The sequence below is a fragment of the Chrysemys picta genome, chromosome 6 (genome assembly GCF_011386835.1).
Source record: "Chrysemys picta bellii isolate R12L10 chromosome 6, ASM1138683v2, whole genome shotgun sequence".
Taxonomy (NCBI): Eukaryota; Metazoa; Chordata; order Testudines; family Emydidae; genus Chrysemys; species Chrysemys picta.
The window spans coordinates 22,899,457-23,012,698 of record NC_088796.1 but is presented as its reverse complement, the minus strand read 5'-3'; the positions used below and the strand labels follow the sequence as shown (position 1 = coordinate 23,012,698).

General features: G+C 42.3%; 2 protein-coding genes and 1 non-coding gene across 10 annotated transcripts; 2 read left to right on the top strand and 1 right to left on the bottom strand.

The window, feature by feature from the left end:
* Positions 1-618: 618 nt before the first annotated feature.
* SUB1 (SUB1 regulator of transcription) lies at positions 619-13,167 on the bottom strand. 5 transcript variants are annotated; one of them, XR_006176844.2, is made up of 6 exons: positions 13,024-13,167; positions 9,875-9,947; positions 8,485-8,604; positions 6,074-6,182; positions 4,983-5,252; positions 619-869 (listed from the first exon to the last, which is right to left on the bottom strand). XR_006176844.2 is itself a non-coding variant. In XM_005303836.4 (5 exons), the coding sequence occupies exons 1-5, from the start codon at positions 13,122-13,124 to the stop codon at positions 790-792; spliced, it is 483 nt and encodes a 160-aa protein (XP_005303893.2). In that variant the 5' UTR covers positions 13,125-13,165; the 3' UTR covers positions 619-789. The 5 variants fall into 5 exon arrangements, 3 of the variants coding, with proteins under 3 accessions (XP_005303893.2, XP_005303894.1, XP_005303895.1); XR_010602132.1 differs by lacking the exon at positions 619-869 and adding an exon at positions 2,207-4,095; XM_005303836.4 differs by lacking the exon at positions 4,983-5,252 and having other exon boundaries at positions 13,024-13,165.
* A 12,834-nt stretch (positions 13,168-26,001) lies between these two features.
* Positions 26,002-78,293, top strand: ZFR (zinc finger RNA binding protein). Of its 4 annotated transcripts, none has more exons than XM_005303840.5 (20): positions 26,002-26,314; positions 26,493-26,577; positions 45,280-45,562; positions 47,304-47,448; positions 51,627-51,845; positions 53,204-53,451; positions 54,476-54,667; positions 55,833-56,121; positions 57,057-57,253; positions 57,811-57,930; positions 58,552-58,697; positions 59,805-59,967; positions 61,225-61,430; positions 61,685-61,835; positions 63,615-63,756; positions 68,789-68,886; positions 69,708-69,803; positions 74,744-74,855; positions 74,993-75,090; positions 75,787-78,293. In XM_005303840.5, exons 1-20 carry the CDS (start codon positions 26,278-26,280, stop codon positions 75,964-75,966), a joined length of 3,207 nt encoding a protein of 1,068 aa, XP_005303897.1. In that variant the 5' UTR covers positions 26,002-26,277; the 3' UTR covers positions 75,967-78,293. The 4 variants fall into 4 exon arrangements, 2 of the variants coding, with proteins under 2 accessions (XP_005303897.1, XP_005303896.1); XM_005303839.5 differs by having other exon boundaries at positions 26,022-26,314; positions 55,833-56,133; XR_010602131.1 differs by lacking the exon at positions 68,789-68,886 and having other exon boundaries at positions 26,106-26,314.
* Positions 41,166-41,302, top strand: LOC112058940 (small nucleolar RNA SNORA66). The gene has a single exon (XR_002888113.1). It is a non-coding gene; the product is annotated as a small nucleolar RNA SNORA66 (small nucleolar RNA).
* Positions 78,294-113,242: the final 34,949 nt, after the last annotated feature.

Sequence of the window (113,242 nt, the reverse complement as noted above, 5' to 3'; positions counted from 1 at the left end):
GATAAGTTAGGTTATTACTTCATCTGTTTAAGCTGGGACCTTTGAAATACAATCTTAATAAATCATATTCTGAGGTAAAAAATCTTACCATATGTATGTATACCATACTAAAAATCTAGTGTCTAAGAATAAAGGCTAATTATCTTTTCTAAGTCAAATGACCTGCAGAAGAATGAAAAGGAAGAATGTGGCTTGTGTCCAAGTGTTATTGTGGGATAATCACATAAGCTTGTTTAGTGTAATACTTCATGCAAGCAATGCCAAATACCTATGTACTTATCTACATAAGAATAATGTGGTGAATTTTCAAAAACAGTATTTAAGATTATCTACAAAAACTATTTTAATTATTATTTGGACTGAGTTGAAATCTCAAATATAAAAGTTACGAATATTTGCAATAAGGGCAAGGTTTGTTTTTTTTAATGTCGCCTGATTAACAGTTAATATGAACATATTTTAACTGAACTGAAACCAAAATTAAAGAAAAGGAGACTAAAAACTGTTAGCTGGAAGGCCACAAACAGCTATGCGTTATATAGTATTACTGGATTGGTTTTTATTTTACACTGTGTTGAAAGCAAATCATTCCTTTTTAATAAAGTATACACAAATAGCCTCACTTAGAATACACTTTTAATGCACATAAAAAAAAAGTATTCATCTTACAAATTGTTTTGCAATCCAAATATACAATAGCTTGGAAAACAAGTATTTTAGAAAACAAAAGCCAATGTGTAAAAAGACTGCTTAAAACAACTAAAACAGTAAGTTTCTGTATGGCTGTCTTTACAGTTTTCTTACTGCATCATCAATATCGGAAATCTGTTCCTTCAGCTGGCTCCACTGTTCTGGATTTAAAGAAATACCTGAAATGCATTAAAAACAAATCCTTAGTGCAGTATGAAAACTAAGATCAAGATTTTGTACAACTTTAACGATCTTTGAACCCAAAACAATCTTACTATGATGTCATCAATATTTTCATAACTAACAAACAATGTTAGCTGTAGTGCGTGTTAAATGAATAATTACATTAACTAAAATATCTGATTATTCACTGGAATATTTACATTTAACTTCAGGCTAAACAAGAGATTAGTCTGTTTATGTATTCTGTTTGGATGTGAAGATACAAACTGTAGTGCAGCATCTTTGCAGAAACCCATCCACAGGTGTTATGTGAATCACAAGAAGCTACAAATGTAGCTGTGGCCCTGATGGCAGGCTGCACTAAAACTCTGGATGAGCTGGAGAGGCCCAGGCTTCTTTCTTTAGTGTGATAAAAGCCATGTGTTTATGGATTGAGTTTGCACACACGTTCGTAGATTCAATGGCCAGACAAGACTATCATGATCAGCTGGCCTGACCTGTACAACAGGACCCAGTGAACTTTTGCAAAATTCCTAGAGCATAGATGTTTTCTAAAAAGCTAATCTTGATTTCAAAATGGTCAGTGATGGAGAATCCACTATGACCATTGATAAACTGTTCCAATGGTTAGTTACCTCCACTGTTAAAAATTTAAGACTTATCTCCAGTCTGAATTTGGCTAGCTTCAACTTCTAGACATTGGATTGTGTTACACCTTTCTCGGCTAGACTGAGGAGCCAATTATTAAATACTTGTTCCCCATTCCTTAAAGTTACCCCTTAATCTTCTTTGTAAAAAACTAAATTCTGTATGTTAAGCATGTAAACATTTTTGGAGCAGCACTGTGCTGCCCCGTTCTTCTCTCCCACCACACAGAATAGTATGACATTTATCTATATCTTCTCATGCACCAATCTTACTCTTGCCTCTACGCACGTTTCTTATACTTTAAACCCATTGTTTATTTAAGGATTTATTCAATTTTGTCTCCATTCATTCAAGGACCAATCTAAATGCACTTTGGGGAAACCTGTGACAGGACCCAAGGGAAACAGGATCAGGACTTTTTTGGTACCAAATATTTTTATTATTTGAGAATATTAAACATAAGTACTGCTGTTGTCAGCCACCTGTGAACATTAATCTAAAAGGGAAAAAAACTTTTCCTACATTCTTTCATGTTTTGGACACCAGCTACTCTGAACATGCTGTCACACATAGCTTCATAAATCAGTTTGTATATTTTCTGACTGAAAGGGCTTAATGCTGTTTGATATTTTCCAGTGCAAAAATCAAATATTCAGTTTCAGTAAAGTGTTCAAGATTCATTAAAAAAAAAAAAAAACACACCTGTCTTTTCTCAAAATTTGATAAAACTATCTCAAAATTCTTACCATAGTCACCAACTTCATTTCTAGATGAACAGATCAACAAAATATCAAGTATTCTAATCTAGCATACATTTTCAAAGTGTGCTGATTTCAGTCAAGGCAATTTAAATCAATAGCAGAAAGACAATACTGATTTTAAGATTAGATTTTAGTTTCGTTTCCGAAAGGAAGCATCACATAATTGATAACAGAGAAAACAGTCTATTGATGTAATATTAGTGTTGGCTACATAGCCTAAATATCACTTAATTTTTTTTTTAAGGTATGTCTACACTACATCCTATATCGGTAAAACTTATGCCACTCAGGGGTGTGAATATTCCACCTCCAAGCAACGTAAGTTACACCAACATAAGCATTCATGTGGACAGCGCTATGTCGGCAGAAGAGCTTCTCCCGCTGACACAGCTTATGCCACTCTTGGAGGTAGGTTTTTTATGGCGACAGGAAAGCTCTCTCCCTTTGGCACAGAGCATCTTCATCAGATGAGCTGCAGCTGTACTGGTACAGCTGCGTTGCTGCAGCACATATAGACATGGTCTTAGTAACATACATGGCTTGTTCCAGCAGCAACTTACTTTACCAAACTTCTTCAGAGAGTTTGTGGTAGTCAAATTTAGTGACTTAACATTTCTGATTTAGTCAACATTTGTTTAGTCATGCTGGATTTACAAAGGGGCTTATGGAGTTAGGCACTTTATTCCCACAGAATTTAAATGGGGTTTGCATGTTTAAGTAATTAGTAGGCTCCACTGAAAATCCTAGCCTGAAACTACAGTACAAGTAAATTTTGTTGGGATTACACCAAAACCAACATGTTAGAATATTACTGCTTGGCCTCTGCTTTCCCAATTGCTGAAGTAACAAAACCTCAATTGAAACCAAGCTCTAGTGTGATATGTACTAAACCAACAGTAGGTAATGACAAAACAAGTTTCTTTTTTCAGTTTTAGTAAACTGTGACTAAATAAATGAGAGAAACTGCACTGAGAAATTTTCTAGAAGTGTCTTCATCTGCCACCTGGATTAATTGTTCAAGATAGATTACCTACTTCCTTTACACATTATCAGTTTCTGAAATTAGAACAAACTAGTCAAGATTTAGATAATGTCGTTTGTACACCTGCAGTAGCTTCAACCCCAGGAGAAAAAAAAAGTTATTTTCTGAGCTCTACATCTGAGAGACTGGCCAGACATTTCCACCAGTCCACGGGTTTAACTTCGGAGTTCAGCAGCAAAACACACATTTTTGGGTGGTTCTCTTCCAGCTCTGAAAAATTATTATAATGTACATGTCATAGCAGCATTCATTTCATTTTTACTTTTAACATCTGTACTGGTACTTTAGATTGAAAATGCAGGAAAGAAAGTTGAATCAAGGAAGTGCTTTACATATCTACAATTTAATTTTGGGTACCGCTGACATTTTTTCTGATCCTTGTCAAAGCTTGAACCATCTCAAACTCTTCGGAAAAAGTTGTAAGAAAAATTAGCTCCTTATATGAACCAAGCAATCTTCAACTATGAACTGTTCATTGAGAATACCAATACTGACTACAAAGTACTCCATGGTTGTTTTGGATGATGAAAATGGATATTTCTTTGACTGTGCACCAAACAAGCGTTCTAACAAGTTCAGTTGTACTGCTGCTGCCAGATGCATCAGATGGTGGTAATGATGAAGCTAACAACAATGCAGAAAGTGGTCATTCATCTCACCTGTATAATTCTAAAATTAACTGCCTGAAAACTTCGTTGACACACAGATAAAGTTGCCCAGTGCTGCCTCGTGCCCTTCCAGAATGTGGAGAGAGTGGCTAAACTTAAACCTCTGAAAACCAGGAAATACAAAGTTAAGGTTGTGTTGCAGGGATGGTGTGTACCTTAACTCTGTCCCTCTCCAGCTGGCAACAGACACTAGGAACGGCTCAGTAAAAATGGTGCCATAAGACACAAGGAAAGATTATGAGAAAGTGCCATTGTTTGTGTTGTGTTCCAGATCTGAATTGCACCACCACTATAAAATATAAATTGGAATAGTCATTGCATTCCAAACTCCTATTTTCACCTCAACTAACATTTTGGAATTAAACTTCTCATGCCTAGTCCCAACCTAAGAGGGTTAAACAGACGTTGATAGTTTATCTGTACTCAGATAATTCAAAGCAGTTAGTTTTTAAAACTTCAAACTTTCAATGGATTTAGTCTGAACTGAGGATTAATAGTAGAACGTTTCAAGAAATTTAGTTAAAAAAAACTGAAAAATTATGTATGGTGTTTTGCTCAAATGATGTTTATACCAGCAGTATAGTAGTTTGTGCTTGTGGTTGGTGTTTTACTCCATTGCCTAAGCTAGTTCATACAGAATGTCTGTGTCAAGTTCAAAACTCAGCAGTACAAGGCTGTCAAATCAATATGGATACCTGGACATCTCCATTATATTATGGATGCTCCACTGCACTGCCACCTTTGATATTCTCTCATGGTCCAGTCCCATACCCACTGTAGTCAATGGGAGCCTTTCCCTAAACACGGACAGGCACTGAATGGAGCCTTTAATGACAAACTTCTAACCTTCAAACACTTAAAATTCTCATTCAGATGACACGAAATTTCTCTGCTTCTTGTTATAACCCCCACAGGAAAATAACCCAGCAATATTTAACTTTGTTTTTAAATATTTTTCTAAAATGTAATAAAAACACTAACATTACTCACCAAAAGATCCAGAATATTCAGACTGACAGAGAAACAGTATCTTCAATGTCATCCTTGGCATGGGTAGCACACTTTTCAAAATGTTCTTTCATTCCTGCTACCAAGCCCTGCATTGTCTTTGTTACGCTTATACAGCATGTGATCCTTTCTTAATACTTCCAAATGATACAGGAATCTCTTCAAAAATATTCCCATATGGGACTTTTGCATCTTGGAGACACGGTAGGTTCCCCCAAAAAATGTTTAGTACTATAACTTACTGGTATAACACTGTAAAAATTAAACAAAATTTTTCTGCAAAATTTGTATCACAGCAGTTGTGTTTCCACTTTAGTGTTCTCAACTGAACCCTGTTCAGCTCCAAAACTGATAATAGGTTATCATGCAGTTTATTATCTCATGCAATGGTAACTTAAAACTACCTGAGGGAAATAAGAAGTGCTAAGATATTAGAGAAAACGCAACAATTATTCAGTAGTCCAGGTTACAGAATTTTTTTTAATACTTTTCCCATCTATAGTTTCTAAAGAGATAAAATGCAGGCTTGTTTTGATTAATGCTATTTAGACATGGTGCCTAACTTCAATCCACTGCAACACAAACTTTTTTCATTTTAAATTATAAAAATTTAAAGCATAACTTTCAGGCAGATAGTTGTAAATTCAGGTTTAAATTTGCTTTAATTTGTTTAAAAATGGTCTTTTTATTTTTAAGTTACGGGGTTTTATACCCTGTTCTAAAACTGTGGACCATATCCTCATTGCCAAGGAACCAAAATAGACTTTTAGGAGTGGGAGAAGAAAAGGAAAAGGACCAGAACTGCAGCATGTGCCTAGATTCCCCCTCCCCCCCCGCCAATATTAACGCTTTCCCATTAAGACATCTTCTAAGTAACTCTAAAATATGTTATCAGGTAAGAAGAAAGTAGAATCAAGGCACATTAAAATTTTGTATTAGAATCAAGAATGGCCTCATTATTTAGCTGTGAACCATATGAATCTTCAAGTTAAACAATTATCCACTTTCCTCAATAAAGCTAAGCTAAATATATTTTAATGCTATGCAATCAATGACACAAAATAGAAGTTCACCTTTTCTGCCAGGTTTCATTTCACCTTCTTGATCCATCCAGTATTCTCTAATATCAATTAGGACTTTCCCTTTAAAGTCACGAACACTGACATACCTCATTTTACCAATCTGCCAATAAAACAAATCAGAAGAATAATACATTTTACACAGAACAGGATTATTCATTTTTCTAATCAGCATTAAATACTTTGACATGAGGCACTGCATATTGCTGCAGCTTATTTTAGATTTAAGTAGAAATGATTGGATTAAGTATTTTCCCGAAGTAGCATATCAGGACTAATAAGTGATGACAGCATTAATGGATGAAGGACTTAACACATTAAGAGAATTCAACATTATTTCCTGGAAAAATGGGTGTCCTCAAAAGAAAATTCATGTGTACGTAAAAGCTGAATGCCTAATAAATATTGCCAACTTAAATTACTGATTCTTTCAGAAAAAAATCCTGCTTCCTTGTGCAAAATTTTTTAATGAAACTAGAAAATGCTAGAGAAGACAATACATTCAAATTTGTTTTCAAGCTATGAGACTAATGAAGATGATAGAAGAGCGATCACCTCCTCCCGCTCTAAATCGGAGTTCATTTCAATGCTTCCAGAAACAAAGATCTGCATGGGTTAAACAAACAAAAATCCTTGAAGTTCTGAATGTACTGGAAAAATTAATGTGGTGGAGGCCACAAGCTCCAAACACACACAGATTGTCTAATGCTTAGCTCAAGGCTAAATCCTCACAGAATTAGAGAATTGGATATCACAACCAAATTAAATCCTAGGTGGCACAAGAAAGCAGATTTCACATCTATATATGGCAAGCAACTGTCTGGTTTTCTCAGATTAACTGCACCTGACAGCACCATTAGAATTTCCAGAAGTCACCCTCTCACTGTGAAAAACCCCTATGAAGCACTGTATTGGTTCCACTGTTTTCAGACACCAAATTACATTAAAAGAAGCTTAAAAGCACAAACACTTCAATATTGCTTTTCCAGGTAAGCAATTGCTTTACTTGCCATAGGAATTTAAGTAATAAAGAATGGGAGGGAACAGTACTTTACCCTACATTTAAGAACTCCCTGCCTATAGGTGCCAAATTCTGAAGTATGTTACAAGTTTGAAAGCAATGTAAAATAAGTGAAAAGCATTCCAAGATGGGAGACTTTCATTCAACACAAAAAGTAAAAACATATTTTACTGGTTTTCCTATTAATCTTCATATTTAATTTCAGCACCGGTATGCCACTGACATTGCTAACAGACAAAAGTAAGTCCGAACCAGAATCCCAATCTTTGGAAGTGTTCTGATTCAAGTCAGATTCTGGATACATCACAGTGTGCTCTATTTTTAAATATAAGGCAGACTGAAGAGCTAATGCGGAGTACTAAAGTTCAAGCCCAACTCTCACTTGCTTTGTCCCCCACCCCAAGCTACTCCCTTTGCCAGCACTCATGCCCTATGTTTAGACTTCTTTTCAGGCCCTTTCACCAAATTCTTCAAAAGCTCCTCCCTCACTCCTTGAGTGGAAAAACCCAGTCCCTTTCTTACTGTCTTAATGCAGGCATTCTCCTCTCCCCAATCTTTCTTGCAATGAGGAAGAGAAAACTGAATCGTTATATTCCTGCTCCTTTCTCAGCACACTGACTGATGTAAGGCTTACAACTCCCAGATATCCTCAGGAATCCCCCTGAATGCCTCATTGCAGAAATAGGATAGTATTGAACCCTGGGCCTGTCTTAAAGAGGCCAGCACACTCTGTTGCAAATACCACTAGCAGTTGTCCATGAAGATCTGTTTCAATCTTCTCTGATATTCTGTTAGTAAAAACTGAACCACAGAATAAAGAAGCACATATAAACTGAAGGACAAACTTATCCTGAGACCCTGTCTGGTACAGTGAGAGCTCTGACAGCTGCTCTTGGTCTAGTTGGGTAGACAAGAGGAGAAGCCATACTGATTTCTGGGAACCTCTTGTCAAAGTGCCCTGATTAAAAGCATTCCCATATAGCTCTGGTTTTGAACTAACATTTACAGCCTAATCATAGGCCTATTAATAATAGAGTCTACAATAGAAATGCCAAACTCTCAAAAAATGACACTATAAACCAAGACAAAATACTGGGAACAAGTGATACAATCAATGAACCAAAGTTAGAATTGAATGGCATAGCATGGATTATTTTACTCTACCAAATCTCATCATTGTTTTTTCTGGGTATCTCACTTTCACTCTAACATTGTAACCATATTTAGCCAAAAGATGACAAGAGATTGAATGCTATACTATACCTGGATAAAAAACCAAAGCATTCAAAGTTCTCTTCATAAAGATTACAGAATACAAACTATAACATGCTTCCTCAGGAACCCTTCAATCAACAGCCTCTAGAAGTAGCATTATCAATATTACCTGGAACATATTCTCATCTCTGTTGCTGCTTTGTTTAGAGGAAGCTGCACCTTTAGAACTTTCACCGGTCTTTTGTTTCTTTACAGGCTTTTCTGGAGCTGCTTGCTTTTTCCTCTTTGCCTTTAAACCAAAAATACAAAGGCACATCCCATTTTATTAGTTATTAAAAGAAGAAATTAGAGGCTGCAAAGAACTATTCTATTATGTAGTTCATCTCACTACCAATACAAGACTTTAATGTATTTGGGGTGGGATTTTCAGAAGTGCTTTAAGATGTCCTAATTCTGCTCCTACTGAAGTCAATGGTAAAACTCTCATTGGACTCCAAGAGGAACATATTTAGGAGAATAAGCACTTTTGTAAACTCTATCTTTTGGAACCCAAAGAAGATCCAAATAAAATTGAGGTGGACAGTACATCTTCTTTTTATACACACTCACCTTGCATTTTTTACATCTCCCCAATTCAAGGGAAAAGGGAAGGAGAGAAAGAATGTTCCTATCTCTCTTTTATTCTGACTTTACCATTTTGTTACTAATTTACATACAGCACTCCAAGATCTTCATGCTTCCACACTTTTAGGCCTTGGCTACACTCGCGGATTCACAGTGCTGCTGCGGCAGCGCTGTGAAGCGCAAGTGTAGTCGTGCTGCCAGCGCTGCGAGAGCTCTCTCGCAGTGCTGCAAGTACTCCACCTCTCCGAGGAGAATAGCGTGCAGCGCTGCAGGCGCTGATTACACTGGCGCTTTACAGCGCTACACTCGGGGGGGGGGGTGTTTTTTCACACCCCTGAGCGCAGCAAGTGCAGCGCTGTGAATTGCCAGTGTAGCCAAGGCCATAGTATCTGCAGTGAACTACAGAATATACATAACAAAAATAATACTGTTTTGGCCTATCTACAGAAAACTCAGCCAGCACTTCAAATGCAGAATGCTCACTACAATCATTGTAGCCCAGCGTGTATATCAACTCTTGATGGGCTTGAGAAGCTAAACAATCATGTTTAGCAACATCAGCTTTCACAGCTGTTTAGGAGGAAAAGAAATGTTAACAGAGCAAAGGAACTAAAATGGTTTAGTATTCTTGCTCTCACCACAGATCTACAGAACTACAAGAACCTTGTGGTTAGTTAGATGCCACAAGTGAAATAACAAATGATACAAAGCCAATCAATCTTAAAACAAAAAATAGATTCATTCCATATTAAGAAGCATCTCACCTTCCCACCACTGATCCCAGTTTTAACAAAAGAGCTAGGCAACACAAATAGCATGGCGTACATATTCCATCAGAATTGAATTGCCTCCTAATCAAATCCAGAAGTTTGTTTGGTGTTTTGTTTTTTAATTACTAGACTAAAATGCAGTAAACAATTGTGTCCAATATTCACCTTTTTGTCAACTTCACTATCTGAATCACTGGCAGATGAGCTTGAAGACACAAGTTCCTTTGATTTAGGCATTCTGGAGAGAAGAAAGATATTGTGAAAATACCATACTGGAACCACTGCCCTTTATGACTGGAATGCACACCCCAAACCCCTTTGCTAAGCCTCTTCTCTCATCTTATTCAAATATCTCCTATTTGAAGTCAACAGGAAGTGGCAGGAAACTTCAATGTAGGTCTATCTGAGCAACGTGGAATCTCATTATCACCCTAGTCCTTCATCTCCCTTTCCTTTGATCCATTCCCTTCATTTGTGTACTGTCTTACTTATTTTGAAACTTCTTCGGGACAAGGACTCAGGGCAGGTCTACACTTAAACCGCTGCATCAGCAGCAGCTGCACCACTGCAGCGCTTCATTGAAAACACTACTACACTGAAGGGAGAGCTTCTCCTGTCAGTGTAGTTAATCCACTTCTGCAAGAGGCAGTAGCTATGTCAATGGAAGAAGCCCTCCCGTTGACACAGCGCTGTCTACACCAGGGATTAGTTCGGTATAACTACATTGCTGTGGGGTGTGGATTGTTCAGACCCTTGAGGGACGTAGTTATACTGATGTACGTTTATAGCGTAGACCTGGCCTCCGTTTTTACTTGATTTGTGATACACTTAACACATTTTGGAGTGCACAAAATAGTAATAAACTGCTCAGTCTAAGGGGGGTGTCGATTTAAGATACGCAAATTCAGCTACGCTGTATTCGGCGTATCCTATTCAACTTTCCCTACTGTGAGGACGGCGGCAAATCGACCGCCGCGGCTCCGCCGTCGACAGCACTTACTCCTCCTGACGAGGTGGGAGTAAGCGCGTCGATTTGGGGATCGATTTATCCGTCTAGATGAGACTTGATAAATCGACGCCCCAAGAGATCAATTTCTACCCGCCGATCTGGGCGGCTAGTGTAGACTAGCCCTGAGTTACTAGGTATTTAATTTATTAACAAAACAAACTGAAGTTTTCAATTAATGTCACAAAACATATGGGTACAGCATTATCTAGCAAATGACTCCCTTCACTCTTATGTATTGTTATTTTGTCTACTTTGATTTCCAGGTCACAGAATGACAAGTACTGGTAAACAGATACAGAACCATCATTATAAACTTTTCTACCTATGTTTCAAGAAATTAAAAGAAAATATGGTGTTGCGGTTAAACCACATTTAGGTGAGAATATCTAAAATTGTATTCTCAGTTCTGCCACATATTGCCTAGGTGATCTCAGGCAAACCACTTACGGCCCAAATTTCATCAGTTAGGCATGCATGGAAATCCGTATCTTTTTGAAGGCATACTGCCAGATGCGTATACTCTGCAAACCTATCGATATAGTATGTGAACATCCAGTATTCCATGTAAAGAAGAGGCACAGGAAGGATTCTAATTAATTGCTTTTAATACCTTCCCAGCTTTTGAAAGAACAAAGCAGAAAAGTATGTTATAAAGGGGAATAGTTTGTAAGGAAGGAACTATAGTGGGAGATTGGGGAGTATGTGGACTACTGGTTTATGTCAAGTAAGGGGAGGATGACTATCAGGGCAATAACATAGTACAAGGTAGTGTTTTAGGATGAAGGCACAATAATATACGGCATGGATAGCCAAACTGGCTCATGAGCAGCATGGGGCTCTTTTACAGTTAAAAAGTGTGGCTCATGGAGCCCCCCACTCGCCACCTACCAGACTTGGTGGGGGGCGAGGAGGCTCAGGACCTCTGCCTTACAGCAGGGTGGTGGGGTAGGGGCTTCTATCCAATGGGGAGGGGACCTCAGGGCTTCAACCCCATGCGGCAGGCCTGTCCTGGCTTTCGAACTTCTAAAGGTTGTCTTCTGTGGCTCAGGGGGTCAATAAGTTTGGCCACCCCGACATATGGAATGAATACATGTGGGGAAAGAACAGTGTCAGGTGAAAAAGCAGCCAACATGAGGGGAAATGGAACACAGGTGAGGAGGAGAAGGGAGAATAGGAAATTGGAATGTGCTGGGGGTTACAAAAGGGATGAGAGAGGAAAAAAAAAAAACGGTCTGCCATGTTATAGGGTTGGAAATGTGTTGAAGAGGGGCAGGATCCACTATGTGGGTGGGGAACAGGATGAAAGAAGGTAGGCCACTGAGTCTGATACAGTGTGCAGGCAACAGTACAGAATTTTTTTAAGTGTGTGGGGGGGGGGGGAATAGCAAAAGGTGCATGAAGGGAAGGAGGAATGGGCACCAAGAATGAGAATGGGGTGAGGGGGATAGAGAACCAATTGGGAATAATATAGGGGATGGGTTCAGATTAGGGAGAGACCATATGGAGTAACAGGGCAATGGGGATCGAATGGGTCACTCAGAGGCAAGGTTATCTAGTATATAGGGATAGAATGCAGGTCACGAGGTGGGAGTGGATGTGGGGCACCCAGAGGAAAATGGCGTGGAGGGGAGTCACTGAAAGGGGAATGGAGGGAGATGAGACTGGACAGGTCACTGAGTAGAGAATGGGGGACAGCCTACAAACACAGCAGAGAAAGGGGGGAGACGGTAATCAGCCGCCATTTTCTCCCTCGTTCAGACGCTCCCCTCCCCCCAATGACTAGAGAATGGGGCAAAGACGGGAGGGGTTAAGCAAGGGAGACGCGACACCGAATCACTGAGGGCGGACGGGGTGAGGGACGGGGGCGGCTCGCGGCGTGGGGGGCGGCCGTCATGTCATGGAGTGGAGAACGGGAGTGGGTCGCGCAGTGGGGGATGGGGGTAGGCGGTTCCCCGCCGCCATTTTCTCCCTCGTTCGGATGAGCTTTCTTTGCCCCCCAAACATGGCAGCGTCTCCTGACGCAGCGCTCCTCCCGCCCCCCCGGTGACCGGGGGAAGGTCTTCCTACCCCACGGCACTGGGCAGAGCAGGAGCTCGGCGGGAATCCCGCGGGCCGAGCCTTCCCCAGCGTTCGAGACGCGGCGGCTCATCCTCCCGCCTGGTCCGAGCGCGGAGCTGCCAGACCACCCCTCCCCCGGCACGACAGGCCCTGAGCTGGGAGGAGGGGGATAGAAGATGGCGGCGGGTGCAGGCGCGCGCCCCCCCGGGGGGGGGGGGAGGGGGCGCGAGAGCGATGCGATACTCACGTCCCGCTCACTCTCGTGCTGCTCTCTTCTCCGAAGCACACCACCACTAAGAGAAGCGGAAATGTCGCAACCGGCAAGCCCCACCCGCCTGCCTGCGTCATTGCGTCACGTAGGGTACTCGGGAGGCGGGGGTGTTTAAAGAGGAAGGAAGCGTCTCTTTATTCCAAGCCACGAGGCGCCATGGGCGGCCCTGTGCTGCCCTCCCCGGCCCAGAAGGGACCAAGCCCAGAGAACGGGCAGGAAGCTGAAACCTATTCACCCCCTTCAGCTGGGGGGGGGAGCGTAAAAGCCCCTTTGTGCAGGGCCTGTCTTGGTTTCCCCTGCACCCTAAATTGAAGGGAGACTGGACACATCAAGAGCAGGGACTCTGGGCCCAGACTCCCCTTGCACAGCAGGTGTATCTCAGCCCCCTTAGTAGCTGGGGGACTACTAACACTATGCCACCCTGCTGATAATCTCAGCACATTGGGGGAGTAAACTAGTTTCACAGCCTTCAGCAGTGGCCTTTCCAACCTGTGTCATGGCTATCACAGAGCAGTAGCTTGCAGCTGCATAGGGCCCTATCACTTACCCTTGAGATTTTGTCCTTGTCTAAGAAGTCTCTAGGTTGTAGAGTTGCAAATAGACCCTTCCAAATGTGAACAGATGCAGTGCTATCCTACAAGTCAACAACTAAACATGCAGTATCTCTAGAATATTCCCTCATTCATCCTAATGGGTGTTAATTCTGAATGCTAGTGACAATTTAAGTGCTAGTTTAGTGATGAAGTAGAGCTGTGCTGAGTTTCAGGGGAACATGTATCATCAGTTGCAGAGTTGTACCAACTGCCCTACTGATAGAAGACAATGTTCCAAGGCTGTCACCTTCCACAAGCACTACATTCACATTATTACTATTTCACACTATTACTTTATGAAGCTTCGGCAACAGTCTTGGGTAGGGTGATCAGATAGCAAGTGTGAAAAAATTGGGAGGGGGTGGGGGATAATAGGTGCTTATATAAAGTAAAAGCCCAAAAAATCAGGACTGTCCCTATAAAATCAGGACATCTGGTCACCCTAGTCCTGAATGGCAGGGCTCAGGGCCCAGGCTTCAACCCCATGTGGCAGGGCTTTGGCTTTCTGCCCTGGGCCACAGCAAGTCTTATTGCTGGCCCTGCTGGGCAGCCCTCCTGAAACCTGCTCACACACACCTAGAGGCCCTCAGACCCCTGGTTGACAACCACTAACTTAGAACCTCCTCTGTACAAGAATATAGCATGCACACCATTATGGGTATGTCTACATTGCAGCTGGGAGCAAGGTGTTCCAGCCTAAGCAGACAGACTCATGTGAGCGCCACTCAAGCTAGTACACTAAAAATAGCAGCATGGTGTGGTTATTGCAGTTCAGGCTCTCAAGGGTCTGAGTCTCCTCAGCAGTGGTAACGTCCACACTACTATTTTTAGCGTGCTAGCTCATGCCAAGCTCGTGTGAGCAGGCTTACCCAGCTGGGCCTGGGATGTTCGCTGCCAGCTGTAGTGTAGACGTACTCCCTGCTAATAGATGGTAACCATGCAAATGAGATGATGTAACGCTAGTACAGTAGTGACATTGTTATGTATTTGTTAAATGTCAGAGAATGCTCAGTATGAAGAAGGCATTTTCCAGAAACCTGAAGAATCTCATTCTGAATTCTTCCATTGACCTACCTCCCAAGTGTTTAGTACATGTTGCACATAAGGGTCTTTGACACTGCTGGACAATCCACTTCATTTGGTGTCCCATGCCTGCCATACAAGATACTGTACCTGAAAGAGCTAGTTCTCTTCTCTTAACTCTAGTGAAGGAGTTTAATTCCTTGCTGCAAGACTCTGTGGGGAATACATGCACCTTATCATTTGGTCATTTGTATTAGCTAGAAGATTCCATATCTTCATTGATAGCTGGGGCCAGATTAAGGTGTAGGCACTAGAGGCCCATGCCTAGAGCCCTAGGAGTCATGTTATTACATAAGAATCTGTTTTTAATCAAAAAAAAATTTTAAGAAAAGTTTCTAACCCTTCTAGTTGGAAAGAATAGGTTGAAAAGATGACCTGAGTGTATCCAGTGCACTGACGTCTGAATAGGTCTACAGAGTCTAGAGCCTAAGACAACAGCTCTAAGATGGATGTACTACCCCATTTATCTCAATGAGGTATTAACAACAAGAATCACTGCTTTGGAGTGCCATGCCAACACCAGTCCAGCAGAGAACTCTGGGTAGCAGGAGAACAAGAATGCAGCACCCATCCAAGCAGATGCACTCCAGCTGCTGAGATAAACAAAGCTCCTGGCAGCTCTTCCAGGGAGACAAAGGGCCCCAGTGTCCCTGCCTTTCTGTGAGGGGAGAAGGGGGCTACCATTTTCAAGTGGTGCTTTAAAAGGGCCAATTTCACAAAGCTGAAAACAATTGAGCTAAATCAGTTCAGAGGAAGAATTTTATCAGAAAAATATGTATGATAATTGGGAATTGTTTAAGAACATTATACTAGATGCCCAAAAAGACACAACCAAGGGAAAAGGCTGCATTGGTTTTTTTTTAGAAAGTTGGTTTAGAGAGGAAGTGAAGGCAGATATAGAAAATAAATAAATAAATGTATAAATAAATAAATTAAATAAATAGGAAGAAGTGGGAAGTTGATAGTCATTAATTTAAATCAGAAGCTAGAAATTCTAGAAAATTGATAAGGGAAACAAAGAGACATAACGAAATCTATGGCCAGCAGAGTTAAACACAATAGGAAGGAGTTTAAGCATATTAGGAACTAAAATAATTCTAACTGTTATTGGTCCATTAATAGAGGGAAATAATAGAATTATCAGTAATAATGCAGAAGAGCTTGTTACATATTTCTGTTATTTATTTGGGGGAAGAAACATCAGATGATGAGTACATCACCTACACTCTTTCCATTCCACCCTCTCAGGCTGGGTCTACACTACCCGCCTGAATCGGCGGGTAGAAATCGACCCCTCGGGGATCGATTTATCGCGTCCCATCGGGACGTGACAATCGATCCCCAAATTGACGCTCTTACTCCACCAGCAGAGGTGGGAGTAAGCGCCGTCGATGGGAAGCCGCGGAGGTCGATTTTGCCACCGTCCTCACAGCGGGGTAAGTCGGCTGCGATACGTCGAATTCAGCTACGCTATTCACGTAGCTGAATTTGCACATCTTAAATCGACTCCCCCCTGTAGTGTAGATGTAGCCCTAGAAGGATGTTAAACAGCAGCTACTAAAAGTAGTCACTCTTAAGTCAGGAGATCCAGATAGCCAGCCCTTTTAAAGTCTTGGATTAAAGTTAAAGGGCTAACTGGACCATTAATGTTTATTTTCAATAAGTCTTGGAACACCAGGAAAATTCCAGAAGATTGGAAGAAAGCTAATGTTGCACCAGTATTTAAAAAGAGTAAATGGGATGACCCAGATAATTATAAGCCTGTCAGTCTGACATGGATTGCAGGCAAGAAAATGGAACAGCTGATTCAGGACTCAGTTATTAAATAATTAAAGGGGAAGGAATACAATTCTATAAACCCATGTTGATGGGCATTAAAGTAGAGCCTGTCAAACTAAATTGATATATTTTTAGGAGATTCTAAGTTTAATTGATTAAGGTAGTAGTGTTGATGTAATACCTGAACTTCTGTAAGGCTTTTGACTTGGTACATGACATTTTGATTAAAAAAATTAGAAAGACATAAAATTAACATGGAATGCATCAAATTAATTAAAAGCTGTAAACAGGGAATGGGTACCTGGAGTCCTGCAGGGTTGGCCCTATGCGATTTAACGTTTTTTATTAATGACCTGGAAGTAAATATAAAGTCATCTCTGATCAAGTTTGCTGATGACACAAAAAGTGGACCACTTGGAAACCTGGGCTCAAGCAAACAGTATGCATTTTGATATGACTAAACATATATATCTAGGCACCAAGAATGTAGGCCATATTTATTGCTTCCCAGGATAGTCCTGCATTGTGAGAGTCTGAAAAAGACTGAGGGTTTTGGTGGATAATCATCTGAACATGAGCTCCCACTGCAGTGCTGTGGCCAAAAGGGCAAGTGCAATCCTTGGTGCATAAACAAAAGTATCTTGAGTAGGGGGAGAGGGAGAGAGACTGTTTTACCTCTGTATTTGGTAGTAGGGCAACCATTGCTGAAATACTGTGTCCAGTTCTGGCGTCCTCACTTCAAGAAGGTTGTTGGTACATTGGAGAGGGTTCAGAGAAGAGCCATGAGATTAAAGGATTAGAAAATATGTCTTATAGTGACAGATTTAAGGAGCTCAATTTAGTTTAACAAAAAGAAGGTTAAGGAGTGAGTTGATTACAGTCTATAAATACCTATGAAGGGAACAAATATTGAACAATGGTCTTGTAACGGGTTCCCCCCAGGATGCCACTTGGAACTGGGGTACCACTGAGCCCTCTGACCCAACAGCCTAGGCTCCCTCTCTCACTGAGCTGCTGTGACAAGTTGCAGACCCACTCCCTGTCCTAAACGTCCACCAGCATTCATACAGCTAGGGACACACCTAGCTGCAGTTACCTGCAGGCTCTCTGACCAGCCCCTGCATGACCCAATAATAGAGAGGCTACAGCCAATGTAACCACCAGCTTCCCACCCAATGGCCCAGAGCTGTACCGTCCTGCCCTGGTCCAAACCACAACTACTATGAATTTATTATCCAGGTCGCCTCCCCCTCAATGTGGAAAGGAATATGCAACAGTCTTCGTCCCTTGACCTATGATTTTCCACGCACTTCATTCCAACTCGTTGGTCTAGATTAAAACAAAAAACAAGTTTATCAATTACAAAAAGATAGCTCTTAAGTGATAGCAAACAGATCAAAGCAGATTACCTAGTAAATAAACAAAAATGCAAACGAAGTCTAAGATACTAGACAGATAGGATATTAATTAACAAATTCTCACCCTGGCTGATGATACAAGCAGGCTGCAGATTCTTAAGGGACAAGCTGCACTTGCTTTACAGCTTGGAAGACCCGGTCTTTCATACACAGGCTAGAAATCCTTTTAGCCTGGATCCAGCACTTCCCCCAGTTCAGTCTTTCCTGGAAACACCTGAAGAACAATCTTCTTGTGTGGGGAGTGAAGAACCACTGATGATGTCACTCCCTGCCTTATATAGCTTTAGCATATGGCGGAAACCCTTTGTCCCAAACTCAGTTTGTGGAAAAACACGGACATCCCAAGATGGAGTCCAGAGTCACGTGGCCTGGTCACAGGCCCTTGCATACCTTGTCATAGAAGTCATAGAAGCCATTACTTACAGGCTGTCTGGAGCATTCTCAGGAAGACAAGTCTGGTGAGCCTTAAGGCCTATTGTTTTCCCTAATGGATCTTTAATCTGAATAAGCCCTTCCCCACCCACTGAAATTCTCTGAAAGCATCTTGCCTAATGGGCATCGCCCAGGTGTAACTACATTTGAAGTACAGATACAGTCAATATTCATAACTTCAGATACAAAAGTGATAAATGCATACAAATAGGATAATCATATTCAGCAAATCATAACTTTTCCAATGACCTGTTACATGACCCATCTTACATAAAATGCATTATGATTATAGCATAATTATAATATCCCTATGAAGAATATGGGGTGCAGTGTCACAGAGCTCTTCAATCTAGCAGAGGTATAATGCAAAGTTGAAGCTAGCCAAATTCAGACTGGATATAACTTTTTTATCAGTGAGAGTAATTAACCATTGAACAATTTACCAAGCGTGGATTCCCCATCACTGAGAATTTTAAAATGAAGATTGGATGTTTTTCTAAAAAATATGTTCTATGAATTATTCTGGGAAGTTCCATAGCCTGTCTTACGGCGGGGGGGGGGGGGGGGGGGGAAATAGATTTCAGATATGCAAATTCAGCTACTGGAATAGCGTAGCTGAATTCGATGTATCTGATCCAACTTATCCCACTGTGAGGACAGTGGCAAATCGACCGCCGTGGCTCCCCCGTCGATGGCGCTTATTCCTACCTGGGCTGGTGGAGTACGCGCGTCGATTTGGGGATCGATTATCGCGTCCCGACGAGACGCCATATATCGATCCCCGAGAGATCAATTTCTACCCACCGATCCGGGCAAGTAGTGAAGACCAGCCCTCAGAAGTTAAGATACCCAGGGTCACTCTACACTAGTTCTCCCACCATGGTTATTACTAGCAGAGCTGCACTAGTGCTACACCAACAAGAGTGGATTTTCCATAAAACACTCAGCATAGACAAGGTATAGGAGAGGGGAGTGGGAATAGTCTCAATATTACCATCCAAATAAAGTTGTTTGTTGAGGAGCGATACAACTGATGAGCTGTTGGGTCATCAGCCTCATCAGTTTACTCTAAAGGACAAACACATGCAATAATGCATTAGAAAACAGGGTTACAAATGTCTCCACTCCCCAAAATTTCACAAACTTATCAGCTAGCTAGGCCAGCAGGATGTATAATCAACTACATGTCAAAGCAAGGATAACCTCAAAAGAGTCAGAGTAAATATCAACAAACCCCTAATAGCATTCTTGGGAAAAAAGACTTATTTATAGGGATAAAAAGGAAACTTTTTCTGTAGGAAGACAAGCATTTTCTGTAGATAAACCCATTCTGTATTAAAAGCCAGCAATACATCAAAAGTCTTCTCCATTTTGTTTAATATGAATGCAGTCAGTCATCAGATTTCTTTGTTCATCCCTGATCCACCACATATAAAGAACAAATTCCATACAAATGAAAGTCACAAAATATGAGGTAATCTCGCTCTTCTACTCCTGCCCCCTCCCACACCCTTTTTAAAACCTCTTTAATGTTCATAGAATAACTACAGTAGAAGAAGCAAACAGAAAGACTGCCACCCAGAAAAAAGTTTTTACAGATAACCCATTCCATACTTACTCAACAGTTATTACACTGACATGCATCATGCAGGGAAAAGAAACCCTTGTTATTTGAAAGAATAAAAAGTTTTAGTTCAATTATCACTAGCACTCGGTAAATAGCCTATACTCAAATTTAAGCTCAAAACTTTCCCCATCAATTGTGTGTGTGTGTGTAGAGAAAACAAAGTAAATTCATCCCAAGGCTCAGATACTAGAAGAAAAAAAGAAAATAACCCAGCATTATTTTAAAACAAACATACACACAATTTTTGAGCCAGTCTCATGACTTTTGAGGGCTTAACTCATAATTTTTGAATGCTCAAAGTTGGTAATGTTATGCCAGTATACACTTGAAATTCGAGTCACACACAGCTAGTCACGTTCTAAATTAGAATGGTGAAGGGGAAGAAAAAAAATAGGAGCTCTAAATTAGAAGAAAAAGAAGGCAATGTTTATCACAACCACAAATACATTCAGCAGGTTTTTTTTTGACTACTATAAACTACAGTAAGGAAGACTGTACATAAAGAACAGACCTGGGTTTCAAGAGATGAGATTTTCTTTAGGAATATTCAAAACATTCCTAAATACTTAAATACAGAAGGTGTTCTTTTTCCTTACCTCACGAACAAACCCTTATACTAGACTAAAAATGCCTGCACAGTCCTTTATAATTTGCAAGTATTCCAATGCACTTTGCTCTCTTAAAGGGCTAACAGCTTTTATTCCTTAGTCCTAATACAAGAAACTTTTATGGACATTAAACACAAATCAAAATAGAGAATGACAGACACATTCTAAATTATGTTTATATTTTAAATCAAGGACTTGGGCCCTAAAAGAAATCAAAATAAATAAAGGAGACAAGGATTTTCCCTCATGGTTCTTAATTAGTTAATCCATCCCACCTGGGCTATTTTCCTAAGCAGGCACCAAATCTGTTCTAATATCCATAGCTCCAAGCAGCAGAGCAAGCTCAGGAAGGGAATGTTCGGTTAAAGTGAGGGATCTAATGTGAAACTTCCCTATGATGAGGGGTTCCTTTGGGTAGTGTTTTGCTACTTAAGCCTGTTTCAAAAGAAAAAAAACAGATTCTAGCCATTTTAGGAAAAAGGTGAAGAAGACTTACTCTCCCAAGGTAAACCCTTCTTCTACTTGCTGACACATGCTGACCCAGGTGGTTCAATTCTACTTTCAGAACCCTTAAAATACCTTCCATAGTGGGTGTATTCTCTGTCCAAACTCTCTTCTTCATTAATTTCCTTAAAAGGATGTAAATCCTTCTCCTAATTCAATAATTGCATGAAAACTTCATTTAATTTCACATACAAGTTTGGCTGGAAATAATATTGTAGTGCTCTTTGCTCTTCATTCAGAGGGAAAAATTTTAGCCAGCATGCTTAGGTAATTGGATGAGAATGAGGAAAAATATGATACTGCCACTTTTCCAATAAAATCTGCTTTAGCCATATAGCAGTAATTAACTGCATGGTTCTTGACTCCTAAAGTTATAAATGGCACAATTAACATTTGACAAGGTATATTTTTATTATTATGTCTATAGTACTTGTCTTTTTCAGTAATGTTGAGCTTCAATACATTTTAATGGATGTGAAAAAAAACTTGTCAGTTACAAATGAAGGCTCTAATTTTACTCTTCTACCCCACCACACCCCAAAATAGGTTCTAGACCTATGCAATGTGTGATGACAACACACTGGGCTGAGGAGAGAAAGTCTGAAGGATACAATTAGGCTATGCAGTTACTTGTGTGTCATGATTGGTTCTCTGTGTGTCACATGTATTATGAATTCTAACTAACTAGCTTTATAATTTTATAAAACTCAAGATAATTGCATGGTTTTTTTTCTTTTTTCATGACTCTTTTTGCACTGAAACAACAGGGTGGCACCTTAAACACTAATAGATTTATTTGGGCATAAACTATCTGAAAAAGTGGGGATTTTACCCACAAAAGCATATGCTCAAATAAATCTGTTAGTCTCTAAGGTGTCACCGGACTCCCTGTTGTTTTTGTAGATACAGACTAATGTGGCTACCCCGATACTTGTTGCACTGAGGCTTTGTAAATGCTGGTAACCTATTATCTTTGGTTTAATTAATGGTTTAATTAATTTTATTTACTTGCATGTTAGCCAGGAACATCCACCACCTAGGCCTATTGCCAAGAGGTAACACATTTTCTTTAATCACCAGTCTCTGTGATAAGAGTGTTAGCACTGCTCATCTTAGGCTTTTTCTTCACTGCTTAAAAAGGGGTGTGTGGAGGCCGGGGGTTATTTTACAGAAAGATAACTAAACTCTCTGTAAAAAGATACATTTTGGGGAAGTGAAGACCGGCTTAGTCTGGATCGTGTGTGTGAAAAATTTTAAATTCATCTTCTTTTGTAGAAAATTCTGCCCTGCCCTCTGGTGGCCAAACAAGGGCCATTTTAAATTTAAGGTTTTTAATAGCCTGCAGGAATATCTTTTAAAGAAACCTTTTCCATTCCTGGTACAAAAACTTCCAAGTCTACTCAAGGCTGGCTCAGTCTATGATTTTGAGAGCTTCGAAAGAGGCTAGTTTTGTGGGGAGAGAAGGGATGGAGGGAAACCCACATCATGCAATGCTATGATACAATAGCAGATATTTGCATCCTGTCTAGGCATCATTATACTCAAATTAAACAGTCAAAATGGATGGCAAAATGCTAAACTGCTTCTTTTTCTATTTCACCATGAAGTGGAGATCTGCTCCTGTTCCTCCTACTCCCAAAGTTGAGGAAGATTCACTTTCCATTTGTGTTCCTATCTGTTTTTAGGTGCATCTAAGTTCTAAGTGAAGGAGGGACCCCACCCTTTGGGCTAAAATGTATCATGCTTATTATTTCCCCCCCAACAACATTTTTCCATCACTTGTTAAAATAGTTTTACTATTTTTGTGGTATCTCAATGGGTGAAGAGATGGGAGAGGACTCTTCCCTTATTTAAGAAATATTTTCAGATATATGTTAACCTGTTTGAATAATTTTTTTCTTTGCCTACTCCCTTTCCCACCTACTTCTTCACTTTCCCCTCCCCCCCCCTTTCCTTTTCTCGCATTTAAGGATGCAGAAACAGCTGCATCTCAAACTGCCATGGGGAGAGTTTATCCAAAAGTAATGGTGTATCCAATTTGCTTCAGATTACAACTCCCATCATTAAGATGTGGGATGTTTTTCTTCTAGGTGTTATTGTGCTTAATGCTGCAGTTCATCCTGTGCACTTGATCCTGCAAGCTATTACTCACGTGAGTAATGAAGTACAGTTCACATAATGATTTCTGGTGACTATATGAACTGTGAGCACTCTAATCAGTTAGAAATTGCTGAGGAACAATGTTTAGTCAAATAGTGCTGATATTTTGAGGAAAACTCTAGAGAATTTTCTAAAAGTAGTTCCTTGCCCCACCACCACAGGGATATTTTAAAAATACTCTTACATCAAGTTGTTATAGTTCCATATCTAAATGAAGTGATTATACTACTGTCTCTTTAAAACAAGAGAAGTATGAAGAATCAATCAAAATTAAACTATGTGGAAAAGCAACTTCTGTGTAGCTACATCAGGCAACAAAGTGGGAAACCCAAGTCTGCATCTGGAGTGAGTGCAGCTCAATAGTGCTGAACTCTTAAATATTCTGCACTCAGTTTGTATAACAAACTCCTTGTGATCTACATAGAAGCTGCTTGTGCAGAATGAGTATGAAATAGAAATCTGTACTGTAGATAAGACAAGAGAATGTTCCTCCCAGATTTTAGCTCCAAAAGTCTGTGAAGAGACAAATGTTGCAAATATATTTGTTGAATCTTGGAGATAAAGTGGAATCACAAGGTCTGCACATCTCCTGCAGATGACTTGTTTAGCAATGTCATTTAAAAACAAAACTAAACACTCAGAGGTCATTTGTCAGAGGAGGAAAAATTTCAAGGATGAAGTGAAAAAGAGAATCCCAAACACTGTAAACCTGAAGTCCAGTTATGGAAAATTAAGTGAGTCAACAGTTTTTTAGGAGCAAAATGTCTCTTTTTTTTTTTTAAGTGTCCTGACTCCAATTGAGGCTCTAATGACTTAATTCCCAGTTTTGTGCATTTTTCTGTGTAGGTGTCAGCTTGTGTAGAACATCTTGCAGGATAAGATCTTTAGCTGACATGACAGCAAAAGCAATTAAATGGCCCTAATTACTAGCTGCTTTCTTCACAGAGAGAGGATCCAAGAGAGCACTTTCACTCATGGCACACTATCTGTTACAGGAGGTTGGTAATTTTGGTAGTCTGAGATGTAAACTAAAACACCTATGTTCACCTTGTTCATTCTCTTACCAGTGCAGGTTTCTTTCCTTACTCTGCCTGAGTGGGAACAAAGATAACAAGAGGAGTACAACATATCTTTATTTCCTCTTATGAAGCTACTCCATTGGCTTACGAAGCTAGGTGGAGTGATTTGGTACTACTGGTATGCTAATAATTGTGTGGAAAGTTATGTGATTAAACTATTGCAGATGCATAGAGAATTAAAACCGCAGATGCCTCCCTTTTGTTATGCAGATGACATCAGATGCCTCCCTTTTGTTATGCCTATTTTATAAATATGTCCATAGTGAAATAAAAGGTAAAAATTATCACTAAGAAGTCTGCTAAAACATTTTGGGAGTCACTGTTTTTTAATGATAATAGATATGCTCAAGCTGTGATAATTACTTAAACAGCTTTTTTAAAAAATCACTTTGAAACAGAGCAAAATCCTTCCTCAAGGAGTGAAATTCTTTTAAATGACTAATTTAAAATTAAATTAAAAAAGAGTGCAACATGACAGGCCTTTGTTAGTTTATTGAAGCTGCTGCAGATATTGGGTCTTAAGGTCAATGTTACCCACTGAAGGGGGGAAAAGTTAACTTGTGTATAGTCATTCCATTTCAAGGGATTTGCAACTATCGGTTCCCTAATGAAGATTGCTTAAAGATGGAACAGAATGGAACTCAATAGGTCAGAAGTAAATGCATCTAGCCTACCGAGTATAACTTTGACTATAGTTACACAAATGGTGAACTTGGTCCCATATATTTGGAGATTCTTTTAGGGTTTTTTGAGGAATCTTAGGATGATATATTTCCTAACAAAGGTGATCATATTCACTGTCTCTAAACTGTTCATACTGGGTCAATACTAAGGACTGTATTTTCAAAGGAACCCTCTACTCATCCATTTGTGTGAGTGGAATGGGTAGTTTGTGGACTTTGTGCCTCAGCTTTGCAAAGGGATCCACCTATGTGGACTCTTATTTTCATGCCATGTTGTGTTGGTAGACGCAGTAGGCCCCCCACATGGATATTAGAAGGGATCTACCCATTTCCGATTTTGCAGGATCAGGGCCTCATGGGCAGACCCCTGCATGTGCCCAACAGGACCCCATTGATTTAAAAGGTGCTCTATGCAGCCATAAGAAGCTCACTGCAGGATCAGGGTGTGACTATTCATTTGCTCTAATCTCCCACATGTGGAAATACAATCTGTTCAGAGGGAGGGACCTGCAAAAGCTGAGGATGTGTATAGAAAGAAGATGGGTGAAAATCTAGTGACTACCACTGACTGACTGACTACCTGTACCATACTTCTGACGAAGTGGGTATTCACCCATGAACGCTTATGCTCCAATACATCTGTTAGTCTATAAGGTGTCACAGGACTCTGTCACGTTTTACCTGTGTCACATGCTACTAGTCTCACTATATTTTAATACTGTATATAATGTGTAACTGTATAGGTGTGCACTTGTACAAAGATGGTTGTAATGGAACTACTGATACATGCAATGACGTATAAAATAATGTCGGTGCAAAACAAATGAACATGTTTTCCCCAGAAGAAAGGGCTGAAAGTGCATATGCATGATTATAGGCAATACGTCAATGGCTTCTTTATAGGCTTCTTTACGTCTTCTGACTCTGGGATAGTGGCGGAAGGGGAGAAACTACATTTCCCATCAGCCGCTGCCCATCCCGCGCATGCATTCTCACTGCGGCAGCCTTCCCCAACGCTAGCGAGTCAGCTACGACATCACGCGCGATGGCAGGATGAACGGGGACTACATCTCCCATCAGCCCCTAGTGCCCATCCGGCGCATGCGCATCACCCGGGCCTGCTCGCACATCACTTCGTCGTTGTTGAGGCCGTAGGTGGGTGGGGGGAAGGGAGCGAGAGAGAGAGAGAGAGCGCGGCGGTGAGGAGGGAGGGGGTGAGAGTTGAGAGTTCAGCGGCCGCCGCCACTGCTGCCAGCCCGGACTCATGATTCCCATATGCCCGGTAGTTTCCTTCACCTATGGTGAGTAACACCACTCGGGTGGGGCGGGGGAGGGGGACAGCGGCTGCGGGCCGCGCGCGGGGGCTGCCTGAGGCGCCGTGTCTGATCTCGCTCGCTCTCTCTCTTTCTCTCCCCCTCCCCCCTCGCCGCCGGGCCTCCCGCCATGGCCCCGACCGTCGCCGCTGCCTCGCCGCCGCAGTGCCCAGCCGGCTGGGGGAAGATGCCAAAATGGCCACCGGCAACTACTTTGGATTCACCCATAGCGGGGCTGCTGCCCAGTATAGGTAACCGAGCGCCCCGCCCTTCGCCTCCCTCTGCCCGCTCGTGTGGGTCCGCGCCTGGCCCCCGGCCCCCGCGTGCGTGCGCCCAGCCGGAGCCCCTCGCCCACGCTCGCACCCCATGGGGGGCCTCTCCCCATGGGCCTGGCATTCCTCCGCCGTGTGCGGCAGGGCCGGGGCCTCCCCGATCCGGTGGTGGGCGGGGCGGAGCGGAGCTGGGCTCCGTGCGGAGGAGGAGCAGCAGATCTCTAGGCCCTTAAATTAAAATGGCCACTCAGTCTGCGACGCTAGGGAAACAGAGCTGCCTCCTCCTTTCACACCCTCCTCGATAGAGGGGATTTTATCCCCCCCGTCCCCGACGCACACATGATGGGAGAGTCTTTGTTACGCGGCAGAATCCCCTCTTCCCCCTCGGGGTGAGCGGGTGAATGAAGGAGAGTTTAAAGCACCAGGAACATGGGGTGGAGGGGTGTGTATTTTCCACAGAAATGCGCTCCGGAAAAAAATCCTCCTTTGCAGAAGGGGTAGAGAGGCAAGGCCGTTAAAATCCATTCCTACTGAAGGTCTCTGCTCAAATATGTGAGACTTGAAGTTCCTGTAGTGGAGTTTAGAGTATAACTGTACATACTGCTTACAGATAAGGTGAAGAAAGTACTTCAATAAAGCATTAACATGTCCATAGTTATAATTATGTCGCATGATCTTTTAGCTAAGACTTCTTTGTCAGCACTGTCTGCTTATACCAAATTCTGCCACTATGTGATCTGATGGGTTGGGGTTGTTTGTATTACAGCAGCACCTACTGGACCTAATCAGGGGACAAAACCAATTTTTATTAAGAGCTGTGCAGGCCCTCCCTTTAGGAGTCTGTTTTATTCACCTATGTCTTGTTGTTAATTAATAGCTGAGAGGGGTTGAGATAATCTGATGCTAATACAATCGTGTTCATATAGATTAGCTATTTGCTAATAATATAACTATTTGCCTAACCAATGATTTGGGGACGGTTTGTTTTTAAAAGGAACCTTGAGATCATTCAAAATCTATGGTGCTTGTTTACCAAAATTTATCACATGGAGAGACACTGAAAAGTACTCTTAAAATAACTCAAAATAGAATAATGGATATTGGAAATTTAGAGATGATTGCTTCCATTCTCTCCTGGAAGTACAGAATTAAACATAAAATGTGAGATAACTGGCTCTTAATGCAAAGAACCTCCCTCCCTAAATGAGTGAGACTTGATAGGTGTATGCATAGTAAGCATACATAGCATGTATGCATAGTAAGCATACATAGCATTTAACAATGACTATCATGTTTGTAAATGACTTCCTGAGAGAACAGCAAAAATCCTTCACCACCTGGAAGAAAAAGTGTAAACACTTCTCTTAACTCTGAATAACAAACACTATTCTAACACAAAACAAAATTTGTTTTTTAAAATGAATCCCAAATTACTGAATTCTGCATTTCTACAGTTTTGAATTGTAGACTGACACAAAATAATTAATATTCTCTTTATATTGGGTCGGGGGGAACTTACAGAGTTGACAAGATGAGAACTTGAAAGAGTGAGGTTTGGAATTTCCCATTGAAGCACACAGTAAAAGTCCTTCATTGAAAGAGGATGAGACTTTAAAAATTGATTCTGTAATTAATTCTAAATAGAATCGTAGGAATTAGTGATAGAACCATCCTAGTTGATTATTGTGTTTCCCTCGCAAATGCAAGATATTGTTTCATAGATACATTAGTGCAGGAATCTCCTTCTGCTAAATGAGTTAGATTTTACAAATGTAGATGTGAAATGAGATAAAGTAAGCAGTATTCAACATACTCTTTGTATACAAGACAGATTAAGACAAAAAGACTGTAAGTGTTTTGTTGGAAAAACACAGCCAAAACCAAAAATCCATTACAAGAGGAAGAGATTCCAAAAAAACCTTGCCTAAAAATGAATCTCTTACAAGGGACTTTACTTCCCAAGTGTGTAAGACTCAATAGGTCCATAGTAATTTATTTCTAGAACTGTATGTGTCACTGTGCAATATTTGAAAAAGACAAGGTGGTGAAGGGCAATTCAGCAAAAGTACTAACATGCCCTTTATACTAAAATAAAAAATAACCCTACATGGCTGAGTACCCTCATTCAAAATGTTCCAATTTATCTTAAGTATATCTCTGAAACACACAAAGAATAAAAATAAAGCTTGCGTCAGTGGAGGATAATACTTCAAAAACTAGGGTTACAGAAATTACAGAGAGAATAAATCTACTTACTATTTGTAAATAGTCTGTTGCTGTGAAGGTACAGGATTTAATACCTGGGCAGAGGACATATCAGCAGGTCTTAAATAAAGATGGACAAAATCATGAATTGTTGAAGACTAACTCGCAGATTTGAAATGTAAGACCTCAGCTGATTACACCTGTAGCAGTTATGACTAAATGCTTTGTTACCTGATTTGCATCAATACTCTATTTGGACATATAAAAAGTGGCCCATCCCATATTAAAGGTGCACTAATGTAGCTAATTTTTGTAGTAAGTACCAAAATGTCTATCCCACTAATATACGTCAAACACATGATTACATAATCTTTCATGCAGACATAAGTCAGACCCTTCCAACTCTTTACAAATAAACACTCAAAACTCTGACCAGTTGGGACAACATTAAGGCTAGATCCTGGAAAAAGATCCACATGGGCTATACTTTATGATAATGTGAAGTCCCATTGACTTCACTGGACATGGGTGAAATTAGAAGGATCTCTTTGCATGAATTTCTTTCCTGGATCTGAGCCTTAATTAATTTATATTTTTGAATATCTCAAAATACGAATTAAAACTTAAAATCTCTCACTAAAAACATCCAAAGCAAAATAATTTTTCATCCTGAGAGAGACTAAATAGTTCTAAATTTGTCAGGTGCTGAGGGGTATCTTTTCCTTTAATTCAGAACAGATTTTTAAAATGAGACCAAGTACCAACTCTGTTAGCACCCCAAGTACACTGATTAAATATACAGTTATGCAACAGAATAATGATAGATATATTACATAAGAACTATTGTCAAAGTATAAATAAACTAGGTAATTCCTCAGTTTATTAAAATTGACAAAAAGTTAGAGGAAGATGAAAATGTAACTGGAATAGAAATCGTTTGTGTGCTATCAGTATTGCTGTGAACCTAGTTTGTTGCCTAATCTAGCTTCATTTCATAACTAAATATTCACATTCTTTGTATGACGGGTGAATCAAAAGTATTGTAAAAAAATCTAAAATTAATACATATTTATTTAAAAAAAAATACAAATGTAGAAGGTGAAGTAAGTCTTTTTAGGAGTGAGGGCCTGAGTTCAGGTAATTCAAGATTACTGTGTTGTGATGTTATGAACAGCTGCACTTACACATAAAACTATGGAAGCGCAGTGCCCTGAACTGATTAGGTGGTTAAAAAAGCATGGAAGTCCCTTACGTTGATAAGTAGGAGATGAAGTAAGATTTTGAACATGTAATACGTAAACCAGCTGCATTTGTACAAATTTGTAAACTGAAGGCAGATAAGGAAACGGGCAAAGTGCCCACATTTCACACACACAAATAATGGAGTAGAAGTGTTCTTTCCTTCACTCTTACACCACTATGTATAATTTCCTACTGCCCATCAGTCATTTCTATATAGCCTTCATTCAAAACCATTTACGCAAACTATATAGTTGTAACAGTACAGTCTACAAGGGAAAAACATTACATTATTGAAATGACCGATTAAGGTAACTGCTATAAATATTCCATTACCTTTATAGTTTGTACATTCTGTTAATGGTATTGACACACACAAATTCACTTTACAGACTTTGATTTTGCAACATAACTCTTTCAACATTTAAAGAAATATTACTATGTAAATAAAATAAACTATGATGGGATATGTTGGGAGTTCATAAGTACATATGGTACCTTGTGAAGTAATCCTTCCCTTTTGTGGCCCTGAGCTCCCTGATCCACTATTTGCCTAGGTTCTTATATTGGCACCTATCACCATTGTATCTGAGTGTGTTGAGTATAAATGACAATAGCATAATCACTTCCCTGCTGACAAGAGGCAATGTTAGATTCTTGTTTTAATTACTACTGACTGTAGAAGTGAGAGTGTGTTGGTATGTGAGAGGGTACTATTGAGGGAAAGCTTAGGCAAAGAGGTGAGGTTTTCATTTGGCTCCAAATATGATGAAGTTAGTGGTCTTCCTTATTTCATCTGGCAATAAGTTCCAAAGTCTTTGTCTGGCTTCTGTGAACATCTTGCATCTCCCACTGTTGGTTGACAGTTTCACTGTTTCAGTAAAAGAGGTCATAGCTACAGAGAGAGGCAATTTTTCAAACTAGAACTAGTTCAGTGACCTTGAACAGGACTATATTCTCTCAGTGCAGCGAGTAGTGAACTGGTAATCTGATCTTTCTCAGAGTTTCTCATTTTTAGATAAAAAACAATTGCAGTGATCTGTGCTGGGCTTAACAACTGTAGCCAGAATTGGGTGAGATCTTCTGGTGAGCCACAGATGGAAGAGAGCTCTTTTGCCACTGTGACTATTTCAGTGTCCAAGTGCAGAGCAGAATCTACAAGACCCTAAGGCTATAGAATAATTTAACAATCTGACATCAAGTGCCTTGGATGGACTGGGTTGTTGTATTGGAGAAGTCTCCTCCATATTTCCCTCTTCTCGCTAGCATTACCTCTGTCTTGTCTGGGTTCAGCTTCCGCCACAAAACATTGAGGAAGCTGTGAAGTGCTGCACTTAGGGCTCTAACCTACAGCCCTAAATGGGCCAGCTAGCTCAGGTTGAAAGTAACAGTAAATGTCAGTCAGAGGTTTTTGTGGGTGGACAAAAGTGGCAGGCAGGAGGGGATTGTTAGGGGCACCACCTGAGTAAGAACTCAGGTTAGCTCTGTAGTGAAGAAATGCCCTTAGGCTTTGACTTCACTGCTTTAAAGAAAAATAATGTTTTTATGGTGGAATAACTAATGCACATTGGCTATCCTTCCGTAAAATCTTTATAGAGACAAGGCACCTGTAGTTATTTACTGCAAGGTAAACTAGGAGAAGGCTTGACATGGGCAGAGGAAGTATAGTGTTGATCTTTCCTAGCTACCTTGTGTTTAAAAATTACAGGTACCTCGTCTCTACTGGGATTTTGCTTGAGGTTAGCTATCTTGCATGAGTTACCTTGGGTTAATTAAAAATGAATAAATAACAATTTCTCAACTCTTTGTCAATGAAGACATAAAGGAGATGAAGTGTTTTGAGAAGGGAGGGGGGCTCCTTGTCATCCACCCTCCAGTCTACGTCACTCTGGCGTACAGATCCACACACACTGTTATACCTCATTGGAGTCTTCTTGTGCACTTTAACTGTTAAAGTTTTGCAGGGGTGCATGTATCAATGCACAGATATCTTTTAGAGATTTGAGAACTTTGTCAGATTTCTATTGGGGTCTGGACAATGAGCTAAAGGGAGGGAGTCTCATGACAGAAGGTGCCTGCCTAGCAAAGTTTAGACTTTAGCTGAGCAAGCAACTTCAGTGCAAGAGTTTTTCTCTCTTATTCTGTACTTTTCTGGGGCAAGAACATCTATGTCTAATAGTAATGGCAGTAAGGTAGTTTAGTGCATCAAGTTTTCAGTGCATAAATCCATGTGTAGTCCTTTATAGTGTCTTGACTGATGATGTTCCAGTTAATAATGATAATTACGAATAACTTTTATTTAAATCTAGCTTTGTTCTAAACCATACTGCTTGCAAGCATCTATGTGTATGTGAGTTTGTGGGTTTATAGTCTGTCTTGAGAAATTACACATTGGTATCTTGTTTGCATTTTATCAAATTGGGATTGAAAAATCATGACTCACTACTTACAGGTTTGAAAAATAGGGTTATTTTTGAGGGTTGGGCGCACAAACTTTTTTTCTTTAGAATAATTTTTTTCCCACAGAAACAGCTTACTAAAGTTAGAGTTTAATTCTAGGGTGAAATAACTTAATGGTGCCCAGAAAAAAACTACACCATACTTTGGGACAGGAAATATAGAATGTCTGACCAAATTGATTGGAATTTTTCATATTGATGGAGGTTTTCAGTATCATTGCCAAACAGGAAGTATCTTTGGAGTTGTTTTTATTATGTTCATATAAATTCTTAATTAAAAAAAAATTGTAAAATAAAATGTGATGCATCTACTAGGCAGAGTACCACAGAGTAGCCATTATTTTTCCTTTGTCCTGGACAGTCATGGTATGGTATCAGATACCACTACTGGCAAAAGATTCTTTCATAAAATCAGTGACTGTCTAGGAAGGAGATCTCATCATTGAGTTCTCCACTGTCTGCAGCTGCAGTCAAAAAGGAAATCTATTAGGATGCATAAAGAATGGGATGGAGAAAATATTGTGCTAAAATCAGTGGTTTGCCTTCATCTGGCGTACAACGTGCATTAGTGGTCATTCCATCTTAAAAAGAATTACAGAATTAAATGTGATTTACAGAAGGGCAACAAGAATAATTAGGAGCATAGAAAAGCTCATAAAATTGGGATTCATACATTTGAAAGGTGATCACTAAGAGGGGACATGATAAAATTATGCACAATAATGAATGGTAAAGAGGAGACAGTGGGAGCTTCTATTTTTCCCCTCTCATACTACAAGAACGAGGTATTCAATTAAAAGGTGGGAAAACTGATGAAAGGAAACACCTTTTCATTCAATGCCTAATTAGACTGTGGAACTCATTGCTACAGAATGTCATTGAGACCAAGAATATAGCAAAATTCAAAGGAGGATTGGGCATTTATATGAACTATAAGAAGATCTGGAGGAGTTATAATAAATAACATTTTGGAAGAGAGAAACACTTCATATGTCAGGGTTTAAACCAGTCTCTTAACTGTTGGGGGTTAGGATGAGATTTTCATGGGGGAACAGATTATTCCACATCTATGTAGGTAGTTGTTGGACATTCCTCCAAGGCATCTGGTGTTAGTGTGGCAGACAGGATACTGGACTAGTTGGATGGTGGGTTTGATCCAGTATGACATTTCCTATATTTCTTTAGGCCTACCCTTGGAAATACAGCTGAACTTGGTCATCCTCAGAGTAGAACAAAGGGTCTCTCATTTTTTTTCCAAAATGTAGTACCTTTTCAAATGTTGGGGGTGTTTTTATAGCATAGAAAACAGTCACTTCTGCTATAATGCATCAACATTATTAATCAACAACTATCAAACGTTAACTCATATATAGTACATTTAGTGACTGTTTCCAAGAGGAATTTCCTCTTCCTCCTTGCAGGAGAGCACCTATATGAGACTTATTTTGGAAGTCCTGTTGTCTGAGGGAGTTTGGGTAGAGTCAAAATTTACTTAGTCCCAACCTTAATTATAAAGCGAAATAATATTTCCATAAGATTAAAATTGCAAGAAATAATTCAATCTTTTGATTGCCTTTAGTTTGATAAGAGCTCTTTCAGTGCTCAGAATTGTAGACAAATGTTGCTGTTACTCCACTAAAGTTTATTGTATGCAAGCACACATTAGATACAATGTGGTAAAAGTTAATCCTCTCACAGAAATAGTATATAGACCATATTCTTTCTGAAAAGTGAGCTGCTTTTCCAGTAATTGCTGCAGATTTAAATAAGTTTACTAATGTGTATTCTACCCAGTTAGTTCATAGATGCCTTAAATGTAGCCATCAAAGACTCTTCAGAGCTTGCTTCCCAAAAATTTGTTTTCTGACCAATCAGGTCAGAGACTTTGCAAGACATGAAACGTTGCATTAACATTGTCATTAACAATAGTTAATAAACCACAGTACTTTCTAACCCTAAAAGACCTGCTTTTGTGCTGCAGGAAGTCCACAGTTTGCTTTCAGGTAAGGCCAATATCAGGGAAGAAAACGGGGCAAGGTTATAGTAGGCCATTATCTGATAAGCCACTGACAATTCTTCCTATAGTCGTTTCAATATAGAAATATAAAAATAACCCTTGCTCTAGCCCCATTTTGTTGACTGATTTATTGATTATATGTTGTTAATCAGAAACCCCAATTTACCATTCTGTGGTTTGGCAGGGTTCCGCCCCAAGATCAGAGCCAGAAGTATTGGGAGTCACTATGAGGATTCCAATGTCAACAGCAGAGACACTCTCAGTTAGGAAAGGCCTCTTGACTTTCTAATATTTTTATTAGGGCTCTTATTAACAATTAAAAAATTTAATTGTGCTATTAATAATAAATACCATTTATTTAAATATTTTTGGATGTTTTCTACATTTTCAAATATATTGATTTCAATTACAGTGCAGAATACAAAGTGTACAGTGCTCACTTTATATTTATTTTTATTACAAATATTTGCACTGTAAAAAACAAAAGAAATAGTATTTTTCAATTCACCTAAAACAAGTAATGTAGTGCAATCTCTTTATCATGAAAGTTGAACTTACGAATGTAGAATTATGTTAAAAAAAACAACCTCTGTATTCAAAAACAAAACAATGTGAAACTTTAGAGCCTACAACTCCACTTATCGCTCAGACAAACAAGTTTGTTTACATTTGCAGGAGATAATGCTGCCTGCTTCTTGTTTACAATGTCACTTGAAAGTGAGAACAGGGGTTTTCATGGCATTGTTGTAGCCGGCATCACAAGATATTTACTTGCCAAATGCGCTAAAGATTCATATATCCCTTCATGCTTCAACCACCATTCCAGAGGACGTGCGTCCATGCTGATGATGGGTTCTGCTTGATAACAATCCAAAGCAGTGCAGACCAACGCATGTTCATTTTCATCATCTGAGTCAGATGTCACCAGCAGAAGGTAGATTTTCTTTTTTGGTGGTTCAGGTTCTGTAGTTTCCGCATCGGAGTGCTGATCTTTTAAAACCACAGCTCATCCCTCTGACTTTGGAAGGTACTTCAGATTCTTAAATCTTGGATTGAATGCTGTAGCTATCTTTAGAAATTTCATATTGGTATCTTCTTTGCATTTTGTCAAATCTGCAGTAAAAGTGTTCTTAAAATGAACAACATGTGCTGGTTCGTCATCTGAGACTGCTATAACATATCTATGGCAGGATGCGGGCAAAATAGCAGGAGACATACAATTCTTCCCCAAGGAGTTCAGTCACAAATTTAATTAACGCATTCTTTTTTTTACAAGCATCATCAGCGTGGAAGCATGTCCTCTGAAATGATGGCCAAAGCATGAAGAGGTATATGAATCTTTAGCACATGTGGCACGTAAATATCTTGCGACGCCAGCTAAAACGGTGTCATACGAACGCCTGTTCTTACATTCTGGTGACGTAAATAAGAAGTGGGTAGCATTATCTCCCGTAAATGTAAACAAACTTGTTTGTTTTAGTGGTTGGCTGAACAAGAAATAAAGAACATATCAGATATTAAACTGATAACTACTGGATTTGTAGGCTTTAAACTTTTACATTGTTTTGTTTTTGAGTGCAGTTACGTAACAAAAAAACCTACATTTGTAAGTTGCACTTTCATGATGAAGAGATTGCACTACAGCACTGCAGATATAAAGTGAGCACTGTATACTTTGTATTCTGTGTTGTAATTGAAATAGATATATTTGAAAATAAACATCCAAAATATTTAATAAATTTCAATTGATATTCTATTGTTTAACAGTGTGGTTAACGATGATTCATTTTTTGTTGATCATGTGAGTTAACTGCCATTAATTGACCGCCCTAATTTTTATTAACAGTTAGCAAAATCACAGACGCTCCAACCCAGCAAAGTAGTCAGAGATCATAGAAATATAGGACTAGAAGTGACTTCAGTAGGTCATTTAATCCAGTCCCCTTCACTGAGGCAGGATTAAGTATTATCTATTCCATCCCTGACAGATGTTTGTCTAACCTGTTCTTAAAATCCTCCAGTGACAAAGATTCCACCGCCTTTGTAGGCCATTAGTTCCAGTGCTTAACTACTTTACAGTTAGGAAGCTTTTCCTACTGTCTAACCTAAATCTCCCTTGCCTCAATTTAAGCCCATTACTTCTTTTCCTGTCCACAGTGGATAAGGAGAACAATTTATCACCCTCCTCTTTATAACAACCTCTTACATACTTGACAGCTGTTATGCCCCACTTGGTCTTCTCTTCTCCAGACTAAACATAACCAGTTTTTTTAATCTTTCCTCATGGGTCATGTTTTTGAGACCTCTAATCATTTTTGTTGCTTTTCTTTAGACTTTGTCCACATCTTTCCCAAAGTGTGGTGGCCAGAGTTGGACACAGTACTACAGTAGAGGCCTAATCAGTGCTGAGTAGAGCAGAAGAATTACTTCTTGTGTCTTGCTTACAACACTCCTGCTAATACATCTCAGAGAATGATGTTTGCTTTTTTTCAATATTATTACACGGTTGACTCTCATTAGGTTTGTGATCTACTATAACCCCCAGATTCTTTTCTGCAGTACTCCTTCCTAGGCAGTCATTTCCCATTTGTGCAATTGATTGTTCCTTTCCAAGTGAAGTACACCTCTACCTCGATATAACGCTGTACTCGGGAGCCAAAAAATCATACCGCGTTATAGGTGAAACTGTGTTATATCGAACTTGCTTTGATCCATTGGAGTGCGCAGCCCCGCCCCCCGGAGCACTGCTTTGCCGCGTTATATCCGAATTCGTGTTATATCAGGTCACATTATATCAGGGTAGAGGTGTACTTTGTATTTGTCCTTGTTGACTTTCATCCTGTTTATTTCAGACCCATTTCTCCAGTTTGTCAAGATCATTTTGAATTCTAATCCTGTCCTCCAAAGTGCTTGTAAACCCTCCCAGCTTGGTATTGTCTGCAAAATTTATAAGCTTACTCTCTATGCTGTTATCCAAATCATTTATGAAGATATTGAATAGAACTGGATCCAGGACCGATCTCTGTGGTTTATTTATGAGACAATCATGTGAGACCGTATCAAAAGCTTTACTAAAATTGAGATATATCACATCATCTGCTTCCCCCCTATCCACAAGGCTTGTTACCCTGTCAGTGAAGGATATTGGGTTGGATTGACATGATTTGTTCTTGACAAATCTATGTTGACTGCTGCTCGTCACCTTATTATTTTCTAGGTGCTTACAGATTGATCATGTGCTCCTTTATCTTTCTGGGTACTTTGGTCTACAATTCCCTGGGTTTTCCTTATTATCCTTTTTATAGATAGGTACTATATTTGCCCTATTCATCCTCTGGGATCTCTCCTGTCCTCCATGAATTCTAAGGAGATAATTGCTAATGGCTCAGATATCTTCAGCCAGTTCTTTATGTATTTTAGAATATAGTCCATCTGGCCCTGCTGACTTGAAGACACACATAACTTGTCTAAATTCTTAACTTGGGCTATGTCTACACTATGGACCTTGCAGCTGCACTGCTGTAAGGTCCCCTGTTTAGCTGCTGTATGCTTCTGCTGGCATAATTAAACCACCCCCAAGGAGTGGTGGTAGCTGTGTTGGCAGGAGACTGTCACTCGCCAACATAGTGCTGTCCATACTGACACTAATTGTAGAGGTTTTTAGAGGTTGGTAGTGTGTTATTCCTCAAAGATTCCATCTGCATTGTGTATGCTCCATCCCCACCCAGATTCTTTGTGCTGACTGTGGAGCCCCGCTGATCAACTCCTCCCCCTCCCAGCGCCTCCTGCGCACCAGGGAACAGCAGGGACGGGGCGGAAAGAGGCGGGGAAGGGTGGGTTGGGAACAGATGCGCTGGGGCCTTGGAGGAAGGGATGGAATGGGGGCAGGGCCTGGGGCTGTGCAGGGGGGAATGGGGGTGAGGGGGTTGGCAAAAAAAATTAAATCAAAATGGGGGTCCTCGGATTGCTAAAGTTTGAGAACTCCTGCTATATATGACTTTTTCTATTAATGTTCCTCCTGGGAGTCACTGCAGCACCAGAACTGAGAGCAAGGAGATTGTATCTCTCCTGTGCTTGCAATGCTCCAGGTGTGATTATGCAGGCAGTGTGGAGGAGATTGGGGAAGCCGAGGATAACAGAGGTGAACAGGCACGGGCTGACAGCATAGGCTGAAGGGTTAGGAATTGGCTGGGTTGGACTAAAGCAAGCTAAGGGGTGCAGGCTGAGTAGGGCAGTGGAAGTAGCGAGAGACAGGGACAGGCTTTGTGTGGGAGACTTGGAGAGAAGCAGAGAGGCTAGATATAGTCATACTAGGGGGAGCTGGAGAAGATGGGTCAGAAAGGTCTGTAATGGCTGGAATACATTCCCCTCAAACTTGAAATAGAACCCAGAATTACAGTGTGCATGTCATTCTCTTTCTAGTGGCTGGTCCAACACAGAGTATAACAGCCTACTTACTACTGTTACCAAATACCTTGTTAACTCAAGTAGTAGAGGTCTATGCTGTGGGTCTAAAGATTCCAACCCTGCTGATTACCTAGACGGGGGCCAATTTGGTTCCACATGGCGCTATGTTTTTTAATTAGTATTTGTTTTTAAATGGGAAATAAGTCTTTTTTGTATGTAAAAAGAGCTCACTGAAAATAAGGATTTTTTCATCCTTGTTTGACCTTCTGTCTACATTTCTCCTGAGTACTTTGTTCCTGGAAAAAAAAAGTCTCCCTTTTGAGAGTCCCTGATATCCTGCCCTTAAGAAAATTTGTCTAAAACATATACGTGACTTTCTGGAGGAACATTATAATCTATCAAATGCAAACATTGCTTGCAGAGCCATTGGAGGCAAGTTTTGCAACAGCTCATGTACATAAGGGGAGAGGGATAGCTCAGTGGTTTGAGCATTGGCCTGCTAAACCCAGGGTTGTGAGTTCAATCCTTGAGGGGGCCACTTAGGGATCTGGGGCAAAATCAGTACTTGGTCCTGCTAGTGAAAGCAGGGGGCTGGACTTGATGACCTTTCAAGGTCCCTTCCAGTTCTAGGAGATGGCATATCTCCATTAATTATAATTATTATTATAAGGAAGGAAATGTCCCCAGGCTTGGTCTCTGCCTATATGACCACTGGGGATAGGAACAAGGCACAGGAATGGATAGAGAGCATCTAAAGCAGCGTTTTTCAAAGTTTGGGATGCAACCCAGTACTGGGTCACGGCATGGAAGGCACTGGGTCTCTCTCGTCAGCATTGCAGGCTAGTCTAAAAATTCCCATTGGCGGTACTGGCCAGCTAAGGCAGGCTAGTGCCTACCTGTTCCGACAACGCACTGCACTCCAGAATTGGCCAGGAGTGGGTCCGGCTTCTAAGCAGGGGGGCCATGGGGCTCTGCGTGCTGCCCCCACCTTGAGCACGGGCTCCAAAATCCCATTGACCACTTTGCTGCCAGTGGGAGCTGGGGGTAGGGGAGCGGTGCCTGCGGGCGAGAGCCGAGTGCCTAGAAGCCGGACCTGCTTCTGGCCGCTTGAGGCAGTCCGCGGTGCCAGGAGAGGTGGGAAGCCTGCCTTTGCACCGAGGCTGGGCCGCTAACTGGGAGCCGCCAGAGGTAAGTCTGCACCCCAATCCCCTGCCCCAGCCCTGAGCCCCCCCAAACCTGGAACCCCTTCTTGCACCCCAAGACCCCCAGCCCAGAGCCCTGACCCCCTGCCCCAGGCCTGAGTGCCCCCCAAAAAATCCAGAGCCCCTCCTGCACCCCAAACCCCTCATCCCCAGCTCCCTTGAGTTGTGAGCATCAACAATTTTCTTAAATTGGGTCCCCAGAAAAAAAGTTTGAAAACCACTGATCTAAAGTACCCTCAGATAGTGAGTTCCTTTAAAATTAAATGAGACAAAATTTATCCATTTATCTAGTATCCTCTGCAAAGACAAATTGCTGTGGATCGGGACTCTAGGGTTTAAGCAAACCAAGAGAGCAGAAGGTAGATAATCCAGAAGTAATCAAATTTTTTGTGGGGTGGAACTTAAAAATTAAAAGATAGGAATGAGTGGGTTGAAAAGAAGTTGGACCCAAAATTGCAGTGTAACTGAAGTTCTCCTTTGATAATTGCTTCTGTAGATTCCCCTGATTGGATGAGAATCAAAGCCATTTGAGGTTCTGCAGAACTACCCAGTGCCTTTTTTTTTTTTTTTTTTTTTTTAACTTTCTTGGAACTTTAAGATTTCCATTTGTATTTCACATGCAGGAAAGTGTGGGTAATCATATCAATGATAAATGAGCCATGCCAGGGTGTGTGGCATTAGGTTATTGGTGGTTTTGTGGGGTGGTTGATTACAATATACCCACAGTGTGCACCATATCTTGTTAATGCACATCTTGTGGGTTATATCCATATGAACAAAAAAATAACCTATGACAGGGAGGGAGTTCTGAAAGGTAGAATCAGTAAAGTGTGACACTCATTAGATAGGGACCAGTTGTGATAGAGTAAAAGAAACTGAAAAAAAGAACCATAGAGGGATTTTTGAGAGTACTGAGCCAGATTTGAAGATTCCAGGGAAGTGTGGTGAGTTCTTCAGAATGCTAAGACTGTAATGATTGACAGTAAGCATCTAAAACTTGCCTAAGAAACTGTCACTTCAGAATACTTTCCTATAATCTTGCAAACTCGATCACTAGCTCTGCATGATGTTGCAGAAGCAAGGGGAACAGGTTTGCTAAAGTAAGCATGGTAATAGAACCTTATTAGCCTTAGAAATCACATGACTAGGGCTGTTAATTCTGTACCATTACAAGACAACTGTTTTTGCCAAACACTAAATATTTTTCAAATTATGATCCACCTTGCTAAACTCTCACTAATGACTGGGAAATTGGTTCCTAGTTACAAATGAGATTTAAAAAAAATCAAGAATAAAATGAAAAAAAGCCTTATTTGGATAGGTATGACGCTAACCAGTATGTGAGCAGTGGTATTGTAGTATAACTTAAACAATAATGAAGCTTTACTACAAGAGTTGCCCGCTCTCAACATTTTTGAGCATTTCATGGTTTAGCTTATTTTTAGTAGCTGCTTGTGATCTCATGAACAACTTCTCTCAAATTCAGGAAATCTCTGTTATTTCCACATGCACAATTCAGTATTGATAAACAGGCAACTGTTTGTAGCCCGTTCTAATGTCTCTGGGTAGCAGTTCTCACCTTTTACCACCAGAAGCCACCCCTCCCAGACTGGTCTGCTCCTGCTCCGCAAGAGGCATAGAGCTTAAGTCGATGTAGTTAGGTCAACGCCATGTCAGGGTAGATGCTGTGTTGCTTAGGGTACATCTACACTACAGGGGGGAGTCGATTTAAGATACGCAAATTCAGCTACGTGAATAGCGTAGCTGAATTCGACGTATCGCAGCCGACTTACCCTGTTGTGAGGACAGCGGCAAAATCGACTTCTGCGGCTTTCTGTCGGCGGCGCTTACTACCACCTCCGCTGGTGGAGTAAGAGCGCCGATTTGGGGATCGATTGTCGCGTCCCAACGGGACGCGATAAATCGATCCCCGAGAGGTCGATTTCTACCCGCCGATTCAGGCGGGTAGTATAGACCTAGCCTTACATCAGACTGTTCCAGCTGACAGCCTAGACTCCAGCCACACCAGGGCTGAAAGCCCAAAGCCACGATAGGGCTCGGGCTGTCAGCTCCAGGCGTCGGGGCTGCCAGTGACCCACATTGATAGTTAAATCAGTGCAAGCACTCCTGGTGAGGATGCACCCCGCCAACAGAAGGAGTTAGCATGAACATGCAAAACAGATTTAATTACTGTGAAAAGCAACAGAGGGTCCTGTGGCACCTTTGAGACTAACACAAGTATTGGGAGCATAAGCTTTCGTGGGTTAGAACCTCACTTCTTCTCTTGCATCTGAAGAAGTGAGGTTCTTACCCACGAAAGCTTATGCTCCCAATACTTGTGTTAGTCTCAAAGGTGCCACAGGACCCTCTGTTGCTTTTTACAGACTCAGACTAACACGGCTACCCCTCTGATACTTAATTACTGTGATGGCTGTACATCAACGTAACTTAAATCGAGTTCATTTTGTAGCATAGACTTGTCTGAGAAGCAGCAGGAACCATTCTCAAGTAGTGGTAGCAACGGCTCCGACCTGTTTCTTGCCCCCATGATTCTTAACATTGCAATGAGGGAGAATTGAAAGAAAATGTGGGCCTGATCATTAAGTCAGTGGCACATCCCCGCATTGATTTAAATGGAACAGGATTGGGCTCTTAGTGATTAAATAAAATTTTTGAGGAGTGGGGAGTGCCAACCAACCTAGACTGTCTTTCAGAAATATAAACTTGCTGGAGCTACTGAAAGGACTGTAGCATCTGATTTTTAGTGAAGATTATAGTTTTTTGAGCGTCAAGTTTAAACTTCTACAACACAAATAAGATCTTCATCCAATTATTTAATTCTTCCTTTGTGTCCTGTGCAATGACTGGCATCAAAATACTATCTCAAAGTGTTTTTAGTTTCAGGACTGTATTACATTTGGCAAAATAAGAAATATATTAAATATGATAACTTGGAGCATTCTTCTGTAATTTCTTGATTTCTTCTTATAAATCTAGTGCTGTATTCAGCAAGAACAAAGCCAGGTGGTTTCAAAGGATTTTTCTGTGATATTCCACCCTTTATTATATTATCATATCACTTTTTCTCCTATAAATTTTGTGTGCGTGGGTATTGTTCACTGTGCTAAAAGATTCATTCTGTTCTTTCCAAATGCTCACTTTTCTTGTGCCTAAATACTGTAGGAGGTTATCCTGGTAGAGACCCATCCCACATAGTTAACTCTGCGCTTCCCTGTTCAGAATCCCCTTCACTTGAAAGATAGCATTTTTTATTTTTTACCTTAGTTTAATTTGATTTGTGATTTTTGAACTAATTGATAATACAGTTGGATGTTCATTGCAAACTAATTTAAAGATGTGTACTATTGTCTTTAAAAAAGGATAACTAAAGGGCATTTTATTAAAATTAGAGTTTTTAGTATATCTTTACGTTTCTGAATAATCATAACAAACAATGTTTTAAACATTCTGTTTGACTTTTTTAAATATAACTGCTGTATTTACTTGGACTTGCCAAAATTGGCAGTATATTTTACTACGTTTCCACTGGTATTGGAATGCCATTTTGATATGTAGACTTACTGCAGTTTTGACATTAAAATGACAGAATCATACAGCATTTTTCTCCTGATAAATTTTGACCAAGCATGAACACTGACAAGTTATAGAAGCAGTAAGCATACCCATAGACAAGAGGTAATACGGTTTTTGGCAGCTAGTGCCAGACTGACTATTGGAAACTTTAGCTAGGTATTATCTCTCTGGTATCTAAGCAAACCCAAAATTACAAATCGTCATCTCGGCCACTGACTCAGTATGCTGTTTTAGCCAAAGCATTTAATATCTCTGTTTTGATTTCCCAGTTTATAAAATAGAGATAATAGTATCCTCATGTAGGTGGTGTGAGTAATTAATAGTGTTATTGGATGAAAGTGCAGGAAACAAATCATGCTGGTGCATGGGCGGTTTGTCAAATAAAAGTTCCTAGCTTTTGTTTTGTAACCCCCATTTCTTTTCAGGGTTGTAATAAGTACTGATTTCTTGGCAATAATTATTTTACTAATTTATTTATATTTTTAAATTAGCCTACCTAAAGTCTTAGGCGTCTTGTATAATGCACTGTATATATATTACAAATCAAAATAGAGCAATAGCAGTTATTAGATTCTACCCTTCAAATAATCACTGCACCTTCTGAGACTGTCCTTCTCTCACTGGACTTTTAATATCTGCCTCTTGTTAGTTAATACTTACCTGTACACTGCTTCATGCATGCACCTTCTGCAAAGGTTGGGGAAACAGATGAGTCTTACAGCATTCTCTGAAGATTGGAAGAATCTTGATAGACTCTTCACACTCATTTCTATAGTACACTTGATTTGGCTACCAGACCTTTTGTTAGTACATCTTTTCTTAGTTTTTTTCTAGATACAATGGCCTACCTATCTAATCTCAATATTTGGAGGGGGGACTCCCTCATCAGAAATTAGTTTCAAAAGTCTCTCCCTATTGAGTTTAGGGATTTTTGCATTGACTTTTAATTAAAACATTTTAAAAGTCACTCTCCTTCATTCAACTGTTCAGTCAACAGGCCTACATGGGGTGGTATATTTTTGGCGAAGTAATTAGTCTTACAACTCCAGTAGCATAAAAGGAATCCTGTATTTTGCCCTGAAAATGCCATGCAAGATGGAATAGTTCAATAATAGCTTTCACGGAAGTAGTAGTTCTTTTTGCAGTGCGTGAGTTGTCAAATATGCTACCCAAAGTATTATTATAGTACTTCCATACCATGCAAAATCTGATTATTTGAGATCTCTTTACTGTTTTGAAATGAAGAGATTGTCTGCCAGTGCCAAAAGGTTTACCTTTATCAGATGGGCCCCCATTTTGTTGAATGTTTCAGCCATAAGCACTTCAGTGTGTAGTGATACTTAAATAATGAGTGCCATAAAAAAGTCTATATATAAAATAAATTAGTGCTTCATGTAAACCTGTAGACCTCTCCCGGATTATTCAAAGCTTAGTTTTAAGACTTTTCTGGTATTTTGAAATTGAATGAAATATTTAGGTATCCGTCTAACATGTTTAGCTGTTGAACTAATGGACTTATTACTCCATGGGTAATACTTACTGTTCTTTTCCAATATAGCCAGCAGCCAGCTTCGGGTGTAGCCTATTCCCATCCAACTACAGTTGCTAGCTACACTGTCCATCAGGCTCCAGTAGCTGCACACACGGTTACTGCTGCATATGCCCCAGCAGCAGCTACAGTTGCAGTAGCCAGGCCTGCACCAGTAGCTGTTGCAGCTGCTGCCACAGCTGCTGCCTATGGAGGTTATCCTACGGCACACACGGCGACAGATTACGGTTATACCCAAAGACAACAGGAAGCCCCACCACCACCTCCTCCGGTCACTACACAAAACTACCAGGTAAGTGCCACTTTGAATCCATCTCAGGTTGGTAGTGATCAAAATTTATCTGATGGATGTTTGGTGATCTGTGTGAAATTAGTTTGATAATCTGTCTAGTTCCCACTGGGCAAATGTCCAAATCGTAAAAACTACCATTAAGTTTAGCAAGCTTGTGATATCTTCTACAAAGGCCAAAAATGGTGGGGGTGGCATGCCCTCTTCTCCAAGTCAAGGTTGAGGCATATAACCAAGGGACTGTGAGGAAAGTTACACCAAGAATGGCAGTACGACATCTGCTTTGTAGAGAGAGCAGATTTCAGTCTCCAGAACTGTTAATCTGGCACTTTTCTCAAGCCCATATTCACTCAATTTAAAAATAAATAAACTAAAAGCCGCCATCATCCCTATCTGCTAATTTAGGCTCAAATACTGCAAACATTCACACATGTGAATAGTCCATTGAAGTCAGTGGGACATGAAATGAAGTCATTGGGGCTCTGTGTGGGCACGTCTGCCCATGTGGCTCTTTTTACAGGGTATGGGTCCAGTTTAATAAATTATTTATTTTGCTATCTCAGCTCCCATTAAAGTTAGTCGGTGCCTCGGAGTCTTCCTGGTTACTGAGGCTAGTATCTATATTTACAGGATTTATGTGAGGTAAATATGCAGGCACTAGTCATATTTAATGTGTAATGTAAAGTATTAAAATTATTTTCAGGTATTAGATTGAAGGTATGGACACTACTATTTTCCTTTATGGGTAAAGCAGAATAAATTGAAAAAGACTGCCCTATTTAAAGGGCCATGTTATAAAATTATCTATTAGGGGTGCCTTCTAGTTTTAAAATACTTATTTTCATTTGATGAAAAGCACTTTAGAAGACCTAGGTGGTATTAATGATTATTTAATTGTTCCCTCTAATTAAAAAAAAAAAAATCCTATAAATAGCCACTTCTGGTTAGAGTCCTGAAAAACAAGCAAGCTCTTTCCCATGGTCTGAAGCAGCAATTAGCTAACATATCCTAATAATTACAGGAGCAGTGCATATGTCTGCTACTAGATGTTGATGCACAGACAGAGAAAAAAGGAGCCTTAAACAAAGAGGGAAAAAAATACAAGGTTGCCAAAATTGCTAGGGAATGAAATGTTACTTTTTAAGCTTCTTAACAAGTGCTGTAAATCCAAGTAGAAAATTCTCTGAACTGCAGAATGGTTGATGAGATATAAAACAGAATGCTTACAAAAGGTTCAGTTAATATATATGTAAATAGGAAAAATGCTACATCAACTTTGTAATACCTAGAAAGTGTTGGTGGGCTTTTTCTTCTTTGTGAAAATACACATTTTGAGCAGGCTTGTGAGTTTTCTTAAAAGTATATAGAATTTCTGCTCTGATATAAATGTAATAGTGGAACAGTCTGACAGTAGCATCTTTCTGTTCCTTAATGGAAATAACTAAGGGGAAAAATGAGAAAATACTTGTAAATGCAAGAGTTGAATTCCTGCTATTTATTGTGTCTGTTAATGTTCATCAAAACTGTTCAGCACTTGTTCTTCTTAGTCTCTGTAAATTAAGATGAAAGATTTTTAAAATATATAAGGCTTCTTTAACTCTAGAATCATATACATATTTAAATGAATTGTTTGACTTAATTCAGTAGACTGTCTCTCCCTATGGATGCCTTTGATTATCCCAGGCCCCAGACATATTTAAGCAGAAACTCAGGTCCTTTCTTTCTGTTTTGCATGCTTTTTAAGGACTCCTACTCATATGTTAGATCCACTGCCCCAGCTGTGGCTTATGACAGTAAGCAGTACTATCAACAACCAACAGCAGCAGCGGCTGCAGTAGCTGCTGCTGCCCAGCCTCAGCCTTCTGTAGCCGAATCGTACTACCAGACAGGTGGGTGGCGTGCATGAAATTCCTTGTTGGTCAGTGCCAAACAGTGTGCCGCTTTGTTTTTTAAAAACGTTTCTTTGGATACCTCAGACAAATTGATTTTTATTCTTAGCTTTATAATGTAACCCTTATAAATATAAATGTATGGACAAAAATCCTGCTGTTACCCAACACTTAATAAGAAGACATTGCCTCAAATAGCTTTCTTGCCTAAAAATAAACACACTTTTTTCTATGTAAATTGAATTTAACAATTTTTTCTGTTTTAAAATATGTTGTGCCTACGAAGTTCAAATACACTTTGGCTGGCCAGGAAGAGACCTGGACAAGAAAAGGATTTTTGAACACGGTTTTGTTATATTAAATAGTACCAGTCAGTATTAACCCATTTTGGCCATCGCAAAGTTTAAATCCTGTTTTTAAACAGGTTTTAAAGCTTTATAATGTTGGTGTGGATGGGAAATTAAAGGCAAGCTTTAGCTATAGGGTGGGAGAAGGTTTGCTTAAAGAAAGCAATAGGGTGAGCAAGTTGCTTAAGAACATGACAGAAGTCTGTGGGGAGAGAGACCAGTTACTGTGTATGTGGTTTTAAAAAAATGCCATTTGTACAGTATATGGCTGCAGTTTAAAAAAAATGGTATTAGGAGGGGCTTTAAATCCAATAACAAAGAGAAGGCACAGTTTGAGACCTACATTCAGAGTTCATACTTAATGCCTCTCACTCTCCAGCAAGGGGAGGCACTCTTCTCTGCTCAACAGAGGAATACAGTGTGAACTTAAGTGTCATTAACTCTAGGGCCCTACCAATTTCACAGCCATAAAAAACATGTCACGGACAGTGAAATAAGACCTTCCCTGTAAACCTGATCTCCCTGAAATCTACTAGTTCAGCAGGCCTGGGGAGGGACAGGACTTGTCCTTCCCCAGTATAATGTTATGGGAGGAGATCAGACCTACCTCGCAGGCAGTGCAGAAGTGAGGGTAAAATACCCTCACTTCTGCGCTGCAGCAGCCCCAGGGTTTCTGCCCTGTGGCTCCTGCTGGCGTTCGGGGTGCCCAGATGGGGGGCTGCCGCCCCCTTCGGCTCCTGCAAGGGTTTGGGGTTCCCAGGCTGCAGGTTTTTGCCCTCCCACCCCCCGCAGCTCCTACAGGGGATGGGGGTGCCTGGGCTCCAGCCTGGGCTTGGGGGTGCCGCCCCTTGCGGCTCCTGCCCGGGCTCAGGGCTTTCTCCCCTGGCTCCAGCTGGGGCTCGGGGTGCTTGGGTTTGGGCCTTTTTTCCCCTCCTTCCCTCTTCTTCCCCCTCTCTTCCCCTCCCCCTCCCCCCATTGTTACTGCCAGAGCTCAGGCACTAATTTTTCAACTTGGCATGGACCCAGTGGCCCCATGCATTAATCTGCCACTGACCGTGACTAGTAGCTGGGAGCCCCTAGTAGATCGGACCTACCATCACCTCCAGCTTCAGGAAACTCCACAACTGCTGCCTTCAGAGCCCAGCTCTGAAGGCAGCACAGAAGTGAGTATGGCAATCCTGTGACCACCTTGTAACAGCTCTGGGATCCCCCCTGCCCCACAGTCCCCTTTTGGGTCAGGATCTCCATGGTTACAACACTGTGAAACTGACTAATTTTAAAACCCTCTAGCCCTGAAATTGACCAAAATGAAGTGTGAATTTGGTAGATCCCTAACTATCTCTCTCTAGTTTACTGGAATTCTGAAAGGAGTCAGTTCAGTCTTCATGTCCAGAAAATAGTTGTAACCTGAGATGTACATACAGAAGAAAAACTTTCTGAATGTTTGTTGCCATGCCATGCCAAGGCTTTCAAGATTGTGCGAGGTTCCCATGACCTGGGAGGCCTATATGGAGTCAATGGGAAGTAGTACAACTGGGAAATTCCAGATCGCTGCTGTATGGGTTATAGAAACCTAATACAGCAATAAGAGGCCAAAGAGAGAATTGGACACAAGTAGAAATTATTCTTCTGTGATTGTTGTTGGACCATCTGTAGATTACTTTGCTAAATTGTGAGTACCATATTAGAGAAGGGATTTTGAGGAGGTTGAGAAGGATCAAAAGAAGCAAGGGGGATTATTTTCCGTGCCATTCTGGAAAAATTGGTATTCTCTGGTTTCAGAATTCTAAAGGAAATAGTAAAGGTAGATGCAGATATGCAGTCTAAACAAGAAACAAAGTCTAGGACTCAACACTAAATACTCCTGAAGCTATGGGAACAGCAGGCTAGAAGTGTGTGACTCACAAAAATCATAAAAATGTAGGCCTGGAAGGGACCTCAAGAGGCCATCTAGTCTATCCCCCTGTGCTGAGGCAGGTTTAAGTATATCTAGACTATCCCTGACAGATGTTTGTCTAACCTGTTTTTAAATCCTCCAGTGATTAGGATTCCACAGCCTCTCTAGGGAACCTGTTCCAGTGAGTTAGAAAGTTTTTTTCCTAATTAGTTTGAAGGTAACCTTTTTGCCCTGAAGTGAGTGAAACCTGTGGTATTTCCTACCAAGTACAGCAGTAGAGGAACAACTAGAACAACTATGTTACTAAAGGACAAGAGAGAGATTTTACAGGAAATAATATTCTGGGATATTTATGCATAGCTAGTTTGGACTTGAAGGGTTTTTGTGGCCTGAGCCTGTAGTAGTGTTCTTTGTGTGAAAACACCATGTTCCTGGCATAGTATCCTTTTTTTTTTTTTTTTAAGGAAGTATTAACAGGTTTACAAATCCTTGCCATACAAATATCAGAAACAAAACAGTAATCATTAATCTTTTGTTTAGAGACATGCATGAATATAGTCATCAGCTCTCTCTTGCATCTGAAGAAGTGAGGTTCTTACCCACGAAAGCTTATGCTCCCAATACTTCTGTTAGTCTTAAAGGTGCCACAGGACCCTCTGTTGCTTTTTACAGATTCAGACTAACACGGCTACCCCTCTGATAGCTCTCTCTTTGTTCATCAGGGAGTTAGCCACATTAAAGAGTGAGCATTGTTAACAACACCTATGATGTTATTTCTAGTGATTTTATTAAATTGAGTGAAATCTCTGATTATACATAATTAATGGACCAGGCATGTCTATCAAATGTTAATAGTTTGGAAAAAAGGACACTTGCTGGGTGGGTTTTCTGGTGAATGTACGCTGAGTGTTTACTACTACTCATAACACAAGAACTAGGGGTCACCAAATGAAATTAATAGGCCGCAGGTTTAAAACAAAAGGAAGTATTTCTTCACACAACGCACAGTCAACCTGTGGAACTCCTTGCCAGAGGATGTTGTGAAGGCCAAGACCGTAACAGGGTTCAAAAAAAGAACTAGATAAATTCATGGAGGATAGGTCCATCAATGGCTATTAGCCGGGATGGGCAGGAATGGTGTCCCTAGCTTCTGTTTGCCAGAAGCTGGGAATGGGAGACAGGGACTGGATCACTTGATGATTATCTGTTCTGTTCAATCACTCTGGGGCACCTGGCACTGGCTACTGTCAGAAGACAGGATACTGGACTGGATGGACCTTTGGTCTGACCCAGTAGGGCTGCTCTTATGAGTACTGAATAAAAGGTAACCCAACCCAATATCTAAGTATCTATTTGTCCTCTGTCTATTTTCTGGGTATGTAATTGGTATGTTAATTTTTCCATAATAGCGTCCTTCTATGCTTTTTTAAACCATTCTTCTATGGTAGAACTTTTTTCTTTTTTTTTCTTTTTCCCCCTCCAGTGAGAGGTTATAAATTACTGAGCAGCTACTAGCAGATGAGAGATTAGGCATTATCTTTTATATATATATTATTATACTTGTGTTGCTTGGTTTTTCATTTTCAGCGTAGCCAAAAAGTATTTTGAATACTACAAATAATACCAGCATCTGTGTAATATGCGTCTGAATTTTTGTCAGTTAATGAGCTTCAAACTAAACCCTTAAGAAAAATGCCTGGTTGTATTTAGAGAAGAAAAGTGAAATGGGTTATGCAGATGCGCTTTGGGATTGTATTCATTTTATTACATGGTCATTCTCTCTGGCATATGTGTTTTGTAACACAAAAATCCTCATTTGTTATATGCTTAGTTACTTGTATATAATTGAATGTAATTATTTTAATGTAGTTTGAAATTCTCCTAGTCTCAAATGTTTAAATCTTTGTACAACTTTACTCTTCTATCTTAATTAGCTCCAAAAGCAGGATATAGCCAAGGAGCAACTCAGTATACTCAAGCCCAGCAAACTCGACAAGTGACAGCCATAAAACCAGCCACCCCAAGTCCAGCTACAACTACTTTTTCCATATATCCAGTATCCTCCACTGTGCAGCCAGTAGCAGCTGCAGCAACTGTCGTTCCATCCTATACTCAGAGTGCTACTTACAGTACAACAGCAGTTACTTACTCTGGTAAGAATTTTGCATGTTATATTACTATGCGGTTTGTGAGTCATGTTATGGAAAAGGATTTTGTAGGCTCAAAAAATTGGTAATTAAGTTTGTGTTTAGTTGTGTCATAAAGCACCAAGAAATATTCAGCCAGTTAGATCACTATATTGGCAGAGTATTCGGACATATTTTTGGACGAGAACAATAGTTGTATGTGGTCCTGTTTTGTTGTACATAATCAAAGCGATTGCAGCACTGCTTGGATAGTTTTTGGTGGTGGTCAAGTATGGGAAGGGAGCAGAGACCATGGAATGGAAAAAAACAGACAATTGTCCAAAGAAAATGTTTGGGAGGCAATGTACCACCATCAGACAACAGTTTTGAAGAGTAGACTGGGCAATCCAGAGTAAAACTTAGACTTTGAATTACTTTCATCTCACGTGGGAGGAGGGGGTGGTACAAGAGCTTTGCTCCAAACATAAGAGATTCAAGGCTTGATTAAAAGTGGAAGGAATCCTGTTTTGCTTTATAACCAGATGGTAATCAACTGGAAGGTTGCAGCTGCTTGGATCTTTTGGTATCCTGTTTAAATGGGACATTTAAAATGTTCCTTGAAACAGGAAAAGCCTAATCAGTGGATTCAAGTAGTTGAACACTAGATGTGGAGAGTTTATGGGAAAACTGGCTCAAAGGTATGAAAACACAGTTTTCTTGATTTATTCAACTGTGGTACTAGAAATTAAGATGTGAATAGATAAGGCAAGTTACAGAGAACCAAGCAGGCCAACACTTTGTTTGCACCAAAGTGCATCTGAGGGTGCTGGATGGTTAAATACCGAAGAGAAGAGGCTCCTAAGCACTGTTGTGGTTTTTGTTTCACACCCATTTGTGTCCTTTTCTTTGCATTTTGAATCTTGCACCATAAATTGTTGCTTATTAATAAACCTGGGTTTGAAGAAATATTCATTTCTAGTGGCTTTTATCTCCTCTTTGCTGTGCACACCCAGCCCTCCCAGATGTACCAGGAACATTGACACATTCTTGAATGGCAGCTTTGATACTGCTGCCAGCATAGTGGACCGCAGTATATTTAAAATTGTATAGCTACAAAGATCTGTCTGAGAGAATACATACCCCTGACATAAGTGGGAAATGGTATTTAAATTTGTACATCATAAAAAGTCAAGTAAAATTCTGATTAAGTGATAAGATCATTTGACCACACATTGCATCTCAGGACCGTGTCAAAATGTTTAGATCACAAAATGTACCTTTATGGAAAAAAATTAAATGTCATGCAGCATCCCTGGAACTAGCTTGTGTGTAACTGTGATATACAATGTGTTGTAATGTAACATTATCATATTTTGATCTTTGAGGTACCTCTTATTCCGGCTATGAAGCCGCAGTATATTCAGCAGCATCGTCCTATTACCAGCAGCAGCAGCAGCAACAGAAACAGGCGGCGGCAGCGGCGGCTGCTGCTGCTGCAACAGCTGCCTGGACAGGGACCACCTTTACTAAAAAGGCACCATTCCAAAATAAGCAGCTGAAACCAAAACAACCTCCCAAACCACCACAGATCCACTATTGTGATGTTTGTAAAATCAGTTGTGCTGGACCACAGGTACCTGTATTACATGACATTCCACTGTACCTCTTAGTCATCGTTTCATATAGCTAAAAACAGGCATTATTTAAGAACAGTTGTGGATTGAGGAAATTATTTAAATAACTTTGCTCTAGAAGCAGTTTGAAAATGTGTACCACTGTGAAAAGGAAATACTGATGTTTGTGCTCTATGTGAACAGCTGAATTCTACTTCCCACCCTAAAAGTTTACATTTTCCATTTGAAGCACTGTTCTGCTCAGAAGCAAACTTCCTGGGGAAAACTCTCTTCTCAGACCCATAGACCCTTAAGAATTTAAGCTTTTATAAAATTTGTCCTTGAAAAATAATCTACTTTGTAGTATTCTGTTTCTACTTCTAGCACCCCAGTCTAGTTTTGAAATAGCTAAATGTAGTACTGTCTTGCCAGGGCATTCAGATTAAGACAGCAAAGAACATGAGTTTTTTACACATTTGGTTAGAATATTTGTTGTTCTGCATGTCATGTTAAAAAACTGTCATTGTTTTCTACTTCTCCTCCCACTTGGACTGCCCCTTCCCACGCAAGGACACTTTCAATTTTAAAAGTTTTACTTTGCACCTGGATGTATTTATTCAGTGTCTCCTTCTGAATTAAGTTCTTTGGGGTGCTCTAAATCACTCGGGACTTGGGTACAGCCTACTGGATAAGATCACTTGATTGTTAATATTGTCAATGCCAAGTGACAGATATTTGATGATTTGGGAAGTAGGAAGGTGAAAAAAGTCCTTACTGCTTTTTACCAACTATGGAGTTCTGTATATCATGAAAGGAAAATTATTTCCTGGTCCTTGCCAGCAGTTGGCTTATGCCTCAAAGCATGTGCACAATAAAATGGCAGTGCTATGTATAGGAAATATGTTTCCTAGCAAAACTAAGTGTTGATGATTATTTCTAGCTTATAACCTATTGTATATTTTATAGCATCATATGATTGACATAATTAATGGAGTAAAAATAATTTATTGAGGATGTATGCTTTTTCACTGCATTTTTAAATAGACTTATAAAGAACATTTGGAAGGCCAGAAACACAAAAAGAAAGAAGCGGCATTAAAAGCATCTCAGAACACTAGCAACAGCAGTACTTCTGCTCGTGGAACTCAGAATCAGTTGCGCTGTGAGCTCTGTGATGTGTCTTGTACAGGAGCAGATGCATATGCTGCCCATATTCGTGGAGCTAAACATCAGAAGGTAGGAATGGAGGTTGTTCGTAACTCTAAACAAACCATTATGGTTGTTCTTTCAAAAGTTTACAACTGAACATTGATTTAACACAGCTTTGAAACTTTACAATGCAGAAGAAAAATGCTGCTTTTAACCATCTTAATTTAAATGAAACAAGCACAGAAATAGTTTTCTTACCTAGTCAATTTTTAAAAAACTTTTCATCTATTTTTTAGCTTACGTTTTCTAGTTTACGTTTAACACAATATTTTACTACATTTGTGTTTTATTTTTTTGGCTTTGCTGCTCACTGATTGCATACTTCCAGTTCCAAATGACGTGTGTGGTTGACTAGTCTGTTCATAACTCTGGTGTTTGTAACTCTGAGTTCTACTATAGTTGTCAAACTTTTAAGATTAATCTACCGTTTTTATCCCCTTCTCCAACCTCACTTCCCCTATTGTACCTTTTATTGAGCACTAAATGATTCTTTTTTTGGAGTCTGTCAATATTTCTTTTAAATCTGATCTGTCAGAAAACTGAAATTTAATTGTATTAAGGTGTCCTGCAAAGGACTTGATATGATATATAAAGGAAACCTGAATACTTGTTTTCCTGCTTGTTTTTTACTGTATATAATATCAGGAATGTCATTTGCTGAAAGACCTGTTATTGCTCATGTCAGTCTGTGTTGTGTAATCTCGTACTTTAAATGATGGGGCAGAGTTATTGAATCTTTAATAAAGACTTCTGTTCTCCAAAGTGTTCATCAGTCATAGTAGTTAAAATAGTTTAGTAAGCTCCCCACCAAGGTGCATGGAAGGCGGAAGAGAGCACATGAAATCTTAAACAATTTGACTAGAAATCCCTCCACCATCTCGGTTTCTTGGCTTTTTTGACTCTTGACTCTGATGTCACGTTTTCACTAGTTGTCCAGTCATCGTGGAGTTTTTCTGGGATAGATAAGGCCAGTATTTCTAATGTAAAAAGCAAGCAGAGAAAAGTTTAGAGGACTGAAACTTCTATTCATAAATCATTAAAGAAACAAAAAATTGACACAAGTTCATTTTTTTTCCCCATGTACAGATCAACTTTTTAAGGATATTAGCCATATTATTTTTTTTAAATGTAAACCAAGTGGTTCATGTTTTTTAATGAGGAGCCTATTAATTTTTTTTTTTTATGGTTTTAGGTGGTTAAGTTGCACACAAAACTTGGAAAGCCCATTCCTTCAACTGAACCAAACGTTGTTACCCAGTCTACTTCCTCAACAGCTGCATCTGCTTCCAAACAGACTGCCTCTGCTTCAAATATTGCAACTAGCAGCAGCACTGTGAACTCCTCCGTTACATCTTCTGCAGTGAAAATTCTTACTCCCACAGCAAGCACACCAATTAACTCCGCATCCAACAGCAAAGTGTCCGTAGTTGCTGCTAATATACCTGTAAAGAAAATATCTACACCGAAAATAAACTTTGTTGGCAAGTACAGAAGTCAGTCTTCATTTTGAAATCTAACCTATTATAAGGATTTAAAATGTATATGTATCTAGTCTCTATGGTTTCAGTGCTGCAAACACTTCTGCATATGCATAACTTTATGCATGTGAGTTACCCATGTTAACTTTGTCCACATAGAGTAATCCCCTTGAAGTCAAGTGCATAAGTGTTGGCAGCATTGAGGGCTATGTGTTTTATGTGATATAAACATGCAGTTCTGGTATGCTTTCCGTTTTTTTATCCTGTTAGCAAAAAATGTATCTTATGAAAGCAGTTGTACAGTGGGTTACTTCTGAAAGCAAAAAGATTGCTCATCTGAATACCTTTAATATGGAGATATACTTATCTCGTAGAACTGGAAGGGACCTTGAAAGATCATTGAGTCCAGTCCCCTGCTTTCACAACAGGACCAAGTACCACCCCCCGATCCCTAAATGGCCCCCTCAAGGATTGAGTTCACAACCCCGGTATCAGAGGGATAGCCGTGTTAGTCTGTATCCACAAAAACAATGGACTCTCCTCGTTTCTTTGGTTGGTCCCTTTCAATCTTGCCTCCTGCTTGCAGAACATTGAGCTGGATTTAATACAAGTCTAAATTGCATAAGCCTACTAAATCTTTACTGCAAAAATGGAGACCTTTGGTCAACAGTTTTAAAAGTTTGGGTACCATTAAAGTATTTAAGAAAAATAAACAACCCACCCTAAACGTTGATTATAGCTGAACTTTTACAATGTTCTCTGTTTAATTGTATGTTTATGGTGTTTAAATTTATTCTTAAAATAATTTGAAAAAATGGAGGTACTCTGGCCAAAATCTTGCCATTTGCAAATGAAATCTCTTTAATCTGTACATATTCTGTAAGCATATAATCATTCTACCAAAATTAAAATGAATTGTTAAACTTATTTGATTTTAGGTGGTAATAAGCTACAGACAACAGGAAGTAAACAGGAAGATATGAAAGCAGTTGAAAATGTTAAGAATACTCCTTTGGTTGCTGTTGTACAGACGCAGGAAGTAAAACCAGATACGGCATCAGAACCAGTGACTCCAACAACTCTTGCTGCTTTGCAGAGTGATGTCCAGCCGGTGGGCCATGACTATGTGGAGGAGGTATTAATCTGAAAATCCTTTTAGTATACTTGTTTGATTAAATAAAATGTGTCAATTAGAATTATAACGCAAGACCCTGATCCTGCAAAGACTTGTGCATGTGCTTAAATTCAAACTTTGTGAGCAGAACCTTTGAAGTCAGTGGAGCTGTTCACCATGCATTCTGGTAAGCATGTGTATATAAGTTTTGTAGGATCCAGGGTTTAAGTTGAATATACTAAAAAAGGTTTTCCACTATTTTTTTTAAGTATTTGTTTGAATCTAAGGAGTAAATAAAACAACTATATTTTTAATCCTGTAAGCTCTTCTGGGTATGAATCATGTGTTCCTCTTCGTACAATACCTAACACAGTGGGGATCTGATCATGATTGACAATTCTTATCTTGACAATACCTCTTTTAAAGTGCATACTAAAATATATGTGTGTAAATATGTTAACATATTTTGAGTAGGATACAATTAAGATTCTTGTAAAATTAGGTTAATTTGTAGAAAAGGTAAATTGTGGGATTTTTAATATCCAAAAAAACTAATACAACATTATTTTATTTCCAAGGTACGGAATGATGAAGGGAAGGTGATCCGCTTTCACTGCAAACTTTGTGAGTGCAGCTTTAACGATCCTAATGCCAAGGAGATGCATCTAAAAGGAAGGCGGCACAGGCTTCAATATAAAGTTAGTTGATATACTGCTGACCGTATTTAAACTTTACAAGACCTTAATTGTAGTAACTTGTTACTTAGATTCAAGATGAGTGGTTACCATGCCCAAATGGTATGTAAAAGGGTAGAAAAATATTGTATTTATCTTTCTTGGTGTGTATTTTAAGATGATATATGGTGGCTTAAAGAAGTGATATGTGCTGTGATATATTTTTTTTTTAATGAAAATGTTAAGCAGCACTGTATTTGAGTGTTTGGAAACACTAAAATGTAGTAATTAAAGTTACGGTAAGTCCTTGCATGTTTTTTACTATGAATTAGCAATAGTACAGGATTAGCATTGGGCTACATTTTACAGAACACTTTTCTTTAAATTGACTTACTTAGGGTGATAGGAAGAGTAAAACTTTCTATTTTTGGCAGTATTTTCTTAATTTTATATTAATTCTGGGCATTGCTCAGTTATTCCAGTCTTTAAAACATGATTTATTAAAACTGCATGTTTTAACCAAAACCTTGTGTTCTAAAGTACTAATGTTTGACATGGTAGAAAAATACTATAAGAGTAAATTTCCTAAAGCCAGGGTGAAATGAAAAGTAAAACCAACATTTCATTCTATCTCTGAAACATTAGAAAAAAGTAAATCCAGATTTGCAAGTAGAAGTAAAGCCCAGTATCCGAGCAAGAAAAATTCAAGAAGAGAAGATGAGAAAGCAGATGCAGAAAGAAGAATATTGGAGAAGACGAGAAGAGGAGGAACGTTGGAGGATGGAAATGAGGTAACATGTCTAATATTATAAGTATTGGATGAGTTGAACAAAAGCTGCAGTGAGGTCACCTGAAGAGGGTTCCCATCCTAGGTTCCCTGTAAGCTGTATGGCCACGCAGCAGACTACTTAGGGCTGCGCAGGTCCCCTGGCCTGGCCCAGCCCCTCAGGAGCTGCCGGGGAGAGGAGCCCCGGCCTAGCCCAGGCCCTCACCCCAACCCTCTGCCCCCCCTCCACCTTCCCAGAGCTCGCACCCCCAGCCAAAGCCTTCATCCCCCTGCAACCCAACCCTCTGCCCAGCCCTGAGTCCCCTTCCGCACTCTGAACTCCTCAGCCCCACCCCACCCCATGAATTTTATTATGTGCGCTCACTGGAGCTGCCGCAGCTGGGGACAGGAGCCCCTCCCCTGACTCGGCTGGAGCTGCTGCAGCTGGGGACAGGAGCCCCTCCCCTGGCCCGGCCCAACCCCGCTGGAGCTGCCACAGTGGGGAGAGGCGCCGCTCCCTCCCAGTCCAGGTGCTGCTTGGGGGGGAGAGAGCTTAGCGGAGTCCTCTCTCCCCGCCGTAGCCCCGGGGCAGCCTACACCTCAAACCCGTCATCCCCAGCCCCACCCCAGAACCCGTGCCCCAACCCTCTGCCCCAGCCCTGAGTCCCTTCCCTCACTCCGAAACTCTCTGCCCCACCCCGTCACGTGAATTTTGTTATGTGCACCAATATAGAGGTAATGTGTCACACATCACTTCCATATTGGTGCACATTGCAAAATTCATTCTGCACATTGGTGTGAAAAATTAGAGGGAACTCTGGTTCCATCCTATTTAATTACCTCCTGATGAATGCTCATGTTGAGGACTCTAAACCTTTTTGTCTTCAGGCCATCGTACAACTCTGAGCATTTTTTATTTGATCCATCTGAGGAATAGGGGTCTGTTTAAAATTGTTTGTATTTAAGAGTAGGGGTTGCTTCTAGTGCAACTATCCCTTTTTACTTATCCTTTGGAGCTCCCAAGGTCATGACTACTAAAGATGAGCTAGTGAATACTATCAAATAATTTTTTAGAAGAATTGAAAACTGCTCTTTGCTATATAAAGAACATACTTTGGTTCATACAATTCAGACGCTACGAGGAGGACATGTACTGGAGGAGGATGGAGGAGGAGCAGCATCACTGGGATGACCGTCGCCGAATACCTGATGGAGGATATCCTCATGGCCCTCCAGGACCTCTAGGCTTGCTAGGCGTCAGACCAGGAATGCCTCCTCAGCCCCAGGGACCAGCTGTAAGTTTCTTAAATTGGAAAATTTAAAAGTTGAAGTCTCTTAAATCAGGCATAGTTCTTGGGTATATTTGATCTTGGCCATCTGTATTACTACATTAATCTGTTTCAATATTATTGTCTAATAAAGTGCTTGGAAATGTGAAAAAAACAGGACTCTGTACAGGTACAAGAATCTGTCGGAGAGTCCTGCTGAATTAAGTGTCAATATAAGAGCATATTAAAGGTACATGTTGACCAGCCTCACGTGCAAGTCTACCTGCATAAATTTACCATTAGTTAATATTCATATGCAATATTATTTTCAAGAAACAGAAATAAATACTTTACAAAAAATTTCATTGATTAATAAATATCTAACTATTTCCCAATTAACAGTAAAACAACAAACATTACATTATTTAGAAGAAAGAGGATAAAAGTTAAGGTTAGATTTGATAAACAATGCATTTCCTTACATGTAGAGTTGACAGAATTTGATTTTTTTAGTTTTGAAGGATAATATCCATGTTTATTTTTAAGCATTTTTTAATTATCAATTTAAATTTTAATTGTTGCAGGAAATTACGGGGTAAGAGTAAGACAATAATAATTTAATAAGAGTAGGCATTGGAATTCAAAAAGTTAAAGCTTTTTAGCGGTTAAACCACAAATTGTCACGTGTCCAGATATATAAAGTCAGTATCCTTAAAACTCTACTAAGTTCTCAAGCAGACTTTTCTTTCTTTGCCTAGGTGCAAATTTAGAATAGATGGAGCTATTTTTTCATCGTGTGTGTGTTCAGCATTTATCTACATTTACCGATAAAAATCTAATCCTTCCAACCTTTCTGTTTTTATAACCTTTTATATTTGGTTATACAGACGCTCCCCAGGTTACGCAAACCCGCACTTACAGAAAAAGTTCCGTAAGCGGTGTGTGTTTGTGGGTTGGTTTTTTTGGTGGGTTTTTTTTGCGTAATTGTCAGGTTTACATCCCTGACTTATGCAAAATTTGACTTATGGAAGGTGTTCTGGAACGGAACACTCTTTACTCACTCTAAGATTGCACACATATACGTGCATGTTTACTTGAGTAGTCTTAAAATTACTGTGTCCTTAGCTTTTAGTTTTTGTTACTTTTAAATTGCCAGGTTTTATATGCGATTATGATGCTGTCACTCAGCACTCTTACTGGTTTTTGTTTTTAATTAAGTTTTCTTGCTAGAACTTGTATTTTAAAAATTCAAGTAAAGTTACCATAACATTTTTCTCAATGTAGCCTCTGCGTCGTCCAGATTCATCTGATGACCGTTATGTGATGACCAAACATGCAGCCATTTATCCAACTGAGGAGGAACTTCAGGCAGTCCAAAAAATAGTTTCCATCACTGAGCGTGCTCTGAAACTTGTGTCTGACAACATGACTGACAATGAAAAAACTAAGGGCAAAGAGGGAGATGATAAGAAAGATGGCAGTAAAGACAGGTATGTCTGTCTTCAGTTTAAAAAATTTTGTGCTGAGGTGGAAAAAGTCATCCCATGTTTCTCCCCCTATATCCTCTTTAGTGCCGCCTCAGATTCTGTTCTCTCTAGGTTCTGACTGCATGCATCACGATGGTATCTGAGTATGTGGAGCGCTGTGTTTTACTTTATCTGTTTTTTTTAATCTTCAAAGTTGTTTATGAATGATTGATATGATTTGAAGCACGTCTTGTAACTATAACTTCACTTCCCCACAGAGCTTTGAAAGGAGTTTTACGGGTAGGAGTTTTGGCTAAAGGCTTACTTCTCCGTGGAGATCGAAATGTCAACCTTGTTTTGCTGTGTGCTGAGAAGCCTTCAAAGGCATTACTCAGTCGTATTGCAGAAAGTCTTCCCAAACAACTTGCAGTAAGTTGGATTTGGATTTTTGAGAAGATGCCATAAAAAACGTTTTCTGGAGTCAAATTATTTGTAGGGCTGACTGTTCCCTAGCAGGGACATTAAAAGTTGTGTAGCATTTTCCCAGTATTTGTATCTGAATTCAGTGCCCATGAAAAGTCTTTTCAACCCATTGTATGGGTAAGCAAGAAGCGGGATCCATTTCACAAGAGCATGGAAATGTTTGTTCTGCTCCTCACAGGTAGTGCCAGTTCATAGATGTAGTAATCTCTCTGTCCTTTTATATGTGAAGACAGAGGTTGGTGTAAGAATCCTCTTTTGCCTAAACTACCATCAGTGCCAAAGACAGAAGTAATATACATACATGGTAACAGTCGTAGGTGGTTTACTTGAATGGAGATTATAAATAGCAGTACAGTTATCAGTTACTATGCCCCCCCCCCCAAGATGACTAGGTAAAAATAGCAAAAACTGTATGACCCTTTCATAAGCCGACCCTATATTTCAGGGGTTGGCAAACTTTGGCTCCTGGCCCGTTAAGGTAAGCTGCTAGCATTAGCCTGGACATTTTGTTTACCTGGGGCGTTCACAGGCACGGAGCCCCTCCACTCCCAGTGCCCACGATTTGACGTTCCCAGCCAATGGGAGCTGCGGGAAATGGCATGCCTGTGAACGCTCCAGGTAAACAAAACGACAATGTATTAGATATTCAATTCAATGATTATATAGAGTTTTCAAAATCATCAAATTTTGGTGTAGACCCGTTTATAAGCTGACCCCTGCTCTTTGATGCGTCACATTTTTACCAAAAATATTCGGCTTATGAACGACACCTACCTCATTACTCACTCTAAGATTGCACACACATACATAGCACTGAATGTGAAGTAAAACATCTGCCATAAATCCCCGAATAATGAAAAATTCATACTTAGAACTATGATCTTATCTCTCATCTACTCCAAAAGCCTACGTATGTTATGGAATCATAGAAGGTTTGCAATGTTGTCCTTTGTTCTGATGTCACTTGACAGAGGATAATATTGCAAGATAATATGCTGGCACAATGGATGAATTGAGAAATAACTAGCTTTCACTGAATTTTTTGTTGCTGTAAGCAAAATATGCAAACCTTGGGCCAGGTCCTCGAGACCAGCCATTTGCCTGTGCAGCTTGTGGAGGAGGGGACGACGGTGTTGACAGGTTTTCCTTGGGTCATTAGGAGCCAGTAATTCTGATCATAAGGAATAACTTAGACTAACCTCATGGCTACTCTTTAAGTTATTGCGTGGTCTGTTAGCTGCCCCCGGGGGCCACTCCAGCAACCATTAATAAAGTAAATATAGCAGTTTACCTGCACTCGAAGGGGCTGTGGCATAGGAATCACTACTTCAGCTCTGTGCCATCTAAAGATTTCTCCAAACCAGGGGAATCCTCCATTGATTAGTTAAACCGGGTTTAAGACTGTTTGTTTTTTTTAACTTAAAAATTGCTGAGAATCTGACCCCTTATTTTAATATATTTTGTGCATGAATTTCCTCAGTGTGGTATCTTTTAAAAATGCTTTTGGGGCAACTGCTACATGTTTTTAGTTACAGTTCCTGATAAAACTGCATGGCATTTTTTTTTTTAAACCGCATGATTAAAACCATATAATTATGTATTGAGCAGACACCATTGTTATATTGTAGTTCTGTGACCCTCTGAGAATGAATGTGTCCCCCCTCCATCCCCTCTTTTTTGTAAGTGCTAAACGTGCAATTGCTTCCAATTTTTTTCATTATTCAGGTAATAAGTCCTGAGAAGTATGAAATAAAGTGTGCAGTACCAGAAGCAGCGATAATTTTGAATTCATGTGTGGAACCCAAAATGCAAGTTACTATCACATTGACATCACCGATCATTCGGGAGGAGAACATGAGGGATGGAGGTTGGAAAGTTGTTAAAGATGTTACCTCTATATTACTGGTTTTTGTATATTTATCTAGTCTGTTTAAGATGACATTAAGTCCTGGAAGGCAACATGCTGGCATAATATACGTATTTGATTGAAACCCTACTTATTCAACAACCAGTCTTGCTAGAGATCATTAAAATTCAAGGCTTATATGATGCATTTATTTAGATCAAAAAATTATCTTCTTCCCCCTAACTTAATGTCCAGCCTCAGCTTTCTGGAAAAGTTACTAAATTGTGTCTCTTTTCTCCTCCCTCCCCTTACAAAATTCAGTTATTTGGAAAACTAAATGTTTTACAGCAAGTTGGTTACAAGCCTGTCCTCAGAGATTTTGCAGCATATTAGAAAACTAAATCTTTATATCTTTACATTCTGGTTTTGAAACCGGATCTGTCTTGCCACCACTTACATCCTTAAAATGGCATTGCTGCATATAATATACACGTTATTTTGATGTTCATAGTGCTTGTAGCTTTGTCTGAAAGAAGATGTGAATTTTTCCAGCTGTCTGAGGTTGGTCTTTGGACTGGAGTGCTTTTTTAAATATACAGGCTCCTGGTATTAAGATCTGAGTATTTTACCCAAATAGCATACACAGAGTAGTACAGTAATAAGAAATGGGTTGGTCACTGAGTTAAAGGAGAAGTTGGTTGGCGCTCTTAAAACCGATTTATATTTGTGAATGTGCAATCCCATTGGTGCCAGCAGTGTTGCTTTAGGGTCTGTTCTGTAACACTTTCAAAGCTCCAAAAGCTTTCTAGCCAACAAGCATGATTAATGTCTGCAATAGGTTGGTTCTATTGTTCTGTGGGTCAGATAAAATTAACTTTGTTTCCTTTCATCCTGTGTTTTCGTAGTCAAAGAGATCATAACAAACCAGGGTCTGTTGTTGAATATGAACCTACAAGCAGGCAATTTGTCTGTATTAACACTTTTTCATGATGCAGGTTGGAAAAAAAGTGTGTGTGTATGTATATGTGTGCGTGTGTATATGCATATATAGTTATTTAATTAAAATCATAGAATTAATTCTTTTATTTTGTCTCAGCAGTTTTATCTATCCTTTAAAATATTTGATGCTTTTCCTTATGTTAGATATTTTTGAAATTAGAGAATTATAATCAAGCTTTGTTGTCAGAGCTGCTTCCTACACCAGAAAACAAAGCTGGAATATGTGTTCTCTGGATTGGATGACTTTTATTTTTGATCTTTAGTAATGTGCTGTACACAATTAATGAACTGTGTGTATATCTCCAACTATACATGCTTTGTACCAATATTATTACATCAAACCCAGCCATTTTCGTCTCCATTTTTGGCAATTGAAATTATGCCAGAAATGTGATACTTGGTTCACCTGGACTGAATCATGCAAAGCATTTCACCTTGTTAACAATTGGTTTAAAAAAAAAAAAAAAAGCAGTCGCCGTTATAGGTTTGATTATAGATGCTATGAAATTAGATTAATTTTAACCATTATCTTTATTCCTTAATGTACTGTGGAAAACTACAATTAGTCCACACTGCAGTTCTAAACTACAGTAAAATTGGTTTGTGGCCATTAGAATTTTATCCTATAATAAATGTAAAAAGATAAATCACAGGTGTTTTTCAGTTCATTGATACTTTATGCCCCAAAGGAAACAAAACTATATTTTTGTCTGACCCAGACTTGAGCTAGAATTGTCATTCTGAGTTTGAGTCACCTGCTGAGTTGATGGTATTGCCTTTAGGGAAGCAAAATCAAACGAGTTAAATCGATTTCACTTCAAGACACTGAGCAGTGTAAAATGGATGTGCGGAAAAGTTCACTTGTGAAACTAGAAGAAAATGCAGAATATTGAACTGCAGATTATTGCAATGAACCAGGTCTTATTATGAAGATTGCTGCTTATTTGCTGCAGAATAACAGTGTGTGTTTTTTCTTTTACTGCAGCTCCTAATGCTCTGTGTCTTAAAATGGTTTAAAGTCTTTTGCTGGCTTTGTGGGAGCTAGTTTAGGTGATAACGAAGGCTTTGCCGGAAGAAACAGTTTGATTAAAGATGAGACTGTGACTTGCATGTGAAGTAAAATCATATTTAGTGTGTGATAATAATCCCATTAAATGACAAAAGGATAAAAAAGAAAATGAATTATTTTAAAGATAAAACTGTTAACCGCACGGCAATTGTGCCATACATTATTGTGCATTTGACAGTTATCCAGCATTTCCCTGAATTGACTTTGAATCTGATAAGTTCTAAATGCTCTAACCCTTGCTGTAGAATCTTTCTCTCAGCAAACAAAGTATATTATGTGTGTGTGTGTGTGTGTGGGTTTTTGGTTTTTTTGTTTTTTTTTGTTGGTTTTTTTTTTTTTAATCCTTAGTTTATCAGTCCCGGTCCAAAGCCTTCTAGCAGAGGGAGTTGAATCCTGTCAGGGGTTGCTGCCAAGACATCGGAAGGATTTTTGACCAAGGTTTTCTAAAGCTCAGTGTCACACCTGCCATACTGCATAAAGGATAGGCTTTGGTTGCATAGTCCTAGCATTTACTGTTACTTTGTGTTTTTTCTTTTTGTCTTTTGTCTCTCTTCTCGAATTAAGCAGTGTTCACACTAGTTTTGAAATAGTTGACTGGGTAACATGTATTTCACATAGTGGAATTTACTGAAATTGATATACCTGTTAACTTTTAATGAGGAAATAGTGTGGACACAGCATGTCTTCTAACCAAAGATTAACCCCTTATGTTTAGGTTATTTATAAAATACAGTTACATAGGGTAAGAATTTGTACTTGTTTTTGTAAATTAACATAGCTTTTGTTTTAGGTTAACAGGGTGGCAGGTTAGGAGTCTAATTACTATAGTCTTTAAGGGGTTAATCCACTTGAAACGTAAAACAGGTGCAAAAATCCACAATGACATTTTACAAGAGTTTCTCAAATATATTTTCAGCCAAAATTTATTCTCGGTTGCAATAGGTGCCTTGGCATCTTCTGACTTTCACAATAGCTTTAAGTTTCAAGGTTATTCATGCAGTCTCCATTATTAATGGCACATGGCATATTTCAGATCCATGTTTCCAGCATAAAGTAAGATTGTCTACTGTGCATTAAAATGTAAATATTTCATAATAGAATTATTTTCCAAAGTGTTTCAGTGCTAGAAACTGAGTAATTGCAGTTTCAAGTTATATAGTATATTATTATGCTGAAAGATTGCACAGTGTCACCTATTTGCACATTCGTGTTATAAGAATGTAGATAATTGACTGACACACACAGGCCACTTGACCCCCCCCCCCAAGTTTGGGTTAATTTCTCAACCTCCCCTTGGTTTTCTACAATGGGTTTTTCTCTAAATGTATTCATTGTCTCTAATACTCGCATTATGCTCCTTTCTTAGATTGCCTTACTTGACAGCTTTTTTCTGTAGGTTTACTATTCTTGACTGAAATAATTTTACTTTTAATGTCTTCACTTACTCTTTGACCCCTTCATCAGTGTAAATGGCTCCTCATTTCACCTTATCAAATACAATCTCACAAATATACTCAACATTAGTATCTACTTTTTCCCCAACAAAAATTCTTAATGTGGAATCATTGTGGCTTCTTATATTTCACCTGGTGCAGAGCAAAATAAATTTTCCAATGAAAAGGAGACCAAATCCAAACAGTATTCTAGATTTAATTTTTAGTAATTTATATTGGAGAGTTATAGTATCCTTTTTAATTTATATGCTTTTTAACAGTGGGTGCATCCTAATAGCCTATTGACTTTTTTTCCTTCATTGGCATTCCTATGTTGGCAGCTTCCCTTAAATCTTTTTCAAGTCAGTATGCTTCATGAGTGTTATAGTGAATGTCATCACTTTTTTTGTTTGGTACTCTAACTTGCTCATGTCACATTTTCCAACACCAGACTGCTTTTAATATATTGCCACTCTTCTGAATGAGCCAAATGGAGTGTTGTTTAATTAGTCATCCTCTGCCATATCAACATATTTTGTTACTCATCATGAAGGCCATTTTCATATATAATAAGCTAAGGGCGTTATATAACTAATAATTGAGTTACACCATTGGTACACCATTAGCCAGCTAGAAACTACCTTTTGGAATCACTCAGTGTTGCCTGTTTTGTTGGGACAACCAATTTGAAAAAGCTTATTGTACCTTTTGGTCACTTATTAGGTAGTCATAACTTGATCAAAACCCCGTTTCTTGAACACTTAAATGTACAAGATCTATTGTTTCTTTTATCTTCCAAACATTCTGATACTGCTTCTACTACTCTTCTTTCTTCTTTCTCCTGCTTAGACTTAACCAAGATATGCCTTTTTCAGCTGTTCGTTAATATTTCTTAGATGAAATTGGACGGTGTGCACACGCACACCGTGGAGATGCAAAAGCTATAGAAATTATAGTAGAAAGTAATTAAACTGATTGGAATTCTAGAGAGTATTTCACATACTTTGTCATATTAAAGCAAAATAATTTGCACTATAATTTAAATTTTAATGATGATATCACCAGATTCTGTGTGCTTCCAGAGCTTATTTGTTATACTTGTCCCTTTTTTATTAGAAGTAGGTCCAGAGTAACATGAGACCATTTAAGTTCAGCAAACTCAGTTTGTTGTAAATTCTACTCCATTAAAGTGGATTTTTGTGTTCCTTCTGTCTGTGTTCTCTGTGCTGGTGCACTGTGTCCAACCATCCTTCCTTCAATATTTAATTTTAGGGGAAATCTATTTTTACAGAGTTAGTTTGTATGAATAACTGCAGACTACTGCATAATCTGCAGTCCATTAAAAATTAGATTGAGGGCTAAATTGTATTATGCTCTTGATCTTTATACTGGGTTATATTCTAATCCCAATTAAAGGGATTTTATTGATATGCTGGATTGGGGTTAAACTCTAAATGGCACGTGTGACATTGAAGCTACTTTAAGGAAGTGTCTTGCTCACCTGGTCAAACACCCATTCCTCACTGCATTTTGCCAATTCAATCCATTTTAGATGTAACCTCGGGTATGGTGAAAGACCCACCGGACGTCTTGGACAGGCAAAAATGCCTTGACGCTCTGGCTGCTCTACGCCACGCTAAGTGGTTCCAGGTTCGGAACATCATTTTACTTTCTTCTTGTAGCCTTATGAGAGATTAGTTCAGTTGCAATATAAATGTTTAACTGTGAAAAAACTCAAGGTTGCCCATGGTAATAATACTTTAAATTAAATGAACAGAAAAATGTTATCATAGAAAGCTCAGTATGGAAGAACTGCTTTATGCAGTTATTGCTGATCTGACATAAACTCTTTTTCTGATCATTGAGAAGGCGATGTTGAAAGCTTGACTCGCTTTGGGTGATCATATGCTGTGTGTATTTGTAATATATTCCATAAGGCTGCAGAGTAACTTTGCTTTAAATAATGGAATATGTGTTTAAAGCTTTGTGTTTAGATTTAAGACTTTTTTCCCTATTTCTTGAAGTGCATTAAGTGTAGGGAATGAAAGGTGAGAAATAACTGTTTGGTTTAGTGACTTTGCACTCTGGCAAAGGCACAACAAAGAAACCAAACAGATTCCCTTGACCTTTCAGTCTCTATACATACTTTTTAGATCTTTATTCTTTTTATTTCTAATATAGAAAGATATTATATTATATGTATTGTTACAGATGAATATAGGTCAAAGTGTACAGGGGATCAAGAAATATTACTCTTGTATAACCTGTGCACTTTGACTTCTACCACCTTAAGTTTACTAACCCTGGCACAAAATACTGCTGTAAATGGCAGCTCATGAACAAAGTTTTAGTGACTTGTTTCTATTCTATATCTGAGCTTCCATTGAACAGTGGTGTTTTAGCTTTTCAACCTGTGGCCTGTTTTCTGTAGGTGCTGGGATTAATTAACTTGATTTTGTATTGCTCTCAAGGCTAGAGCTAATGGTCTGCAGTCCTGTGTGATTATCATACGTATTCTTCGTGACCTCTGTCAGAGAGTTCCAACTTGGTCTGACTTCCCAAGCTGGGTGAGTAATCCTCTTTTGCATGCACTTTAAGGCAGCAGCATGTTGCTACAAGTTCAGTGTCAGAAAATGCTGGTGCAGCTTTTTTTTAAATAAAGCCATATGTCAAGAATCAGTTTTTTGGTTGTTGTTTTTTTTCCCCCCTCAGCAGACAATTTCTTTTAAATCTTTAAAAAGAACCCAGACTTCTGGTATCCTGTGATTTCTGAGGCTAGAACTTTACCAAAGAATTTATTTTCTCCTACAGAACAAAAATACCACCAAAGAATTCAGTACTTCTTTTTTCTCTTCTTCTAAGAGTTTGTATAGAAGTTAAGAGTGATTATTTTTCATCTCAGTTTACTCTGAATTGCTTGGCCTTTCCTGAGACTTGTTTGAAATAATTTGTCAAATGTATCTGGATAACCATTGCAGAACAAACTTTGTGTAAAAGTTACTTGCTAAGGACCCCTTCTGTTACCATTCTCCTTAGGCCTGGTCTACACTAACCCTCCCAATTTGAACTAAGGTACGCAACTTCAGCTACGTGAATAATGTAGCTGAAGTCGACGTACCTTAGTTCGAACTTACCGCGGTCCAGACGCGGCAGGCAGGCTCCCCCGTCGACTCCACGTACTCCTTGCGCCGAGCAGGATTACCGGAGTTGACGGGGAGCACTTCTGGGTTCGATTTATCGCGTCCAGACAAGACGCGATAAATCGAACCCAGAAGTTCGATTGCCTGCCACCGAACCAGCGCGTAAGTATAGACAAGCCCTTTAATATCTGTTGCTGCTGCCAGATATCGTACCAGAGTACTGATATATGATGATCCATCTTTGACAGGGAGAGTGTTGGAAATAGTCCAAGCCACTTTATTGTTAGTTTGTGTTTGGACCAGAAGTGAGTTCTAAGATAGAAGGAGGGCTATAAAAGAATTTACCAATTCACTTCTGCTTAACTGAAAATAGTGTATAAGAGTTAAATTTTTTCATTAAGGCTTATTTGGCTTTAAAATAATACTTGAGCAATCTAAACACAGCACCAGATTCTGTGCTGCATCTCTTGAAAGAGCCAGCACACACAGCATAGCTCAAGGGGAGAGAGGGCAAAGGTGCCCTCCGTAAACCACCAGCATTCCAGACTGCTGAGAGGCTGGTACAGTCCCCAGTAGAAGTTGGAGGCTGCTCTGACTTAAGACTGTTTCCCTCGGGCTGCCCTTTGGGCTGCAGTGTCACCATAGTGATAGGTACTATGACTGTGCCCCCGAAACACACCCCTTAAACTGGAACTTGCGTGTGCCACTTGTGTTGGCCCTATGTGCCTGCTGCATCTGTGTGCGATACAGGAGCCCGAGCAGGCATAGAATCAGCTTCATAGTTTCTTTAGTCCTCAATGTAAAGTTACAAATTTCTGCAGAAAGAAAAGGTATTGAGTTTCATTGTTTATGGTTCAAACTCCCTCTTCTAGGAAAATAAAAGTGAGGCTTTAACTATTTAAAATGGGGTGATGAGCCAGAGGGAGGAGGAAGTTTACTACTACGCTCTTCATTAATACACACTTCCTAGAGGCCCCGAGGAATTTAGATACAAGTTCTCTTTTTCTACAGAAGAGGTTATATAATGCATTGCATACAGGAGAAAAATACTACAGCAAAACATTTTAGTTTGCAAAACATCAAACACTCAAAAATTAGGTTTCACAGTGGTAGCCGTGTTAGTCTCTATCAGTAAAAAGAACAAGGAGTACTTGTGGCACCTTAGAGACTAACAAATTTATTTGGGCATAAGCTTTCGTGGGCTAAAACCCACTTCCTCGGATGCATGCAGTGGAAAATACAGTAGGAAGATGTGTATATATACACAGAGAACATGGATAAAATGGGTGTTTTTGTTGTGGTGTGTGTGGTTGCTGGTGAGTATTTGCTTCAGGTTGTGGGGCTGTCTGTAAGCAAGGACTGGCCTGTCTCCCAAGATCTGTGAGAGTGAGGGATCGCTTACAGACAGCCCCCCAACCTGAAGCAAATACTCACCAGCAACCACACACTAATCCAGGAACCTATCCTTGCAACAAAGCCCGTTGCCAACTCTCTCCACATATCTATTCAAGGGACACCATCATAGGACCTAATCACATCAGCCCACCCTCAGAGGCTCGTTCACCTGCGCATCTACCAATGTGATATATGCCATCATGTGCCAGCGGTGCCCCTCTGCCATGTACATTGGCCACACCAGACAGTCTCTACGCAAAAGAATAAATGGACACAAATCAGACGACAAGAATTATAACATTGAAAAACCAGTCGGAGAACACTTCAACCTCCCTGGTCACTCAATTACAGACCTAAAAGTCGCAATTCTTCAACAAAAAAACTTAAACAGACTCCAACAAGAAACTGCCAAAGTGGAATTAATTTGCAAACTGGACACCATTAAATTAGGCTTGAATAAAGACTGGAAGTGGATGGGTCATTACACAAAGTAAAAACTATTTCCCCATGCTAATTTTTCCCCTACCGTTACTCACACCTTCTTGTCAATGGTTTGAAATGGGCCATCCTGATTATCATTACAAAAGTTTTTTTTTCTCCTGCTGATAATAGTCCACCTTAATTGATTAGTCTCAATAGAGTTGGTATGGCAACACCAATTTTTGTGTGTGTGTTCCTACTCTTATTTTCCACTGCATGCATCCGATGAAGTGGGTTTTAGCCCACGAAAACTTATGCTCAATTAAGTTTTAGTCTCTAAGGTGCCACAAGTACTCCTCGTTCTTTTTTCAAAAATTAGGAAATGCCAGAATTTAGGTTACTTATGCATTGCAAATTCTACCCCATTGCATTATGATGCATTATTTATTGAATGATCATACACTGTGTTTTTTTCCTCGTTATTCCTACCTGATTTGGTTCATAGGATGGACAGTGCTCAGAGACTGAGGCAGCTGTTTGATATTTTTGTACTCCCCGTTCAGTTAGTGGCCCTCTCTCCCTTGTTTACCAGATGCCATCCAAAGCCTCCAGTGAATTCAGAATTATTTCCTCACAGTCTTTTCTAGGGCACTCATCACCTTAGTAGGTGAGTGCCTCACAAACATTAATGAATTTTTCTATACTGCAAGACGGGAGGCATCCATTTTACAGGTAGGGAAACTGAGACACAAAGATTTGCCTGAGGCCACATAGTGAATCAGTGGCAAACCTAGGATTTGAACACACACTCCTGATTCCCAACCCTGTCCTCATTCTTTCAGACCATACTGTCTTATTGCTAGAGCTGCTGAATATTCACAGCTCCCATTGACTTCTGTTGTAGCTGTGAGTGCTCTGCATATCAGGCCCCAGGTATCTCAAGTTGAGCAGAGCAGGAATGAGGAATACATAATTAGTAGCAAGATGTTGGTTTAAGTAATTTGTTCAGCATTATATTGAAAGACCGTGGCAGAAGCAGGGATAGAATTGGATTCTCCTGTATGTCATTCACCTGCCTTAACCACGAGATCATCCTTTCTCTTCTTGCAGTCCCCTGTCTTGGTTTCTACACACTATCCAACTGCTAGAACAAATGAAGCAGGGTTCTTACAGACTAATTCATTACTTGACTGTGCTTCATTCCCTGCTTGCTGTGCATCTTGTGCACTCAATGAAGCCGGGATTCTCTGGAAAACAGTCTTTAATTACCGGATCACATACTATCAGAATGAATGTAAACAAAGCTGCAGAATTACGGCCGCACAGGCAACCCAAATGCCTTATTTTCTAATGCTCAACTTAGTAAAATAACAGGGGTAGCCGTGTTAGTCTGGAGCTGTAAAAAGCGACTGAGTCCTGTGGCACCTTATAGACTAACAGACGTATTGGAGCATAAGCTTTCGTGGATGAATACCCACTTCGTCAGACGCATGGTCTGGAAATTTTCACTACATGCATCTGACAAAGTGGGTATTCACCCAAGAAATCTTATGCTCCAATACGTCTGTTAGTCTATAAGGTGCCACAGGACTCTTTGTCGCTTCTTAGTAAAATAAATAATCCTCTTTTAATGGGTGGAGATTTTTTTGGCCGGGGGATGGGGGGAGGCAGGGGGAGGGAGGTTATGGGATTTCCTAGTCTTTTAAAAGAAAAAAAGGTAAATTATTTCATGTGCAGCTGTATCATCCCCACTATCATGCATCACCTGGTGTAGGGTTTGAATGCTAAACCTTCAGTTTGACCCACAGGACTAACAATTTGAGCATAGGAAATTATCCCTCAGGATGGAAGGGGTTGATCAAGGGAAGTCTGGCCCAGTGCGCACACGCTTATTCTCCCTTTCTCTTCTCTCACCCTCCCATCTCAGTACAGGAAGGGGAGGAGGAACCAGGCTCAGATTGTGCTCTCTCCACCCCCAACCCATTCCCTACCCAATCTCCCTGAAGAGTGTGCCTACTCCTGGGATTCCCAGTGCAGTCTGTATTACTGGTGCTGCTTTGGCAGTGATGTGGGCCAGACTTGGATTAGAATGTTTGTGTTCAGGGGACTGTTTTTTGGCATGCTGCTAACAGATGTGACAGAAGGGAAATTGAGATTTTTTTCATTTATATCTCCGCTAAGCCTAAACAGAATTTCATGGGTCAAAGAAAAGGTACTTTTCTAACCCTAGGATGTTCTCCCTGCTGAATTTCAAAAGTCAACTGCAAACAATGGAGGTGTTAGAGCATCTCAAAAAAGGTCATAAGAATCTTATAATGGGAAGTGTTAGACAACCTAAATATAGGGGTTATTGCTCTTAGGCTAATTTTGTATCACTATTCAGCTGTCTAAAAATCTGTTAGTCTAACTTTTCCTTACTTTTCAACTGGACACAATATTCTTTGTGTAACTTCTTATTAAGCTGTGTATACCAGAAGATCTGAGTTGAATTGTGATGGTTTCTTTTTTTAAAGCAGCCTAATAAAATAGTCTTTTTCTATTCTTGATTTTAGGCTATGGAGTTACTAGTAGAGAAAGCGATCAGCAGTGCTTCTGGACCACAAAGCCCTGGGGATGCATTGAGGAGAGTTTTTGAGTGTATATCTTCAGGAATAATCCTTAAAGGCAGGTTGCATTTGTTTGATACAAATTTTAGATTTTGTCAAGGGTATTTATAAGCTCAGCTAAAATGTATATTATAGTTGCTATATATAATCAGTATATGTGGACTCTAGTAATGGTAACTAGCCGTATTGTTATAGGTGGTCCTGGCCTTTTGGATCCTTGTGAAAAAGATCCTTATGATACACTTGCTTTAATGACAGACCAGCAACGAGAGGATATTACTTCGAGTGCACAGGTAATCAACATTATAATAAAATAGCCAAGTGTGGTGGTGGTATGCTGAAATATTGAAGATCGTTCTCCTTCAATAAAACTGGGGTGGAGGGGGGAGAATTGACTAATGTAACAAAAGTTTGAATAAATGCACAGATATATGCTCAGTTTAAGGGCTGAGTACTCAGGTGTTCTCACATAATGCTCAGTCTACCTATTAGAAACAGGCAATAAATCCTGAGGGCACTTACACTGGGAATCAAACTAGCTCCTAAATAAGGATAGCCTTTATGATGGCTTTATGCCCGACAAGGGTTCCCTTGTAGGGGAAGTATTCCAACTGTACGTTTGGTGCAGTTTTAGATCAGCTTTATGGCACAAAGGGTACTTTGTCATAAACTAAGATGTGGACCTAAGATTAGCTGTTGCTACTGCCAAGATTAGGAAAAGGATTACTGCAGTTCCATCCTTTTGTACTTGCAAAGATGTTCACGCTTGTCTGTATTTTATCAATCTAAATGACTGTACCTGTTTAAACTTAAAACTATATTGGATTGAAAAGGATTGCTGTAGATAAATTTGCATAAGCTTTGATTGTTTTTTTTTAATGTGGTTTATGAAGAAAATGTTAACTGCCTCCACTGTCATATTTAGGTTTAACATTTGTTTCTGATAAAAGGTTTTTGTTTTGTTTCCCCCCTCCTCCCTCTGTTACCAGTTTGCACTGAGACTCCTTGCATTCCGTCAAATACACAAAGTTCTAGGAATGGATCCATTGCCACAGATGAATCAACGTTTCAACATTCATAACAATCGTAAAAGGAGAAGAGACAGTGATGGGGTCGATGGGTTTGAAGCAGAGGGGAAAAAAGACAAAAAAGATTACGATAACTTTTAAAAATGTCTGTCATCAGTGTTAAGACAGGAAGTGATAATAGGAGTCCATTTGTTGCCTGACTCTTTTTTATTCATAATAATGTCTGTTTTAAAACATCCAAAAAACAGATGGAAGATCAATTTTGCAGAAAGAGGACTTAACTCTTCTGTGAAGTTCTAAACTTTTAATGGATGTGCAGTATCAGACAAATTATGGATGTAAAGATACCACAAATGGAAATTGTGCTCTGATTTAAAAAAATATTAGCTTAATTTTTCCCCCCCATTATTTTTTTTTTATTTAGACATAGGTTACTAACTGTAGTAACTTCCCTATTTTTTGTCCTTTTTATTAACTAGTCACTAGTGCATTGTCTTAAATCCTGACTCTATTTAATGCAGCATTTGTGCTTCAGTAGCTATGAGTATTTTGATATTTTATTTAGAAGTTTTGTTTGCCTTTGACACTAGTTGTATAAGTTACTCTGTGTTATAGATGGTATATAGTTTCCCTCCCACTTAATATTTTACAGCAGAACTTTTTTTTGTAAAGTGAGACTGCAGGATTTCGGTTTTTTTCCTAAATGTGAAGGGTTACAACACACAATTATCCTGCCGTTTGAGTGCTCAGAATTAAATGTTTCTGCCAATCTTGTGGCATTTTGTCTCTTTAGTGTGATATAACGGTGTAATTAAGACAGATTTGTGTTAATCTAATCAAGTTTGCTGTTAGTTGTGCATTAGCAGTATAAAAGCTAATATATACAGTATGGTCTTGCAACAGTTTTAAAGCAGCTGCATAATTGATCAAAAATGCATGACATTTTTGTTTTAATAGAAGGGCTTTTAAAACTATCATTTTAGGTTTAATGCATAGGTCTTTGTATGACTGACTTTGTGACATAGCAAGGCCAAAAAAATAACTTTCTGAATTTTTTTTTTCTTAAGATGCTAGTAAAAGAGGGCATTTTCCCATTTGGACAAAGTTGGCAGTTGTTTTCAAACAGCTTTGTCAATGTGATACTAATGCCATTTCATTAGCCCTTAAAATAGATGTTTGCCATATCAGTGCCTGTGAGGTAACTCCTAGTAGCTATTCCTGTATAGCTATTTTTCTGTGATTTTTTTTTTTTTCAGTAATTTGAAAACTAAAACTAAAGTGGATAAAGTATTGCTGACAAAGTGAAGGTTATCAAAAAAAACAAAAAACCCAGAAAATTATTTGGTGTGGCCACAGTGTATGCTTATGTCTTCTTCAAAAGCTAAATATTATAGCAATGGTGTAAGTAAAATTACATCATACTGTTGATGTATGCTCCAGTACACAGATGTGATTTGTTGTCACAGCACTACAGTGGGATACGCAACAGTGAAATACGCAAATAAAAACTAAAGTTTATTAAATGACTTTAACGTTCATTATACACTGGAAACTGAAGTTTCACTCTTTCTGTTTGGTGTGCACTATGCTTAGCTGAAGACCTGAAAAAATACGTGGGTTTAATATTGACTATGATAACATTCCTATAACTATTTTACAAATGACTGTAGGAAAATGTCAGATATTGCAAAGAACACTGGTTTTCTTGATTTAAAATTACTTCAAAGCCTTTTGATCCAATTCATCAGGTCAAACTTATCTTTGACCTTTTAAGTGATTAATTATTTTGCTTGTCCTTCAAAATATACTGGAGAAATTCCGAAAACATTTTAACACAGTGGCCTGTGGAATGTAAATACAATATTAATATAGGAGAGGGATCTTGCGTAAGTTTAAATATACAGTATCCTGTGAGCATCAAACACTGCGACTTAAAAAAATTAATACAAAGATATTAGTGGTCAGCAAACAAAATAATGGAAAGCTTTCCCAGTACAGAAAAAGATTCCTTAAAAGTAATTTCATATGGGAAATAGAGTAACTAGCATGTGCTCAAAAATTATTTTTAACGAAAGAGGATTGCACTAACTTCCTTTGTGCTACCTTGGCACTCAGTTCAGCAGTATGCAGTTGCCCAAGATCCTCTGCCTTTAAAAAGGAAGACGTTTTGCTGCCATGGTGTCCAATCAGTCATTGCCGTTTATTATTTTGGAAGTTGCTTCATGTTTTATATTTCAGTTGCTGTTCATTTGGCCATTTTAACTCCCTACGGAAGTTTCCTACCCAAATGAGAGATGCTGTCAGTTTAGTCATGTGACCCTATTCTTTAGGATGAAAAGGTCAAAGATAAGTTTTGGATTTCCTGCATTTTTGTTTCACTGACTTATACCTCTTAACCAGTTTCTGGATGTTTGAAATATTGTATACTTGAAGTGATTTCCCCATTAAACATGAAACTGTGACCATGATTTTTGTAGTAAAGAGTGGATTTGCAGTTTTGTTTTTCCTATCCATGATCAATGGATTATTGTAACTTGACAAAAATTACTGGCTTGTGCAGAATTAAGAGAAGGAAAAATCAGACAATTTGAGTTTTTTATTTTTAACAAGCTTGTAGAATACTTTTGCATTAAACTGTTTAATCTACTAAATCTTTTTTATATGCATGCATTTACAAAAAATACCTAAAACTGGTTTGCAAACACACAGATAATAGATACTAAGCATTTGACTATCCAATGTAATAATCAGTTAAACTGAATAATATTGATAATATATTGCATAACTACTTAGCAATATTTACCTTCTTTGAGTAGTTTCCCTATAGTTGCTCCATTTCAGGGATGCATGCACCCTTCCACCATTGATTATTCTGATGTATTTCAGCATCCCTGGGTTTTAAGAGGTATGGGAGGCTATCACAGTAAGTGATGGGCGTCCTTGGTGCTCCTTTGTTTGGGAGATAACCATAGGCCCAGTAAGTGCAAGATTTGCTCATCTTTCAAGGTCAGATCTCAAAAGAACAGAAAGGTCAAATTTAGACTTTTAATGGTGGAGCAAGCATTAAGATCAGCTTCTGACCCATGTACCAAGGACCTCCCTGTACACAGAGCTTCCAGTACGACTAGTGCTTCATCTATCTCAAGACAACACTCACTGAGCATCTCTGAAGATTCAAGTATGTAAGTGTCATCCTCAACCTCTGGGCGTGTCTCACCGAAAGCCTCAGGGGAGAGAGCTTCTGTGACAGTACCTTCAGGTTAGAGAGCTGTATTATCGAAGCCTTTGACCACCAATAAAAAGAGTAGGAGCACCTGTTCTACTATGAAATGTTCATCACCATTCGCAAGAAGGTTCCCGGAGATCTCAGGTCCCAAAGGGTCCCTGAGGATTTGAATGGCTCTGCTACCATGAAGGTTTCTAAAGCATATTCTAAGAGCAATACCTTGCAACAGGATTCAGTACTGAGGACCTCTTCAACTATAGATAACCGAACTTAGGCTAGTAGCTGTGTCATCAGACTCAGTTATCCTTTCGGTAGCTATACCATCATCATGTATTGCATCGGTACCAATGGCATTTGACCTGATCTTTCTCATATCAGGGTTCTCTGTACCATTAATACCGAAACTGGCCTCCAAAGGAAATCATCAAATTCCCACTGATATACCATCGGTATTGCAGGAGTTTAGATACTCTAAAGACCTCCTGGTACCAGTCATCTTGTGGTACTGCAGTCTGCTAGGTCACCAGCTCCACATTTGTCATTGAGGCAGTCTTACTGACTTCAACCATACAGGGCGAATAGTTATCACCTCCCCTGGGATATGTTGAGGAGAGCTCCTCTGACTCACAAATTTTAGTATAGGGTTCTTCTGTATATTCTAGGAGGCATAATTAACCCACATGTACTGATACTATGGAGGATACCAGACCTCAGCTTCCACCCCCTTGGTATGATCAGTAGAGGCTGCTCCTGCTATGCCCTAGTGGCCTTGTTGGGATCCTTGGCCCATTTACCAACAACAGTTTAGGTCAGCATCTACCCACTTGGAGCATAGATAGGGACATTCTTCTCAACCAGAGAAGGAGACTTTTGAGGTGCAGGAAGCAAGGGATGACAAAGAGGTGACACTAATATTTCATCACCATCTGATGAAGCTATCATGCCTTAACCTCCTTCCATGGTAGATCAACTTAGGATGTTTCAAGAGCTGATGAAACGTATTGCCTATATGCTTCAAATTCCATTACAGGAAGTCCAGGGTTCCCATCATAAACTCCTGGACATTTTACACACCTCCGCCTCTATACAGGTAGCCATCCCCGTCAATGAAGCTTTGCTGGAGCCTGCTATAAACCATCTGACAGACTCCATCAACTTGCAAGCATGCAGATAAAAAGTACTACATCCCAGCAGGGATTCCAAGTTCTTATTTTCTTACCCTATACTGAATCTTCCAGGGGCAAGCCAACCCTACTTTCTTCTACAAGGTCATTTCTGGCACCAGTCCCCATACTCTTGGCGTCAAACAGCAGAAGTGAGGGGTACCGCTCCCATGTGGTCATCCATGGAAGGACTCTTCGTCGGAGTCTGAGGTGGAGCCCTACACCCATCCCAAGGGCCACCATCAGTACCCATCCTACATACCACCAGACCCCTGTGCAGGTCCCCTCTGCCAGTACCTAGCCAGTGGCCTATGCAGTGGCTGATCTGGAAACCATGGGGGGTTCCCCAGGTACTGGGTCTGTCATCCCACCAATCATGCTTGGTTACTTCCGAGAGGTGGGCCCCCACACCACTCTGCTCTGCACTGGAACCTGATTCCGGTACCAAACCCAGTACTGATACACAGGCTGTGGGCCCCACGGTGATGATTGAGTCTGAAGAAGAGGAAGAAGCTCATTCTCCAGTACAGATCTCTTCCTCCTCCCCGTATGAGGCTGTCTCGGGACCGAGTGACTTGCTGCTGGAAGATGACTCTAGAGCCCATCAGGAGCTTCTAAACAGGATTGCGACTAACCTGGGTCTAGAGGTTGAGGAGCTCCACGAATCATCCCACAGCCTCACGGACATTCTGGCTGCAGCAGCTCCATCTACGGTGGGCTCTACCTATTAACAAAGCTGTAATGGGTGCAGTCAGTGCCCTGTGGCAGACTCCATCTTCTCTCCTTCCCACTTGGAAGAGGGCTGAAAAGAAATGTGTACCAGCCAAAGGGTATGAGTACCTGTACTTGCACCCTCCTGGGTCCCTACTTGTAGTGGTGGCCCATGAGAGGGATAGACAGGGCCAAACAAAACAATGCAAAGAAACTGGATCTGTTTGTTCAAAAAATTTATTCGACGGGTGGACTACAGCTGCATATGTTCTTATATCTCAAACCAGTGATCCTTTTTGGGGAGATATATTTAAAACTTGTGGGACTCCTAGTTGAAATTTAAAGACTCAGTCTTCCTGCGGGTCGCATAGGTACTCTGGAGGACCCATGCAGGCCTTTTGAAGGTGCGCCCAAGGGCGCTATACCAGTTCCTGTTCTGGAGCCTGACACACACATCCCCATTGTTTTTGGACCAACTTTCCCACTTCAACTCAGCATGGTTTCTCATTACATTGGACTCCTGGGTACTAAATACAGTGGTGGATGGTTACAGACTTCAGTTTTCATCCACCCCCCTCCCATGCACTCGCTATCCACATCCATCTTCAGAGACTGTTCTCATGAACAACTCCTAAGTCAGGAGGTGCAAACCCTCCTATTGGGTGGGAGCTGTGAAAGCCCTCAAAGCTTGAGAGAGAAGGAGGTTTAGTCCCTCTGTTTCCTAATCTCAAAAGCCAAGGGGGGGTCTTTGCCCCATCATGGATCTGCACCGCCACAACAGTTATCTCAAGAAATAAGTTTCACAGTTTTCCTGGCCTCCATCATTCCCTCCCTGGATCCACGGGATTGATATGGCACTTTTGACTTGAAGGACACTTATTTTCACATTTCAGTCTTTCAAGGCCACAGAAGATTCCTCAGGTTTATAGTAAACCAGACCCATTACTAAGTCACTGTCCTCACATTTTGACCTATCTGCAGCCTCCTGGGTCTTTACAAAATGCATGGCAGTGGTAGCGGTCTTCCTCCACAAGGTAAGGAGTCCAAGTCTACCCATACCTCGACAACTGGCTGATCAAGGGCCACTCAGACGCTCAAGTAAAGAAACCACATCACCCTGGTCCAAACTACCTTCAGAGCTCTGGGCCTGTTGATAAACAAAAGTAGACTCTCATTCCAGTACAGAGAATAGTTCATCACTGCAGTACTAGACTTGACCCACGTCAGAGTCTGCTTTCCAGAGGCTCGATTCCTGACAACGTTGGACCTGATATCCAGGTCATGGCCCATCCAGTCACAACAACCTGGGTTTGCCTCAAGCCCCTGGGACACATGGTCCCATGCACTTATGTGGTACCGCATGCAAGACTGCACCTCAGACCCCTGCAGATGTGGTTAGCTTCAGTGCTTATGGTTCCAGCCCCAATCCTCACCACCCTTGATGGTTGGAAGGACTGTCCTGTCAGCAATGGCAGGCATTCCCTTTGTTTCTCCCAAGCCGTCAGTGTTCCTGGTGTCGGATGCTTCAGACTTAGGCTGGGGAACCCACCTTGATTGCTTCAGAACACAGGGCCTGCAGTCCCAGGATGAGCTCTCCCTCCACATAAACATCAGGGAGCTCAAGAGTGGTCCACTTAGCTTGTCAAGTGTTTCTCCCCCAGATCACAGGCAAAGTAGTGCGAGTACTGATGGACAACACCACGGCCATGTGTTACATAAAAAATCAGGGAGGTGCACACTTCTCCATCTTGTGTCAGGAGGCCATCCGTCTGAGATTTCTGCATGAAGAACTCCATCCACCTCAAGGCTTCCCATCTTCCAGGACCCCAGAACACTCTGGCAGATCACTTAAGCAGATCTTTCTCCTCTGACCCTGAATGGTCCCTTCACCCAGACGTCACCAATTTAATTTTCCAAAGATTGCAGGGGGAGAGTTGTCTCTCTTTTTGCCACCAATCGTAACAGGAAATGGCATCAGTTTTGCTCGCTGCACAGCCCAGGCTCCCTTTCGCTTGCCTGCTTTTATGGACAAAGCTCCTATTCTGTGCATTTCCTCCAGTACCTCTGATTTACAAGGCCCTTCTGAAATTCTAGTGGGACACTGTGAAAATTATTCTTCTAGCCTCAATGTGGCTACACCACTGGTTTGGCACCCTGGTTTGACACCCTGCTAGACTTATCAGTAGCACTCCCGCCACCATTCCCACTCTGCCTGCTCCTGATCTCACAGGACCACAGTCATTTACTCCACCCAAACCTCATCTTTTACCTAATTGCATGGAAACTCCATGGCTGAACCGGAGGAGCAATCCTATTTGGGAACAAGTCCGCCAGATTTTGCTGGGAAGTAGGAAGCCATCTACAAGGGCTACTTATCTTGCAAAGTGGAAGCATTTCTCGATATGGTCTCTCCAACTCAGTCTTTCCTTCAATCTGTTCTGGATTACCTGCTAAAACAGCAAGGCTTGGTCATTACATCTATCAGGGTGCACCTAGCAGCAATTTCGACCTTCCACCCACCTGTGAGTGGTAGGTCAGTTTTCTCTCATGACCTGACAATCTGCTTTCTTAAGGGTTAGGGAGGTTTTACCCTCAGGTTCCACAAATCAATTCCCCTGTGGGATTTAAACCTTGTCCTATTGAAACTCACAGGCTCTCCCTTTGAGCTGCTAGCATTGTGCCCTCTGCTGTTTCTCTCCTGGCCCTTACATGTCAGAACCACCATACAGTGTGTTCAGCAAGGCTCAGCCACCCTCCCATCTGGCCTTCCTGTCAAAGGTGGTCTCACTGTTCCATACCAACCAAGCCATTTTCCTGCCAGTTTTCTTCCTGAAGCCAGACAAGAATTTGGAAGAGCAGCGGCTTCACTCATTGGTTGTTAAGTGCGCCCTCGCCTTCTACATCAGAAAACTAAACCGTTGCATAGATCCATGCATCTCTTTATGGCAATAGCAGTGAGAATGAAAGGCCTCCCGGTTTCAGCCTAGAGACTCTCATCCTGGATAACTGCCTGCATTTGGGCATCCTACGAACAGGTGAACGTTCCACCTCTGGCCATCTTGACCACTCATTCCACAAGAGCCCAGGCCTCTTCAGCAGCGTTTCTGGCCCAGGTCCCAATCCAATCTGCAGGGCTGCAACCTGGTCGTAAGTACGTACTTCTCTCACTGTGCCATCACCCAACAGACTTGAGATTGTCATGTTTGGGCGAGCTGTGTTGCAGACCACAAGTCCATGAACTCCGAACTCATCTCCTTGGGTACTGCTTGTGAGTCACCTAACGTGGAATGGCCATGAGCAAGCACTTGAAGAAGAAAAAAAGGTTACTAATATTTCTGTAACTTGTTCTTCGAGATGCATTGCTCATGTTCATTCCACAGGCCACCTTCTATTCCTCTGTTTGGGAGTTAGACAGCAAGAAGGAACTGAGAGTGTGTGGAGCCAGTAGTGCCCTTTATATGGGCGCATAAGCACGTGGCACCAGAGGCGCTAGAGCTGGCACGACTGATACCAATGAGGGAAAAATCTCCGGCAATGGTGCACACGGCATATGTGTTGCTCATGTCCATTCCACTTAATGTGGAATGGACATGAGCAACACATCTCGAAGAACAACAGCTACAAAAGGTTAGTACCTGTTTTTTACACCATCCATTTCAGTTCCATCCCATTCCTTTTCAGGGACCTATGTCATGATCAATTCTTGATATGAGATTTTCCTCTATTCTACATTTAGGTGCAGCACAGGATAAAGGGATTTTACTCCCAAGTACTTTCTGGTTCCCCAAAAGGATGGAGGCCAACAGTAGGCCTCAGACATCTACACAAATATGTGAAACAACAAAAATTCAAGATGGTGACCCTTGCAGCCATAATTCCCTCTCTAGACTCCAGAGATTGCTTTGCAACTCTTGACCTACAAGACTCACTTTCATGTGGCAGTTCACCCTTCTCATAAAATGTTTTTTCGATTCGTATTCAATCATCAACCACTACCAGTAGCAGCAGGTCCTCACTTTCAGCCTATCCTTGGCCTCAAGGGTATTTTCAAAGATTATGGCAGTCATACCTGAGCATCTTCATTATCTAGGCATAATTTTCCCTTATCTAGACAACTGGTTGATCGTGGCAGATCTTATCTTAAAGTATTACCGGCAGTACAGGGGACAGTCTCTATTCCACAGTCTAGGTAGGCCTCCAACTCAATCTCAAGAAGTCTGTTTTTGACACCACTTCAGCATCTAAATTTTATAGACATTTTTGTGGATGTAGTGGCAAATGGGGCTTATCTGCCTTCTGACAGATTTCTCACCTGAGAGAATCTCATCCCAGGAATTCATTTCAGTTCCCAAACACCAGTAAGAGATTGTCTTCAACTGCTGGGGCACATGACAGCTTGAATTTTTGTAGTTCAGCACACCAGACTACATCTTCGATGTCTCTAGGGATGGTTTCATATAGTCTACAGACCAAACAAACCGGAACAAGCTTGTAACTGTTCCCCAGTACGTTCTGCAGTCACTCAGCTGGTAGGAAGACCCTTCCAATACCTGTTCAGGAGTCCCGTTTTATCCAGAGTCCACCAAGTGTTTTGACAACATCAGACACATCACTCTTGGAATGGAGGGCACACCTGGGACATCACACAATTCAGGCAAATTGTCACTGCAAGAATAGCTCCTTCATATCAACTTGCTAGAGTTGAGAGTTCAGAAATGCTTGCCTTCACTTTTTCCCTCTAATCAGAGCCAAGTCAATGAAGATGACAGACAACATGGCCTGCATGTATTATATTTATTGTCAGGGAGATGCACATTGCTCATCTCTCTGCCCTGAAGCAATAAAAGTCTGGTATTGGTGTCTAGACAACCAGTTAGTCATCTCAGCTTCTTACCACCAGGGCAGACTACCTCAGCCACCACTTCTCCATAAATCATGAATGGGAGCTGGACTTCTAGGTTGTCAACAACTATTCCTAGCTTGAGGATTCCTAGAGGTCAGTCTTGGTGCTGGAGCAGCCACTATGAAGTGCAGCTAGTGCAGCAAATTCTGTTCCAACAAGATCAAGCAAGACGGAGCTAGAGTCATTTTGATTGCTCTAACTTGGCCAAGACAGATGTTGTATCCTTACCTCATCCAATTTGCTTCTTGCCCACTGTGGCTGCTTCCGATCTGCTCCTGTCTGTTGTCTCAGTAGGCCAGTCAGAAACTTCACCCCCGTCTGAAGTTTCTATGGCTAGAGCCTTCCTGTTCATACTCCTGAGGGCATTCTGCACTCCCCCCCCTCCCCCAAAATCTGCTTACAATACTTTAAAATTTTTCAAATTTTATTTGTCAAATAATTGTGAAGGCTCCAGCATGGCATTGGGGAGCACAAGCCAGGGGCTACACAGAGGTGGGAGATCACTGTGCAGTTCCCCCCAGGACACAGACTCAGTGGTGAGGCTGCACCCAACCCAGATACAGCACAAGGATCGGGCTCATCCCAGAAACACTCCAGAGACCTGCCCCTCTGTGCCAGGCAGGCTGAGCAAGGCAGGATCCATGTGTGGAGGGGCTTAGTGTAGGGGAATCCAGGTGTGGGTTGAGGGAGTTCTGTGTGGAGCAATCTGGTTGAGGGCGGCTCTGGATGCATAGGGGTTTGTTTGGGGGGGGGGGGGGAGTTCCAGGTGGAACAGTAATAGGACTCTGCAGCTTGGGTCCAGGTGAAGGGGGTTGGGGCTCAGTGGGGGAGGGGTCTGGGAGTGTGGGGACAGCTACTCAAAGAAGGAAAAGTTACTTTCCCTGGGGGTAACATGTTCATCTGTGCAGTATCCTTAGTGTAGGGGATGAGGATGTAAGGGTGCATGCCTGGTTGAACGAGCACTGCTATCAAAAATGTCCCATCAAAGGCACAGGGGCACATAAGCACCTGAAGTGGAACACCTATAGGGGGACACATCTCGAACTCCAGTTACTGGACAGGGTTAACTCTCCTTTGTATTTTTATTTAATAATGTTATATTTGTGAAAGCTGTTAGCACTTATGCCTGCTCTGTCGGTAGAAGACTTGTCAAATAGCAGCACTGACTTTTCTGTGAATGTTCCTTACCCCTAATAGAACTATTCCTAAAACTGAGTGGTTCAGTCTCAAGACTTAGTATTCAGTCTGTTGTGGTCAAAGACACCCACGCAGTGATTTTAGTTTAAACTGGCCTCAGGCTCGAGTCTTCGTTGACATACATACCCGTGCACTGGAGTGCAGTTCGAAGACTGACACACCGAGGGCCGCACGCAGACGGCTTATATTTCGTCAAACCGCAAGCAAAGTACAAACAATACGTCATGAATTCAGAAATTGGGGTTGGGGTGAGCCCCCCCACTCCACCCTCATTATTTCCCACGAGTTGGGTGTTTATTTGGGTAGAGAGGTGCTTGGTGGTTTTCCCCAGGGGTGGTACTTGGCACCAGTTTGAGTACATTTCTCGGCAAGGCACATGTTATTTTCTGGGGGTTTTCGGTGAAGGGTTAACGGGGATTTATCAGGGGACGCTAAAAGATCTATGATTGGCTAATTTTGCAGATAGTTGGAATCACAGGAGAAGTTGGCATTTGCAAAAGCAATTTCTTCATACAAGCGGTTATTACATTTCATAAACTTGTGGTTATTAGGGTGCCGAGGCCTTTATCACTGTTACTTCCTCCCTCCTCTGGTCATGACCCTTGACCGAATTTGGCAGAGAACTGTGCAGTTCAGTCTTGTTCAGGCCCTGGCCTGTACTACTTTTTGTAAAGGCAGTCAACATAACAGTCCTCTGTTAGAGGGTTTATTTCGGGGCCTTCAGATTCACAGCTTTGGCTATTTTAAAAAAAAAAGGCCCCCCTCTTCTATTTCCCCACAAGTCTGTGGTCTGTTTCCTCACTGATATCCAAGGTGCCAGTTATGGTTTACAATGATGTGGTGTGGGCACTTCTGCATTAGGAATTTAACTGAAACAATGAAATAATTAGGCTGCATATCTCTGAATAGAATTAGTGTAATTCAGAACAAAAAATGTAAGTTTCACTTAAGAACATGAGAATATATTCCATTGAACACATTTATATTACCCCCCCCCCCCCCGCGCCAAAAAAAACCCCTGAGCGTTATACTGTGGAAATCACAAGCTATGGTTACATAAACAATTCACCAACTTTAACAGAGTTTGTGCACTTACTCCATTAAACAACATTTCTAAATTTTTGCGCTGAATTCAAGCACCCTTAACTCTGCCTCTGTAACAAAATACTCTAATTACAATGTTTATACGCTTGCAGCAATGTGAAGGGTATGTGTAGCTACACACTCCCATGAAAGCCAGACTGTTTCCATACTCACTGCAGTGTGTAGCTATACACAGCAGTGAAAGGCTCTGGCAATGGGGAGGCAGCACAGAAAGTCTTTGGGGAGCTGCTGAAGCCTCTCCCTGCTAGTCTTTCACTGCAGCAGGGAAAGGTTCTAGCAGCAAGGAGGCAGCAGGACACTACACTGTGAAATACTAAAATAGCAGTATAGATGACATGGGAGGTACTGCTGGGGTGTATAGAGAGACATGTAAGGTATATACCCTATGATTCAGGGGGGTCGGGCACTCTACTCACCTAGGGAAGGTCTCACCTGCTACACTGCTATTTATACCTGAGCATGCAGAATACAGGTCTGTCGCATTTAACATGCATGATTTCAGCTTTACGCGGTCGGCAAAAACAAAAAGAAAAATAACAATTTTAATCCTGTACCTGTAGTGCGGGCGATTCTGCCCGCCATTACACTCAATGTAATTTTGACTATATGCGATTTTCGCTTTATGCGCTGACTGCGGAACGTAACCCCAGCATAAGATGCGACAGACCTGTATGTACTACACATGCAGTGTAGACCTATCCTAAATGAACCAACTCGTATCTTTTTGTCAGCATTGTGTATACAAATTTTAATACTTTAACTTAATCATCCAAAACTTGTAAAAAGTTTGACCTTCCACACAAGCATGTACAAGCTTCACAAACAAAAATCTTTAACAATTCAAGACCACCTCTGTAAACACCTCTAAATTGTGCAATCTCTTATTAAGCAAAATAATTGCATGTATCCCTACTTAGACACATCACTAGAAACAAAGGTGTACTTGACACAAACAGATAAAGCAACTCTTATATGAGATTGTAAATATAGTCATTATATAAGAAAAGAACTGTTAATGTTATAACAAACCATCCAACTTGATCCTATAGAAAAAATACAGTGGGTGCATTCAAAAAGCTCACTCCAGTTTCAGAAGTGTGTTACAGGGTTCAGAGAGTGTTTCCTATACTTAAAATGGGGAATACCATTGTATCCAGTAATAACTACAGCTGGAATCAACTTTTTAAATTTTCCTGCTCTAGTTTCCATATTTGTTCAGAATATACAGTGATAAAAGATGTATTAAAATTTGGTGGGTGCTGGCCACTGAGAATTTTGCTACATAAGAGTGTGTGTGTTTGTGAACTGGGGCCAGATCCTCAGTTGATGTAAATCAACTTCAGAGCAGCTACAGTGATTTTCATCAGCTGGTGACCTGGCTTTGGTGAGTGTTTAAGATTGGTGTTAATTTTGTTAAATTTGGCCTGTGATTTCTATAGTTTAATGTTAAGAATTTCCCCCAAATGTGTGATATGCTTCCCTTGAATTTGTTTTAGCAATCTTAGCTATAGGTGTGACTATTTTAACCAGCTTTCTTCCCAGCCCAGTTTTCCAGACTCGTGTCCAGCCTGGATTCCTTTTGTTGTATACAGTAAATATGGCCTGTCTTTTTCCCTTTGATGCAGTCCTGCCTTATCAGCCCTCCAGGCACCTGCTTCTGACCTCAGATAGTGCTGGCTCTAACTAGCCTTTTTCTGACGTCCACGCTGCACAACACAGATCCGAGTCAGACCTCCTTCTTTTGTGTGTGGGGGAGAGGGGGTTCCCCTGGGTTCCTAATGCTGTTGCCAGCTGTAGTCACTCTAGGGCTTGCTTCATAGGCCTGGTTCACCCTAACCCCCCACTTCAAACTAAGATACGCAACTTCAGCTACATTACCGCAGGTCCAGACACGGCAGGCAGGCTCCCCCGTCGACTCCGCGTACTCCTCTCGCCGAGCAGGAGTACCGGCGTCGACGGCGAGCACTTCTGGGATCGATTGCTTACCGCTGGACCCGGAGGTAAGTATAGACGTACCCATAGGGGAGGGGGGGACTTGTCCAGCCCCAGGACTTAACCAGAATTGGTTAGAGCACATTCTCCCCTCCACACCCCCCGAGCCATTTTTTGAGTCCGAACACTCCCAGTCGCTGAAGTTGTCAACATCGATCCGAATCTGATAGCAGAACATCTCCAGCTCATGCTTTTCCTCCTATTTTAGGTATCAGGCAGAGCATCTGTGTCATGCTGGTGGACATTTTGGCATCAGGCTAGGACTTGCCAAAGGCAACGTTTGGAGGGGGGTACTGACATAGCAGCCACAACCACACCTGATGCTGCTCATGCCTTTTTGTCATGAGTACCCATCCCCAGATCTAGGCCAATGCTTCTGGAGCAAGCCATAAGCACAGAGTGGTAGGATCACATCTTCATGTGGACTTTGTGGTGCCAGAATTTTCACATGAAGCAGCAGATGTTTCTAGAAGTTTGTAATCAGCTTGCCCTGGCCCTTTAGTACAAGGACACAGGCCGGTCATGAAGCAGGCCACAATAGCTATCATAAAGCTGGCTATACCTGGCTCCTACAGCTGTGTTGCTCACCAGTTCGGCATCGGCAAGTCAACTGGTGGGGGGAGGAGAGGAGGGTTGCGGTGGAGGTTGGTGAAGCAATGTCAAGTTCTAGGGTGCAATCCAGACCAGTGGGGGGTTGTCACTGCCTGATGTGTGCCTCAACATGCTCTGCTGCTGTAGCTCTCGACTGGACGCTTCCAGACGCATATAGGCATGCACTGAACGTGTGTGTTTAATCCCTGGTTCAGTGCTCTGACCCCAGCAGCCTGCCTGCACCACAACATTTCCCCTGTGGTTACCCCTGCCAAATTGACTCCACTGCCCCCCAGTCCCAAATTTTCCCAAAACTCTGTACTCTGCAATGTCTAGCCCCCTTCTGGACCATTCAGAAAGATATTAAGGTTCATTTGTTCCTTTAAAGGTACAGTACACAGCAGTTTGCTACATTAACTGGAATTAACATTCACTTTAAATCAAACATAGTACTGAGCTGATATAGATTAAAAGTAAAACAAGTTTATTAACAAAAGCAGATAAGATTACAAGTGAGCTAAAGTATAAAGGATAGAGTGAGAGATGGTTATCAAGAAATAGAAGCGAAGACTTAACAAAACAAGCTACGACCTTTGTTCAAGGTAGTTTCCTTATCAATCCACTTTCCAGCAACATGGCTGACCAACCCCTCTGGTCAGGATTTCCTGCAATGTCCAAAGTGATCACGTCCTTTGTCATCTTAGGTGAAAGATCAATTGGGTGGGGTTCTTTGCCACTCTTTTCATAGTCCATACGTACTAATGGGATGCACTGACAAGGTACCTGATGCCAGAGATCGGCACTTTACCTTCATGGACAAGCTGGGACATTATTCCCAATGAATGACATTGTTATAAATGTAGTTACTATCTCTACTGTTATTCTAGAAGGCCCTGCTTACCCTCTTGTGCCAGGACTTAAGAAACTCTATGCTGATTTCAGAGGCCTGGACAAAAGATAGTTCAACTGTACGCTCAGTAGCTGCAGGGTGATGATGGAATGCACATTTGGCAGATTGAAATCCTATTGGTGCTGCCTTCAGAACCGTTTGGATGTCAGCGTCATCTGCATTATTGTGCCTTGCAGTGTTTTGGAGAACTCTTTTGCTATGAATGACTCAAGACATTGCTGGCTTGCTGAGCTGTTACACACAGCTAGAAAATAAACCTGTCATTACTGGGCTGGAGCCACATACACAACAGAAATCAGGGATGCTCTTTGCACCCACATGGGTGTTCTGCACAGTCCCAAGCATGAGGGAATGCAATAGTATCTGTAATTGTGCTGTTTGTGGGTGTGAGGCAGCTCTGGGACATTTATGTATTATGAACTTTGTAAATACATTGAATGTACCTCTAGACATAGGGTATTGATCACTGTGCTGACATGCATGGAGATTTTTTTATGCAATTCATAGAAAATGGCCGTGTACTTTGACCCACAGCTTATGGATTACAGTGATGACATTCATTGAATTAATGTATGAAGTTTATTGTGATGAAGTTCCACTTCATTACATAAAATAAAACTAAGGAAGCCCTATGTGCAAATTCAACACTTAAATGTATTTAAATAGGAAATGGCAATGTACAAACCACAGTGGTGGACCAGCTGCCATCCAAACATACAACACAATAATCAAACAGCACAAAACCAGTGAACAATGCACGTTAGCAAATGAAATGGACAGTTGTTGCTAGGTGTCCCCCACTCCTGTTCTCCCTGGCCTTTCTAGTGTGATTTGCACATGTGGGTCGCAACTGGACTGGAGTCAAGGGTTCCTGTCAAGGCTGCTTCCCCACTCTGAACTTTAGGGTACAAATGTGGGGGCCTGCATGAAAACTTCTAAGCTTAACTACCAGCCTAGATCTGGTCCGCTGCCACCATTCCCAAAACTAATTCCCTTCCCTGGGAAGCCTTGAGAAACTCTTCACCAATTCCCTGGTGAATACAGATCCAAACCCTTTGGATCTTAAAACGAGAAATTAACCATCCCCCCTCCTTCCTCCCACCAACTCCTGGTGGATCAAGATCCAATCCCCTTGGATCTAAAAACAAGGAAAAAGCAATCAGGTTCTTAAAAAGAAGGCTTTTAATTAAAGAAAAATGTAAAAATCCTCTCTGTAAAATCAGGATGGAAAAATAACTTTACAGGGTAATCAAACTTAAAGAGCTCAGAGGACCCCCCTCTAGTCTTAGGTTCAAAGTACAGCAAACAGAGAGAAACACTCTAGCAAAAGGTACATTTACAAGTTGAGAAAACAAAGATAAACTAACACGCCTTGCCTGGCTGTTTACTTAAAAGTTGGAAATATGAGAGACTTGTTCAGAAAGATTTGGAGAACCTGGATTGATGTCTGGTCCCTCTCAGTCCCAAGAGCGAACAACTTCCTAAAACAAAGAGCACAAACAAAAGCCTTCCCCCCACCAAGATTTGAAAGTATCTTGTCCCCTTATTGGTCCTTTGGGTCAGATGCCAGCCAGGTTACCTGAGCTTCTTAACCCTTTACAGGGAAAAGGATTTTGGAGTCTCTGGCCAGGAGGGATTTTATAGTACTGTACACAGGACAGCTGTTACCCTTCCCTTTATAGTTATGACAGTTCCACAGGGCACATTTGACCATTCCATGTGCTAGTGTTTATTGCCTGTGACATGGTCCAGCCACCCCCTGAATTGTCCAAACTCTGCACAGTCTGCAGGATGTGATAATGTGGAGGGAACTCAGCTGTGAGGCTGGAGCAGGAATTGAAGGCAGCAGTGGAGCTGGCACTGGAGCCTGCAGGCTGGTGGCCACGAGCACAAGCAACCAAACAGCTGCTACTGCTGCACTCTGTCTTCCTCCCTGTACCCGCAGTCATGCTCCAAAAACTGTGCTGCCAGTTTATCCTCATGCTGTGCAGCCTCTCTCACTCATCACCTTTCTTGAATCTTTATCCTGGTGCACAATCTGCTGATTGACTTTATCAAGAATCTCATCTCAGACTCTCTTTCTCCCGGACCGTTGTTGGAGGTCCTCCAGGCAGAACTGGAAGGGCTTTGAAAGGAAACTGAAAGAGCAGATTGTCTGACCATGATAAAAAATTACATTTTCTACTCTTTCAAAGGGGCTGCTTCCATTCAAGGTCTAAAGATGACACTTTCTGTCAGTGGGCTTTATTTTATTCACACAAAAAACACTGGCCAGCACAGATGTCCTTTGGAGTGACACTGAAAGCTCTTGTTGCCCTGTGACAGATTTTCTGTTACCAATCTCCCTGAGGTGTCAGGTGATCAGGCTGAGGCCACAGGATCTTTTGGGGAGGAGATGACGAAACACACCAAGTGTCTACATTTTAAAGCTTTATTAATAAAATAATAAAATAACAGCAGAGACTGATGGGCGCTCCCCACATCACTCAGAGGAAGGAAGGAAGCGTTAGTGCCCTAACCCACTTTCATACTTACACATGCTCTACCCGAGGTTGGCCAAGCCTGGGTGTAACGTAAGAAGAAGAGGGGGAAGAGTGGGTGGGAGTTCTGTCCTGGGCCCAGGTCGTCCGGAGTCTGCTGTAATCTCCGACTTGCTTTGGCTCTTGGGAGGGTTTTTAAGTCCTGAGTTCTTTTGGGGGTGTTTTTTGTTCAGGGCCCTTTGTTCCTGGTGCTCTTTGTACTTTCTGTGGCCTTCTCAGCTTTTCCCAAAACACACCAGCTCCAGAGATGCACAGCTCTGTTCTCCCCTTCCCTCCCCCCCATCGTATTGCCTGTGTTTTTCATCTCTGCAGCCCTGGTTCAGTCTACTTTTTCTTTTTTCATGGCTGTTTGTGGCTGAGTGAGAGAGAAACGTTGCTGCACATTTCCATGACCTTGGACTAGGGCCAGCGTAGCGTCTTATTATCGGACTCAGCTAGCTAGCTACAGTGTTGAGTTAACCTATTCTCTGCTCTCTTCCTTTTCCCCCCTCTGGCTTCTCACGACCTGCAAAGGAATCTTCCATTCCACACTCACTCACACCTTTGACCCTTCCCAAAATGCCCTGCGATGCTTGCAACAGCGTTGGCAATATACAATGCTGATCTGCCTTCCCAGGGGACCCCCTGAGGGAGGGAGTCCTTGGGCCTGTGACAGTCCTCCCCCTTGACCCCGAATCAACATTTTGTTGTGAGGGGTCACCATTTCGGTTTTCACCCTCCCTCTGACATGGTGTCTAGGGTTACTATTGGCCTTTTACATACACAAAAATATAGCATGCCTATGCTACAGATTTGTTGGGTTACATATTGTTGGAGCTGGGAGCACACCAAATCCAATGTCGGTTGGTTCTCGGCCTCAATTATGGTTTTAATCAGTCCCTGCAAGGTATTTTGCATGTGACAAGCCAATTTGGCAGTCTGTTTGAGGGCAGCGGTGGCCACTGTCAGGTGGGTGAGGTCCGCACTTATGACCAGTCCCATGGCCGTTTTCAATCATTTCAACCGCTTGTTTTTCATGGCCTCCTGCAGAAGGAGCCCACTATGGTCTGCCTTTTCCGAGGGGGACAAGGACACCATATGGCTGAGGAGAGCGAGTTGGAGAGTGCCCCCTCCCCCCACCCCCGGTACAATTAAATTAAATAAATTAATGGAGATATCCTATCTCCTAGAACTGGAAGGGACCTTGAAAGGTCATCAAGTCCAGCCCCCTGCCTTCACTAGCAGGACCAAGTACTGATTTTGCCCCAGATCCCTAAGTGGCCCCCTCAAGGATTGAATTCACAACCCTGGGTTTAGCAGGCCAATGTCCAAACCACTGAGCTATCCCTCCCCCCATTGGGATGTTGATTCTGGTTCCTGGAAATCAAGTTGGAAATGTTGGGATGGGAGGGCTGGGAAACACTGGAGTTGTAGCAGGTGATTGGCAGACTTTCCAGACCTGTGTCTGGCAACCTGGACTTCAAGAGCATCCACACTGCAAAATGCCTGAGCTTGGACCTGCATGACAGCAGGACTTGGGTTCAGCCTTGTACCTTGCTGGATCCATGATCCTGGGCTTTCTGGCCCAAGTCAGACTGATTTGTGTGTGGACAGTAGTGGGGCTTGGGCTTAAACCTTAGTCTGACCCTGAGTTGACTATGCAGTATAGACATACCCTCTCTGGCTACCTCTGTGCTTCCTGCCCGCAAGCCCATTCTCCTGCCTCTACTACAGGTGCAGGGCAGCACCCCATCACTGGACTGTGGTAGATCTGCAAGCTGCCAAAGATGCTTACACATCAAAGTTCAAGGCTTTATTGTTCTCCCTGCTTGCCAACTCCTCCAAATTAAACCTGGGCTTCAGTTCTTCCTGTGATGCACCAAGGTCTGTCGCTAGAGTCCTGCTACTTCTGGACTGCAGCTAAACACTTAATACTTTAATTGCTTAATTGACATTTTAATAGGGTAATTAAAATGTTAATTAGTAAGTGGCTGGTGAAGAGCCAATTTATTCTGATAAATATCACCTTTGTCTCAAAACCAACGTTCTAACAACCTATACCAGTTCTGAAGGACCGGTCCAAGGACTGGTGCCACTCCCTGAGATCTCCCTGATACAGTTTAGGAAGGCAGCAGTAAAAAAATACATTTGAATAAACATGGTAACTTCTTTTTATAAGTTTACTTAGCTGTCTCATATTCTTTTGTTTTTTCTGTGGCTGGAGTTGAACTGGGGTAACAAAGTGCAGTATCATACAAGGAGGAGGAAAATGCATAAAGATTGCTTATCACTAACAATAGATATTGGATGGAGCTCTTTATTTTCTTGTTCTTTATTCTGTGTGTGTGGGGGGGGGTGTTTGCAAAGCACTTTTTATTTGTGGTAGAAATAATTTCACAGAGTCAAGACTACATGCAAAATGTCAAACTCATCACCAAACAACATTATAATATTTGTTTTCTTCTGTAGCAGGCTAAAGTCTTTCAGGGTAACCTAGACACTTGGGAAAACTAAGCATTAATTACCAGCTCTAATTATTCTGTGTCAAAAGATCAAATTCCATGGTGGGTATAGCGTGGTTTGCATGATGATGCTTTGCTTTGCCTGAATAAAGCAATTCTTGTGATCTATTAATTGCTATATTGTTTCAGGAAATCATGCCATTCAGCTTCTGGTGCATGTTGATGAATAAACTATTTGCTGACCAAGTGTCAAACACCTCATAATCTCATTGGCTGGTATAGAGTTCATTAGGTATACTACCAAGGGCTAATATCATCAAGGGCGGGATTCTGGGGTACCAAATGTGCCCATAGAAGGTCAAAAGACACAATAAAAGTTGTGTATTAGGGGTAGCAGCAATGGAGCCCTGGTGCTTGGATACTCTAAGCAACATAGTTTTGCCGACATAAGTGGTAGTGTAGAAATGGTCTAAATGTCAATCACTCACTTTACTATATGCTAATAGCACCTGTTGGGGAAAAGGTGAAAGTGGAGTATTTTGATTAGCTAGAATCTTCTAAAACAAACATCATATGTACATATATCACTATTTGTAAAGCAGGCCATCAATGTACATGGTGATTTACAAAGCACGTTAAACAAGGCCAAAGACAAATAGTTTACAATCTAAAATGACTAGACAAACACAACAATTAACTCAGAAGGGAGGAGGAGGATTCCCAGTCATTAAACTCCCAACACAAAGAGAAAAGATGCACAATGATTAAACATCTCCTTTAAGAAAAAAGTATCACAGCTCTTAACCACACACACCCCAACATCTCTCCTGCCCGTAACAAGGCAAGCAAGCCACATTAAATGACCATATAAATGAACCTCACTTGGCCCTTTCAACAAAAATTCCCTTCATAACACTCCACCACCACCATCATGCTCATGTACACACACATCTCTCCAGCCAAACCTTGCAGATATTATGAAAAGGTCTATGCTAATGGAATGGGGGTTACATCACATCTCTGTAGAAGCCCCTCCCTTCCAGCACTGCCTTCTGCTCCTACTTATGAGTCCATTGTGTTTTCTGCAAGGAGGAGAGGTGACCAGACCCCTCTCCCTCCATGTGATCTCTAGGAGTCTGTAAGGGTCCTGGGAGGGAGTGGGCAGGATGCATGAAAACATTTTGATTGGCTGGAATCTTTTGGAACAGCAGCAGTTAGCAATTGAACTGAATAGCTACTGCTTGATTGTGAAATATCTTATATTTCAATCTAGAGAGCATTCCAGAAGTAGTGAGACATTAAAAACAGCGACATAATGCATTATGCAGAGTCGGGGAACGTGAAAACCATTTGTGTGGTCATGTTTCACTAGACGTGAACATGGCGATGTGCAAGTTCTGTTCTTCTGCCTATGTGACACACTGAATTTTCGTGATATGTGTCCAACTACTGTCAAAGATAGATTGTTGCAGTCGAACAGCAAGAAAGGGAAAGCTCGTCTGTATCAAACTGTGTTTTCTTCTATGCATTCTCCTTAGTCTTTGGCAGGATCAGCACAAAGCATAGAGTCTTTTGATGAAGATAGTGATATGGGTGATGAAGAAATGGAATTAGCTTCACTTTCATTATCTTCTAATAAGAATTTTGCTACTCCATCTGTATCAGCATTGAAAATGACTACTCCTAGAATGACTACTTCAGCTGTTCATTAAATTGGTATTAAAAAGATTTTTGGATAGAATATCCCATGACCAGCAAAACAAATTTGACCATACGTTTGCCAGAGGTATTTATGCCAGCTATATACCATCTTGTATATTGAAAATCCTTATATGCTAGAATTTTTTCTTAAGTTACATCCAATTTACAAAGTGCCAAGTAGGAAATGGCTTGCAGGATCTCTAAATAGACGATGTGAAAATGAGTGTTGATGTTCTTATTGTGCAAGCTCTTCACATGTCTTTAGTGTCTAATGGATGGAGCAATAGGCGTACAAAGGGTGCCATCAATTTTATGGTAACAACTCCATAACCAGTATTTTACTCATTCCAGTGCAAAACTGAGCATCACCACACAACTCTATGTATTGGTAACTAGTTTAAAAATACAATAAATGAATTGGGTCTATGGAAGATTAGGTTGATTGTGACCAACAATACAAAAGCTGCTTGGGTTTTGTTGATAAATGAGCATCCATACTTGGAGTTATGGATGAGCTGCCTATACCATGCGACTTTTCATTGGTGATGTTGGAGATCTGACAGCTTTCTCATCACGTCAAATGAAAAGTATTGTCCAGTTTTTCAAAAAAAGCACCAGCCACCATTTTTCAGAGTCATTTAGTGCAGCACTCAATGTCATTCACGCTGAGTAAGCCTTGTCATACTTGATGGACATCTTCTATTCAATGTTTCAAAGATCTTCATATATGCAAGAAGGCTCTTCAGTCAGTTGTGTTGAAGAAGGGGTGGGTGGGTTGCCGTTGCATAATCCACACTGACATTTTTGAGGACTCACTCGCTCATTTCATTGCTTGAACCCATAGCTCAGTCGAATTAGAATATCAAAAATGTTAGTTCTACATTGTCTGAGGCCAGGAATGAGTCCTTGAATACTAAGCATGTTTAGTTTCCTGGACCTGAAGAAGAGCTCTGTGTAAGCTTGTCTTTTTCACCAACAGAAGTTGGTTCAATTAAAAGATATAACCTCACCCACCGTATCTCTAATATCCTGGGACCCACACAGCTACAAAAACACTGTGCACAAGAAGCGTATTTGTGAGCACATTGTACGGGTAACCCTTCTGCCAGGTGGAGCCAGCAGCAACAAGGGCCGGGTTCAGTATCTAGGGGTTTCTTTTCAACAATACAACACAGAACCGGCTCAAGCCCCCACTCAGTGGCCTGGGACAATTACACACCACCTTCTGGGTGCCTCTAAGAGCTAATACCTCCCCTCTCACAAGCACAGAGTCTGAGTGTAGCAAAAACTTTTAATAAAAGGGGGGAAGTAACTCAGCATTAATTTGGGAAAACCCCGCAACTAGGGTTCATAAACACAAACCATGAGCAAAAGACCCACCCCCAAGTGTCCTTTTCCCTTCAGGTTCTTAAGTCCAGCAACCCAAAAGTCCAGATCTTTTACGCCTCGGACAGGTCTTCTCCGTCAAGATACTGGGGCAAGACGGGGGCGAGAGTAGGCCCAGGTTGGGCAGCTCTCGATCCCCATCGACCGCGCAGCCTCCGACTCAAGTCGAGCGGAGTAGCCCAGCCCACTCCAAGCTGACCTCCCCAGACACCAGTGGCCATATACTGGTGCCCTCCACGCCAGAGGCCCTGCAGGTGGCTTGAAACATAATGTCTCTACCAGTATTGGTTGCACCAACACCAGCGGTGCCCCGGTCCAGAGGCAAGCCGGCGCTCGGACTGCCACAGTCGCCGCCTGGACAGTACCGCTCACAGTCAAGGGAAGGTTCCTGACGCCATTCTCCACGCCGGTCCCTGTCGATCCCCACCAGGTTGTCTGGCTGGGTGCCGAGCAGTAGGGGATCCAGGCACCGCTCTGCCATGAGGAAGCATGGACCTTGGGATCAGAGCATGCTCCACCGGGACCGGGACAGACAGCACTGGAGGTCGCTGACTCCGAGGAGCTATCGTAGCCCCTCACGGTACCGATGTCGACACCGCTCATGCTCATCGTCCTGGTCAAGGTCCCCGACATGGCACCACTCCCGCAGCCCCAGGCATAGATCATGTGCATTCCACAGTAGGTGTGCATGCTCACCACATGCACCAGTGCTGGAAGTTTTCCCCCTAGCAGTACCCATAGGGAAGCACCCCAGCGACCCCTGGAGTGGTGCTACTATGGCGTGGTATAATGGGTGCGGTGCACTCCCCCCACTCTCAGTTCCTTCTTGCCACCAGTGAAGGTGCTTCAGAACTGCTCTGCTCCAGCTCTCTGCTGTTGTTTTTCCTGTTTGGACTTTGTTTAGTTCATAGTTAGTTAGTACCTGTAGTTTAAAAAAGTAGTATAGTTAGAATAGATAAGTGCGCCTGGGTCGGGGTATGCACCGCACCCCAGGCTTTAAGTCATGCAACACTTGTAAAAGGCCTATACCCGTAAATGATCCGCACATTGACTGTTTACGCTGTCTGGGGCAAACCCACCTCAGGAAGGGGTCAGCGGAGCACTCTTCCCCAGTTCCCCACTAGAAGGGGACCAAGTGTTGGGACCTGCGGCACTGGTGGGGACACAGAGTACCACACCCCCATCCTCATCGTCCCCCGATGAGGCGATCATGGCACCTCCTCCTCCTGTCTCTCAGGAGGACACGAAAGCCCATCAAGAACTTTTGAAAAGGGTGGCCTCAAGCCTCAATTTACAAGCTGAGGAGGTGGAGGAGCCCTCAGACTCCCTCTTCAATGTCCTCTCGGCTACAGTGCCGGCCAGGGTGGCTCTCCCTCTCCATGAAGGGGTGGCAAAAATCTCAAATGCCCTGTGGCAGACCCCGGCGTCTTTGCCCCCCATCTCTAAGAGGACAGAACGAAAGTATTTTGTGCCCACCAAGGGGCACAAATATCTATATACCCTCCGACCCCCAACTCCCTAGTGGTCAAGGCGATCAACCATAAGGAGTGTCAAGGCCAACCCGCTCCTATCCCTAAGAATAAGGACTCGAGGAGACTAGACTTGTTTGGTAGAAAGATTTATTCTTCCTCGAGCTTCCAACTGAGGGTAGCGAACCACCAAGCCCTGCTGGGCAGATATGACTTTAACTTGTGGGGCTCAATGCCAAAGTTTGTGGACTCCCTCCAGGAGCAAGTTAGGAAGGAGTTTAAGGCTTGGTAGAGGAGGGCACAGCTGCCGCCAGAGTGGCCCTTCAGGCAGCCTCCGACGCCGCGGATACGGCTGCAAGAACAATGGCCTCTGAGGTGTCTATGAGAAGGGCGTCGTGGCTCCTGTTATCTGGGTTGTCCAGCAAGGCACAGAGCTCCTTGCAGGACCTCCCATTTGACAGCAAGGCCCTGTTCACGGAACAAACAGACATGAAGTTATATGGTCTCAGGAACTCCCGCACGACATTAAAGACTCTTGGTCTCTATGTCTCGGCCCCAGCCAGGACCAAGTTCAAACTGCAGCAGGCCCCCAGTCAGGCCACCCACTCCAGATATGAGCCCCCTTACAAAAAATCAAGGGACTATAAGAAGTGCCCACAGCAGCAGTCTCAGCCTGTGCCCCAGCCTGGGTTCTCCAAGGGCAAGCAGGTGGGTAAGCGTCAGTTTTGATGGGACACCCAAGGACAACTTACTAGTTTGTATCGGGGATCCACCCGACCTACCCTTCTCCAACCATCTATGTACTTTCCTCCCGGAGTGGTCGCTGCTGAGTTTGGACCGATGGGTACTCAACACCATCTCCCGGGACTTCACCCTCCAGTTTCTCTCTACCTCACCCATCCACCCTCCCTCCCCGTCCCTCTTCAGGGTCCCCTCTCACGAGAACTTACTCAAGCAAGAGGTGAGGTGGCTCCTTCTCTTAGGGGCAGTGGAGGTGGTGCTGGGGGAGTTCCGATACAAGGGTATTACTCCCATGATTTCCTTATCCCAAAGGCAAAAGGGGGCTCAGGCCCATCCTGGACCTGCGAGGCCTGAACCAGTACATGGTAAAGCTCAAGTTTCGCATGGTCTCTCGGGCCTCCATCATCCCCTCCCTGGATCCTGAAGACTGGTACGCCGCCCTTGATCTCCCGGATGCTTACTTCCACATTCACATACTCGAGGGCCACAGGCCTTTCCTCAACTTCACAATAGGACAGGAACAGTACCAGTTCACTGTCCTCCTGTTTGGCCTCTTGATGGCACCCAAAGTCTTCACAAAGTGTATGACTGTGGTAGCGGATTACCTCAGGTGTCGGGGGGGGGTCCAGATCTTTCCCTACCTCGATGACTGGCTGGTCAAAGGCAGCTCCAGATTACAGGTACAGGACCACGTAGCACTCCTTCTGTCCACGTGCACTGCCCTGGGGCTGCTGGTAAACAACATCAAATCCACATTGGTGCCGGTGCAACGAATAGAATTCATTGGCGCGATTCTTGACGCGACACCTTGAGGGAGCTCATGGGGGTGGTCACGAGGTTTCCCGTGACAACCGCCAGGGCATGCCTCCAACTCCTGGGTCATATGTCGGCGTGCACTTACATGGTTCGTCACGCCAGACCCAGGATGCACCTGGTGCAAGTGCTGGAGGAACCAACTAGGGGCAGAGCTCTTCTAGACCTGCTGCTCACAAACAGGGAAGAATTAGTAGGGGAAGCAAAAGTGGATGGGAACCTGGGAGGCAGTGACCATGAGATGGTCGAGTTCAGGATCCTGACACAAGGAAGAAAGGAGAGCAGCAGAATACAGACCCTGGACTTCAGAAAAGCAGACTTTGACTCCCTCAGGGAACAGATGGGCAGGATCCCCTGGGAGAATAACATGAAGGGCAAAGGGGTCCAGGAGAGCTGGCTGTATTTTAAAGAATCCTTATTGTGGTTGCAGGAACAAACCATCCAGATGTGTAGAAAGAATAGTAAATATGGCAGGCGACCAGCTTGGCTAAACAGTGAAATCCTTGCTGATCTTAAACGCAAAAAAGAAGCTTACAAGAAGTGGAAGATTGGACAAGTGACCAGGGAGGAGTATAAAAATATTGCTCAGGCATGCAGGAGGGAAATCAGGAAGGCCAAATCACACTTGGAGTTGCAGTTAGCAAGAGATGTTAAGAGTAACAAGAAGGGTTTCTTCAGGTATGTTAGCAACAAGAAGAAAATCAAGGAAAGTGTGGGCCCCTTACTGAATGAGGGAGGCAACCTAGTGACCGCGGATGTGGAAAAAGCTAATGTACTCAATGATTTTTTTGCCTCTGTCTTCACAAACAAGGTCAGCTCCCAGATTGCTGCACTGGGCAGCACAGTATGGGGAGAAGGTGACCAGCCCTCTGTGAAGAAAGAAGTGGTTCGGGACTATTTAGAAAAACTGGACGTGCACAAGTCCATGGGGCTGGATGCGCTGCATCCGAGGGTGCTAAAGGAGTTGGCGGGTGAGATTGCAGAGCCATTAGCCATTATTTTTGAAAACTCATGGCGTTCGGGGGAGGTCCCAGATGACTGGAAAAAGGCTAATGTAGTGCCCTTTAAAAAAGGAAAGAAGGAGGATCTGGGGAACTACAGGCCAGTCAGCCTCACCTCAGTCCCTGGAAAAATCATGGAGCAGGTCCTCAAGGAATCAATTATGAAACATTTAGAGGAGAGGAAAGTGATCAGGAACAGTCAGCATGGATTCACGAAGGGGAAGTCGTGCCTGACTAACCTAATTGCCTTCTATGATGAGATTACTGGCTCTGTGGATGAGGGGAAAGCAGTAGATGTGTTATTCCTTGACTTTAGCAAAGCTTTTGATACGGTCTCCCACAGTATTCTTGCCGCCAAGTTAAAGAAGTATGGGCTGGATGAATGGACTGTAAGGTGGATAGAAAGCTGGCTAGATCGTCGGGCTCAACGGGTAGTGATCAATGGCTCCATATCTAGTTGGCAGCCGGTTTCAAGCGGAGTGCCCCAAGGGTCGGTCCTGGGGCCGGTTTTGTTTAATATCTTTATTAATGATCTGGAGGATGGCGTGGACTGCACTCTCAGCAAGTTTGCAGATGATACTAAACTAGGAGGCGTGGTAGATACACTAGAGGGTAGGGATCGGATACAGAGGGACCTAGACAAATTAGAGGATTGGGCCAAAAAAAACCTGATGAGGTTCAATAAGGACAAGTGCAGAGTCCTGCACTTAGGACGGAAGAATCCCATGCACTGCTACAGACTAGGGACCGAATGGCTAGGTAGCAGTTCTGCAAAAAAGGACCTAGGGGTCACAGTGGACGAGAAGCTGGATATGAGTCAACAGTGTGCTCTTGTTGCCAAGAAGGCTAACGGCATTTTGGGCTGTATAAGTAGGGGCATTGCCAGCAGATCGAGGAACGTGATCGTTCCCCTTTATTCGACATTGGTGAGGCCTCATCTGGAATACTGTGTCCAGTTTTGGGCCCCACACTACAAGAAGGATGTGGAAAAATTGGAAAGAGTCCAACGGAGGGCAACAAAAATGATTAGGGGTCTGGAGCACATGACTTATGAGGAGAGGCTGAGGGAACTGGGATTGTTTAGTCTGCAGAAGAGAAGAATGAGGGGGGATTTGATAGCAGCCTTCAACTACCTGAAGGGGGGTTCCAAAGAGGATGGAGCTCGGCTGTTCTCAGTGGTGGCAGATGACAGAACAAGGAGCAATGGTCTCAAGTTGCAGTGGGGGAGGTCCAGGTTGGATATTAGGAAACACTATTTCACTAGGAGGGTGGTGAAACACTGCAATACGTTACCTAGGGAGGTGGTGGAGTCTCCTTCCTTGGAGGTTTTTAAGGCCCGGCTTGACAAAGCCCTGGCTGGGATGATTTAGTTGGGAATTGGTCCTGCTTTGAGCAGGGGATTGGACTAGATGACCTCTTGAGGTCCCTTCCAACCCTGATATTCTATGATTCTATGATTCTATGATGTGGCCCCTTCAGCTCTGGTTGGCCTCGACATTCTCCCAGTCCAGAGACAGGTTGGACAAAGTCCTCACTGTGCCCGAACCTGTGCTACTCTTCCTCAGCGGCTCTCCAACTGGATCACTTCCTGTATCCGTACTTGTTACGATCTGGCAGGGGTTCCCCTGCCGCCGATTGTGAGGGCACACTTGACAAGGGTGCAAGCCTCGGCTGCCTTTCTGGCTCACATCCCTATTTAGTACATTTGTAGGGCTGCCAGATGGTCATCGGTCCACACGTTCACCTCGCACTATGCGATCGTCTCCCAGTCTAGGGAGGACGCGAGGTTCGGCAGGGCAGTGCTCCGTCCTGAGTGTGAACTCCTACCCACCTCCAACAGATACAGCTTGGAATCACCTATTGTGGAATGCACATGAGCAATCATTTGAAGAAGAAAAGACAGTTACCTTTTCCGTAACTGGTGTTCTTTGAGATGTGTTGCTCATGTCCATTCCACATCCCGCCCTCCTTCCCCACTGTCGGAGTTGTCTGGCAAGAAAGAACTGAGGGTGGGGGGAGCGCGTAGCGCCCCTTATATCGCGCCATGGTGGCGCCACTCCAGGGGTCGCTAGGGGCGCTCCCCTTTGGGTACTGCTAGGGGGAAAATGTCCAACACCGGTGCACGTGGTGAGCACAGACACATATTGTGGAATAGACGTGAGCAACGCATCTCAAAAAACACCAGTTACAGAAAAGGTAACTGTCTTTTCTGCTGCCCCTGGTTCACACAACAAGAATAACAAGAGATCAGCTTCTGAAGTCTTTTTCCACAGCTCACCACTAGATGTCAGGGGAGAGCTCATTCAGACTCTGCTTACAAACATAGTCCACATACAAAAAACAAAGTGAAAAAGTTTACAGACAAAGTGATATAATTGAAAAACCAGGTGATCACTCCTGCATATAATGCTGCATACCGTCTTGATCCATGCTTCCAGGGCCAAGACCCTTTTAATGACGAATCTGATTCAGCTTATGACCGCATAGTGGCTGATGCAAGTTTGAATGGATATACAAATGAACAAACAATTCGGACAGAGGCAAATTATAAACAAGAATCATCCTGCTCAATCATTTCAAAACAATGTGGAATATAATCCCAGCAGTTGAATCAGAACAGCTTGCTCCTTCATACTGGTGGAAAAGGTGGTGTTCCTCCCTGCACTCCATCTACAGCAGCAGAAATTCTTTTAACACTTCAGTTCATTCTGCACATGCAGTAGCAAACAGGTCATTTTGGAGAATCATCCATTCAAAAACAAGAAATAGACTAACAGGGCTTTGGAGCTGTGCTCCGGCTCCGTTCCAGCTCCAGGCAAAAACAAGAGGCTCCTGGAAGCAGCGGCATGTCCGTTCTCCGGCTCCTGTGCGGAGGTGCGGCCAGGCTGCTCTGTGCGCTGCCCTGTCCATGGCACCGCCCCCGCAGCTCCCATTGGCTGTGGTTCCCAGCCAATGGGAGCTGTGGGGGTGGCGCTTGGGGCAGGAGCAGCATGCAGAGTGGAGCCCCCTGGCTGCCCATACGCATAGGAGCCGGAGTGGGGCTATGCCACTGCTTCTGGGAGCCGCGTGGAGCAGCCCCTGATCCTGCTTCCCAGCTGGAGCACCGGAGTGGGGCCATGCTACTGCTTCCTACACGGAGGCATGGCCATGCGGCTCTGCGCGCTGCCCTGTCCACAGTCCCGCCCCCGCAGCTCCCATTGGCTGCGGTTCCCAGCCAATGGGAGCTGCGGGGGTGGCGCTTGGGGCAGGGGCAGCATGCAGAGTGGAGCCCCCTGGCTGCCCATATGCATAGGAGCCGGGTGGGGCCATGCCGCTGCTTCCGGGAGCCGTGTGGAATGGGCCCTGACCCTGGTCCCTGGCTGGAGCACTGGAGCAGGGCCATGCCACTGCTTCTGGGAGCCGCATGGAGCAGCCCCCCAACCCTGCTTCCCGGCTGGAGCGCCGGTGCGGGACAAGCCCCAGATCCCGCTCCCCAGTGGGAGCTCGAGGGCTGGATTAAAATGGCTGGTGGGCCATAGTTTGCCCACCCCTGCACTAGTTAAATACCTTTACTCTTTAAAAAAAAATTGCAACTTATTTACAGTCTGAATTTGTCTAGCTTCAGCTTCTAGTCACAAGATTTTGTTATGTCTTTGCTGGAATGAAGTCCTTTCTACTAGTAAAATTCTTCATCACGTGTATGTACTTATAGCCCATAATCAAGTCACTTATTAACCTTCTCTTTGATGAGCTAAATAGATTGAGCTTCTTAAGTCTCTCATTCTAATGCACATTTCCCTGATTTTGAATAATTTTTGTAGCTCTTCCCTGAAACTTTTCTAATTTTTCAGTGTCCTTTTTGAAGTGTGGATACCAGAACTTGACAGAGTATTCCAGTAACAATCTTAATAATGCCATAGATGGAGATAATACTCCTACATGATATTCCGTTGCTTATACATCCAAGGATTACAGTAGCCTACCTGCAGCTGATTATGCACCTATGTCCTTTCCAAAGTCACTTCTTTCCCTCATCTTGTAAGTGTGACCTGCATTAATTTTTCCCTAGATGCATGACCTTGTATTTGGCTGTATTAAAACATTATTTGCTTGCACCCAGCATACCAAGCGATCCAGATCATTCTGTATCAGTGACCTGTCTTCATTATTTATCACTCCGTCAATCTTTGTGTCATCTGCAATCTTTATCTGTAATTTTATGTTTTCTTTCAGATTATTGATAAAAATGTTAAGTAGCATAAGGCCAAGAACTAAACCCTGTGGGACCCTGCAAGAAGCACACCCGCTCAATGCTAATTCTCCATTTACAATTATGTTTTGAGACCTCTCAATTGGCCAGTTTTCAATCCATTAATGTGTGCCATTTAATTTGATTTTGTATAGTTCTTCTTCTTGCTCATGTCAATTCCATTCTAGGTGTGTGCGTGTGACGAACTGGGACTGTTCTTACTGTGGTCTGTGAATGCTGACAGGGGAGTGTGGCTAGGATAGTCTGCATTGGGGGATGGGAGTCTGCCCGAAGGCGAATACCTGAGCGTGTAACATGAGAGCCCAGGAAGGGGTTGGAGGCCAGGTGACACCTTGGCCCGGGAAACTGAACAAAGGCTGTGGGAGGGGTCGCTGAAGGCAGAGTGCTGGAAGCGGGCTGGAGAGATGGCTGGGAGGCAGAGATGGCTCTGACCCCCCAAAGGGGGGTGGGCTGGGATGCCCTGGGACCCCAAGCTGGACCTAACTGAGGGGGGCCCTGTTGTCTGTGCCTGCAAGACCTGTCTTGGACTGTATTCCTGTCATCCAAATAAACCTTCTGCTTTACTGGCTGGCTGAGAGTCATGGTGAATCGCGGGAAGCCGGGGGTGCAGGGCCCTGAGTTCCCCAATACTCTGTGACAGTGCGCACCCACGTGTGCAGTCAGAGATTTTTGCCTTACTGGTATCCATAGAGTTGGCAGTAGCCCCCCCCTTGAGTGCCACACTTATGCGTTGGTATATCAGGTACTGCTAGGCCCTACGCCCTCTCAGTTCCTTCTTACCACCCATGGTGGTTAGTCGGAGGGCCTTTCCTTGCATAGCAAGAGCTAGCGGTTTTGTTTCTACTGACTTCGAGCCTTAGGGCCTTGTAAATAGTTTGTTTATAGTAGTCAGTGTTAAGCAGTTGTTACATGTAGTTAGTAGTTAGAAGTTAGTGTCCCACTGGGTACTTCGTCCCAGGCAGGGCTTGCCCCGGTCCCCCAGGTTTAAGCCCTGCGCGGACTGTAACTGGCTTATGCCTGTAAGTGGCCCCTATAACAGCTGCCTCAAGTGCTAGGGGGAATCACACATAAAGGACAAGTGCCGTATTTGTAAGAACTTTCGGCCCCAGACTCAGAGGGAGCGGGATATTTGTTTGAGGACTCTCCTCATTGAGTCAGCCCTTCGTCCGGCTTCTGAGCCGTCCCGCCAAGACTCGCCGGGTACCTCGGCCTCAGCGTGCAATGCACCCCTGGCACCAGGCTCTGCCCAGCACCACTCCCCATTGCCGGTGCTCAAGAAGAAAGCAAGGAAGCACGGCTCCCCGGCACCAGGCAAGAAGGGCCATGGAAAGAGACCCAGTTCGGGCCGCCCAGCCACTCCGGAGCCACATGTCTGTGCCTCCCTGGCCCCTTAAAAACGTCCACGATCGACTCCCGGGAGCGGTAGGGGACCCAAATCCCTGAAAGCACCGAAGCCTTCCCAAGCTCCCCCGGCACTCTGAGAGCAGAGGCCTCCACTCATGCCACAGGAAAAGGAAAAGGCTCCCCACAAGGGCAAGCCAGTTGCTCAAACCCCTCAGGGGGCAGTGGAGTGCCACCAATCCCCTGAAACAAGACAGTGCTCTTCACCTCTGTGCCACAGTTGGCCGGAGTCGCAGCCCAGATCCTCTGGGGCTCACCCTTGGTCACTGGCACTGTGATTGCGGTCCCCACCGTCTCGACACAGATCACCTAGAGGGAGGCGCCCATCTCCATACTACCGGCACCGTTCGCCCTCTCACCAGTCGTCCTCTCGGCACAGATCTCGGTCGCCTGCCCTGTGAGAGTGGTCCCCATCAAATCTCCGGTCCCCCCTGCCCACATCTCCTCAATACTGGCACTGATCCGCTCATTCCAGGCACCGGTCTCTGGCGGTGATGGTCAGCAGGCAGACACAGACATCGACGGCCCCACCGTGGTCACCAGAAGGGGATTCCTCCGGCATGGAAGGGCAGTTCAGCCCCTCGCCCAGACTCCACCAGTGCAATTGGGCACCTGAGGCCACGTCAACATCGACAGTGCTGCCTTGGCAGCACGGCCAGTGGCCAGCGCAGTGGCCTTATTGGAGCGCGTGGTGAGTGCCAGTCATGGCAATGCACCCTTCGCACCGCTCATCTGCTGCCATCTCGAAGCAACAGTTGGCGGCACTGACGGCACTGGGCTTGGTGCATGAGATGTGCTCAGAGGTCGAGGCAGAGGAGACTGCACCCAGCCCTAAACCTCCCTCCCCAACAGTGGACGATGCCCCAGGGCCTTCCCCGGTGGTACAGTCATCGTCTTCATCCCTGGATGAGGCAGTCATGGGACACTCAAGGGCCAGACCACCAGACGATTTTAAAGAACACCAGGCCCTGCTTTGACGTGTGGCCGAGAACTTTAGCCTAGAGGTGGAGAAAATGGCCGAGCAAGCAGACTCCTTGTTCAATGTCCTCTCAACCTCTATCCCTGCCTGTGTCGCACTACCAGTGGATGACAGAGTCCTCAAAATTGTCAAGGCTCTCTGGCAAACCCCGTCGTCCATCCCTCCCACCTCCAAAAGGGCCAAAAAGAAGTACTTTATCCCTGCCAGAGGGTTAGAATATCTTTATACCCACCCTTCCCCAGGCTCATTGGTTGTCTCTGCAGCCAATGAAAAAGACAAGCAGGGGCACACCAGCTCAACTCTGAAAAACAAAGAGGCCAAAAGACTGGACTTGTTTGGGAGGAAAATTTATTCAACTGCTAGACTGAAATTTTGGGTGGCGAACCACCAGGCCCTCCAAGGCAGATACAATTTTAACTTATGGGACTCCCTTCCTAAGTTCAAAGAGTCCTTCCCACAGGGTTTAGCCCAAAAATTTGGTACCCTGGTGGAGGGGGGCACCACGGCGACTAGGTACTCCCTCCAAATGGTGTGGAACACGGCTGACTCGGCAGCTAGGGTAGGGTTACCATATTTCCACAATCAAAAAAGAGGACACTGGGGGGGAAGCCCCGCCCTAGCCCCGCCCCCATCCCCGTCCACTCCCTCCCACTTCCCACCCCCTGACTGCCCCCCTCAGAACCCCAACCCCCCTGCTTCTTGTCCCCTGACTGCCCCCTGATGAGAACCCCCCACCCTAACTGCCCCCCTAGGAGGGGGTTTGGGTGGGGGGAGGAGGTCTGGGGTGCAGGTCCTGGGCTGGGGATTAGGGTGCAGGAGGGGTGCAGGGTGCAGGCTCTGGGATAGAGTTTGGGTGCTGGGTGCAGGCTCCGGGCTGGGGCAGGGGGTGGGTGTGCAGGAGGGGGTGAGGGGGGCAGGCTCTGGGATGGAGTTTGGGGGTGGGAGGCGGTGCAAAGGGAGGGGGTGCAGGCTTTGGGAGGGAGTTTGAAGGCAGGAGGGTGTGTGTGGGAAGGGGGGAGGGAGTTTGGGGATAGGAGGGGATGCAGGGGTGAGGGCTGTGGGTCTGAGGATGAGGGGTTCATGATGCAGGAGGGGGCTCAGGGATGGAGCAGAGGATTAGGGTGTGGGGGGATGAGGGCTCTGGCTGGGGCTGGGGATGAGGGGTTCATGATGCAGGAGGAGGCTAAGGGCTGGGGCAGAGGATTAGGGTGCGGGGGGATGAGGGCTGGGGCTGATGGGTTTGGGGCATTGGAGAGGCTCAGGGCTAGGGTGGAAGGGCAGGGTAAGGGCAGCCTGTCTTCCCATTAGTGGGGACGCTAGGACCCAGGGACAGCAGACAGCAGTTGCTGCTGGCTCTGGCAGTACAAGCAGGCAAGGGAGAGGCAGGCAGGCAGGGAGGGAGGCCCACGGGGGGGACGCGTGGAGGAGGCCGGGGACCCATCCAACACTCCCCCGCTCCCTGACTGCCCCCCACCCCGGACTCCCCTTACCATTATGGCTCCACATGTAGGCAAAACACGCTGCCCGATGGGTAGGTTTGTGTGTTACACAGGGCTGCAGGCAGAGGGAGGGGAAAGCAGGGGAGGGCTCTGGCTGCTGGAGGCCAATGGGAGCGGCTCAATCGGCCCAGCCACCCAATCAGCAGCCACACTCTGCATGGAAGGGAGGGAGGGAGGCGAGGGAGAAAAAAACCCCGGACATTTTAACCTTGTTACCAATTCCTCCCGGATGGCTATTTAGAGACGCAAAAGCCGGACATGTCTGGGGAAATACGGACTGATGGTAACCCTAAGCTAGGGTAGTCTCATCAGCGGTGGTTATGAGGCCCAGCTCCAGGCTTCAGATCACCGTCCTCCTGCAAGAGATGCAGACCTCTATCCAGGACCTCCCATTCGATGGGAATGGTCTTTTTTTGGAGCAGATGGATGCCAGGCCGCATGGGTTGAAGGACACTCGGGCCACGCTTTGCTCACTGGGTATGCGTATGCCACAGTCAGCACGGAAGCAGTTCTGGCCGCCCCCACCCTCAAGGCCTTGGCAGCCTCAACCGGGGTCTGCAAGGAGAAGGGATAAGGATGTAAGTTTCAACTGCTACCGCCCTTCCTCCTCCTGCTCACTGGCACAGTCCAGCCCAGCCAGGCAAAGCATCCCACGGGCCAGAAGCACTCATTTTGAGGGTGTGCTTAAGAGCGACACCCCAGTCAGCTCCCAGGATCCATCCCATTCTTTCCTCAACCCTATTTGTCCCTACTATTCGGCCTGGTCGTGGTCACCTTGGACCGTTGGGTGCTGGACATAGTGTCACAAGGCTACACCCTGCAGTTTTCAGCCACAAAATGTATGGCGCCACTGGCTGCTTACCTGAGACGATTGGCTCATCAAGTGAAGGTCTCAGGAACAAGTGCAGAGAACCCTCAATCTGGTGCGTTCCACCTGCCGCAACCTGGGCCTGTTGATAAGAAAAAATCCACCTTAAAGCCAGTCTAACAAATAGAATTCATTGGGGCAGTTCTCGACTCCATGCGAGCCAGAGCCTTCCTTCTGGAGGTGCGTTTTCAAGCCATGTAGGAGCTGATCTCCGATGTGAAGAACCATCCGCTCCCCATGGTTCACACCTGCTTGAGGCTGTTGGGCCACATGGCCGCCTGTATGTACGTGGTCAGTCATGCCAAGAAGCTCTCTGCCTTTGGGACTTTTGTGTGTGGCAGGCCATTCATCTGGTAGCCATGCATCTGCCCGGGACAAGGAACATGTTTGCACTCATCTCGCTGCGAGTGGTCACTGCATCTGGAGGCAATCAGTGTGATCTTCCGGAAGTGGGGGACTCCCCAGGTAGACTTGTTCGCATCCTGTCAGAACAGGAAATGCCACGTGTTCTGTTCACTCCGGGGAGTGGACA

Excerpts from the sequence above, each read along its gene's own strand:
- SUB1 (XM_005303836.4), bottom strand. The coding sequence starts at position 13,124 with ATGACGCAGGCAGGCGGGTGGGGCTTGCCGGTTGCGACATTTCCGCTT. Across the intron at positions 6,183-8,484 it reads GAGATGAGAATATGTTCCAG|ATTGGTAAAATGAGGTATGT; the intron begins GTAATATTGATA and ends TTTTATTGGCAG. Across the intron at positions 870-6,073 it reads AATGAAACCTGGCAGAAAAG|GTATTTCTTTAAATCCAGAA; the intron begins GTGAACTTCTAT and ends AATGCATTTCAG.
- ZFR (XM_005303839.5), top strand. The coding sequence starts at position 26,278 with ATGATTCCCATATGCCCGGTAGTTTCCTTCACCTATG. Across the intron at positions 47,449-51,626 it reads CGAATCGTACTACCAGACAG|CTCCAAAAGCAGGATATAGC; the intron begins GTGGGTGGCGTG and ends TATCTTAATTAG. Across the intron at positions 53,452-54,475 it reads TCAGTTGTGCTGGACCACAG|ACTTATAAAGAACATTTGGA; the intron begins GTACCTGTATTA and ends ATTTTTAAATAG.